At 40.6% G+C, this 102,958-nt stretch overlaps 1 protein-coding gene across 4 annotated transcripts; it reads right to left on the bottom strand.

Annotated features, from left to right (window-relative positions):
• Positions 1 to 508: 508 nt before the first annotated feature.
• Positions 509 to 75,750, bottom strand: ARHGAP12 (Rho GTPase activating protein 12). 4 transcript variants are annotated; one of them, XM_036401188.2, is made up of 19 exons: positions 75,669 to 75,750; positions 69,268 to 70,019; positions 43,248 to 43,511; positions 38,049 to 38,189; positions 36,406 to 36,486; positions 28,019 to 28,144; positions 24,720 to 24,794; positions 21,924 to 21,985; positions 20,237 to 20,318; positions 18,041 to 18,163; positions 13,824 to 13,928; positions 13,367 to 13,465; positions 10,727 to 10,829; positions 9,867 to 9,986; positions 6,925 to 7,023; positions 4,783 to 4,860; positions 3,871 to 4,005; positions 3,509 to 3,611; positions 509 to 3,092 (listed from the first exon to the last, which is right to left on the bottom strand). In XM_036401188.2, exons 2-19 carry the CDS (start codon positions 69,934 to 69,936, stop codon positions 2,918 to 2,920), a joined length of 2,640 nt encoding a protein of 879 aa, XP_036257081.1. In that variant the 5' UTR covers positions 69,937 to 70,019; positions 75,669 to 75,750; the 3' UTR covers positions 509 to 2,917. The 4 variants fall into 4 exon arrangements, with proteins under 4 accessions (XP_036257081.1, XP_036257067.1, XP_036257060.1 ...); XM_036401174.2 differs by lacking the exons at positions 18,041 to 18,163; positions 75,669 to 75,750 and adding an exon at positions 73,709 to 73,771 and having other exon boundaries at positions 13,824 to 13,925; XM_036401167.2 differs by lacking the exons at positions 18,041 to 18,163; positions 75,669 to 75,750 and having other exon boundaries at positions 69,268 to 70,016.
• Positions 75,751 to 102,958: the final 27,208 nt, after the last annotated feature.

The following is a 102,958-nucleotide window of genomic DNA, read 5'->3' as shown; positions in this document are numbered from 1 at the left end:
GTTGTTTGGTATTTCTGCTGTGTAGCTGAACACAGCTCTAGTGCTGGAACAAAAATTTCAGCTGGCACCAATACATAATACTGGACCTCCAGTTTCCTTTGAGTGGTCATGGCCCCAAAAATTTATATTCAGGTTTAAATTGCTTTTAAACCAGAACGAAATCTGATATAGAGCCTGAACTGAGGACTATAAAAAAAATTAACTGTGTTTCATCTGATACAGATAGCTTTCCCCTGGTGTGTTTGTGCAAATCCCTCATTTTGATTACCTAAAAGAAAGCTAACTGCAAGAACAAGACAAAATCTTTCAAGCACTGAAGAAACCTAATGTGGTGACATACATAGTTTCATGTTGGCCATAACAAATGTACCATCAGCTTGGACTTCCTCCTCTTCCTGAATGTCTCAAGTGTTTGCCTACACCTCCTTCAATTAAAAAGATTCCTTCTCTCTCCCCAAACTAAAAATTAGAATATTAAGACAACTTCACTGCACAAAACCATACTCAATATTGTAATAACAAAATGCTTTATTTTTGGGGAATACAAGGAAAAGTGTGACATCCTCATAATCAAATTGCTTTAAAAAGGCATTCTTCCTTTGAAAAAGGTAACACTCGCAACAAAAGGTGACCGGTGAACAAGCCCTCTCATGTAGCAGCAAGAATTCCTCCTTTACAGCCAAAGGCAGGGTTTGAATAATGCACAGCCACAGATTCCAAGTCAGTCAATATTTTCTAGCAGGTTAGGGCACAGGCTCAGCACTGCTCGGTGTGAGAGCCCAGAGGGAGGCTGACACCACACCTCTGAGACAGGGCTTTCACAGTTCTCACCCAGGTCGCTTTGCAACAAACCACAAGACTTCACCATTACCACAAGAAGACACTGAGAAAGCCACAAGGTTACTAATCTCCTCACTCATCTCCAAAAAGTCTTCATGCAAGCCCTATGCTCGTGAAATTCTCGTACCATCAGTCTGGTTACAGCTCAGTGTGTCCCCACACGTCCCCTCCGCTGCCAGCCAGGGCTGTGTGTGACAGGGACACAGCAGAGCCAGGGCTACTGACACAATCCCCTCCTCAACGTAACTGCTTCCTGTACAGCGGGCTCCAAGCTGGGATGTGTTTCAAAGACTGCAAATTTATATCCATAAATTACTTCTGCCCTCTCTGAACCTTATGTTAGAATTCAAGTTGTTAAAGAAGGGGACTGGGAAGTTCCTAAAATTGTCAGGTTATAAAGTAGGCAATCATATTTCAGTCCAGTGTGACAGCTCTGTCACAAGTGGTATCCATCCATGCTAAGGGGTAAGATACATTGGTCTTGTTCAAAGGGGGCTCGTGGTGTCTGAAGTGGGTATGGTAAACTCTAAAAGAACTATGGGTTTTCTTTATTCAGGTTAGACATAACAAATATGTCAGATACAGCAGTTAGTCTAGAAAAATACATTTAAAAAAATCTTCGGCAGACCATGCTCCCTGTAACAAAATCTTTCAAAACCAATTTTACAAATTATTCTACATTAATGTAAAAAGAAAATCTTAAATTTAGCATAGTGGATTCCATCAAACATCTATCTATCAAAACATGACTTTCACTATCTGCAGATGTTAGAATTCATAATACATTTTTCTAATGTATCCTGTACATATTAAATAATCTAAAAGGCTCTTCTTGTAGTGCATTAACAATTTAGCAAGCACACTCAGTATTTCTCCAGTACCATTTGCATTACAGTTATTTGCCCGCAAATGTAATTAACATCTAAAAGTGCACACAGTTAGATCTCCCTCCCTCCCCATAACCGGTTTCCCTGCTGAAACCCAGACATCCACTGGAAACATTATGCTACTGTAGCTAATCTACCCATGATTAGAAATGTGTGACTAAAGTGTTCAATTATACAGGAACTGACTTATATACAGGAACCAAAAGGACAGCCTGTATTTACATCAAGAATGAACTTCCACTACCACAGCATTATACCAGAACCCAATACAGTGTTACAGTCGGTATTCACTTAGGACTTTAGCTTTAGATCAGTATAACACAAAACTTAGCTCAGGACATACCCTGAAAAAATGAACATGTTTATTAAATATTACTTCTATTATGCCCCACGACAAATAACCATTGCTGGATATTCTTACAAGTTCAGTGTTTGAAATAGTGTAATAGTGTGCTGCTCTATGAAGCAGCAAAGAACTTCCAGAGAGGCTGCTGGGGAAAAAAAGAGGAAGAAAGAAAGAAGTAAAAAAAAATTAAAAAAACAAACAAACAAACAAAAGAGCCCCACAAAAAAAAAAAAAAAAAGACAAAACAAAAAGCCCAACAACAGAAAAACAGGAGAAAAAGAAGAACAGAGGGCAGCAGACATCAAGGGAAGAATTAGATTTGAATAACTAAACCAAACGGGTAGCGCAAGTCTAGGACAGTCAGGCATGCAGAACCCCCTTGGAAAAGTGTCATACAGATCTAAGTAGGTTGCAATAAACAAGCTTAACATGTAACTTCACTGAATTTTTCCATATCGGGAAAAATGGTAGGACTTTTCCCCATCACATGGAATAATTCTGAGATTAAATTCCAGATTATCCAGTCTGAGATTATTAGTTTTACTCTCCAAGAAATCCAGTGTATGAACCTATATTAAATTTTTCCAATGATACTTTAAAAAGGCAAACTAGAAACTTTTCAATTAATTTTTTATATTGAACTTTTCAAAGAAATTTGAAGTGTTGTCTTTAATTCGCATTAAAGTGGTCAAACATTTCTCCTGTTTCTTCCCTCCCCAAAAGTGCAAAAAACAAGTTGCTGCTTGGTCCACAAACATAAAACATCATATACAGCAAGAGGTTTTCCTTCTGATGGAGTACTGCTGCCAACCCATCACTTCCAGTTTCTTCTGCAAGAAAAATGTCAGCGTCCAAAGATGGAATTCAATTCCAGTAGAATTAACTCTACAATCTGATTCTGGTATACTGTGTGGACTGCTATGTTACCAGTCTCTTTCTCTGGTTTTAATAAGGTAGGACCAAAAACTATTGCTATACTTTGATAGGTCATTCGGTTCTTTTCTCCATTTTCTACAACTCTGAAAGAGAAAACAATACATAAGAGATGTATCAGTGTTAGGGCAACAGGATGACAGAAAAAGAACACATCCCAAAGCAAATGGCTATTCAGAGTATTTATTTAATGAGCAGTCCTGCTATTAAGACATACAGCTGCTGTAATTCCCCTCTCTATGAAAAAAGTTTTGTTTTGAAATGTCATTCTTGGTCCTCTCACAGTCCCTCTAAAGGACTTGGCAGCAAATATCACAACTATGCAACATACTGTCTCAAGTCTGGTGCTCTGCAAGCTCATATCCAAACAGATTGATACATGCTTTTATCAAGTCCAATATAAAAAATGCAGTAAGAACAGTCACTTAGTACTCTAAACTGGATTCTTTATCTTTAAGGAAAGATTAGCAACACAAAGTCTTTCCTTCTATCTGTCACTTACCTTTTCAGGTGTCTAAAGAGTACCTGCATGGTGTCCTGATTTGGTTTTGGCAACTGTTTGATTAAATCTTTAACAGCAGGGACACGCTGCCTTGGTTCTTGCTCTGCAAAAGGGTGAGGTTGAGAAACAAAAGTTCAGTATTTTTGTTTAAAACTTGAGCATAAAATTTCAGAGGCTGGGCAGGAAAGCCGCGGTTCGCAGTGCTGATCCGAGATAGGACACTGCCACCTCCCGGCCGGCCCCGGCAGCAATTCCAGACAAGTCACCCCGTTCACAATCAAAACGTCCTTCTCATGTCCAAAATCATTTTTAAAATTGTACAGGACTTATCCAAACACCATATGCAAGTTCTCCAGACTTACTAATTGCATTGACAAAGTCATTGAAGTGGTTGTAAGTGAATAGTGGCTCTGGCAATTCCCTGAAGAACATTTTTAGAGCTCCTGTAATGACATGTATATCTTCCCATTTACTGTCATTCAAGTCCAGCTTCTCGTCTGAGAGAGAAAAATAAATAATTAATTATAATACTTCAACTATAAAGGCTATTTTTTTTTAAATAAACTCAACTATTCTTCTGTACTTATCGCTTTCAAAGCAGTGAAGACTTGCTCTACTTCAGCACATTCCATATCCCAATCTGGGATACAGAGCTGCAGCAGCAGATAGAGATGGCTAAATTCTGCCTACTGCACTATAGACATACATACTCCTAGGGCATTTTCCAGAAGGGAATAGGAGCTGCTGACGTAACACAAAATTTACTGTTAGGTCCTGTCAATCAGAAAATGAGAGGTCAGATTCTGGATGGGCTATGCTAAGATACTGCCAGAAGAAAGGGTTTTATACACAGAGTACAATGAAGAGGAGCTAAGCCCTCTCCCCACTAAAAGGCAGTAGCAAATCTCACTAAAAAACGCATAAACTTACAATTTTAATGTTAGTACAAGCTTAACATGCTTGCTGTTTTCCCATTAGGCAGTGAGATATTTTGTCTGAAACAATTCCCCTTCTTCAAATTCTATTACCATCTTTTTTGAAGAATTCTATTCTAGCAATGCCACTATACTTCACATGAGACTAAACCTCCAGAATATCAGGTTTTTCAAGTAATGTATATTACACAGTCAGTTCCATAATTCTGAAGTAACTTTACTTCAAGGATGACAGTCATTTCTCATGATATGTTACAGAGAAATCTTTTTCTTTAGCTTTCTATGGACTTCAACAATCTGAAAATAAATGCCATTGTAATATAACTGGAGGAAGCTTACCATGATTGACTGCAAATCTCAGCTTCTGTATCACTGCAAGATTGCCACTAACTCTGTATAAGCCATCAATATCTAATCCTGAAACAAAGGGATAAATCCATTTTAATAACTTACATATGTATAGGTCTACTTAGCAAAATTAAAAGCAAAGGAAACCCACCTTGTAACAAAGAAATAAAAAGTTTAACTATCTTGTTTTGATGGGCAGGGCATATAAAACAGAGGGGGTTTAATTTGCTGGCACAAGTTTGGCAGCATCAAGCTCAAAGTAATCTCTAAAACTTCCTATTCAAGTAGTAATGAGGCAACAGCTCCAAGTTTCCCCAATGAGATCAGATGTCTTGCTTAAGATGCTCTTGGTGGGTGGGCAGGGAATACATGGGAGTCCAACATGCAGTAATCAGGTATTTTGTGGATACAATGTTCAATTCTTAATGTATGGTTAAGAAAAACCCAATCAAGTCATGCATAGAAAGCATCTCAAAGTTGTCAAGTGACCAGGTTTACAAGAAGGAATGATGCACATGCACACTCAGAGCTACCCAACAGCCTATAGAACTAAAATGGGCAGCCCCTGCCTCACAGGATTGCACACTTGACCAGAAAAGAAGAAAACTGTGTCTCTGTGGTTGCTACTGCAGTTATTCAGCAGTGATTAGGAGGTAAAGAATTTATCTGAAAAGCCACTTGGATGCAGCAGGTGAGTCAGTGCCACTGAGAGGGTGAGTGTTGCCAGAATACCTGCAAGTCCCTGAAGCTCCTCAAGTTGTCTGATGCAACAGAGCACAGTTACCAGCACCATCTGACATATCCCTTTTCCCCATAATCCACTAGTCATTCCTTTACAGAAAGAACTGATCTGAAGTGTATTGGTAGAAGGAAGAGTTGGAGAGGTAGGAAAAAAAAGCTGTTCATTTCTGTCAGCTTCCCCTCAGGTATTTAAAAAAGGAAAACTTCACTATCTTCACTGAAGTCCTGCCTTTAAAATAAAAAAAATTAAAAAAAAAAAAAAAAAACAAAAAACCAACAAAAACCAAAAAAAGGAACAAAGCAAAATAACCCCTTTCTCACAATCTTCAGATGACAAATGGAATAAAGCCTGCTGCCACAAGCAAGGTGGCAGTTTGCCAGACTGGAGTAATGCAATGGAAGCAGTTTTTCTCCCCTCCCAGGCCATAAGATAGAAACATTGACAAAGAGGACTAGAGGCTAAATGAAGATCCCATGGAAGATGCCTTAGAATTCACATGTATTCCCCTGTAACACTTACCCTGATACTCAAGGGAATGTTCTCAGATTAACGGACTGGTAAATATCTGAATGATGATTATGGAGATTCCATAATCCCCTCTCAGTCATCTTTTCCAAGAGATAAGGCAAAGACAACAGCAAGAAACAGGCAAGAAAACCCACAGAGACTACAAGCCAAGCCAGGAGTCACAACCAACAAATTTTCAACAAAAATGTGAAGATGTGCTTTACAGCAGAAAACCCAGAATGTTTCATGTAGCTTTCAAACAAAGTGTTCTCAGTTGTTAGGTAGGAAATACATATTTTTCAATCAAAGCAAACAAAAACTGAGTCAATATGTGGACACTGATAATCTCCAGAATTGCATAAAATATAGCAATTTGTGTAACTGGCTGAAGGGCATCAAACAAGCAGGCTGGTCTTCTGGCAGTCAGTGCATACACAGAGCAGGAACAGAACTTTTTCCTAAAAGTTCATTTCAAGGAAGTTTTAACAGAAGTGACTGCTAGCATGCTTAAACCTTCCAAAAATGAATAGCTGCATTTCAATAGTCTCATTTTTAATCTGAAAAAAAAAAAAACTTGATGAGCTGAGCTCTTCTACTACTTCTTGCACTCCCTCTTCCTTTGGAGCCTTGCTGCCAGGAGGCTGTCCTGCCTTTTCCTCAGCTTGACAAATACTGAAGCAGATCCATTTCTCAGATATAAGATTTCCTCCCCTCTCCCCACTTTGGATCCCACCTATGTCCTCACTCTTGAAAACCCAACGCTAATTCCAGATACAAGTCTCAGATTAGCTTCCCCAAATAAACCAACAGCATTTTAAGATTAAAATGTTCAACATTAAGAGTGGTGAGCTAGAGAGATTTGTAAACAAAAAATTCAACCATACCATGTTCCTCAACATGCTCAATGCACAGCTTCACGAACTTTGGCACCGTGCTGTTTTCTCTTTGACACAAGCTGGTGAGATTTGAACCAAAAACTTGATCTGGAACCAAGTAAAGAGACTGATTTACAGTGGAACAGGACACGAGTGACAGAACTAGTTCAGGTTAAGACAAACCTCTACAAAGGGCAAAGTCTACTGGATACAATTGTTGCAGCATTGGAGAGGAAATAGGAAAGTTTTGAACAGAGTTCTCAGCAGCTCCCAGCGAGAAAAGCTTCCAGTAAGAAGAGCATCAGCAGCTACACGAGAAAGGAAGTTTTGCTACTGAAATCCTTTTAATCCATCAGGTGATACTTTATGAGTCATTTCATCAATAATGTTATAAGAAATGTAATGGATGCAAATGTGTCCTGTTACACTCCATTCCTGTCCCAAGATCAACATGCATTTATTGCAATCTTTGTTAAAAATTCAAAGAGATTATGAACTTTAACCGGTGTGAAAGCTTTTGGCATTGCTTGGGAAAAAAACTCTGCAAAATGTCATCTTTCCCTGCACCCACTGTTTAACACAGCATTATATATTAATTTACTTTAATGTAGAGTCTTCTGACATTATTAAGTTCTGACGTAAATTTGTAAATGACAGACTTTTACCTCAGAGCTCTGAATGGATGCAAGTCTGACCATGCATAGGCAACCTGGCTGCAAGGTCAGAATCTAAATACAGATATTTATGGGCAATGGTAAATCTGAATCTTATTTTCAAAACTGCACAATCCATGGGGAGAATTTTCCATCATAAAGTGGTGCAAAAATGAAAATTAGCTTGGACAGAGAGGAGAATCTTGCAATGTCTCAGTGAATTTTAGCAGCATGTTAAATTCTTCTTGCTCAGATTGTTATCACCAAAACCTTTGATAGATGCATTTCTATGACTCTCATCAAAGATACCCAAATAATAGATGGCCTCTTCTGTTCAGATGCATGAAGGTGACATGGGGTCTTGAGACAGAGAAGCAAAGATTCCACTCTTATAGGGAAGGGGTGTTTGTTGGTTTGTTTACTCTGTTAAATTAGGTACATAAGTGGCCATCTTCCCAGAATCTGGTGTGTCTTACTTCAGAGCTTCTGCAAAAGAGAGACTGCTCCTGCATTTGCATCATGCACAGCACCTAGCCCATTTTTCATGTTCAATAATTCCAGTAGATTAACAACTCTTACATCTTGACTAGTGCTTTGGGAAACCCAAACAGCACACCAAACCAATTTTACAGTATGAAAATGGGCATTTAATGGCATTATTAGCTGGATATGATAAGGCCAGTGGTCCACACCACCTCAGTGCTGTGGCAGCTACTCACGCAGCGAGCTTTATAAGCAGAATCAGTAGCAAAGGATTGAAAAAGCCCACGCAGCAGAAAGCCAGGCTAGCATGCAGCTGTGGCAGGTAAAGCAATGCAGATTAGGTAGCAGAAGAAAATAGTAGCATGTAACAAAGTAATTTGCTACAATTGCCTTCGACTTTAATAATTACAACATATACAGAAGTAGTATTTTTTCTTCACATCTTAAAAGTAATAACTGTACTTTTGATTTTCCACATAACAAAACTTTAACACAGTTCCTTCTCCACTTAGTGCATGCTGTTTCAAGTGGATTTTTTCTTCCAGAACTTTTCACTAGTTTTTCTGCTCATACTGGATTTGCCAAGCTTTCCATTTACTAAGCTTGTTCTGCAGCAGCCACCAAAGTAACACTGGGCTTTTAAATGAAGACTTCTGCATTCTTCATTCATACAATAATGTACAGTGCCCATCCAACTTTTAAAACTTACACCAAGCTTTTAAATAAAAAACAAACTCCTCATTCCTTAATACCTTTATTAAAAATCCAGTCATTAGCACGCACATGTACAAGTTAAACTTGGCTTAGTGTTCACTGTTGCCAATGTCAGAAGTTACGTCACTGAGCCATGACATGAATATTAAGTTGTAAAGCAGAGCAAAACGTCAAAGTCTGGGAATAATGCTCCCTTATTCCAAACAAAATTTCCATCATTTACAAGTAAATTATATTTGCAGATACACAAATATATCAAATGCCACATGCAACAGAAGCACACCTGTTAAAGTATGCGGTGAGGCAAATCACAGTAGGATTTGGTCTGGTATTTGCCTACCCATATGCTATTTTGACCCTAGTAGAGTATCACCTACAAGTCCTGCTAAAGCATACAAATAAATAAATAAATGAAGTTTTACAATGAGTACCAAGTCAATAATTTACACAAACACATTAACTTAAACCTGTGCAAATACTGTTCTCTCAAATTGTGACAAAAAGAAATTTTTCATAACTTTGATTCAAGAGTATCTGTAACACTCTTCATGAAACAATTAAAATAATGTATACATTCAAAAAAGGTTATGGGAAAAAGATGTTTAAGCTAAGACTCCTGTAACCTCATCCTGGTTTTCCTAAATATTTAATTTCTTATGATATGGCACATGATTGTCTGGTTCCACTCGGACTAAAACACCCTTGGGTGAGCACACGCACTCAGCTTTGTACCCAAAGGGCTGTTCCTTCCCCTGTTTGCACAAATCAGGGTCAGATATCTGGATTTCCAGCTCAGAAGGGTGGAATGCAGTGCTTCTTAGCTAGAGAGTCCAAGTCCAAAGGGGCTCCTGGGCCCCCAGTTTTCACTGCAGTTCGGCCAGCACGGAGCCGAGGGAGAGGGATCCTCCGAGCAGTTTAATGGCCAGTAACAGCACTGAGAAGTACAGCAATCACCAGTTCCACTATTCATCCAAGACTTTTGTTAAACCAACTATACACATGTATTTTACTCTGAAACTAGACCATTTTAACCCCATTTTACACATGAACTACTAAATTCAGCTTTTCAAATTATGTCCTTTGTTAAAAAGGTTCATTTACCCTTAATGTAGCCTTTTTCACGGACAGCTTGTAATGTAGGGCGCCGTGTAAGAAACTTCTTGAGCTTCGTTTTGGTCTTTTTCTGATCTGTGGAGTCTATATTGCTGGGTGCTTTCACTGCTGAAAACAGAAACACATTTGGCATTACTACCCACAGAACCAACACTGCATTTATCAGCCAAGGAACCAGCATTAAAAGAAAAAAACAATTATCCTCCAAAACACACAAAAAACCTACTCGAATTTGCAAGTCATCCCTAATTTTATCCTTAACTTTCTGGAACTCCTTGTAAATAGCATCCATTTCTCAAAGTACCAAGAGACAACGCTGTCATTAAAAACTTGCAAAACCAACTAAACAGTAGCTTACACAGGGAATTGATGTGGAAATTTCCAAGTGCAGCTATGTTTCAAAACCAGTCCTGCCTCTCGTTTGATTAACTATCTTGAAAGAATTAAATACTTTTTTGAAAATTTCATATAGAGCCTGGAAGGAAGGGAGAGAAAACAGTTTGCCTGGTAAGTCAGATACTATTTCTGTGCAATTGACAACACCTTGAAAATAATTAATTTCACGACTGCTTATTTTCCCGTTTCACATGTGTCATACAACAGGAGCTAAAGACATTTCACACTTCTTTTCTTCTTCCTTTTTTATAGTATGATTAATAAAACATGGAAGAAAATTTACCAAGTGGCATCAAGATGTAGAATAAACTATGTTAAGATTGTTTCCAAATTCCAGTAGTTTCATTTTTAGCTGTCCTTTTGAATTCTTCCCTATTTACACAAAATACTGAAGATGCAGAAAATCAAAACTGCCATCGCTAGAATAAATCAACAGAAAATTTTCAACTCACAACGAAGTTTCTTAGAGTCTTTATTTTCTTTCTCTTTGTCTTGTTTTTCCACTCCAGGCGAATCTGGTACCTCATCATCTAATGCTTCATCAGACTCTATTACCTGTTGGATTTAAGAAGATATGCAGTGCTCAGTTTGCCAGTTCAGAAAATACAGCATTAACACACACATTTCCTGCAGACAGTTCTACAGTACACAGATTTTCCCCCTATAATGACATTCAGTTTGTTCTTTCCTGAACTCTAGATGTTAAACATCTTCAGAGACAACTCTCATTGGCAGAGTGAGTAACTTTGAGAAACACTATTTATTCATAAGACTCGATAAAGAAAATGTTGCTGGACATTGAACAAAGTACAACCAACCTTTCATGATAACACTTAATTACATCAACCCATAAACAACAGAAATTATTTTTGGTTGGGCTTATTTTCCAAATCCAATAGACAAACATCAGCTATTTAATGGTCTGCCACAGAAATGCCTGACTGATGGATTAGAAAAAAATTTCTAGAGCATTTACCCAATTTTTTTTCTCTATAAGTAAAATTTTCTTAATAGAAAATGGAACTATCAGTTGGAAAAATCTCACTACTGTCAAAACATACACTGAATTCTCCCAGAAAAATAAGTGTACCAGTGTCTAAAATTCTTTCCCAGTGTTCCTGCTATCTCAGCATATGCTCATTAAACATTGTCAAGTGAAAACACAGATCATGCTGAAGTGTGGAGGCAGATTCCAGAGTCTGCTGATCGCACCTGCAGCCCAGGCTACGTGTGTGACTGCAGACATACTAGGAAATGGGGAAAGAAACTTCCTCAGCTTCAGTACAACATATTCCCTTCCCAACCAGTGCATGTCTTACCTCACTTCAGCTGAAGTGAACTGGACTGCTACACAGTTGCCAAAATCTGACTGTAGAGTGCTTTCTTTTACAAGGAAGGAAATCCTAAAATGAGGCAAGGTTGTGCCCTCCAGAGCCCTGAGCAGCAGCATGACTTCCTGGACTAAGCTGTACTTTAACCTGTTACCTTTAAACACCTTCATTCCTGTTCCTTTTCAAAAGCTTTGGATAGCCTTTTTACACATCACAGATCAATATATTCAACTGCCCAAATAATGTCCCCATTAAGGATCCTCTGCCACTCTTCAAGAGGCCTCAAAGCTTTTTAGGATTGGCGTATTTTAAAACTATTAAATGCTTTGGAAAAAAGTCATCTGGGATCTAGTTTGTACTATGCAACAAGTCTAAAGTAAAAATGAGGAAATTTCTGCATTTAAAAAAGAGCAGCCACATCCTTTGCAGGTTCCTCTTGTACAGGACACTGCCACAACAGAGCCTGAGGGAACAAAGAGAACAGAATCTGATCTGCCTTTTCTTTTGAAGAAGATCTTGTCATGCTAGCAATAGTACCTTGGTCATGGGAAAGAGATCACAGCTATTTTTACCATAAACTTTCCAAAATTAAAAGTTGGCTTTAGATCTGATGGATTTTTGTACCCAAAGCTTCAGTGCTTCAAATTATCAGGTACTCTAATGCACTTTCTTGACTTATGCCTTGTAGTCTTGGGTCTCTTGGCTACCAGCTCCCAGCAGTATCCATCACCATTTCCTCCAGAATGCACATAAACTCTCCTTATTCCACCATTCCTCAACCAAACATGTATTACCTCCCATCGCAGCATATCTCAGTCTTTCCATCTTCACTCTTATTTAAGCAGGGAAGGAGTGGCCTCAGTTGTGTTACACAGGGCAGGCAGGAGAAGGGGTCCCTGAGTGACTGGGAGACTCTGCCTTGCCTGGGTATTAAGGGCCATGACATTCCCACACCAGGGACAGAGCAGATTAGGAACTATACCACGAGTGCTCAGAAAGAAACTCAACCATTCATATTAGCCTGCTGTGGTTTGGTGGAAAACACCCATATGTGAAAAGCACTAACAGAGCTAAGAGAAATGAAAGCCACTGACTGGCATTGAAAGCAATGTAACTGGAGCTTATGGACAGCAGTCAAGCCTGGAACTATTAAAAAGTAAGAATACACATGAAGTAAACTTGATAGAGAGCAATATTTTCTCCAAGATCTCCTCCAACTTCTGAATTTAAAAACTGTTAATCCTATTTGGCAATATCAAAAGCAAACACTTGAGCACTTCTCTGATAATTAAATACTTGGCATTATGCTGTCAGATAAGAAGAGATAACACAGTATTTTGCCAGGACTTTCAATCTGCACTTCAGTGCAGCTGTAATAAGTGAAGAGCAGTATCAAATGCTAATAAATGTACGTCATTAAGTTGTCCCTTGGCCATCCTCCCCCTTTCATTCCCTCTCTATCAGAACCTTTCAGGTCACTGAGACAGAACAAGTATTTGGCCAGAGAAGTAAGTTCATTTCTGAGATGGATGTCAGCCCACACCTTCTGCATCTTAAGCCAGTGGACCATCTTTCTCCCTTTGCCACTATTAATTATATTTCACTCACCACCACCAGGAACTGCCGTATTCTCAAACTCCTGCCTGCTCCCAAGAAAATCAGTAAATGAAGATGCACATGAAACTTTAGAAGTTGTTGTATCAATTAGTTTACTAAATAATATTACTGTGAAAATAGAACCTTCATGATACAAATACATACCTGATTATTGATGGTGTAGTTAAGAACTTTATACCATTCATTAATAAAGCTGTCATTATCTGATTGAATTAAGAGCTCAGTACCTTGGCGAGTTTTTAGCTTTAAAGAAATAAAAACAGATATCATCAGAACTGATAAACACACTACAGTTCAGAAATAAAATCATTTAAATCAAATTAAACTTCTCACTGGCAAAATTGTTAGCTAATACACAGACAGTCAAGAACATTTACCAGGGAGAACAGCCATTAACAGTCTGCTTAAAACTGCAAAGCATATCCCATACAGACATATTAAAAATGGACATTTCTTGCAGGTACTAAAATAAGAGCTACATTTAAGCAGGTAGAAGTGGATAAAACTCAGTTTAATGAGTTTTTGATTTTAAGCTTAAAGAAAATTTCATACATCAGTAATTGAAGTGCATATAATTCTGCATTTAAATAAAATAATTTACCTCAATAACATTCTTTTTGCTGGATTTGTCCTTCGAGGCCCAGTCAATCAAAGCCCCTTTGAGATCCACTGTAAATTCTGGCTTAGATTGATTAACACCAAACTTCTGGAAAAAATTATGAACAGTGATGATAAAATTAAACCTGAGGAAATTCTTTACAGTCTTGCAATCATTTAAATATAACATGTATTATTTACAGTCTATACAACTTAGACCAGTTACTGTACTTTGCCACCAATCAACAGGCATGACACCAGGAAAACAAGAAACCTTCCACAGAACAATCTTTAAGCATGTCTGTTACAAGCTGCTCAGCTTAAAGCCCTCAAAATTCTACAAATTTAAATGCCAATCAGATTCCAGCAGGGATTTTTTTCCTATCACAAATGGCAGAAGTCCATACAACATTTGATTGTAGCTTGATTTTAGCCCAGCTAGTCCCAAGCTTTAAACAAAACCAGCTAATAAGTAACTGAGCAAAACATCCCCAAACATTCTGCCACTTTATCAGTGGTTGTATATAAAACCAAAAATCAAACCAGAAACAGTAGGCTTGCTGGGCAGTAATCACATCCTCCACACTGAAAGAGCGCTCTCAGTTTGTACATTTCTCTATTTATAATTTTTAAAAACATTTATCCCCCAACACTTCTATACTTGTCTGTAGTGCTTCTATTGCAATACTGGAGTATGCCCGACCAAGTAAACAGAACTCACTGGCTGTTTACTAAAGAGCAAATAACCCACAAGTAACCCTCAAACAATTTTGAGGAAAACCTCAGGGAGCTATTCTTACCTCCTACCTTCACATTTATATTAGATATCAGAATTTTTAAAAGTACTTTTACTATGATTTCAACATACACCACATAGCTTTGAAATGTAATTCCTCAAGGAAACCAGTTCAATGGCCCACACAAACAAAAAGCTCTAAATGTGAGTGACATGAGTAAAATATGGAACAGGGAAAGCTGCAAGTCCCTCAGTTACAGCACAGAAATTTCATGCTGTAGTTCCAGGAAAACCTTGTAGCATCTGCTCCCCCAGAAAGATTCTTATTTCTTCACAAAGCCTTTGATGTGTGAGTGCTGCTCCTGTGACAGCTCTGGGGGACCTAAGCCCCAGGACAAGCTCCTTGCTGCAAACACAAGTTTCCAGCCTGTGCAAGAACAGCCATACCCAAGGGGAGAAAAGATGGTTCAGAAAACAGGACTACTCTGCTGCTTCTGATTAAACTCCCAGCATGGATGTTAATTAATGCTAATTGTGTTTCAGAAAGGCTGTTTACCACTGGAAAATCTCCAGTCTAGAGTCCTAAGGGCAAAGAAGTGTTGAATGGAAAGCAGCATCTTAACTTCTTTATTTTACTCATGAAATATCAGAATAGGGCTGTACTCCTGATGCCAATTAGCACTTGGGAAAAAAATCCCCACCACCTTCCACTTTCTAACTTAATTCTCAGATACCTCATCCAAGAACATTTCTCATTGATTAGAGCAGAGCTTTTGAGAGAAGCCCAGCTCAGCAGCAGAGTCCAAAGAACAATCTCTGGGCCATTTTGGCTCTTGCAGCAGCTGCCTGTTCAAGAGAAAGTCACATAACTGCTGCACACACACCCAAAGTGTCCCAGACGCACTTCCCAGCAGTCTAGATCAATCTTGCTGCGTGTTGGAAAAAAAAATTAAATCAATTTATAGAGTTTGGCACTGGAGAGAATGGGAAACTAGTGCCAAAGTCCTCTACAGGATTGGGGCAGGGGGGCAATTAGTTAAAACCACAGCCCACATGATGCTGAGATTCACAGGACAGGACTTGCTACAGGTGATATCAGCAGATAACAAGAAAAAAATGTTACCTGTCAGCGCTGTTTTGACCAAAAGAAAGAAAAAAAACTGTCACCTGTCAGTGCTGTTTTGACCAAAAAAAAGAAGACTTTTACCACTCCTTCACTCAAATGTTGGCCAAACTGCTGTGTGAGAGCCAAGGATGGGGAAACCCAGGCAAATAATCCAGCTACCCTGCAAAGCTCTTCTTAAATACCAACACATTACATACTTGTCACAACCTTTTTATTCAAGGACATTTTAAGTTTACCATGCAGACTCTCCTTTGAGCTTTCCTGTCAAGGCTCTTTTCTGCTCCCAGACCTATGAAAATGAGATGCCAGCAGCCATTTCCTTCCTCAAAGCTTTCAGGAGCAAGGCTGCACAGGGCTGATGACACAACCTGCACACAAAGGTTGCTGAAGGCAATTGAGCCCTCCTGAAGCCAGCAGGTTCTGCTGACAGCTCAAAAAAAAGCCTTTCCTTTTGCATCTGCTGCCACACAGATCTTGAGTCTGCTTTCACAAAACAGTGCTACCTAGTCAGCACCAGTCAAGAGAAATCCAGCTCTTACTGAGCAGACACTTTACTCTTTCTGGATTCCTCTTTTGAGCTGTCTGGGAATATTGGAAAGGGCAGCAGTGGAAGACAGAAAGAGGGAGAGGTCTGTATGTGGTACTGCCAGCTGTCCTAGATATGAAGCTGTCCTACAGTCACATCTGACACCTTTTTTTGGACAAAAAACATAGTCATGGGATGTACTTATGCTGGTTGCATGGGAGAGGTAACTTTTTTGAAAGACTAGGGTGCTTTCTTTGCTTTAGATAGAATAGATGCTGTGCAGTTTAACAGCAGCCTTTAAGAGGTGTACTGACAACAATAAATAGAAGGCATTTTCAATATTTTCACGATTTTCTCCAAGTCCTGGAAGCCTGCACAGGGACAAACCACACAGTCTGTACTATGACACATTCTAGCATTCTTTGGAAACAGAACTGGAAGTTATTTATGGGAAGACTTTGGATGTACAAATGACACCTGACATTCTTGTAATTCTGTTTCTAATTAGAGTTGGGTAGGATGCTTTAATTCCAAGTCCTCCTCATCTTTGGATGGAGTGTGGAAAGAAAGCTGTGGAGACAGATGCACCTTTTTGGCTGACAGGGGAGTTTCAAAACTACAGCTTAAGCAAAAAAAAAAAAAAAATTAAAAAAAAGCAAAAGAAATCCTTTATTGTCACAGCAAAATGATGGATTGTTTTTAACCAGGCTGATAGGACCATTTGCATCCTAAAAAGTTTTCACAAAAGTATCTGAGCTCCTGCATAATCAGCAGTTCAATACTGATGAACTATGGCAATGTACACATAACATCCTTGGCTAAAATCACAGTTGTGTAACATCAAAAATAGTTTGCTCAGATGAATCTTGAAGAGCATCTATTTCCTTGATGTTTGGGAAGTTTACAGGCTTGGTTTGCCACCACTGTACTTGTCACTGAGAGCACGTCACTATTATAGACAGCTGACAGATGAATCCTTCTAAGCAGTTGCCATTTTCTTTGCTTTATGAAGCCCTGTCACTTGGACAATAATACATCTCATTCACACCAAAAACTGAATGAAAAATACTTTTAAAAAACATCCAGATCTCCTTATAATAAGTAGCCTTTTACAAGGCTACCAAACTGCCCACAAGTTATCTGTTCCAGGCTTCCATATACAGAGCAATTAATTTCATGAACAAGAAAAAGACATTGAATCATTTTAAACACAAGGTTAATTAATGAATTTTTGATAGGCAGCTCTTCTGTGCTTGGCATTTTCAGAACATAACTACAGATGCTTAAATTACATATAAAAATCCTATAAATTTACATCAGCTTTCTCTATGTGGAATATAGCCAGAACATCCTTGTGCTCTTTTCCTTTCACCTCTTCATGCATAACATTTACATTTTTGGGTATTCCAATTACAGCTAGAATTATCAAACAACATGTACACCATTGTATCAAAGGTATCATAGGCACCATAAAAAGATTCCAAATTAGTTGAGTTAGAATGAATCAGACAAAATATCTGTTAAAAAATCAGAATATCATGCTGCTTATTAGTCAAGGCACTAGTGGTTCAAATAGTAGGCAAATTTGGGTTTATAATTCTAGCACCAATGAACCAGATATGCTTTCTACTTTGTTCCAGTGGAACAATTACAGGATTATTGCAATAAACTTGTGTTAATTTGCACCTTGGATGACTTTCAAAAACAGCCAACAAGATACATGAGCTCTTATATGTAGTGTCAAAACTAAATCTTGGAAAAATTCAAGTTTACTTTCAGGATTAGTAGCAAATAGCCTTACAGTGACAAGAGGCATGCAACAAGAACACATACAGTGATAGCTGAAACTTGGGCAGAGTTTACATAGGTGACAGCAGGTCGATGACTGAGAGCATTTTTCCAAGAAGAAAGCAGCGAGAGCAAGAGCTCAGGAATTGAGCCCCCTTGGCAAAATGACTTGATGAGAAAAAGGAAGAAAAGTGATGAAGTCAAAAAACAATGCACAAAAAAAGAAGATATGGTCATATCAATCACTAGATGAATGCTAAATATTCTCATAAGGTGAAGAAGAAATGTAATTCTTATCATATGTCACACTCTTAGACTTGACTTCACCTTATTAAAATATGGACACAGAACAAAGTTTGAGAGGTGAGGTGGAATTTTGAATACCTAAAAAACAAAAATTGCCTAGGGAAACCAAGAAGAGTGTGTGCTGAACACTCAATTACATATCTACAAAGTCAGCTATGATCATGCAGGTGTAAAACATTAGGTCCTTGAGAGAGATTCTCTTTTAATATTTCCAGCTTCATTTTATTCTCTTTGTACTGTTGATATTTATTTTGCTGACCCTACTCTAGTGCTTTACACTACACACAATTGATAGTGTCTTTCAGAAATACTCTGACTATGGGACTTCTGCTCCACTTAAATTATCAAAAGAATTTACACATTTTTATTTTTAAACTTATTTGTTAAGATTTTTATTTATTTTTATATTATTCTATCTGGCATAACATGACTTACACTAGTGCCCATAAATCATGCAACTCTGCTTATAGCTTATCTTTTATGGATAATTAATTTGGGCAGACATCATCATTATCATATATTCATGAACAGTTTAGCATTGTGTGTTTTAATGATATGAACATACAGCTGGAAAAGACAGTTCTTTTGATTTACAGCCACACCTGAATTCAGAGTATTAGTAGCCGTAAATGAGATTTTGGAACTTGACTAGTTACACAGTCAGAACTTTTACTTTGCAATATGCCTATTAATATCTGAAAAACTGAAACACTTTTTGGATCTTTGGCTGCAGAAGTCAATCACAGAAGTAACCAAAATCCACTTCCTGCCATACAGTGGAATTGACCTTCTTTCATGCCTTTCATCTTTATTGTTTTTCTTTCCTCCCTCTGCATGATCATCTTGCCCAACTTTCCCTTTTTCATTCTCTTCTACTCCAAGTTTTATTTATCTATCCTCATCTATTTTCTTCCAACCACCCCTTCTACAGGATGGGGGGGAAAATATATTTACAGGTCTGAAAAAAAATCAATACTATGGAAAGGAATTGTCAATTCCAATTCATTATCCATAATGAAGCACAGCAGGAGAAAGTGAGGCAGGTAGAAAGACCAGTAAAGCACAGCAAGATAGCACAGCTCTGTAAGAGGCAATTTTGCTGGAATTCACATGAAAATGATGAACACTGGCTCTGGCCTGTCTTTACTCATTAGAGGAGATCCACACAGTTTAATGTCAGACCTCCAAAAGAGGCTATGAAAGCCATAGATAAAGAGCCATTTCTATACCTATTAATGCAGGAATGCAGCTGGATAAATACAGCAACTTTATGATAGTGCTATTACACTAGAGGTGATAAAAAATTTGAATAATCATCATGTTCAGTGTGATGTTTCTCTTTTGGTCTTCATCAGACAACAAAATAAGTACAAGTACTTATCATGCACTGTGAAGACCAAGAACAAAATATGGAATCCAGCAAGACAAAGACTAAATCCTAAGACAACAACACTGCATTGATCGAATAGGCCAAGGCAAGAAGCCATGTGTCAGACTACTTTCTTTATTATATGCATCACATTCAAAATTACCTGGAGTTTACAAAAAAAACCCCAAGAATGGTAAAACACACAAACTGTTTAGACAAACACATTTGTAAAGAACACTAATGAACACAAATTAGTGTTCTTTACTAATTAGTAAAGAACACTAATTTGGCCTGGAGAAATAACTTCAAGCCTAAGAAACACCTGAATGCTATCAGCTTCTTGCCTGTCAAAAATACATACATATATCTGGTTTTCTTCTTACTCTACATAATAATTACATTATGGTTACATAAAATTATTTTCTTGCCAACTTCTACACAGGTATTTTTTTCTGTATTAGGTGTATATATATAGATATTTAGGCCCTGCAAGTAAGAGGGCTTTGGTTTATTGTGCTTTACATGACTAACACTTCAATGAGGGTGGGGGATGTTCCTGGGCTTACCCAGCCAGTTCCACTTCCTTGGGTTTTAGTGAACAGCAGTGATGACCCTTGTAACACTGCCCACGATGACATCCAATTCTTTCTGTAAATAATTGTAAACAAACACAAAATAAATTTACTCTGAAAGCAGATATTTAAACCGTCGATCATTGTTGCTCAGCTGACCTGTAAGTTAATATAGTTAAGCACATATATAGTCATTAGTGGCATCAGTAAGTCTTAATTGCTATCATATTTGTAGAAGGAAACATATGTTAACAATCCCAGCCTGACCATCAAAGTCTAAATCAAACAAAGCTAATTAGTAGTAGAAGCAGTACACCAAGAGAACACCATGCAATTATAATTTCAAAGGGGCTAATCTGGAACGCTCAGCTCCCTGTGTACTTAACAGAACATGCCAAACTACTGCATAATTCTGAAATTCACTGATCTGAGATGCAACTGTCCCATGTTTATGTAATAAGCTCATTTATATTGGCAAAAAAGTATTTCCTACACATCTGAAAAATTAAGAGAAAGAACAAGTTGTTTCAGTTGTCTGACTATTTGATTTTATGCCAGCAGACCTGTTCTCCTGAGGTTATTAAAAAAAAAAATCTTGACAAGCCCTGAATATCTATGCCCATTGCCCAACATGAATTATTACTTAACAGCTCTCAAAGTGACAGGATGGCCACGATGCATCTTTCTGTTCAGCAGCGCAACAATCCAGATCAATGATTCCAGCAGATGGAGCGTAAACGATGACAGCACATTGCACCAGCAGCAGCTCACACACTGCTGTCTACCCAGCCCTAGCAAACTCTCAGAAGAACTCTGAGGAATCAGGCTGAGGTCAGACGTGCTGCCCAGCCAGACTGGACTAGGTCAGGGTGGGTCTACAATAACAGCTGGGTGTTGGCTATTTAATCCTCAGAACAGAAATGTTTCGTGTATCACAACTCTGGGAAACACTGAACTAGATATAACACACTATTAGTCTAAAAGATTAAATTAACCAAAAAACAATAACAAGGGGGGAAAAGGCAAGAAGCAAATCTAAATTAACTCTGAGGATGCCACACCTCTGCAGTATTGGCCACTGATTCAAAACACCAGAAATGCAGTTAGACAGCATCACCTGATTACACATTATGATTTATAGTGCAAATTGCTGCCTGGGACACAGAGGAAAGTTAGAAATGAGGTCACTCATCACCTACAGGAGACTGACATTGGGCAATACACTGCTCCAAAGCCTTCACAAGCACAGTGAAGGAAGAATTAGGGAGCACATGGATGTACACTCCTTCGACGTTAAAGCACAGCAAGTGAAAGTCTGAAAGCTCCTCTTACACTGATTTTATCCAAGGAACTAGACACACTATAACCTATACAGATTTGTTCTTCAGTAAATCAATCAATCAAGCAATCCCATTTTAAAGAGCTGTCTCTCATCAATGCCCCTTCAGGAAATGGCTGGCCTGTGTGAAGCCCTGATCCATGAGCCTCTGGCTCTCTGCAGTCCCTCAGCTTTAGCTCACTGGGACAAACACATGGGCTAAGGTCAAGCTGTGTCACACAGAAAAACCTCTATGGCAAATTCACACAAAAAGTAAGAAGTTGCAAACCCCAGTAGGCTGTCCTAATACAAAAGACCTTTGATAAACCCTAAGCACATGCACTTTTCAAGTCCAAGACTTACCGAACTTTCTTCCCATTTTCTGTGATTTTTGTCACATTTAATAACCCATACTTTTCTTGACCCTGTAAGATAAGAGTAAGACATAAGAAATAGAAAAGAAAGTCTGCTTCTATTAACATCACATCACAGAATTCAATCCCCCAAATAATCCATTTCTGGCAGTGAGCCATCTTTGCTTGTATCAAAACTTCAAGAAACTGACTTTAAGCATATTTAAATATTCAGAGATCAGCAAAATCAAAATTCCCCTGGGAAAGCACTTATTACTATTCAGAGGGTAAAAAGCTTTTCCTCATCAAGACCAAGGTTCTTTGGACAAGCTAAATTCAATAATTTGTGATAGCAGACAGTGAAAATTATTAACGTAAAATTTATAATGATTTGCATAATAGTAATATAATAATAGCACAGTAGTCCTTTACTAAAAAAGGAGGTGGCTGACAAAAAACCAGCCTAGAATCCCATATAAATTCTTCCTATTAATTTGAATATAATTTCTTATTTTAAATAAAACATGGTTGAAGTGCATAAAAAATTAACATATTCATGTTAAAAACAGAAGAGTGAAACACTTCTTTGATGTCCTCTTTTCTTCCTATCCCCATGGAAAATAGTAGAATTTTAAACTACTTAGTTATGTCTTGTTGATGAAAACCATCTATATTAGCATGCCTACAAAAAAAAATTGAACACCAGTCAGTGATTGGTGGGAGAAGAACACTGCTGAACAAGAAGACTGTTTGCAAGTTTCAAAGATTTGAAGTGAATATTTATAGTCCCTGTGTAAAAATAACAAAATGAAGCAATGTTGAAAAGCATTCTAGGATAGAAAGATTCATTTAAACCATCACCTTAAAATGAGGTATGAAAATCTACCATTTTCTTCTGACACCCCAGCCTTGCCTGACCAGCCAGTGCTGCTAAAAGAATGCTAAATTATTTTATCATCAATTCCTTTTCAGTAACAGCTTCTAACAGTTCCTAATGTATGTAATAAGCTATTAGTTGAAACAATCAACTGGGGAATGGATCCAAATTACTTTTATCATTTAAAAAAATGACCTAAATTCTAGATCCAAAGAAAATAGAAGATAGATCCTCTTCAGAATTTTCCTCTCAATCTCAAATTTAAATAGACCATAACTGCACAATATAATTTTGAAGAAATTTTTTTTTGGCTGGGATACCATGGACAACACTCTTATCAGAGACATAGATCTGTTTTCATGGACTTTAAAAATTCTACCTGCATGTTTCAAGGCCAGCATGTAAAATACAGAAAAGACACATCATCAAGGACAAAGGTGCTTAGCTGGTGGATCAGATGTTACTTCAGTCCAGTGGTAACTGCTGCTCTTACTCAGTTTAATATCTTCACTGGGCTGAAATGCTTTTCCAAGCCAGTGACAGATGCTTTATTTTCCAAAACTAGTATTTTCAACAGAAGAAGTGAGCCCCTTCCCTCATCCACTCTCCCAAAGGCCAAACAAATGAATTATCCCATTCTTTAGATTACTCTATTTGTGATCCACGTGGACCAGGGACCAGCAGTCCCAAGCACTGCACCCTTTAACAAGCAGAACAAGCTGTTGCCAACTTTCACAGTGATTGAGCAACCTGTGCTCACTTCCCAAAATAAATCATGGTTTTAGTCAATTACTCACAGTGGAACCAGTGGGGATGTTCCAGAGAATTATTCAGAGCAAGGATCATACTGCCCTACTTAGCAGCAACACTAGGGGGTACTAACGGGAAAATTAATGGAATCAGGAAAAAGAAGAGGAAAGCAGGTTAAGGATCAAAATTTGCAAAAATTTATCAGCTTTCTTTGGAGTATTTGAATCTGAGGGAACAGCTAAAGAAAATACAGATGTTTTTTCTATTACCTAAATCAGGAGTGAGCTCTTCTGCAAAATACAGTTTCAAAAATTCAAGATCTGAGCCAAATTTAAAGGAATTAGATCCCATGCAGCAATAATTGCTTTTGTGTAAGATTATCAGCTATGCTTGCTTAATAAACAATGTTTATTTTATTGTGAAAAAACTGTTTGAAGTGTTGTGAGAATGGATTATCAGGACTAAGCCAGAGAACTATTCCCCTGCACACAGAGTAAGAAAGAAACAGAAAGTTGTGCCTTTAATGCCCTGAGCCCCCATCAAGAGGCTGGTAAAACTGACCCAGTTACTTATTCCAATGCTACTGTAGTACAGTTCCAAAATTAAAAAGTTTTTTATTCATTTCCTGCTGTTTAAGAAGGAATGATCACATTTAAAATATAAACTGAAATTTTAAAAAGCTGTTTAGCAGACTAAGGTTTTTTCCCCAGAAGTTATTCTACTAAAACAAAAGGACACAGTTTATTTATGCTAGGTTCCCAATGTCTCTTTAAGAAGACTGAAACACAAGCCAAAATTAGAGATATCAACTATTGCTAGCAGTGAGGGATTGTGTGAAGAGAGGAAATTTTCTGTTTTTACTGTTAGCATTTTCTAGATGCTATGTGAGAAGATGTGACTCTTGGAAGAAGCAAAGTGAGTTCTACATCATTAGGCACAATTTGGCCACAGTGAATTTTTGACCTAATCTACTATCACTAAGTTGCATTTAACAAGGACATGCACATTTTTTCCCAAAAGCAGAGCTGGATGTAATGCATTCCCTTTAAAATGCAAAGCCTTCAAAGAGTTTTATCCCATTGTTTTTCCCAAGAACAAGAAGGCTTGCCCTCAATTCTCTAATCATGAATAGCTCAGTTTCTACATCTACTTATTTATTTAAACATTTTGCATACTGACTGTGGCTTGATGCTTTGGTGAAGAAGGAGACGATTCATTTTCAGGAAAACCAGCCTTAGAAGCAGTTGATGATTCCTATAAAATTCAAATAGTCAATGTCAACAGATACTGTTATCATCTTTCATACAATTACTTTTTTTAACCTAAAGATGCTTTCTCTATCTTTCTTTTTACACACTCATAGATTAGAAAAGTACTTCTTTTAGGCATTCATAATATTCTCAGTTATATTCTAAACTTACTTACTAAACAGTGTTCTTACAAAGTTTACAGACAACACTCAAACTGGGTTAATTAGTATATAACCATTTGAAAAAAATATGTTAATACATGCTGCATCAGCTTCAAGCAAAGCCTTCATCTTTATAAAGGGGTAGATTTTTTGTATGACATTGCTATCAAATTATGATGTATATTTAAAATAATGGCTGATTACATGATACCATATACAAATAATATGGTTTTAAAGAATACAATATGTTTCTGTGTGGTCAGTAAATACAAGATTAGCATAAAAAATTATATATATAGAAAAACACATAACAACTTTATTAATTTTTGTGGCTCATGATCATTAATCTCCTTATAATCAAACACTGAAAATCTCTAGAGATTTGGGGTTTTGTTTTGAACTGTTAACAACAGACCAAAATAAAATACTTAATCTCTGAAAACTAGAAAAATTGCCCATCTGAGGGGAAAAAAAAAAGAAAAAAAGGCATGTGCATTTCCTCTGAAGTAATGATTGCCTTGCACAAACACATTGCTTGAAAATCTGGTAAAGAATTTCAAATGGAAGAAAAACATCACTTGTTCTCTGTTACTGTTAACACATTTCTCCCCCTCTCTCTTTTTAAATCCCTTGATAGCTCTCCTAAACCCAGTTTGCTTTTGCAGCATTACATAGCACTGTGCACACTTGTGCTTTAAAATCCACTTGCAAATCTACCTAGAAGTGGCCCACTAGTTCTTTCAGTAGCATAATAACAGAAACTTTAGCATTCCTAAGCAGAACAGCCTAAACGTTCCATACTTTCAGATGTCTACAAAGAAAAAAAAAAAAGTTCAAATTAAGAAAATCAATTGTCTCCCCCAGGAAGGTATTTTTTCCGATGCTTATCAATTTTTTTAGCTGATGGCTATATCCAGATATGTGCCACAGCCAATAAACTGTTAACCAGTATGTTTGGTATCATCAAATTCTCATGAGCCCTGGCAACCCATACTTTCACTGTGACACATTTCAGGTACTCTTTTGACTGCCCTATTTTCATACAGTTGAGTTCCATTGTTTTTCCAGGGGAAAAAAACAAATAATAAGGAAAATAATCAGAAAACAGCTTCCCTAGGAGACAGCTAAAAAGAAAGCTTGGGGTTCTTGTGCCCATCCAGACAAACACCAGTTGCTTTCCTTTCTATTTCATTCTGAATTTGAGGTAGCTTTTGTACAGTAAAAGCAACTCTGGAACAAGAAATCCAGTATTTGTGGTAATGAAACATTCCCTTTCCACATACTAATTTAAAGCAGAATATATTAACAGTGTGCCTGCTAGTGGTAATAAAACAGCTGCATTAATGACCTAAAAATTATTTGTCTTTCCATAAAACATTAATTTATTGCTCCACTACATGTTTTAAATTTTCTCAAATGTTGTGCTCCATATAAACTATTTTCTTCTCACCAATAAAAAACACATGCTGCCTACATGTTTGGAGACTGTTAAAGGAGCTTTAGGCTGCTGACTTAAGACTTCACAAATGGCAGCTCAAATAGAGTTTCTTTTGGTTATTATCCATAACATTTGTACATTTTCATGTTTGCTTCACTAGGTTTAAGTTCTCGATATGTGAACACTGAGCCTTGAAGAAATGTAAACAGCTCCACTTATTCAATGTTTTACCAAAGCTTCTTCATTCAGTGCAGCACTACATAAAGTTCTTTCCAAAATGGAAACAGCAGTATATCTTATGCCAAAAAATAAAAAGTCTTCCTTTAAAAGAGAAGCCAGAAGTTCAAACTATCTCCAACAAAATCGTTCATACCTGTGCAGCATAAACTGCACATGAGGCTAGAAGTGTCCACTCAGCTTTGATTTATCAGGGCTCCATCTAGGCTGTGTCTCATGGAGTGCCACAAGACTCTGAGTACAGAAGGATGCATGAGGCAGAGGAGGAGGAGGAGGAGGAGAAAGGAGCAGCAGCGGGATCTCAGAACCGCTGGAGCTGAATTAATGCCCAGAGGTGCAAAGTCTCCAGCCAAGCACAGCCACTGCCTCCTCAGCACCACACATGATATATCCCAAAGTGACAACTCAAAAGCTCAAGATCAAATCCAATAAATCCTGCTCTGAAGAGCTAAGTCAACTCATGGAAAGCAAGTCCATTAAAATGGATACAACTGGTCGAGCAAGTAAGGCTCTGGGCAGCAGATCCATTGTCATTACAACTACTGTGTTTTGTCCATTCAAGTTTGGTTTTGACATCTGTGATTACACAAGGCAAGTCATAGGCTTTTCCTTACATTTTCAAATCTGCAGTAATTTAATTATTTTTCTCTGAATTTTCGGAAAAGGGAGCTTACAATGCCATTTTTTGGTATTTCATTCTGAGAAGTTTGTGCTAAGATTTCAGCACTACCAAGTTATTTCATTTTCCAGGTATCTTGGGATGGACTGCAGTGAAGCCACAGAAACCACCATGCCACCACTGTACATCACCCATTTCCTCCTGCTCAGCTCACATCAGCTCTCCTGACCCATGGGCAGAATGGCCCAGCACAAGCAGAAATGGCAAGGAAAAAGGTCAAAGCAGAGGGAGAGCAAGGGAAAGGCCCTGTCTCCTTGCTGGCCTAAACAGCACCTCTTACTGTAGAGCCCAAAAAGAACATGCCCTGAGAATGGGCAGAAAACAGCTTTTGTTGTTACTGACCCACAGCATTTTTCAGGCTAAACACCAGCTCAGCTTTGGAAAGGATCAGAGCCAAGTGTTTCAGCACTTTCAGTACTGTCCTCTGCCCTTCAATAACAGTATTACAACCCAGTTGTAACCATGCACAGCTTTTCCCCTGAACTAACACTAGTTAAAATACTTCAAGGACAATAAAAGAGCTACTGTTCACAAAGTAACAGTAGTGAAGTTATTGAACAGCCCTTGTTTTTGCTGCATGTTATACACAATGATACAAGAGACCAAAAGAAAAATGAAATTTCAGAAATTCAGGCATAGTAATTTCTGGTACATTAAATGTGTCACACATCAGAAACAAGTGGCATTTCAGCATGCTGATAACTTGCTCCTACCTTGTCATTGGTGTCCAGCACAATTGTGCTGTGCCTCCATTTTGTTAAAACTATTGGTTCCTGTAGCCTCCTGTCCAGACTCCTACTCTTTATTATATCTCTCTGCTGCTGTGGTGAAGCATTGTACTAAAAAAAAGAAAAATAAAATTGTAAGTAGAATCTAATTCAAGCAAACAAGACCTGGACATACCACTCATATGCCTAAACAGTGCAAACTTTCAGACTCCTGATGTCACCACCCAAGGGTGTGCAAACAGCCTTGGTTTTAGTCTGCATTTAGTCTTCAGAATTCTCCTTTCTCCTCTAGTCCTCTCTGAAGCAGTAGCTAAGACTGGCATGTTGGGATAATACTCTCAGCTGGCAGAGAGGTGTTTGATTTCTTCTGCAGCAGATGCTGCTGATTTTGCAACCCAACAGGGTATTGAGAACCACCAAGGAATTACAGGAAATACAAAATGTAAACATTCACTCTTCATGTTGCATTGACAGTACTACAGCGTCTGACCAGCTCTTGTGTAAGAAAACGAAAACCTGTGATCCTACCAATAGTTAGATTGTTATGATTGCCTGTATGACTCTGATCCAAACATTTGGGGTGCCTAGAATGAGGAGACATGAGAGTGAGGACTTGCTTTTACAGAATAAACACATCAAATTTTACATAGAATAAACACATCTAATTGCTTATAAAATAATTTGCTGGTTTGGAATGTACTTACCATATACAAATGTACACATTCCATAAACATGGAAGATAAATATTTAGCAGGAAATAATTTTAAGACCTAGCAGAGTTGTAATAACCAAGGAGAGACCATATTTATCATAGGTTTTCTAGTAACTCAAGAGCATGCAAACTCACTGAGAAAATGTGAGGGTCATGAGAAGGACACAGCATTTAACTAGATCCCACAATTGCAGCATATTTTTCATTAATAGTGTTGCCATTTTACATCATTACAATACATTATAAAAAATTCTAAAAATATTTCAGACAAAGTGTTATACTGAAAACACAAACAAGAAAAGACAACATCAATGTATGGGGTTTTTAAGTGATTTACTAAAATCTCATTCTTTTCAATCAGTATCAAAAGACTGAAATCTGCACATACAAAGAAACTTAAGGCAGCATTTGTGGAGTGACATAAAGCACTAGAATCCACTGAGTAGGAAATAACAAAGAAAAGTGAAGTGCTCCTTTTAGCTAAAGCAAAATCTCTGCAAGGACACTGACTTCTACAGTTTTGATATTGATCCCCGCTATAAGCTCAGAGCTCGGATGTTCAAAGACAGAATAACCTGTACCTGCACATACCAACAAAGCATGGCAAGGTTTAACCTACACAACATGAACACTAAATCTAACCAAGATTGCATAATACAGTTATATTTATTGACCAAATAAAGAACCAGCATTACTACTGCTATAGCACTCACAATGCTTGAGTCAGCTTTGTAGTTTACTATGAACAGAGTTAATGCTCCAAATAAGCTAACAGATGCTTAAAAGCTAAATAACTTTAGCATTTTGTTACATTATTTTAATATGCACAAGATAAGTAAAACACTCCCAAGTGAACGGATGTTGCAGAACTGAGAATAAAATTTGGTAGTTCATGTACAGACAGAAACAGATCAGCTGTCACTGCAGAAAGTCACTTCTGAGCCTGCCTTTGTACTGGCTTCAGCACATTTCCACTCACATGACAACTGCTTCCCCACAGTGCTGAGGTTTAACCAGCTCTCAGTTTGTCTCCTTGTTCTATCAGAAGCTGAGCTGTGGTACATGCTGAAAGGACCCTAGTGCTGGCTTGCTTTCTTGTTAAGGAAATATCCACTCTGCCAGAGCTCCTGCAACCCCAACCACAGCAGCATGCTGAGCAACATGCAGCAAAACTGCCTGCCAGCAAAACTAAGATCTAAACAACTTCCAGCAAACTATGTCTAAATCACAAAGGATGCAACAAACAGCATTCCTTGCAGCAGCTTGAACCCATTTAGGTGGGCAATTCCAACACACTTCTTGCTACGAAACAGAACTGTTTATTTCAGAAATAGATTTACACATTACTGACACTGGTATACATTATTTATGGAAATCTTCCATGCACTTTCCATTTAAGTAACTGAAGGAATTGAATAAACAAATATGTATTTTGAAGTAATTTATCTTGAATTTAAAAGTTAGGATACAGGCATAGGTGATCTATATTTAAACAGTGCCTTTGATACTATCACAACCCACAGGAGTTAACTTCTCTAACAAACAATCTCACCTTGAAGGGGAAAGGAACTGTAACATGAAATTCAAGTTTTACTAAACATATCTAACAAGAAAGCAAAGCAACAGTATATAGAGCTCATCAACAAAGCACTGCTAACAACTCACGAACACTGAGCTCTATGCATCTTAGCAGATTAAATAATTTGCATTGGTGATACAAACAGTGCTAGTAAACTGACAAGTCTTTAAAGGGAACATTTGACATTTTTGCCCCATTTTTCTCACAATAGAAACTTCAAGTAAATCTTTTTCTTTTCTCAGATGTCTAAGAGGTTTTTTGTTTGTTTTATAATTATAAATAGTAAAACATGCTGGGAGGAAGGGTGATGTGGAAATAAAAAGTTTTGTGTTTCTGAGCTCAGGACAAGTCTCCACTTTTAAAATACATGAATTGGTCTGTGATGTCCAAAGAGAATCAGAGGGAGACAGAGGCACCACTTCCTACTCCACACTGTCCAGCAGAACTCAGCATCCTCTAGACCAGGCAGTGTCCACTGGCCAGGGAGAGGTGGCCAGAGCAGGAGGGTTTGCCTGCTTGGGTGACACCACCCTGCTGCCCTTTGCTCTGCCCCACCAAGCTCAGTTCAAAAAGCCTTGCAGAACAGCTTCAGGTCAGTTCCCTGATGCTCTACAGGACTCCCACCCTGCACAGGAGCTGCTCTCTCTCCTCCTGCATTTGCAGTATTCACCATTGAAACTAGGTAGGGCTTGCCTTCCCTCAAACAAAATCTTGTTTTTCATAACCATAAGCAGGCTTTCTATGCCTAAGACTCAGTGTGATCCTGAAGATAGAGATCAGGCAAGGCCTCTGCAATAAAACTGACCCATTCAAGATTGCACAGTGCCTGGTGGGACAAGCCCTGCTACACCATGTGCCTTACCAGCATCTTCTTAGGGTGCAGTGTTTGCTTCCTAATGCTAAAGCTTTTTAAAACATAGACCACAACTCCACATTTACACACTACTGCTCACTGGAAATCCTCCTCAAACTCAAATTTATCCCAATACACTAACCCCTCTGGCACATCACCCCAGCTTGCTCCCCCTTTCATTGGGAGCATCTCTTATCACACAGGGGGCACATGAGCAAATCGTTCATCCTCTGACTGCACACACCAAGGGATTTTTTTGAAACTGTTCTTGCTGTAGTTCAAGGATACCAGGGGTGTAAATTTAGGTCACACAGTATTCTTTTCATTGCTGAATTTGTTCAACACCTTCTCCAACTACTTAAAGGCTTTCTTTGCCTCAGTATAAAATTTTCTAACCCTCTCAACTGGCTGAGTGATTTCTCTTTAATTTTAAGCTGATACATGGCATGGCTCAAGGCTCTGTCCTAGCCTAATTGTGGCTGAAACAAATGTAACACCTCCAAGTTATTTGTAGCAGTTGTCCCCATTCTTACAGAGATGGCACAGATCTGTCAGTTTTAAGAAACAGAAAAAAGATTCTTCTTGGTTTGTGTTAGCAACATCTTCAACCAGACAAAGGAACTGGGTGGGCTAAGGTAGAAAAGACTGGAAAACAACCAATACTGAAAGCTGGCAAAGACCTGAAGTGAAGCATTTTAGACAACCTTACTGCAATCGAATTCAAAACAGTAGCATTTAAAAACATTGGGCTATCCTAGTACCCTTTAGCACCTCATATATGTTATTTGCAGTTGTTCCAAAACACTGTCTGAAATAGAAGAAGCTTCCTTAAATTTAAGCTGCCTCAGAACAAAACTACTTTCTAGTGCTCCTACTGTCCTTGGCTTTGAATAAACTTTTAAGTTATTCTGATAGATGTAACACCTATGTTACAACTTTTGCTTTTGTTATCAACTAAATCAGTAACACATTCTTCTTAAACCTCCATAAATAAATAGGATTACTTTTGCCCTTTCAAGGGATTTCATTCCCTTCCTTTCTCTAGGGAATGAAGATTTCTCTGCCAGAGGATGGCAGGGTGATAGCAGTTGGAGCCTCAGCTGCACAGAAGGAACTGAACCCAGGCAGAACGAGACCATTGGGACAAGCAGCTCGAGCTCAAATGTACCAGTGACTGAAAGACACCTCTGGATAACCTACTTTATTCATGTTACTGTCTTGGACATCCATTGCTTCTCCTTTTAATCCTCAGGGTCACCAAGACTGCTCATCTTTGATGAGCACCCCAAGTCCTTGCTGATTGCCACAGGTCCTGCTGTGTGCCCAAGCAAAGGCTGGGGGGAGGTGGGAGCCACTAAACCCCAGGACAAATGAGGAAGATCAAACCAGGTTTTGTGAGTAGAAATACAGATATTAAAGAGAAAGGAAAAAAACCCTGACTGCCTTCTCATACTTAACTCAGGTTTGTTTTTTTAACAACTTGTGTTGTTAAAAACCACCTGGATCCTCACACCAACTGAGGCTGTCTCAGCTTTCACCAGCCAATCCCAAATTTAAGCACAAGAATGTCACTACTGCTAATGAAACTGCCTGGTGCACTCACTTGCAGTAGACTCAAATGCCAACACACAGGGTAAACTTCAAATCCAGCAGCACAGCTCAGAACAAAAATTTACCATAAGACAATCAAAGTTTTCTTTACATGTGCTCCTATTTCTTTTCCTTCACCATTTAATTATGTTCCTGACATTACCTGCCCCCTGTTATAGTGTAATTTTTTCAGCTATCATGCTCTGACAGTTTTCAGGTCTCCATCAGCAAAACCATCCACCAAGTACCAGAAGTGAGGCCCCTGAGCTCACCCCCCATGCTGGCAGTGCACAGAGTGAATTCACAGACTGCTGCTCCATTAACACTGCCAAAAATGAAACTCCTCCAGCTACCCCTTCCTCTGTGGGTACAGCAAGGAGAGTTTATGCTGCAGGAATTTGTGAGAAGAACACAGACAATTTCAATATCACAGTCTGTAAATATTAACACTAAAACTGGGTTCATTCCAGAGGCTTAGAGTAGACACATTTTCTTCCAAAGGCTACTCTTGGATCAGTGAGCTTGCTCAGAGGAAGGCCAAGCAGCATGCTCTTATGTCAGGTGTTGGCCTAGGAATGCATTTTGAAAATCTAAGAGATTTTTAATCTCTACTTTTTATTAGGTTATCCCCTATAACTCTCATTTGAGCTATTCATTTTGATATTTATTCGATTTTCCACTTTTTTTTTTTTTTGTCACTTTGATAGGTTAACTTTTCTTGAAACTTCTGAAATTAGGGAGTTCTTACTCCTGAGATGAGTTTAATTCCCCTCACCCTTACCAGAGATTTCTCATTTGCTTAAGTCATAAAACTCCTATTAGAGAACTATGTTTCTGGAATAGGGCTGTAGCCCTTCTTAAACTGGATTTAGACATTATTTTTTTACTAAACAGGAAATAAACATATTTTATTATCTAACTTTTAATTGCTTGTTTGTTGGGGTTTTTGTTGCTTGACTGTTTTGGTTGGGTTTTTTTTTTTTTTTAATAATTGGCAAGAACCAAAAGCTGAATACAGCAAAATTCTGCAGATGAGAAATCTCAGTCTTCTGCAGGATCTAGTAGAAACTATGATTAAAATATTATTATCCATTTTAAAGATTAATTCAGTATGTTCTTCTCTTCCACTGCAGAAAGCTGGGTCACACTCATCATGAGCCTTAATAGACTTTTCAGCAGTTGTCAAAGCTACTGCATCTGAAACATCATTTTTAGCCAGAGGCATCCAGCTATTCCTAGATGTTATTTAAATCCACATGACTGGAGGGCTTTCTGTGAGACTGTCTAAAGTAATTTGTTTTGTAACTGTCCGCCCTTCCCAACATATTCCCTCACAATTTTTAACACACGTACAAGAACAGAGTGTTATTCCCAAGCATGTGCACATTTATATTTAATTCTATTACTCTGAAGATTTTTAATGTCACAGTATTAGCTCAGCTAGTGTGCTATTTCCAGAAATCCCTGAACCATTCTTAATTCTAATGAAATCCAGATTATTAACAACCATCTAACAAAAAGATTCTATTCTTTTTCTGGTTTATAGTATTACATGACCATTCTATTATATCACTTTATTTCACAAGATTTGGAAGGCAATATTTGTGCTAAATACACTGAGGATTTAAAAAAAAAAAAAAAAACACAAAACAAAACCCCCAAAAACAAACAAAAAACAACAACAAAACAAAAAAAATCCAAACTGAGCAAGAGTAGGATTTTTCCTAGTAACTTACTTTTCATTTTAGCAAGTGTTACAATGCTAAGATCTTTCTATGGCTTTCTCTCGCTGCTCAAGAGAACTTTCAACACAGATTATTTTTCTTCAAAGCAGTTTTATGGTCTGAGTGTTCTTTAATTCATTTGTTTTAAGTACTTTATAACCAGCTTCAGGAAGATCTTTGAGAGACTAATCTTCAATCATGTTTAATTACTCACAAGCATAACATCTTCAAATATATAGTTACATAAACTAGCTTAATATTTTGTTGAAATATTTAAACTATTCCACAGAATTTCAGGCTAAAAGCCAAGATTCTGAATCTAAGAGTCAATTGCTCATTTTCTTCTGTTAACCTTATATTTGCTGCCAGTCAAGATTGACTAGTTTCAAGAAGGGATTAACAAGTACATTCCACCCAAATGAAGGATAAGAAATAATTTTCAAGGAGAATTGCTAACATCAATTTGTGATCACTTTCAGATCACAAATTACAAATCAAAGGCAATGTTTCATTTTGGAAGTGCCTACTAATACAACAGAACTCAGACTTTGTTTAGAATCACTAGAATAACATGCATTATTAAACAAATACTAGAACCCACTCCCTTATGCCTCCTAATGTACCTCAGGTAATGGTTCTGGATTACCTTTGTGACTTATTCTAATTGGATTAAAGGCAATTTGCTATTTAATTCAAATCCTAACTCAATCTATTTTTGTGAAACACAATTTCTTCCAAGTCAAAACCTTCTGCACAGCACGAGTCATAGAATGAAGTGAATGAATGCATGACATTATTCCCCAAAATTATTTCAATTATACATACAGAAGTAATAATTGCTCCTGGTAAAACCTGGTCTATCAGATTTTAAGACTTCTAATAAATCCAATAGCTAACCAAAGCTAAACAGCTTTTAAAACCAATAGGTACAGATGATATTGTTACATTGAGACATGTTACAAAATTTAAGTTACCTAACACATCAGACTGACATAGAAGAGTTCTCAAAGCTAACTCAGTGCTTCAGCTGCACATTCTTCTACTGCCATAACAAAACAGCTTTATATATAACTTCATTCCTAATTTTCATGTAAATATTTTCTCACAAGTATTATGAAAACCCTACCTATTAAGGTTGCTCCTTTCTAAGTGGAAGTGACTCGAGACACTGATTTTTGTACTGATAAAACAATAATGGAGAAACATGCTTTTTCATATATTTATGCACACAGTTTTGTGTGAAACGATTTTTTTAATGGCCACAGCTTATTATGTAGTATCCAACAAAGAGCAGGGAAGACATACATAACAAGATCCCTATGACAAATGCTCAGTTTTTTGAAATGAATATGAGAATTAAGGAGTATTAGATACATCCTCAGACTACCAAGTGTCCCCCAGATCTGTCACTTCCCTACGAATTTCTATTTTCACTACAAAATTAATAAATACCAGAACACAATTCTGGTGAAACTGTGCCATCCTCAAAAACACCATAAAACTCTACTGAAACTTTTGTTTTTCAACACTTGTTTGCATTACCACTTTGGAGGGTCCTAAAAATAGACTACAGTTTCTCAGTGAAGATTTCTCCTTTTTCCTATACAGTTCTACTTTGCCACAGCAAAATCACAGATACTATTCTGCAGCCCTGCATAAAACCTTTGCTCAATTCAGCAAAAACACCTAATCTCCTTTGACATCTAAATAATCTATATATATCCATATTTCATGTCCTTGAGTACTTTTTTTTCCTCTTCATAAACAGAAATTCCAGAAAAATGCAATAACTAACAAAGAGCAATATCTGAGTCCTCTGGTGGTTAATATCTCACATTAAAGGCCTGATAGAACACATATTCAGGAAGATGGGAAAGCCCCAAGTTACTGAAGTTTCTTTTTTAGGTCACTCACCTTAGGTAACTCCCACTCTGATCTGGAGCCATCAGCACTGTAGTAGTATGGTCTACCTTGTTCATCTGCGTGTTTTATCCACTGCAGAAAGAAATGTGATGATAGAAAAGGTAATCAGAGTGACAGTCACAACAGTAAATCTCTGAGACCTGAGATTTAAAGTTAATTTTTAATTAAGTGCCATCCACTTCGGCTGTGTCTAATGCACAACCTCCATTAACTAACTAAGGTTAGATTGCAGTAAGAGCAACAGTTTTCAGCATCCTGATGTTTTTGTTCTGTAATTCCTCAGAAAAAAGTCCAGCAATATCACACAAGAGATTGTGATAAATAGATTTTTTTTAAGATGCCATATCTCGTTCCTATCAACATTATGTTGTCAGTTTAGGGAGGCACAATTTTTCCATCACATCTGCATCAGGATCTTACACAAAAAATTACAAAAAAGCAGCTCAACTAGCAACTGCTGATAATATGAGAGATTAATGCACTCATTGAACAATTTTTTTAAAACATCAAGGGAAATTTGAGATGCAGTCCCTAGAGAAGTCATGAAGAAGACACTATAATTTCTGTAACCTCTACAGAAAAGCACCTCCCACAATCAAAGTAAACCCACAACAACTGGGACTGGTCATGCAGAAAGAAAATAATTCTAATGAGAAAAATACAACAAGATGATTACAGAAAAACACAGAAACACTCACAGCAAGGCTCTTGGCTCAAGTAGGTTTCACAAGATTTCCTTTCTATAACAGTTTGTGGTAGGAAAGGCTGGTTTTTATCAATCCCAGTGCAATTAAAAAAGAAGGCTGCATATTTGCTAAAACATAGGACTGTGCTTTACAGATGTTTGTCAGAAACTGATTAAAGAGAATAAAATTCTAAAACTGACAAAAAATCTAACTATTTCAAAAATACTTGCAAATAGGACTTGCTTAATTCAGCTCAAGAACAGGTGGTGCTATAATATAACAAAGTACTGTTTCAGTGAACTTTAGAAGTTTAAAAAACTAAAAATGCAACTTCAGAGAACAATTGGAAAAATGGACTGCTTTACAAATATAAACAAATACTGTATTTTATCCAAAGTGGGAGAAATGTTTATGGCATGCCCAGAATCACAGTAAGTTGTCAGTAGCAATTAGATGGCATAAATCTGCTGACACGGCTGTAGTTTAATTAAGAAGTTTGTCTACATCTGAAAGCAGTAGTGAAAAATCTCTAATAAAGGAAATTATGAAAGCGATAAAGCAGCATTACATTCAGTTTAAAAAACATCTTAACTAGAAGGTCTATGTAGACAAGAGCAGCTCTTAAAAGACAGCAAGAAAAACTTTTTGGTAAAAAGTTTGTTCCTGAAGTATAACCAAGAGGAAGGGGAAGGGCAGGAACTAAAAACATTATACATGGTATGTTCATTTAATACAATCTGACACACAACTGGAACTAAAACTGCTTCTAAATAACAAAAATATACATAAGAAAAAAAGTTCACTTGCTAAAGCTTCATGCATATTTTAAAAAAACAGAAGGAGCTACTGCTGATGTACGCTCCTCGCTTTTGGAAATGCAGGTTTCATTTCTAGAAGTGAATTAGTGGAAAAGATTTAGAACACATGATGAGAAGAAGGAAAAAGTACCTTTTCATTAGTATAGTCATTGGTATATAAGGTTTGACCATGTTCATCCAACTCTTCTGACCAACCCTTTGGAGGAGAACCATACTGACTATCTGACTGGCTGTAACAAGAACTGTGGTCGTTTTCTTCTGATGAAAGATGCTACAAGTAGTCAGAAACATACAAGGCAGTTTTGAGAATGAAAGCGCTTTAAAATCTGAAAGATCAAAGATTATTTGGCTAGAAAGAAAATAGCAATGAAAACAGAGAGTTCACATTTTTATATCTTATGAGAGAATGAGATGCATTTTTACAGTGCAGACAATTCAAAGTATTTTCAGAACTAGCTTTTACTGATTTTTTTTTTTTTAATTTCCACTATATCAGATTTCACTACTCAAATTTAAACTCCAGGGGTTTTGTCTATCCAAATTTTGTTCCTACAGATTTACATTACTGACGAAGAGAGTTAGCTTTAGTAATCTGCATTGCCTTAAAAAAAAACCCTGGGTGCCCTGCTACCTCACTTTTCTACCACCATCTACCACCATCCCTAATTTCATACCTAAATACTTCTCCTTTTCTGAAATACATCTGGAAACACAGGAATGATTAAGGACAACTTGAAACTCCAGTTTCACCCTCTTAGATGGCAGCATTTTACAGTATTTGTCCACTGCATCTTAAAATACTATGAATTTCCACTCTCCTCCTTCGAACTGAACATGACAAAGAGCATTGCAAAAGCAAGGCTTTGCACAAGGCACAGCTAGCTGAGCTGAAAATTGTTTCCTGAAGGTAGAAGTCAATTATTATCCTAGAAACAAGTTTGATGTGTAATGTAGAGAAAAGATTTTACACACACATCAAACTATTTCTGTACCCCCATAAACCTTGTTCATCCCCTTGCTAACACACTGTAGTCTTATTCTAAGCATCCACTCCATGCATCAAAAAAATCTCCCTTCTTTCATCTCCTACAACATCTCTATGCTGTGGTCTCCTGAAGAATTCTATGTAGATTTCCTTTCACAGTGTCTTGGATCCTCAGCTAGCAGGAGGCAAAACATTTAAGACTCCTTGCTACTCAGAAACTAATAAAATACTATGCTTCAATAACATTGGCATAAGGGTTTTGAGAAAAACTGTAAAGCAGGAGAGAGACAATTTCAATTTTAAATAGGAAAAAACCTCTCCCAAAAAAAATCAAGTCTTACAAAAAATACCCAATTATCAAAAACTCCCCAGTTTTTAAAAGTCAGTGTGTTTAAAGACTATATGTTTAGTGACATATCCAAATGATTTCTGTGTAGGTTTTTGGTGTTACTTTTCTGAGTACCTTACTACTTGTGTGACACATACTCCTTTAACTGACATGACCCAGTTTACCAAGCACAGGAAAACCCACAGGAAATTTTTAGACCATTAATTAAGGGACATGAAAAAAATGCACATGTCCTCTACAGCTTACAGAATGTGAGCTTGTAAACTATGGATTAACCACTGCTACCTCTCTTGCACATGGGGCAATGTGAAATTCTCATCTGCCAATTCCTAACCACTGTGGGGAGGGGAGGAGAGCAGAGGGAGCAAGGTGGGGGGAGTCTTCAGTCTCATTCTTACACCTGCAGAATTAAGACTGAAGAGTTGCCAAGGGTGCTATTGGCCCCATTTGAACTACTGTTTCACAGGATAGCTATATTGTATACATGTACTTAAGTTTACATGGTTTTAATAGTTAAATATTAATTGCATTGACATATGGTAAATCAATGTAGAAGACTTTGGACATTTTTATTATTACTATCTATAGAGATTATGACCTAATAATATAATACATTGGCATTTGCCTATTCCAAGCAACTCCTGATACTGAAGAAACACCCTACACAGGTAAAACTAAACAGAGGACCTAAAAATGAAAATTCTCCTAGAAGAACCTCTGTTGTATAGTAGGAATGTTAATGTGTCTATCTGCATGGCATCCATATAATAATAGTTTAGATGCTGCACGGTTTAACTCATATCCTGTACATTTGCAGACCTAAACTTCAACAAAATTCCTGAGTTATTACAAATTTTACCAAGCCAAGGCACTCCTTGTCCCTCAGCTGTCAGGAACAGCTGCTAAAGCTGCATGAACACTGTTTAGAGAACACTGGCTAAACCTCGTTCCATAGCTTTCAATTTCACTTTCAACACTTTTTCAGCATTAACTGCCTATATGTTTTTTCATATTGTCCATGCTTTATATCAAGTCTCATCCCCACTTACACTATCCCACACTTAAATAAACCCATCTTAAGCAGACAGGTGCCTTATAAGAACTTTGTTGTGACATTAAAGAGAACTGCAGAAAAGGTCCCCCATAGCATTGCTTCTATTGTCATTCTTGGCTTTCTTCTGTTTACATAGAAAGTTCCTGGAGACAGAGACCAGTTCATCACCAAGCATTTACTAGGAACAGCTACCTGTATCCCTCCTATCACTTCATCTTTCTAGCTTTTAACATTACTTCTACTTCTGAAAGTGAAAATAATCAGGAAAAAATACTAATTAAGGCAGCTACCATCCCTTTATTACCATTTGTTTATATTAAAACAAAACCCATGGAATGAAATCACATTCTGGACATGATTTAAATCTGGTTTTGAAATTCAATTAAAACCCATTGCTTTTCTACAGCTGTTGGGTAATTTGTGGATGTCTCCTTCACATTATGATCTCCTATCCAGGTATTAAGGGTTTGTCTTCTCTGATATTGTGACATCTCATTCCTTTTACAGTTCAACTTAATTAAATCACTTCACTTGACAAATTCCTCCTAGTTACTGTTGAGCACTCCTTCCTCAGATACATCAACAAATCACTGCCTCTAATACATTTTATCTGTAATTTCAAAATCTTATACACTTTCTTACAGGTCCTGTCCATAGGACTCCACTGCTTCCCCATATCCCATCCATTTAACTCTCATGACCTACTACTGTTTTTTTTGTGCCATGTCTGTGACCAGCTACTTGGGCAAATAAGGTACAATTCTGCCTCTTTTTAATTATCCAATAAAATTTGATTTCCTAATCACAAAGTTCAAAGACCAACTCTAAACTATGTCACGTTTCATATATTACTCATATATTATAATAGCTGATCTCTCCGTTCTCATTTTTACATCACCTTCCATTTTGCTACCTAATACAACACAAGCTCCTCTGAGGACAAATTAGTAAAAACTAGCTTTTAATCCTTCTGCATGTACTCTTTTATTATTAAAAGAGTATAACTCAGGCTAGCATAAAAGCCAACTTATAATTATTAAGATATATTAGCTCTAACTTTCCCTAATCAGACAAAATTTGAGATATCCTACATTTTCCTGTAGCTCAGGCTTGGATCTCAATCTTTACTTTATATTGAATTAAGTACCCAGAGGTTCCAAAAAGCAACATGAACAGTAGAGTGTGAAGCATGTTTCCAAATGCAGAACAGAAAAAGAAACAAAAGGAAAGAGGGGTGGGGGGAAAGGCAGCTTCAAAATCAAAACATGACTGCTGGTAAGTGGATTGACATGACCATGCAATGTGTGCCTCTCCCTTGACCCATGTTTTGATAACCCAGCCAAGACACAAATTACCGAAGGAGCTTATGCTACAGGAAATACAGACTTAGTGTCTAGTTAAAAATCAAAACATGTATCCTCCACTGGTCTCACAAAGACTGAAAACTTGATAGACATAACTGCCTGATGGCCAACTTGTGATACCTGAAGCACCACAAATAAACAGAAGAAGTGAGATGAAAGAAGTTACGGGCAATTTTTAAAAAGCAAATTAAAAATCAAGCATTCCAAAGATGCAACCACGTGGTGAAGTGACGGTACAGATGTATGAGCAGGAGTCAGAGGGATTGCTTGCAGATGGGGAGGGAGAAAGAACTCTTGCAATCCTTCCATGAAAAGAAGGAAGAACTACAACAATGAGAAAACAATTACTAGGAGATGGAACTACAACAAAGAGAAAACCATTACCGGGAGATGGAACTACAACAACAAGAAAACCATTACTAGGACAAGGAGAATCACTACTCAAAAAAGCCATCAGCTTACCCAGACTAAAACCAGTCTTATCCAGCAAAAGGACAGTCAGTGATAAATTAAGAGACCATCACCAGAGATACCAAAGGAACAAGGCATAAACATTCCATCTGTTTGCCTGTTGGCTGCCATTCGTCTGAGGCAAGAAAATTTGGCTATTTAAATGCTTGTGGATGTCACAGCTGCTGTGAAGGCCAGTGCCAAAGGAAATGAAAGGTTTCCATTTCCCTTACTCACCTGTTCCTGTTACTACCTTTCCAGAGGTAGACAGGCTTCCAGCAATCACAAAATTTTGAGCAGTCCACAATTCAATTTTTAAACTAAACGCTGATTTTATGGCTTAGATATATATATATATAGGATATAGAGAGACACTAGTTATAGTTGTCACAGTAGAAAATCCACCAAATATATATATATATATATATGTATACATATATATATGAAAAAGGAATATAGAAGTGAAATATGTAGAAGATTTTTTAATAAATATTTGCTTTCTCTTTCCATCAGGAAACTAGTTAACCTCAGTACTGTTTGGACACAAGAACACTATTTTAAGCATATCTAAATAGTAATATCCATCTCCCAACTATTCCTTTGCTTTATCTGAACCACTGCAGTTCAGATAAATGCACTTCACAATCAGACTTTCCCTAGCAACTGGCTGCACAGAATAAATTGGCACCTCAAATATTAGTCCAAACTGTCTTTTAACATAAATAACTTCACAGTAAGCTTCAACTATCTCAAGCAAGGTCAGCAGCAAAGTTTTACCAAAAGGCTTTGCAAAAGCAGAACTTCTACATTATGAAAAAACTCCATTGACATACCTAAAGAATATGTTAATGGTCTGAATGGAATCTAGTCAAAAGTAGCAATATGGGGCTGTTTTTATAGGCATTTTTTACAAGTTGCTACTCTTCCACACAGTTACACACACACATTCCTGTACACAAAAGCAACTCAAGAGTGAAACTGTTGACCACTTCATACCAAGACACATAACCAAAAAGACAAAAGAAGACACTCCTTGACGCCTCAAAACCAAGAGATACCAAATCCCACAGCAAAAGACCATTCAAATGCATTACAATCTCATTGCTTTTGATCTCAGAAGGAACTACCTCATGATCTGCATGGCTCTGGGAATCCCCTTTATTAATGCTTGCATCTCGGGCCCACCGCGGAGGTTTCCAGGTTCGCTCCTGTGATCCTCTGTTGTAGTAATAACAGCGTCCTGTCGTATCTTTATGGGTTTCCCATTCCCCATTTATTTGGATTGGAGCACTTGTAGGTAGAGGTGGAAGTGCAGACTGAGATATTTTCAGTTCTTGTAAGTTAGCATAAACTGGTGAATCAGGCCTCCCTTGGCTTGGTGGAGTAGTTGGCTATTGAGAGAAGAAATGCACTGTTAACGAGCAAATGAATTTTCGAATGCTCCCTTACAAATCAGAATGCAGTAGTAAAACAAACCAACAAACTCCTTCTTTTGTTGTTAAATAGAAAAGCACAAAGGACAGCCATAAAATGCTGGGCTGTAAGAACATTAGATTCTTAATTCTAAGGTAGATATCACAAGCTATATTTATTTAATACGGAACAATTTTTTCAGCATTCCTCCTGATGACAGCTGATAATTATGTCTTACAGCAGATTTCAAATACACTGGAATCATCATCAAAAAATTATATGCTTGCCATGCCTTGCTGGAAAACTTCAGATTTACAGCTCAAGTATTGCTCAGAAACTGTAAGTAATGTGATCTTGTTGAAGACAATACATAGCATTTCTGAGATGCCACTTGTTAGGCAAAGATTGTTCCCCAACCTTTCCACCTCACTGTTGATACAGTGATGGTGAATGCAAAGCAGAGCTTTTGCATTCTCAGCAAGGTCTAAACAGGCAGCTCAGTCAGAAAGATGAGCACAATCTTGTGGCTAAGAAATTGACTAAGAGATTCTGAAAAACACCTGAACAGTTCACCTGTATGCCTTTTCAAACATGCTTATTTGAAAATATTTTAGGCAACATCAACAAGTGTTTCAATTACCCCTCACTTCTTGTAGAAATTAAGTGGATATTCTTATCCACCTGATTTTGTTCACATACATGCACAAAAGTAGAACAACAAATACCCATAAGAAAACAAAACACTAATGACAATTGCTTATTCATAAATAGTTTGCTAACGTGACAGACAGCAGAAATTATGGTTTCAAGACCAAAGAACTTAATGAAACCACAAGTACTTCCAAATGAGCCCCTACAGTGTTTAGGAGAGAAATAAAGCCTCAGATGTTCAATTTTTAAAGCCCAATACAAATACGCCATGCAGAGTGTAAGAGCATGTGTTTTCACAAGAACTGTGATTATGAGATTGTGAAAGCAGCTAGTTATTAAACCAAAATAAAGAGTTTCCTAGTAATGCACTGCCATTTTTGTATTTTGGGGTACAATATTAGGCATTCTAAAGGAAAAACTATACAATTCATACCATCCCCTTGGTTTTAATTAGGCAGCTTTGCTGTAGGCAAGTCCTTGTGCCTCCTGTTGCTACTGCATTGCATAAAAGATCTTTTATAATGTACTTTTAAACATTAAAATCATAAGATGCTAATCTAGGCCACATCTAATCATAAATTATCAGGGTTTGCTCAGGCAAGACAGCATATCATACCACACAATCAGATATAAACTGATTGCACCATAGGTAGAACCAAATATGGGCAATATCCACAACCGAAGGGGGAAACAGCTAGAGAGGAACTTAATGAGATTATAACGGGCATGGGCTTGTTTTGCGTGCCTTTAAAAGAGACAACACAGCTTGCCAGATATAGCAAGTACAGTACATCTCAGGCAAACCACAAGTGCTGAAAACAAAAAAAAATGCAGCACCGGCAAAATCTGAAAGCCAAAATCAATCAGTATCCTCCTATACCTGATTTGAAGGAAAAAATCTGCTACAAAACTTGATAACAGTAAAAGGATATTTTTCTACTATCCAAGTCACACATGTTGACTTTTTTTGTTTTATTTGGTTTGGGGTTTTTTTTGTGAGGAAGGCAGAACAGCTGCCTTTGGTAGAGTTGACCTTGAGAGCCCTAAAAGCATAAACAACACTACTGTGAATGAAGACCACCCTAATGTCTTCAGGGATGAACCAATTCCCTGGATGTTGGGGCAGTAGTCTTGATGCCTCCTCATTCAAGAGAACCATGTCTGCCTTGGTGTCCAAGAGCCTGCAGAGCTGCACCTCCCACGTTAAACCACAGGGTTTGTCACTGAAATGACACCACAGAATGCACAAACCTCCAGCTCCTTCCTCTCTTTTAAGGAAGTGGCAAAAGTGGCACCACCAAGCACCCTGGCTGCTGCCAGGGGGGGCTGGTGGCTTGCACAACCCTCACCTCCTCCTGAAATTGCTCTTCCACACAAAGCAATAAGGCAGCTCCTCTGTCTGGCCCAAATTTAACAGCTACTATTTTGTTTTAATTAAGACAGCTAAGTGGCATCACTAAAAGAACAGCTGTGTGTATTAATAAAAATGTTTTCCAAATAGCCTGAAACACAGAATGCTTGGTATATTTTTGCATTGGAATATTTTCTCAAGAAACACACAGGAATATGGCTCAGAGGCTTCACATGGAGGTTTTCAACCATTCCAGCATTATAACCAGCACAACTCCAGATGAAACTGCAGGACATGAACATGCTCAGCCAATACTGGGAGCTCACAGCCAAAGTATTGCCACCTAACTCAGGCAGCATACAAGCTATGTTTAGAACAGTAAGACGATATGAAAGTGTAAATGAGGGATTTTCTTCTGAATGCTTAGTGCTTCCAAACTCAACATACCAATTTCTGGTTTTCAAGGAGAAGACAGAACTTTTCTCCTGAGCAACAAACAAGACAACTAGCTGTCCTGCCCAGCCAGCCCTCCAGCTACTTTCATTCCCTGCTGTTTTCTCTTCTGACAGACTTTTCAGAGAGAACTGCAAGATTTTTGAAAGACATCTGGAAATTACTGCTTTCAGGGAGGAATTAAGAAAAAGCAAAGCCACCAATCTGACTGTAACACACAGCTTAGCTCATAAGTACATCTTTGAGGGATATGACTTTGTTATCAGGATCTATTTTTAATAACCTTGCAGCACACAAGGAAACTTCCTCATACCCTGAGCCACATGATGAGGTATGCTGTTTTGTCTAGGATTTTGCTCAGTTCAACAGCACTCAACCTTAACAAGGTTAATTTTGTCAATATCTTATTTATTGATAAGAAAAGCAGCTTTTAGAAAGTTCAAAGTTTCCAGAAATTACCATCAGTGTACCTTCTATGCCAGCATTGGCAGGGCCAATCCCCCCTCAGGCTGGGAAGGGGAGTCCCACACAGGCAGGTCACAGTGCAGGGCCCTGTAGGGCTCCCAGGCACTGCACCACCTCCCACTTTCCTTCCAAATGATCATTTTGGAGTTCACAACTGACTTCTGCAAAAAACTTGAATAATTTTAAGCCAAAAAGCAGATTAATTTAACTTTCATTTACCAAAATCATTACTTACTGACAATATATTAATATGATTAGACAAAGTATTACCTAGACCAAAACAGTTCCTGATCACTTCCATGGGTGTATGCCCAAAACCATACACAGTTTAGGGAGATTTAAATATATGTTAAACACCAAACAGGACTTCCAGTGAGAACTTCCCTCCCTGAGGCCTTTTTTTTTTGGCACTATCAAACTCTGACTGCTCATAAACATGGAATTAAATCTTCCCAAAGAGACTCCTTGTCTTCTCACTATCAGAATTGCAAGAACACGTCCTTCAACGTGCCCATGCATGCACGCACAAAACGCTTTCTACTCCAAACATTTCAACATTCATTTGCTATTTGATATGGATTTTTCATGTTGCTTTCTCCTGCTAAGAACAGTGAAGGACTCTTGCTGGAAAAGTGATGTAGGAAAATTAGCAAGCAGAAATACTTCTCTGACATGACAACATGAATTAAAATTGTACAGCCCATTAAGCACACTGGCAACTTCAAGAACATAAGGGCCTCTCCCAGAGGCCAGTAATGCTCTGTATAATACTGTAAAAATCTGCCACATTTAACCTAGGTCTCTCCAAAATGTCTGCTCACACTAGATTGTTGTAATTGATAAGGAAGAGAGTTTCATGGAAGCAGGACCAAGTTTCCAGGATCAACACACAGCATTCCTCAAACAGAGACTGCACACACAGCATTTTCAGAACACAGTTTTTATACTGGCACAGTAGGAAGTAGAAATGGGCCTTTAAAAAAAAACCAACCTGTTAATCATTCATGAATGAACAGTCAACATTTTTAACAAAGGCCACAGATATGCTATCAGGCCTCTGGAAACCTGAACTCAGTGCAGTGGAAAGCAAATGTACACATTTCAGTAATGAAAGTACCTTGTGAAGTGGCAGAGTATGCCAGCAACAAAAAGCCAGAAAACAAAGTTCACTTGCAACAGGTAGTTACCTTTTTCCTTTTATAGAACTTAATTTCAAGACAAAAACTTGTAGAACATAACAACTGCCTTAAGAATAACTGCAATGCTAGCCTGCAAAACATGACCTACCACACATGAAATAGCTTTCACTGTGGTGCCTCTGTTAGCAGCTTCTTTTAATGCTATGAACCTGAATGTAAAAGCTTTCATTTTTCAGTAGCAGCATTCAGACTGCTGTAAGTAGCTGCTAAAAATGAAGAACCTTAAAAAAAAAAGGCAAGGCAAATCTCAGTACTCCTTATGAAGTTACAAACAACAGATTGTCCATACTCATGCAAAAGAGGAGCATTATATTGAAGGAAAGTAAGGGAATACTGTCTCTACAGCAGCAAGCTGAAGAAAGGAGAACAGGCAAACCCCACAGCATCCTGAGACTGGGAATGAAGCATCCCAGCTCCCTCAACAACTGAGCTTCTTGCCAAGGAATTCCCACTGTCCTTTTAGGAAGGCCTGGGATTTCAATACCAGCTTTATTCAAACAGGAATGATACAAAAGAAATCTCAAAAACTCTACAGTTTCATGTTCATGAAGTGACAGCTTCAACTGGAATAATTAGCTCATCTTTTCCTTCCTGTTTCTGTTTTTGGTTTATATTTTTACAAACATGTTCTGGACTCTGTTTTCTTTCTAACAGATACAGGCATATTTACAATTTATACCCAAAAACACACAAGGGAGATTTTTCAGTGAGTCCTCTACTACCTCAGAGGTGAACAGAACAAGCTAATTTAACAAGGCAAATTTAAATGGGAACTGAAACAACTTTTTACACTCTAGCCTTCTCCAACATAGGCTGGATAATTCACAGTTTAAGTCTAAGGAACATATAAAACAATGAGAGCAAACATTATAAGCCTGTTAACAGCTGATTATAAATTTCAGACAAGCTATAGTAATGCAAATATTATTTAAGTGCATTGAAGTTCTTGTGTTCAGTGGATCTGCCATTATAAATTGGTAAGGAAAAAAATATGACATTGCAAAGCAATACAGAAATAAAATCATCTCATACAAATCATTCAAATATATCTGCCTAATAAAGGCCATTCAACAGTTAAAAGGGTCCCATTTAAAAATTAAGCAGATAGATTCAAAATAATTTTTAATGACTACTCATAAGTTCCTATTGGACTGGAAACAGTTAAATTAAGCATGATTCACTTTGCTAATTTTATCTTTCAGAAAATTCTGCATTTTACTTGCACTGAACTACAGGCTGAGATATTATTTCTTTCTATTATTGGAGATAGTTGCATACAAATTATTTTATTATATATACTTCTATTAATATTTTGCTTAATGAAACCAGATTATGAAACAGTCTTAGGACATTGGGGTTGCCTGAATATGCTTCTGTTATTTCAGCCATGTAAATTCCCTTCTGTTTCAGCTCTCTCATAAAACAAAAAATTCCTATAGTTGATGAAAATATAAATTTTTATCTAGTGCTAGTGTAATCTATCAATATCTAGGTGAATAGCAAAAAGCCCCTCAAACTAAATATATTTCTTTCCCTTTGTAGCCCAAAAGAGGTAACTTAAATTATTTTCCTACCATCAAGATAATGATTTAATTGTATTGCAAAATCCTGCAGTACAGAAAGCGAAAGGTGGCTCCTTCTGCCACACTGACAAGCACTCAGGAATGGAAACTGGCTGCAGCAGCAGGACACAGCCTGTGACAGGAGGGAGCGCTTGGCTGGGTCTTGGAGTACCAGAGACCACTCCCAGATCATCCATCACAAGTGACTTATCAAAGAAAATTGACGGAAAACCATTTTTTTCCCTGCATACTCTGCAAACTTCCCATTCACATTCCTGCAGTTGCTCACTGCATGAGCAAACTATGACATATGCACGTAGGAAGTTTACAGCAATAAAAGAAAGTATACTGAAGGACAGCAACAGTGATGTCAAATATTTAAAAAAACGGAAATAAGATCATACAATGGGATCCTTTGTCAAACATGCACAAAGATGACAGTGTTTACCGTACTTGTACTTTGCCACTTGGACAATCTAGCTTCTCCCTTCCATAAAAAAGCTTTTGTCCAAGGATATAGACAAAGCTGCTTTTCCTATAGCAGAAAATTTCAATACCATATGAAACACTTTACGCCATACATGCTTACACAGCAAGCTTACCCCAGTTAGGAAAGAGGAGCCAATTTTGACAATGTTGAAAAGTCAGACAGTAAAATTCCTTCACTCCTTTTCCCCCTGTTCACCAGATTAAATGCTGATAACTTTATTATGTGTGTTGAAAGTATCTGCAACCTAATTCAGAAATTTAGCCCACATCTTGAACAACCTGGATAGGCCATACAGAAGGAGATTTACACATTTATTTTTCCTCCACTTTTAGGGAAGTTAATTTCAAGTTGTTTCTGCATTTTAGCTCAATTGCTGTCAGTTCTTGAGCTCTGTGAAGCCTGCAGTACATGTCTGAATGCTGATTTGTGAACAATAAAGTTGTTGGGAATCATTTGTGATCTCTCTCAAGGATGTATTCTATAAACACTAAAATAGTACACTAAGAAAGCACAAGAAAAGCCTAGCTTGCTTTCTCCAGTGGAAAATTCTCCTGTAATAGGCCAATAGTGGTACTGCTTTTCAGATGGCAAGTATCACAAGAACACAACAAGCACTTCAGTAGTTTTAGAACTGTTACAGCAGAATAATCTCTTGACGTTTCAGAAGTAGTGGAGACTCCTCACTTATCAAAGCATTTATTGTTTTAACTGGTTTAATGTACAGCTGTACATCTCATTTGCCTCCGAGAGGTGAAAGCATTCTTAAAAGCAGATTATTAAGATCTTCATGGAACACCTCTATGTTGTATCCATTACAGAAACACAGCACATCTAAGAAGTTAGCTCCTATGAAGTATTATTGTGGAATAGTGTAGAATGGTATGATTTGAACTCATAATAGCCTCAAGGTCATGGAAAAGTTTCCATTACTGTCACTTCAAACTGAATAGCAATTTTTTCTACACTTTACATTTTCAAAAGTACAAATCCCATGGCCTTTAAGTGTACTTTTGAGGGTCCAGTGCTTACACAAAGCAGTGTAAAGCCAGGAACCCATGAAACTGCAGATGGGAAAAGAAACACCACCTCTGATAAAATTCCCAAGTTACTGAAGTTGTACTGAGCAAGCTCAAAACCCTAAAAGATAGCTTGAGAACCACTTGAATGAACAGAATGAAGTCTGAATACTACCACACAAGTCACCAAAACCCCATCATTCAGTAGAACAAAAACCGTAATATTCTCCTATTAGAAAGAGAAGGGAAAGCCCAGAACAATTAAGAAACTCTATATGTATATTATAATGGTTCACTTCCACCATAGTTAGATAGTTAGTTGGGGATTCTTAAAAAAATAGGGAAAATAACAATTTGCAAGAGATAGTTCTAAAACAGAACAGTCATCAAATATGTGCTCTGTTAGAAAGGGTACTTCATTCCAAACACTTGACAAGAAAATGCAGAACTCCCACTCAGTTTACAGCTGCTGTCCTTCTACTCTGCTGCAAAAGCAGATTTCACTTGTGTGAAACTGCTTCGCCAAATGTTGTTCGTGGCAGCAAATCCAGCAAGCATTTGTTATGGTAGTATTTCTTTGTTAGGTGTTAGAATAATTTCAAAATATCTTCTTGAGCTTATGAACATCAACACTTAGAAGTTTTTAATAACATGTGCAGCTGCAGAATATCACCAGTATTCAAACATATGAGCAAAGCTGATGTATGAGCACACTTACTGGGATACTGGAAATACCTTATGGGATTAATTAAGGTGGCAAACTCCAGTGAAGAGCACAGTTAACTGGCCTAGGAAGCAAAGCATCAAATCAGATACTAGAAGGGCATCTGTTGGTTTGCCTCACTAATATATTAACAGTAATACATTCTATTGGGTAACTGGTAGGCTCCAGTCACTTTTTACCCTGTACCCTCCACATCTGCCTCTCCAAGCATTCCCTGAGTTTATTACCTGCAATTACCATTCACAAGCAACTACACCTCTCATGTGCCCCAGAACTCCAGACATCAATTTCCTTGATTACACTGCCCACTCAGGAATAAACCCCAGAAACAGCTGAGGTAGCTGTAGCTATTCACCTTGACTTCCACAAACGTTGTATTAAAATCTTGGGAAACAAGTTTCATGAGTGCTGAATTTATACACAGGAACACCTGAAAAAGCATGTTCTAGGGATCATGACTGGCTAAATAATTTCAAAACATATGATTTGAAGAACCACATTTTAACATACTGTCTAGCTCTATGTTGTTGCAAAGCAAAACACAAATTATACATCCAAAGTCTAGAGAAATTATTATTAAATCTATTCACCAAGTAATGTATTCATACTCTATTATAAAACAAACTTGAATTAGGGAAATAAGAATCTCAGAATATTCTTAAGTCTGTACACACAAGAGCTATCCTTTCTAACAGATCAGAATGTATACTATTAAAAAAAAACAAAACAACTTTTTTTACTTTTTCCTTTTGAAAAAATTGGTTTGCTAATCTTAGAAGAAAGGGAAGCTAGGAGAAAAGTAACTTGCCAAAGTAACTTTACATGAGTTAGTTACCCTAACTACCCATGCACAAAAGCAAAGAATTTCCTTCGTGCAGGAAGGCGGAACCACACTGACACTTCTGCTTGTACAGAAGTTCAGCAAATGCTTTTGCTAATTCAGTTCAGGTAACCAAATCAATAAAGCACATAGTTCCACAGAGTCAGGCAACAACTCAAAGTTTAGAAAACAAGAAAAACCACAAATTTATTTGTTTCAGAAAATCAAAGATTAATGATACATTTTTAAGACCTAGCTATGGTGGTGTACTGACTGGCCACTGGCTACCAGAAGGAGCAACCCCATCTCCCTTGCCCTCTGCACCCCTGATGCTGATGTGACCCTGCAGCAAAGGGATGGAAAAAACCAGAATGGCAATAAACTAAGCCCGTTGAGACTTCTAAAACAAAACAAACAAAACCCCCACAAACAAACAAAAAGCTCTCCCATATTTCGACTCCTTAGGTGTCTGCAGGTCGCTGCAAGGTCAGCTGGAGACACCTCTGAAGTGTCTGACTAAGGTGACAGGAGAGCAGGACCTTCTCCTTCAGAACCTCTGTGTTAGTTCTTAAGGAGGTTTAGCTGCCTAATTAAATTCCAAACGTGGCTGAGAGAAGGAATTATCTTCAACTATCTAAAACAGAATCAGTTATAGAAACAATAATAAGTAAAGAACTGTCTATTTCTCCCAGGGACAGGTAAAAATGGCTAGATTGAAGTGGGGGGAAAAAATTACTTACATATAGAGCAAACAAGGAATTAAATTTTGCAACAGCCTGATCAGCAAAATAAGGAACTTTCCTTGAAAGCTTAAGTGCAGTTTAGTCCACAACCTTCAATAGCACTTTTGGTATTCTTGCTTCTGTCCCTATGCAGTGAGAAAGAACCACAATGGGGTTGTTCTCTATTTTCCTTACTCCCACAAGGCTTTGTAAACAAGGCTACATTACAAATCTCTAACCCTCATCCTGAAAAGTAGCACATTCACATCTGAAATCTGAAACAAATGAAGAAGCTTTTAAAAGTATATAGTAAGAAGCTGATTTATTGTACAAGTATGCACAATGAAATGCTGGGTTTAAGTCCTTGTTTTTTCTTAAGAAAAACCAGCAGCCTGTAAGAAAGAGCAATACAGGACCAGATCAGAGCCTTCAAAAAATAAAGCTGAAGTGACCTCATGCCATCAAAGAAGGAAAGAAGTACCCCAAGTAGCTCAGGCAGAGGATAACAAATATTTTAAGCTGACTAAAGACAGCTCTTCCTGTCACCTCAGAGTACAGAATGCAGCAGTATGATGAAAGCTAAGAGTAAGAAGAGAAAGATATTTTGTTTACTAGCTGAAGTCCCACACTTGGAATGAAAAAACTGAACTCTGAAGAACATGGTTTTTGTCAGCATTTTGAGAAAAACTGTTTTAACATTAAATCTAACACTGTTTAATATTTTACATCCGAAGTATAAAATACAACATTTTCCTCACAGCATCTTGAAAAATTAAAAAATATTACCAATAATAATTTTTAGTAAGAAAACCTGGGTCAGGAATGTTGGGAATATCTTAAATCAGTTTAAGCCAGAGAAGATGCTATATTTTCCTCTCCTCTGCAAACCACCAGGGTATCTTAATACTCAAAATAAGTTAAAACCCAGAAGTGTCATAAAATCATACCAGTAAGGAAAGAGGACATTTTCTTTCCCCTCCCTCTGCACACTTTCCCAAAAAAGAAAAATTTAAGGACAATTTTCTTTTCAACCTGTAGCAAAACGAGCAGGGACAAAACAAGAGGCTACCACTGGATCTAGTCGTCCTTCCAATTTCAGACATTCCCACAAATGTGAGGAGTGAGTTGTGGACAATCAAGCTTTTCAGATTTCAGAAAAAAAAATAGGGACATACCCTCATTGTCAGTTCACTGAAGTGGTTAACCTCCAAGAAATAGTAAGATGCAAAACAAACCAGACAAGAAAATATACACAGTGCTGTATTTTGTGGGATTAATAGGCATTTTTTTCAGAACAAGCACGTTCAAGAATGGACAAACCTACTTCCATGTCAAGAGATGATCAAAAAGGCAGTAAAATCATCTCTACACTAAAAAGCTGTCCAGCACAGAATTTAAGTCACCCAAGGCAATACCTTGAAAGGTGCCAACAAGTGGGAATACTTGTGCTTCAGCTGTACTTCTCCCCTGACTAGCTCCCCAGAACTGCAGCTGTGAAGTCAATTCCCAGGTACAATTTGCAAAAACAACCCTAAAATGTTATGAGCTGGCAAACCACACATGTTTAATTAAGAGTAGTTTTACTGGACCAGTGGCCATTTCCCCCTGGTTCGCTTTCACAGCTGCAGCACTGACAGGAAACTTCAAGTCATTTTTCTTCCCTGAGAAGTTGCAAATACACAAGTGATGAAACAAGCTGCATTTTGTAATACAAAATAGAGGTCTTGCAAACTAAATGAACTGGGCTTTGGGGCTTGTGCTTAACTTCTTTATGCTTCTGAGTAAATGCAGTGCAATCTAAAATCCAGTATTCATCCTTTCAGAAGCACTTAATTGTAATTTTCACAGTACAAACATAACTTCTACATGGCCATGAGGATAAAAGAAATTCAGTTGATTTTATGCTACAGTAACCAAGAAAGAACCACAAAATAGCATCAATGCATAGTGCCTATAGCGTGTCTGTTCTATCTCACATAAAACAATTGGTGAAGGGACTAAAGCAGCATGTCACATGGTCTGGAAACTTGATTTTAAAAAAGGGAGAGAGAAAGAGTGTATGCCACAATCCTCAAAAAATAGTAATGAATGGGCACATCAACAATTCCCCCAGAAGCTCAGCACAGCTATCCAACCTCCAAAGCCAAAACTAAATCTGAGTATCTCTCCTCTTCAACAATACTCCTTGCTTCACACAGAAAATTACTGCATTATGTCCATTGGTATGTGTTGCAAAACAGGTGTCAGAACATGTTCCAATGGTCCCTTATGTTCTACATGGACCGCTGAGCAATCAAAAGGCTTGGTGCTATCTATGCAAGATAAAATGCTGTGTTTGCAGCTGTAGATGCCAAGTGTATAAGTAACAGGACACACACACAAAAAGTCTTACTTTAGTTTTCTCTGTGGATTTCATTCACTCAGAGTAGTACGAACATCTACTGTAATCAAATGTTTAACAGAAATTCCCCTGCTTGTTTGCAGGTCCTTCTCAAACAAAGTTGAAGTGAAAGGCCTCTTATGAAGAGCTGGAACAAAGAGGCACAGTCTGTCAGAAAGGAGGAGGAGGTGTGTGAGGGAAGGGGGTCAAGTATTTTGATACTTGAAGTAGAGTCCATCTCCCAAAGCCTGCTGTCCCAGTTGTACCAATCCAGAGGGGGTCTGCTAAAGATGCACTGATCGTAAATACTGCATCTGGTCTTCCCAGGGATGGTACTGCATTCAAAGTAGAGCCATTCTGACCACGAGCAGCACTGCTGGATTAAGACCATAAAAACCTTTTTTGAATTCTGGGCTCCAGGAATGAGATAAGACTCTCAGAAGTAAGAGAAATGAGTGAGAGCAGCCATAAGCGACCCAGACCCTGCAATAAAAATAGGAAGCAGAGTTCTTTGTCACATCCCTGCCCATCATGCAGACTGCCTGCTACCACACTGGGGAATGGGGAAACACAGTGACCCTTCTCACTTCTCCCATGATTGTAAGACAAATTCACAACTTATTTTTAGTAAAATGAACTGACAATTTAATTCCTTCCGCTGTCCAACACCATTTTTCACTGCTGACAAGAAAAAACTGAAAATCATCCAAGCCCTAGGTATCAGAGAATCATTCCAATTCATCAGTAAAATTAAGGACTTATTAAACTGCCCTAAAAAAAAACCTGCCCCTAAACAAAAGACAGGGAGGAAAAAGAAAACAGTCAGATTCAGATATCTGGCGCTAACCCTGTGTGAAAGAGGCCTCACTAGCACATACATTCCCCCGTGCACTGCGTGCTCCAGATTGCAAAGCATGTTCCAAAATACTGGGGAGTGAGACATAATCTAAATTAATTTTTAAAACAGCAAATAGTTTCTGTGATTTTTTTTTTCACTGAAGTAGGATTTACAAAGTCTTCTGACAAGTGTAAAACCGTGACTAAATTTAGAGAGCACGTTTAAATGGACTAAAAACACACAGATGCTTTTGTTGCAAGGAATCTATTTTGTAAAATAACTTAATTTTAAATTCTAATATAAAAGCTTTCATGTAAGAAAAGTTGTGTTGCAAAAGACACAAATAAATTACCAGCACACAGTACACAGGAATGTGTAATGGCACTCTTGTTATACAGCGTGAGGGAGTTCTGAAAACCTTGTCAAACTTCATTAAGAGGAATGTTATGCTTATTCAAAATTACTAAAACATTCCAGGCTTTTTTGACTGTCCTTTGCAATAAAGCAAACCTATTAGCAGTACATTATAGCTGAGATGGCAAGAATTTGCTAATGGTTTCATGCTGATTAAGCACCAGGCAGTGAGCAGTGCCCAGCCCTCCCCCATGCTGCTGAATTCCAACTCCGAGCTCAGCATTCAGAGGATCAGCTGGAGCCACCATCCTTTGGAGAACGTTCTCATTGAAACTGCAAGTGTCAAAGTATGGCAGCACTGTCTGCCAAGCTGTCAAGGGGAAAAATGCTTTAAAGGACAGGTATGTTTGCTTGAGTATATAGCAATGCTCTGCACATGAAGCTGTTCTTGAAAGCTGGTGTTCATCTGCAGAAAACACAGGTGGAATGGAAGCTGAACTTTCTGGGAGTCTCAAGAGAAAAATTAATTAATAATTAATGTATTTTGAATTACTGGATACACTAATACTTGGCTGTTGATTTCTGTGTTGTTTTTCAGCGAGATTTCCACTGAGCTCATATAAAAAGGTGAATTATGCAAGTGCAGGCATTGTAGGAGCTCTGGATTCCAGGTCCCACGAGGGTCTGTAGAGTAACAGTGCTGAAAGCTGATCAGTCCACTGCCCAGAGAGCCTTCAGCAGCACTGCTGGCAGTGCCAGAGCTTATCCTGCTGGATGACTGTTAAGATTTTGCTGTTCAGCCAGATTTAGTATAACAGCTATATTAAAGATAAAAAGCTTATTGGGAAAATTTAAGTGCCTGAATAGGCTTTAGGCTAACATTGCTCCAAATGCTTTTGTCTTCACAAGAGCAGTAATTGAGTATGGAGGGTGATTAGCTCTATCTCCTAAATAACACTTACTGGAAGCGTTAGCTGTGCATTTCTGATTGCCACTGAAATGGGGATTAGAGGACAGGCAAACTATCTGGCACAGCAACAGCGCAGCAATCATAACAAAAGCTCCAGTGAAGCCTCAAGATGAGCCTTGCAGCCATAAATCCCCTCAGAGGAATGCAGGGAGATGTTAAACTGCTAAATTCTGCTGAGAACACCTACTTTCCATTTTAGCATTTGGATTCATCTATTTTGAGCAGAAACTGAAGGTTTATGCCCCCTTCTGCCACAGCAGTGCAGAGGTTTGGGCCACACTGGCTGACACACCATGACAAAATGCATCTGGTAGCTGCAAGAAGTTACAAGTATCAATTTTTTTATAAAGTCACTTGTCATAAATCATGCCTTTATTGATATGCTTAGCATGATGCATTAATGAGAAGATCCTTCAACGTGAAGAAGATTCAGACCAAGAAGCTGTTTGATATGGCTTTGATGGCTTTTCATAGGCTTCTTTCTCCACATAAACCTTCCCTCATAAAGACCAAAGCTTAAAGATTACACAAAAACCATTTTCCACACTATTCAAATTCTTTAACATATTTAACAATTTCAGCTAACAAGTAATGTTTTAAATTAAAATTAAGCATCATTCTCCCACTTACTAATTTATCCCATTATTAAAATAGATAATCTAAAAATATTTTAAAAATCTAAATCCATTATCACCTGGCAGATTTCAAAGAATGGTCACCATATTAGACTTTCCTGTCTTTAAAACCCACTAGTCCCTGTATTAGATTTGCCTTTATTAAATCTGTATTCAGATCCAGTATCCTCTCACATGTTTACTGTGTAACACTGAATATAATTAGTGGGTTCTATGACAGACAGCAAGACTTTTTTTACAAGGTGCAAGACAAAGTCACTGTATAAGGACTTAGAGAGGAGATTACAATTTCATTTTCAAAGGAGTCTTTGGTATTTTAGGACACTGCATTTCTTTGGAATCCTCCCTGTCTCCCAGCATATTGGAATGGGACATTCACCAGCCTGCCCCTTAACGCAAAAAGAAATAGATGGGAAAAATACTTAACATTTATTTTTGATTTTTCCAGTACTTTGCATGTGTTTTGTGTTTAAAACTCCTCTGACCAGGAAAAATACCTCTGGTTTTGGCACTTATGGAAATGAAGTTCACAGCTCCACTAGAGAAGTATTTTAAAATTAAATTCCCATTATAAGTTGGGCTCTTAACAGGCTCTTTATATATTGTCACCTCCAGTATACATAAGTATTTGGCTGTTTAGTTTGCATGTTGAAATTTCTAAATAAACCATAAAAATCCCACATATATTGGCATCTGTCATTTATACTGGAGGGGAGAGAGATATAAAGAATTAAGACAAAATGTCACAAGGGCTTCTAAATTCCCAAGACACTGCCTCTATTCTCAAGACAATGTACGTGCTACAGCACACAAGCAAAACTCTGAGTTTTTGTTAGGGCTGCTTGAACCCCCTCAATCTCATGTATTTTAATGACTTAGGACAAAGAATGCCTCCTATTACATCACTTATAACATTTCTTTCTGGTAATGAAGGATAACAGAAAGCCAAGTCTCATGCCAGAGAAGACATACAGAGAATATTAGGTCAAGACTTCAGTTTAAATTTTTGCCTTAAAAGACATAATAGGATGAGCAAAATAAGTGTTATCAGTTAGCATATTTATATATTTATATGAGGTGTTTCAAATTTTGAGCAGAGCAGGAATATTGCCCTTGATAGCTGTTTAAGACCACACAAAAAAGAAGCCTGTACATAACTGTGCCATGGTGCTTCTAACATATTTTTCATTTTCAAATTTAACTGAGCTAGAACAGGCTGTGATCACTCCAGTTTTAACACTGGGATTCTGTTTTGCAAAAGTATACTGAATAGCAGGAGGAACATTTTTAGGAATATATCCAACCCACTGTCCCTAACTTAAAGAAGTTAGAGATTTTTTAAGATCACTTTTGAGGGCTTTTTAAAATGCTAAAGCCAAGTACACAATTGTACAGACTTTTCTCAAAATTCCCAAAATAGCCAGCAATAGACTGTATGTACTGCTTACAGCAGAATTAAACAAAGCAATAAAATTCTCACGGGAACCTCAACCAGGTTGCATCTTTTTTTTCCCTCTCTACAACTACTGAAAATAGAAGTATTTGTTCTTTGACTGTATTTCTTAGTCTGTTTCTCTCTACTTGCAGACAGTTTGTTGGCACCCAGTGTAAGGACAGAAAGCATGAAACACTCAGCCATGCATTTCTGCAGTTTTTCTTCCTCTTTATTTTCCTTAGACTAGCAAGAATGTCTTTCATTTCCAATAACAGCTATTTCTGCAAATCAGTATCTAGAAAACGAAGTGTACATTTTTCACTGAATTTTGTTTCAACATGAAAATGTTAAATTAACTTCCACTTTAAATGCAACTTCCACTTTACTTCAATGCATATTAAACCAGCAATTTTTGTTCCAGATTTTGTTTAAGAAGATATAAAAAGACTGAGTATTTGTGGAATTTTATTTACTTTATAATTCTGAGGCTGCACTCAAGCAGATCCATCCATACCAAGGGCAACACAGAAGGCTGGCTCGGGGCTCAAGTCACCATTTAACATTTAACATAATACTTTGAGAAGCAAAGCAGCAGTTTATGGATAGACAGTAATGATATGAGAGCAGAATAAGCACACACAATTCCTGAGACCATCTATGGGCACAGAATTTAAATACAGCCCTTCAAGCTACTTTCCTCAGAAATTGATTGCAAAGAAAGAATTTGTCAATGTAGTACCATCTCAGCACAATGTTCACTTCAATTGTTTTAATAAACAGCACACCAAAGACCTGCAGCAGCTGGAAAAAGCTGTTTTACAGCCCTCACAATGCTGTACAGGGAATCATCAGTTCTTAGGTTTGGACACAATCTGCTGAGGCTTTAAAGATTTACAAAACAAGAAAAGAATAAGAGTTCAGAGCTAGATTTTTAGCATAACACTCAGGATTTGGATTTTTCTGGTTTTCCATAAAAGAAAAAAAATCACAAGTTTTTCTAAGTTGTGCTCAAATGATAGTTACAGTAGCAACTTCTGAACTAGCAAAAAGCAAAAATGGATGCAATACAGTTTTTACATATATAATTAACTGAAAAGCAAGCAAAACTTAAAAATAAAATTTACACCTTGGTGGAGCACAACCCACAACTTTGTGAAACACCGAGACAGGTCTCTCTTTGAGACTGAAGCATGGAAGAACAAAAAGAAAAACTATCTCAAGTTGAGCATCCCTCACCCTGGGTCTCCTCAGGCAGTCACATGAGCACGACCCTTCAGGCTGGCAAAGGCAAGAATGAAAGCAAGGGAAGAGGGAGGCTGGAGCTTTTACTGGGGAGGCTGCAGTGGGTGACTGTGAGGAGCTCAGTGAGCAGAGGGACAGAGGGACAGAGGGACAGAGGGACAGAGGGACAGAGGGACAGAGGGACAGAGCTGTGTGACCAGCAGGCCCCTGGCAGGGCCACGCTGCCTCTCCCCACGCTCCTGCTCCCTGCCTAAGGCAAGGCAGCCACAGAGCCTGGCTGTGAAAAGCTCTCCTGGGAGGAAGCACTGCAGGTCCCTGGCATAGCTGGTGGGCACCAGCAGCATGGGGGAACACATCCTCCAGCAGGAAAAGCACACAGCCTCAGGGAAGCATGAAAATGCCATTACAAGTTAGAGTGCAGCACCCAGGAGGGATGAACACAGCAAAGGCACAGCCAGGACAAATGGACTTATCTGGATGGCAGAAAATGACAGTACTGATGAGTACATCTCCTGAAGTTGTTGTGAGAAAGCTTGAAGTTGGTAGTCACACTATATGAGGTGCAAATCAAGATCAAAGGGCTATCAGGAAACAGAACAGCTGCCCCCGTTTTTTTATATCTCACATATACAGAGAACATGGGTACATAGATATACACCCACACACATACAGAGTTCCCCGTGCCTAAAGCACAGTGCAGCTATTCATGACAAGCAGCTATTTTAGCTTTTCCAGTTGGATGAAGATACCCAAGAATTGACAAGGATAGTGCCAAGCATGTTGATAAATCTTCAGTGGTGGGAGCTGGGGGAAGGAGGGAAATACACCTGCATTCAATTTCAATAGGAAAAGCAGTCAAATCAAAGTCACTCAAGAACTTCATTTACTGTTGCAACACTAGTGCAGGATGAAGCTTTTACTAAATACCTAAAAGACTAACAATAGTTATGTGCAACACTTTCTGTAACATTTCTGTAGTACCATGAATCGTTTCCAAACAATATCCTGGTGATCTTTCAAGCTCTCTAGAAAATAAAGGAACAAGCAATATTACTAGATATGTTGAACAACCAGCTGAGAGTCCAGAAAGTTTGCTAACTGTATTTTTGTTTTTATCAGACATAACATTTTATTACAGTATTGCATAAGCACACTTGTTGCCTGAGTCCCATCACATCAGTGACAGTAAAAAGGCAAGTGTGTCCTCGAGTCCTTCACATCTGCTGACTTTGCACCAGAGTGTGACTATCCAGGCTGCCATAAAGGAGCTCCTTACAGGCCAGTGACACACTCATGACAACACTGCCCAGGCCAGCACCACCACCTCCCTGCAGCACTGGAAATAAATATTTGTGGAGCCAGGTGGTGATGGGAGCAGCAAAGTGATACAGCTGAACGACAATCCACAAAAGCAAAAGATGGCAACTGTGTACACTACACGCCAGCAGAAAACAGACATAAAACTCTGCTCTTCAGCACTGCATTTAAACAAAATACAAGGAAGTTACTTAAATTTAACTAGATGATCTAAAGATCATGCAGAAGCCTTAGGTAAACTAATTTAAAAGGGAATAATTAAAACTATATTATTTAAATTCAAAATGTAATACGCAATTTCAGATTTAAAATAGGAGTCCAAGTTTCTAATCATTATTTTGATTATAAGCAGAAGGTGAAGCCAGATAATTTAACATCAAAACTCAACATAAGCAATAACCTAGATTCATTCAGACAGCTGCTCAACTTCTAGCCTTCATTTACAAAACTTATCAGATGGAAAACTAGAATGTATTAAAATACAGACTCCAAACATCTATGCCAGTCTTCACAGCATCATTGTACACAACCTCCATTGTACACAATCTCAGTCAGAAGAGTTTACGAACTCTTAGGACAAACTATCAAAAGATGGGGGGAAAATACATCAAAATTACCTCCTTTTCAAGATGAGAGAGGCCAGCAACTGCATGTTATTTCAAATACAGAAACACCAAGAAATTTGCATTCTGTATTTTCATTCTGCACCCTTTCCTACTACTGACATTCTCTATGCTTGTTTGAATGCCTCTCTGCACTAACCTAGCACTTTCATATCTACCAGAATAGAACTACAACCTAATAGAAACCTACTGTTTTTCCCAAGAGCTAGGTCAGAAGACCTTTTAAGATAGGCTAAATTCAAAATTTATACAAATATTCTAACAGTATGTTGTCCAGTTACTCACAATCACAGAAGTCATTTGAAAATCCTCAGTTCTTACTATCCTGAAAGACTGTTTTGTCCAGAGGTATTGTCCTCAGCTTAAGAACAAAATCCCTATAAAGGCAAAACCCATTTGTCTCTATCATTTTTAAAGCAAACATACCTGGCAAGGCATGTCAGAGACTTATCAGCTGCTTGGGTACTAGATATGCACAGATTTTGCTTGCCTTTTTTTTAAACACAAATGTCTACTATTCCAGAGAGCTGCCTAAAAAAAGGGAAAAAAGTGTTTTGCATTTTATTCTACAGAGTCATACGTTCCCTGATGTTTTGTCACACTGCTGTGAAACAAATGATACTTTCTTTAGGATTCTACAGAATAACAGCACCTTTGTTCTATAGGCAAGCACTGCAATATTCAACAACTGCCTAGACTGTAACCAGGTAAAGACATAGCAAAAGCAATTGTTTGTACCCAGAGTTATGTGAGAGAACAAGAAATGATCAAATATTCTCAAAACAGTCTCAAGCAGAGTTTTACCTATTACAGTCCTTTCTGTGTCTGGTGGTTCCCTACTTCAAATGACAGAAGCACTGCCAAAGAGAAAGCAGCTGGAGATGCTGGGGACTTGCTCTTTCAGCTTAGGCAGCAGTGAGACAAATTCCTTTTCCTAGGGCTGCTTTCCTTTTAAAGCATTTACTCCACCATCCCTAAAGACTCTGTCATCACCCTGAGGTGATGGCACCTGGCACGAATTCAAAAGAAAAGGCAGGGGACAGCATGCACCAAAACTCACACATTGCACACTAGAAATTACTGCTTTTCTATGTAAAAACAGAAAAATCAATTCCATATTATGACTGTTATTCCTTAGGCAGTGCAGCTTGAGCTTCATTTGAGCTAGGAAGTAATTCTACCAGGATAAAAGCCACAGGTTTACACCTCTAAATCAGTGCCTTCAAAGTTCCACTTCATCATTTTCTGCATGAAATTAGGGTAAATAGGGGTAGAAGAGTCAAAAGACTGTGTTGGCACTTGCAGAATTTTGACAGTGCACTAGATGTTTGTTTCAAGTCTGAGAGCACAACACAAAGCTGCATGTACCAAGCAGATCTGTAGCTTACTGAGCTGAGCATTCCAACACCAGTATTAGAACAAGCCACTCAACTAAAACCAACTTGTCTCACAGGTCGTGATTTTCTGACAACTGCCTCACACAGATAACAGTGGTGCTTGCTGTTTATTTTTTTAAGGAAGCTCAATCTGATTTGCAGCAGGGATGTGCAGAGGAGCATATGGGACGTCGGCAGTGTTTGTGAACACAAGGGTTGCTCATTTTAGGGCACCTAAATCCAGATTTACTCACCTGGACCGAGAGGGAGAACTATCAGCAACCTGAATTACATATTAAAACTACAGAGGCTGAGCTGATCACAAACAGCAGCACTGTAAAGTGAAACTATCCATACCTATTGACACTGCCTAGGGAAAAATAAACAACCCACATACACAAAACCAGCCAGGAAAAATATTCCTTAATATTATCTGTCCAGAACCTTTGAGTTATTAACATAATTTAGCAATCATTTCAAGCTGTTTACAAAGCTCTAGCAGCAGCTATCGAAATCCCGGAAAAAAATATTAAAATAATGTTTTAGAAAACTCCTTAAATTATAAAGCTTTTAGTTCCTTGTCATTGAAAGTTATTCTTCACCTCATTATAATGTGCATATTTCAGTATTTAACATCATTAGAATAACAAATGCTGTTTTTAAGAAGGTAAGAGTCTAAAGGATGGTACTTAAAACATAATTCAAGCTACATATCACCATGAATCTGCAAACATGCTCAGTTTTATTAAGAAAAAAATCTTGCATGCTTCCTTCATACTGTCAAATTACTCATCTCTTGGACAAATGAATGAAATTAAAAAAATAACATGAAATTTTTTATCATAAAAGCAAACTGATTTTGTGGCCAGCAAAACAGTGATAGCCATTTATTTAAGAGGTTTAATGTTTGACCAGCAAGGCACTCTAACACCAATAACCTGCCACCAGTCTTTCAACTAAATGACAAAGCCAAGAACACCAAGATCTCCAGAAGATATGCTGACATCCACAGAAACGGAAAATATTTTATTTTCCTGACTAAAAAGTTACTGCGATCCCACAGAAATTGCAAAGGCAAGACAGAAAGAGCTCTTTAAGATCTTTACTACTCAGAATTAATCAAAGCAAAACAGCCATCCTAGTGATAATCCCCTTTAGTGCTTCACAGTTTATGCAATAGTCAATTACTAAAGAGGATGAAAGACAGAACAATCTTTGCAAATAGGTCACTGTCTATATTTATAATGATTAAAACCAACCTGCTGCTAAAAGTAACTTTTAATAAGCATAAAAATTCACATATAGACAGTGCCATGTATTTACTCCTAAATACATTCTAGGTCTCCCATGACAAAAGAGGAGGTAACATGCATCAGAAAGAAAGTTATTTCCCATAGGTTATCCATTAGCATTGCCAAAAGCAGATTTTAATTTCTGTCTGTAATTTTATCATAAAGTATCATCCTCAAAGATATCACCTAAACATTCTTAACATGATCTCTGAACTTATCCGACTCTCCCTGTCTGCACACCTTCTCTCTCAAAACTCGGTAAGAAGGGAAGCATTGCCTAAGGTGCTTTTTAAAGACCACTTTTAATGTCTTCTCCTTTTGCTTCAGCTTTTCCTGCCTGTTTAGGCATGCCTGAACATGTAAGTCGTTTTTTTTATTCTTTTTTTACTTCAGAACAATTACCTAGGTCTCTGCTTCTACTGCATACTGCTCAGACATCCCATCTGCTTCTTTCAAGTACTGTCCATATCTGCTAAAGAATCACTCAGAACTTTCCTTCTTCCCCATATCCTTGGCCTCCCTGAGGAATACTTTTGCCCTTTCCTTGGGATCAGAGGATGACACCTGACACCATTTTCCTAAAATTTTATTGAACTTCATTGATTCTCACAGCTTTGAGTACCACCATTGTCTCAGTGATTCTTACACCCAGCTGTGCATTCACTCAAACCATTTCATTCAGTTCCAATTCGAGTGCAGTTACTGTCAACACCAGAGATTTAAATCTGGTTAAACTGAAGCTTGTTTCCTCTCAAGCCCTACTTCCTCTAATTACCTCCAGCCTCCCACAGTTCAAGTCCATAAACTAACCTATGGTTCTTACAATGCCTTATCCACCAGAGTGGCAAACAACAGTTGTCATTTCTTTGCATAAAATGTCAAAAATGTTCATTATCCAGTCCTGATGTTTCTCTCTACCAAACCCCTTGCTACATCTTCATTAGCAAATACTTCTGCTCACACTGTCACCTCTCTGTCCTTCACTTCACATATTCCATCTGCTAAAAAATCCTTCCTTTTTGCATTACTTTGGAGGCTCTGGATCTTCCAGTATTTCCACAGCCAGCAAGCCTATGACTTCGAGACTGTACAGCTGCAGAACCAGCACTTCATTACTGGAAAGGAGGAGGAGGATAATCTTCTGAGAATAATGTAACCACTTCTTAGAAAGATCTCACAAGAGAAGCATTCTTCTATATCTCATAGATTTGTACTCAAGGATAGTGAAAACACATTGAAGGTCAGGCTAAAGCTGAATGCTATCACCTTAACACCACGAAAAAATTACTGACATGAAGGCATTATTAAGGTAATTCTAGCTTCTAATCTTACAAATTTAAGAGAAAACACCTGTAGCTTAGAGTTTATTATAATGCAGACTGCATAAAACTGAACTCCACAGCAGGCAGGGGAGGGAGAAGCAGTCAGTCTTGTGAAGTGAAATCCTGTTTGTGCGTGAAAGCCAGGAACTTGATGTTCTCACTACAGACTAAGAGCAATAAAAACAGCTTTCTGAGCCATTACTTTCTACACAGCTGATTTCTACTAAACAATGCTCATTATTGAAAGAATTCTAAAAAAACTGCCAAGCTGTTCCAGTGAGGAGAAGGCTGGCATTCTGAACATCTAGACTGAGCTAACGGTGACATCAGTTCTACCACTGCTTTAATCCCCACGGCTACTAAATGTCAAACATTTTCATTGTATTTAAAGAGCTTGCAATTGTGCACCATGAGATTAAGTTACAAAATAAGGCAAACTGCAAGGCATAGCAAGCATCCACACTCTTGTTGCCCAAGATTCTCATAATGGCAAGTGAAACTGCCAAGCATTTTCCACAGCCAAAATGTCGCATTTTTAGCATTTGTTATTCTTAAACACTGAAAACTCCCCCCCTCCAGACCTCCCATAACACAGTGTCTACAATACATGCATTGCTGCCCCACTCAAATATAAATTTATAAATCAGTTGTAGCATTGAATAAAGTATAAGGGGGAGAGGGAAGAATGGTGAAAAGATTAAGTGTCGCTGCATCAAGAGGCACAAAGTCCAGTGGAAACTGAGCTGCAGCCCATATATTTATTATTGACAAAAGACACCCATGTAATATTAATTCCATCTGCTTTAGAGAAGGAAATGCATCAAATTATAGTCAACACCGAAGAAGGAACTGTCCTACCATGTAATATAAATTCTAATGTAGTAAACTATTTCAAGTAGGATATACTTTCTAAACATTCCTTGGTATTTTCATAATTTGTTTGGCAATTGATTAATATGGCCGTAACATGCCAACACACACTTCTAAAATAAATATCCAGTAATCACTTTATCGTGCCAAGTTCTGAGTGGTTCACATCAACTACACTGAGCTAGCGCAGTGCTATAAAGAAAGTGCAAGAAAGTTCATGGATTCTCACACTGCATAGGAAAGATATTACTGAAAAAATTAAATTCAGTAATCCCATTCATTCCACAATATTTGTGGGAGGGGTGATGAAGTTAAAACTAACATAAAATATACAAATATTAGAGACATGATGTCCCATACCTATAGAAACTCTGAATATCAAGAGTGAGGCCAAGAACATAGTAGGATATTGAAAACTACAGATTCTACATATTACAATAAATATACATACACACAGTTCAAGACTCTGTAATTCACCTAATCAATCTTGTATCTTTAAGATCTTCCCATGTGACTTGTTCCTAAGCAGCTTTGTCTTCATTGTTCCTTATTAGCAAAGTACTGATTCACAGCTCTCAATGGTAAAACTTTTCACATCTAAGTTAGCATCAAGTTTGATTTGAGAAACTCTGGTACTCTGAACACATGCTGCCAAGTGGGATTTACTGTAACAATCAGTTTTTATCCAAGCAAAAACAGTTTCACACTATAGATTAAGTTCTAGAGTAGGGAGCTTTGAACAGAATTTAACATGTCCCTAAAGAAAGATGGGGAAGGCAAGTGTGAGGTGGGGGAATTATCTACATACACACATATATAAATATATAACTATGTGTATGCACACCAACATCACTGGTTTAAGAGCAAACCTGGATCGCAACAGACTAATTAACTTGGTTACCCGTACCAGAAGTGACCTGATTAAGTCAGAGTTCTAATCTTTTGATGGGGGTGGGGGTTGCCTGTTAAAAAAAAATTAAGAAGTGAGCAAAACTGCTTTACCAAGGACAAAGGCCGTCAATGCTCAGTTTTGAACCAGAAGTAGGAGTACATCATTCCTGAGATTCTTCCATACTAATTAACAAACTCACATGTTTTGAGTTTTAATCCAGAGTAAAGTTGTGAGAAGCAAAATTGGCAGGGCTGACTCATTAAAACAGTCTACAAATAAAATGATCAAGCCAGAAATTCAACTCCATATAAGACTTAATGTAATTAAACCCATCAAGACATTCATTTACAGTTCTTATATTATCTATACACACTTAGGGAAAACTGAGAGTAACTTCAGGCCAAGTCATGAGGAGTTACAGCAGTAGGCTCCCTTCCTCTGAAAGAAAATACAACCCAAATTCCATGTCATATTAAAACAATCTTAATATGGAAACACTATTGTTCTTTCTTTAAATCACAGAATAATGTAAATGAATCAATTCCCATAGCACAGAAATTCTGCAAGAACTAAACACATGAACTGTTCCGATTTTAGTAACAATTTCATGCTGAGAGAAGACATTTTTATTTGAACAACTGGAAATTTTTGGGAATAAGTCTCAAAACAGTAGCAGACAACTATGGCAATAACAAAACAAAACAAACCAGACATGGTGGCCATTTTTCAGCTTACCTGCACTTGTTCTGTGGAACTACTACTGAGTTCATCTCCAGACTCTGAATCTTGGTGAATTTTTTCTGAGCCTTCTCCTGCTGAATCACAAGATTGTTCATGCAAAAAGCTGGTCTTCTCTATTTCCAAGAACTCTGGGCCTGGGAAATGACCCATGGAAATGGTTCTAAACTGATTGGAAACCTTGGGAGATTGCAACTCATTGTTAAGTTTTCCATTGTTCTGGGTAAGGTCCAGACTCAAACCAAAAGTTTGACAGGGGCTATTGTTCGGTCCCAGATTTTGATTGGCATCTCGAACTAAGCAAGACACTTGAACTGGAGAAGATTTTCCAAAACTAGAAAGCTCTGGGGACTTATTCACATTTTCTGTTGATCTCTGTAATCCATGTGTCAACTTCAAGGTGTTATTTGGCAGCATGCTTGCCTGCTTCACAGGTGGCATCAGTGCTTTCCGGGGTATTTCCTTCACATATTGAGCTGGCACATAAAAGGGTTTGGAATTTTCGTCTCTTTTGACTTGCCACCAATCATCATTAGTCTTTTTCACTAAGATGTATTTCTCCCCTTGCTTGATGACAATTTTCTTGTCCTTGGCCTCATACTCATAGTCATACTCCACTTGAATGTAAAATTGTCCTGGAAGCATCTTCCCACCCTTATCAGCCATTTCTATCTGAAAATATTTCACCTTTTCAGACAAAAGGTAAGCGACATTCTGTTTCAGTGTTATTTTCCTGTTAATGTTCAGAGCTGTAAGAAAAAAAAAAGGTATATGTAATCAAGTGGCTGTTTAAGAGCACTTTGGATAAAAATAATTTTGAAGAAATCCTGCCTACTTAGACTAATTGATGGGAAAATGCACTATTTTCAGATATCCTTCTGAGTGTTGAAATAGAAAATCAGTAGAACAACCTAGGTCACTGATTGAACTGTCCTATTCACAAGCCTCCTGCTATCAAGTGGCTCATTAGCTTCATTAATTAATTAGTTATTGCTTCTATTACTGATTAATATTGATTGATCACTGGGGATTTGGTGAGGGGACTGATCTGAGTCAATCGCTTGCTTACATATAAGCTTAATTTCTTAAATAAACTGTTAATACACTACTTTTAATCAAAATATTCCAAAGAAGACTTATCTACCTCACAGAAAACCTGACGTAGCCAAATGTTTACAGGCTAGATCTTAAAATGCAAACAAAACACAGTGACACAGTAACAAAACAGGACTATGAACCAAAATGGGTAATGAAATAATTACTAATACATGAAAATTCTGAAAAGCACTTTTCAGCATCTTTATAATCCAGACAACTGCCACTGCATCCACACCCACAAACAAATTCTATTTAATCAAGTAGCATCAATGTCCAAATTCATGGGTGGGTAAGCATTAGTCTTGCCAACTTGCACTGAACACAATATAGTAAGCTAACATGAAAGGTAGGATTTTTAACCTTGAAAATCAAAGCATGTAAGATCTCCATCATTCACACAGAAAGTAGGAGAATTCAAGTAAAATGCTGCCATATTTAGCCTTATGAAGATTAACAAATACATCTTTTTATTTTTAAATGCACATTTCACAAATGAGAAAAGTTATGGAGAAACTTGCAGCTCTGCAAGTTAAGACTTTGTGATGAGATTTGTAGCCTTTACCCTGCCACAGAGTGGAACTAATGCAATTCCATGCAGGCACACAATTGCAGAGTGAACTCAGCTGCTAAATGGGACTAAGGACAGAAATAACAACAGAAAAGAACTTCTGGGGAGATTTAAAGAAGCAACCACTAAGGACCATTCAATTTTCTTTTGCCATTTCTGTTATTTGACCTGAGCCTTGAAAAAATACATTTGGATCATAACTCAGAGACAAAGTAGAAGGTAAAAAGCTCAAGTATTACACCAAGACAGAAGTGCCCATCTTTAATCTGTGTCCCTCTCCCACAGACCATCTTATTTTACTTCCAAGAAGCATTTCCTACAGGTAATCAGGAAGCCATCACTGTTTTCAAGGTTCCACACAGAACCACAAGGCCAGGTTTACAATTTTATCAGACTTGACAGAAGGAATGATGGTACCACATTCAACAAAGCTGACAACAGGAACACAAAGCAGTAGAAAAGAATGCCAGGATTCTGGTGTTTACTCTCTACCATAAAATAGTACATTGACATTCAAAGTCTATTTACAGCTTCGGTACAAAACAACTTGCTTACCTGCTATTCTACATAAATAGGTGTTTTTAAGTGCAGCTCTGCAGTTGTTTAGCAACAGCAGCAGAAGGTAAACATGAACAAATTGCAGCTATTCCCACTCTCTTCCCAGTTTTGGAAGTTCTGCCATGCAAATGCTATTTTTTTCTTCTTTGCAAACCTGACTCCTTCCAACACTTCTTCAAAGCTGCTATCAACCCCTTTCACGGCTTCCAGGTCAGACACCAGAAAAATGCAAGTCTTACCAAGCTGCAGTCTACCTCAAAGCTCTGTTACCTCAAAAAGCTGAACCATAGGACAGGGATCCATTCAAAAGCTTTCTCCCACACAGAAACCAAAGAGAGAACATAAGCCTCTGGTTTCCCACAGAACTAAAAAAATGTTTAAAAGCTTGGATTTTTCATTCCTTTTTTGCTGGTTCCATATGACAACTTATTGAGAATGCATGGTTAACATTTTTTTAAAGCAGAAAGGTTCAACAGGTTGCATGCTATGCTTAAAAAAACCCAAAATTTTGAATAATACAAGTTAAATAAAACAGAACTGCTATAAAAATAGCTCTACCCACTTTTGAAGTCAGTTTTGCAGCCTAATCCATTTCAAAAAATAACAACAAAAAAGAAACAACAAAAATAAGCAGCGCAATTTTTGGTCTTTCATCCAAGCTGCAAAATTATCAAGTCAATAGCAAACATTTGGTAATGTTGAACATATGATTAAAGAGAGACAGGCTGTGTTCAGCCAGAATACTAAAACAGATTTACAAACAGATCACATCATCATGATCGAGCAAGACTCTAATTCTCCTCCTCAACCCAAAAAAGCAAGAAGTATGTATGGTATAGGTGGGAAATTAACCCTGAAGATCAGCAAACTACCATGCCTTGAGTTCACAGATTCAAATGAATTAATTTTTGTTTTGCTTTAATTTTTTAATGCAGCTCTTGTGTCACAAAAGGTAGACTGCCTGTACTCTCTGTGCAGCCCAGGGGACAGGTAATGGTAATGCCCTTTCATGAAGCTGTCTCACAGAACACAGTTTAAAGAGCCACAGGAGCCTTGGTCAAACCTCTGCTGCAAGGGGCTCACAACAATGCAGGTGTGAATGCACAATATTGACACCTGGAGTACTGACTTCACTGTGCTACCAGCCAACAGCTGAAGTGGTACAGCTGCTCAGCCCTTGTAACCTCACAGTATTTTTATTCCTTACCATTTACCTGCCATGCTCGATGGCATCCACACTGGTAAAGAAAGTTGAACTGCTCTAATTAGAGGATGATAAGTATGAAAAATCATTTACTTCCACAGAGAACATCTGTAAGCTTTCATACCTTAAATAAAGTCTCAGTATCTGAGATTTTACAAATCTATCTGAGATCACTAACAAATGGCCTCACTAAGAAAACCTATGTTCATGAACACCAAAAAAGAGACTCAGACCTCGCTTTTCTCCTGGTGAAGAAAACCCCAATCGCTACTGGCAAGTGATCTAAGGTGGGTCACATCCCCACTTGGACACACAAGCCACCATTTCACGGAGCATTCCCGCTGTCCCACGGGAGCGGAGCCTGGTGAGGGCAGGCAGGGCACCGGGTGCGGCAGAGGGGAGCAGGGTTCTCACTCCACACCGGGGCAGAGAGATGCCTTCGGACTCCGGCTGCCATGGAACCGTTCCCATCTCTTACTCAGCGAAGGCTGACTAAGGCTGCCAGCCCTGGGTGTTCGCAGAGGTCAGCTCCTCCCTTCCCCCCTCCGCCCGCGGGCGCGCCCCTGCCCGGGCCGGCCCTGCCCCATCGGCTCCGCTGCTGCCGGTACCGGGGGCCGGCCCTGCCCCATCGGCTCCGCTGCTCCCGGTACCGGGGGCCGGCCCTGCCCCATCGGCTCCGCTGCTCCCGGTACCGGGGGCCGGCCCTGCCCCATCGGCTCCGCTGCTCCCGGTACCGGGGGCCGGCCCTTGCCCCATCGGCTCCGCTGCTCCCGGTACCGGGGGCCGGCCCTGCCCCATCGGCTCCGCTGCTCCCGGTGCCGGGGGCCGGCCCTGCCCCATCGGCTCCGCTGCTCCCGGTACCGGGGGCCGGCCCTGCCCGCTCCGCACTCGGGGCTCCGGGGAAGTCTCCCCACAAGCGGGTGCACACGCAGCACCAGGGGTTCGGCATGCCAACCCTCGCCTCTAGCTACATTTTTATGTGCGTCCCCACAAAACGAGACTATTTTTACCTAGAGCCGATGTGACAGCTCCAATCACCCTCAGCCAGGCAGGGTTCGGAGAGCTGTAGGTCTGCTCAGAGCTCAGCCTCTCCTGGAGCAACCTGAACCCTGCAGCTGCACCCTCACCTCCTCACAGCATTCAGTCTTAGCTACAGAATGGTGCTCTCTCGATTGATCCTGAAGTCCATGGAAATGCTTGAAAGAAGCACGGTCCTAAGACACAGAATCATAAATATGATCATATGTGATACACATATAGTATGCTCATGTATTGTATGAGATATGATCCCCTACATGTATTGTATGAGATATGATCCCCTACCTTCAGCATTATCAAGACTGACCCCCACCCTCTCTTTTGAAATTATCAGGCACAGAGCATTTACTTCTCATCTTCCAGAACCAGGTAAATGAGTCTTGGGAAATAACCTAAAATACTTTTTGCCATTTCTTTTATTTTCCTCTAGGGAAGGAAAAAAAAAAAAAGAAAAAAGCCCTTTCTGGGGACAGGGAATTGTTACTTACTTTCCAATACAAGCGGATGATAAATTGTTAAAAATGCTACTGAGTACTAACGGATCGCTTTAAATTTCTTTGTGTGACCTTGTTCACAGTGTCCTACAAAGCAGCAGCAGTTGACTTGTGTAATCTTTTTCCATTTTCAGCATCAAACTCCATCCACTACCGAAATGAACCCTTGCGCAGTGCTGATACAGAAATAAACTCAATTATGAAGGCTAAATTAAGATAAATTCTTAACAGTTCAGGCCAGATGAGATACCCTGGCTACACCTCAATAGATTCCATGATTCTGCTTCTCCCTGGGCAGTTTTCTTAGGGGTTCAAGCTGTATCTGCATGACCACTGCCTGGGAGAATGATCCCTGGTCAGACTTCAAACCCATTCGTACCTTTCTTCCCAAGGGGCACCACTGCTTGTCCAGCACACCTGACTCCACAGCCAGTATTCTCCTGCAGACCAGCGCCTGCAAGAGCCACCCTCTGCAAAGCACGCATTGAAAGCGTGCAAAAGTTGCATACAAATAGAGGCAAATGGAAACGACAGATATAACCAAAACACAGACAACTCACAAGCTCTATGAAAACAAGCTCAGCCCTTCGCTCTTTCCTCAAACACACTTCGAAATCGAGCACTACTCGCAAGTAAACTACCTACCCGGAGCTCACCCGTCTTTAAACGCTAGAGGCATAATAAGCAACCATTTAATAATTGCCCGTGACTCAGAGCACTGAATAAGCGATGCATTTTAAACAAGTGTCAGGACAACTTTTCAGCGCCGCTGCAGCCCGCGCCCCCCTCCCCCCGCTGGCTCCCTCCCTCCCTCTCTCCCTGCCAGCCCCGCTCGCTCCTCGGTGCGGGCTTTTGTTAAGTTGTTGACTGCGAGGGCTGGCTATAAATAGCGCGGCTCGGCCGCCCCGGCCAGCCCGGCCCAGCCACCCCAAGTTACCGCGCTCAAGTTCACACAAGGGCGGCAGATCCCCCCGGCCCGGCGGGGGCGCCCGGGAAGGGCGGCGGGGCCGCCGCTGCCTCCCTTTGTCTCCCGCAGGTGAGCGGGCGCCGCTCGCACACGGCAGCGCGGGCGGCCCGGCCCCACCGCCCGGCAGCGCGGCCCGCGGCGGCGCCCAGGTGCGGAGCTGCCTCCCGGCGCCGCCGACTCGGCGCTCCCGGCGCCGCCCGCGGAACGGAGCCGCCGCCGCCGCCGGGGGCAGCGCGGGGCGGCGCCGCCCGGAGCCCCGGCGGGCGCGGGGAGCGCTCCGCGAGGCGCCCCGGGAGCGGCAGGGCGGCCCCGGGGGGCTGCGGCCCCTGCGCCGGCCCGGGCGCGGACGATCCCCCGCGGGGCCACCCAGCCCTGCCCGGCCGTCCCGGCGGCGGCAGCGCCGCGCTCGTCCCCATCCCCGTCCCCGCCCTCCCTCCCCGGCGGGCCGAGGGGCGCGGCGCAGCCACCCACCTGCCGCCCGGGCCCCCTCCGGCTGCGACGGCTCCCGCTCCGCTCCCGCCGCGGCCCCGGCGAGTGTCGGCTCCGGGGCACGGCGGCGTCACCGCGGGTCACGTGCCGGGGCGGGCCCGGGCGGGGGTGGGGCGGGGGCGGTGCCCGGGACCGCCCGGCCCCCGGTGAGAAATCGGCGATCGCACCGGTCCGTCTGTCCGTCCTGCGGTCCGCCTCGCCGTGCGCTGCTGGAGCGCTCCGGTGCGGCGGCTGGAGCGATGCCAACAGCTCCCGAGTGATGCGGTGTGTGAAACACCCAGGCCTTTCTGTCTGAAACGAACAGAGGGAAAACAAAAACCACGCACCTTCCTCCCTGCAAACAGGGTCGGTCTGACTGCTTAATAGACTATACCTGAAGAAACCACATTTTTTAGGTAGTTGCCCAAAAAGAAATAATAATAAATAGTCCTTGTCGTTTATTTCGAGTTAACTTGCTTGGTATCTCTTACTATATTAAAAAAGTTTTCAAACATTGTTTGAAAATATTTAGGTGGCCTTCATAGCATTTTCAAATTGTAAGTAATCTTATCTTTCTCTTTGAAAAAGCAGTATCTGGTTCTCCTGGTTGCAAAGATAACCTTGAAAGCACGAACTGACTGTAACTGATACAGCAGTATCTGAATGAATCTGTAAACAGCCTGAAACAATGGCATGGAGATGTGTAAATTGTCTGCACTCTATTAATCTAATGAAGGATAATGCTGGTCTAACTTCTTCTTTGACTATTTTAACAGACGGAAGGAGGAAGGAGACAGTAAAACCATCAAAAGGTGGAAAGAACAGGTTTGCTGAGGGAGGGACAAGCAATGGGAAAAGACCTGAGAAGTGCCCGTAGGAGAGAGAAAAACAGACTTTAACTGAGGAAAAGATGAAAACAGCATCAATAGGTTTAATTGAAGATATGGACATATTTTCATATGGAATTGCAGTCCATCTTGAACTTTCCATATTGATAGTTCCTTGAAATCTCATGTGTGTTATGCAAACAAACTGGTATACACCTTAAAGTTTCTTCTTCTCAGGCCTGAGTGCTTGTGAGAATGCTCCCTTGACACCAAGGATCATTTGACTTTGGGCTGTCTGTTCACAAAACATAATTATTAAAATTCTGTTGGTGCTGTAAGACTGATAACACTGTCACACCCATATTTTCAGCAGTTATTCACAGGGTCTGAAAAAAACAGACTAGACACCAGCATTTCTATTGTAAGGGAAACAACATCTTGTATGTAGATATCCATTATTTACCTTTAAAAGGCAAAAGAAATGTGTAAAAGGAAAGTAGTTTTTTATTCATGTTCACTCTTTTGTACATTACACATATGTGAAAAAGATACAGAGTAATTTTGGATGTTTCTGTCTAGTAGGATTCTATCTGTATGCCCAGTTTTGTGGTAAAAAATAATGTACTTGGAACACTTAGGTACTGCTGAACAAGCTGACTGCATTCTACCTGCTGACATGCCTGAGGTGTATATAAAAGCATCCCAAAAATCAGTCACAGTAACCACATTGTAATTATCCTTCCTTACTGCCAAGGCTTCACTAGAGTGCTGCAGGATATGGCATTAGTGATTCAGTCTGAGGCACTCTTCCCTCTGAGTCAGGGTTGAACCAATGGTCCCACATAAGATCAACAGGCATAATAGAGCTGAAGGTGCCAGAAGATATGTAATTTTGAGTCCCTGCCCAAGTGCAGTCATGAAAGATTCCACATTGCAAATAAACTGTCCAGCCCAAGTTCCAATTTTAGTATCTGTTGCGTATTCTGCCGATGAAGGATTTCTCTGCCCTTTCACTGGAGTAGAAAGAGCTAAAGTTCACAACTTTTACTCACTGTGACTTGTTTTTCCCAGAGATGTAGGAATGCTGCCATACTCATACCTCAGATGGAACTACATGTATAGATTAGTTGGAAACATCCAGTAGATGTACTGACCTCACAAATCCCAGGCTGAAAGAACTGCCAGCTGTAATTGCTTTATGTAGCACATGCGAGCTATGGTAGAGAGTGCAGGACTCAATTCATGTACCTATTGTGTTCTGGCTGTTCTGTACCATACCTTGCACACAACAACATCAGTCTCTCTCTTTGTAAACTGGTTCCTTATGAAACATCAGTGTTTGAAGTGTCTATCTGTTCTATTATGCCAAACCTTCAAAACCTTTGTCCAAATTTAGCTGTGTTTGCCAAAAGGGAGTTCCCTTAAAGGTGGTTAAGCTCCCACAAGGTCTGTGGAAGCAGTCAGCCATATAGAGGTGGAGAAGAATCTAAGTAAGAAAGTGACATCATAAACACTGCAATTGTGGAAAAAAAGATGATAGTTACTATCTATGATAAAACACAAATCTATAGAAAACAAGCTTCACAGTTCTGAAAATCCAGTCTTGAAAAAATCCATTTCTGGTGTTTGAATAAGACATAGAAATGTTGCTTTCACTTCTCAGATTCAAAGTTCTCAAGTAGTAGTGTTATATGTATAAAAAGCTGAGCCTATTCATTTTGAAGGTGAAATTGCCATATTTTTCTTTTCTATTTTTTTCCTTCTGAGTCTATATCAAATCTCTGCAAGTTCAGCTGTCCATTATTTTATGCCTCAGTCACAGTAATTCTAGATGTGTGTCATGTTTTAATTAATTAGAAATGCGTATCTGAGAGTGGCTGCTGCCATCCTGTTACTCATAGTGCCAGAACTGGTGTTAGGTAACCAGCAGAAATGTGCTGCTGAAAACGTGATTGGTATTAAATCTGGGTTGTTTATTCATTGTTTGCCACCCCTCCTTACCAAACATAATCTCATTATGAACTGTGTTGATTCTTTCTTTTGGAAATGACTAAGAAGGCAAATACAAAAAGCTTTGTCACATCTAACAGGCAGATACTGCAAATATCCACCTTGCTCATTTTACTGTTTCCTCAAGTTTTCACTCCTTTTTAGAGACCTTGTCCCTTTTTGGTCTTATAACCTTAGCAGTGATATGCTCTAGAGAAACCATTCTGAATTTAGACAAATGCACTTATTTCAGCCAATATTTTTGACATAAATAGAATATATTTTTATTTTATTTTTAATCCTACTTACAAATGTATTTTATACAATGGTTCATCTTGCCTGATCTAAAACACATTACCTGGGGCATCTCCTGTGTAATGCTCCTACTCTCAGTTTTTTGACAGCTTCCAGCCTCTCACCTCTATCTAAAAATACTCTTACCACCTACACGTAGACATACAATCAATTCCTTCTTTCTGTTCTTTCTCTGTACTACAAAAGCACTTTTTCACAAAGTGCAGATGCTGTGGGCTTTTTGCATGAACTTGTCAATTTACTCCCCATCTCCTGACTCAACTAATAGATGAGCCATTTTTATTTATATAACTGTGCATTAGAAGGAAAATCAATTGACAAGGGAACAACCAAAGTAAAGACTATAGAAAAAGGAAGCCAGATTTCTTACCAGCTCAGTAAAGAACTTCTTTCACCATGACACTACAAAGGAATTTTCTGCCTTAAGGAGGAACTTTTATCTACAATTCAGAGAAGATGATTTGTTGTACTGTGAAAAATCAGCAAGGAATTTGTAAAATTTTTCCATTTTGCCAGCAGATTATTTTTGCAAATTGTATTAGGCAGAATGGACAGTGCCCAACACATGCTTTTTCACTCTGCTCTGTTTGTTGGCCACGTCAACATTGTGATCTTCAAAATTCACATCTCTCTCGGAGCATCCAGAGGAAGCTGTAACAAAAATTCAAACATACCTATTGTTTGTATTTGCAGTCTCAGTTTGCAAGTGAAGGACATTTTTTTTCAGCTATCTGATTGTCAGCCTTACTAAAGAACAAAGTGAGATTTGTTTTGGTCTAACAGATCTTTTGATTCTGCTCTTGCCAAGATCTGGTTCCCTACTCACCTGTGTAATTAAACTGTTTATCACCTTTCTTTTATCAAGCACAGGATTCCAAACTGTATCACTTCTGTGTGGAGCACTAAAATATACCTCTGAGTCACAGCACAGAATTAAAAGTGGAGAAAAGTAATGAATAATTTTCTGACTGAATAGCTAAAGCCTACAGCAGATGAAGGTGGACACTTCTTTGTGCTACCTGGACCTAAGACCTTTGCCTAAGCTAAATCTTAGCCATCTTTGCACAGCTAGTCGTGTCTTGATCTCATCGTGGCTTGAGCTAACAGGCAATTAATCCTTCTAATAGTAATATCTATTCTTATAAACCTATAATTAAAAGTGCCCATATTCAAAAGCACAATGTAAATGTCCATTTATACCTTGGAGAACTAAGGATAGCCCCACATAAGTATCTTTAATTTCTACATACCTTGTATGTTTTCTAATGAAAAGGAAGGGCTGTCTATCAACCACTGGTAAGCAGAATCTAAATAATACATAGCTTTGCAAAAAGAATTAAATAAAATCTAGTGTGATAAATGTTTTACTCATGTTGAAGTAAATTTTATTATACTGCACCAAATTCAGGCTTAGAGAAGATTCACAGGGGAGTTTCTGGTTGCTCAAATCACAGCAGTTCAGAATTTACTTCAGTGCAAGGGTCTGGCATGACTTGGTAAACAATCCAGTCACTGGTAGGTGCTCTGAAACTGGAAGCTCCAACTCATACTGCACATTGCTGGTCCCATGCAGCCACAGAAGCTCCTCAAGGTCCAGCAAAGCTCCCAGTGAATGGTCAAAGTGAAGTTATGTGAGGTTGTCTGGTTAATACTGGGTGGTTTTTTCTGAGGAACAGCAGAAACTGGCAGCCTGGATAGGTTTTCCCTCAGTTTCACAAACATAGCTAAAAGTCAGAGGAGAGGTTCATCCTGCCCAGATATTTTTGGGTATCTATTAGTGTGTATCTACATCAAAGATGGATGACAAAGCTCCCTTCAGACTCAGTGGACTTCTATTTATCACAATCAAAGGAGTCTGGGGAGTAATTCATCTCATCTTAAGGTAGGCACCCATATGTGATCAGATCAATTGCACTCTAGAGTCTGTTCATGTACTTAGTGGAAATTACTGCCACTGGAAATGGTGAATGCCAAAAGTTTTCATGTTCATAAAGAACTAGACAAATTCATGAGAGAAAAATGAGTGACTTAGATTTTAATTTTCAGCTGCCTGCAATCATATGAAAAATAGACACGCATGTTTTATGTTCTCCAAATTCTTTTGTTATATAAGCATGATATTTTTCTCTTAAAGCCATTGCCTGGTCACCATGGGGCTGTTCTTGACTAGAGAGCAATCCTGGTGGAAGAGGTCTCACTCTATGCATCCCAGTGACTCCCAAAAATACCTAATCTGCACATTGTGATATTCAACTGAGTAAACATTCTTGCAAATCAGTCTAAAGCTTGGCTGGGAATGGTCCTATTGCAGAACATGTGTGGGAGATGGCAAGCTAGCCTCTCATCAAAGCCATGGGGAGGACTGCTTTCACAATTTCACAGTACGGATGATCAAGTGCCAGCACCTGTGACTGTGTTTAATTGACTAGTACAGATGCCACCTTTTATTCTGCCTTCTCCAGTTCCTTTGTTCCATCATAGCCCCTGCACCAACTCTTCTGAATTTCATTCTGCTTCATAAAAGAAAAAAAAAACAATCCTCCTGTGCCCATAGCTACTGCAGAAGGAGTCAGGTAGAAGGTCACGACATTTCCATGACAAGCTGTGTTTCTATCTTTCATTTCTGAGTTTTGCTTCTGACCAAAAAAAAAAAAACCAAAAAAGTTATTTCAAGTCCCTGAGTGGGCTGGTATGAAGGAAACTATGTGCTGGCTCAGAGTTCTTAGTAATTTCAGTATATCATAGCCATTCCCAAGGAGTCACTGGAGTTCAGGGCTCAAACCCTTTCCAGTCCATCACTCCTTCAAACAGAGATATCTTAAGGAATCCAAATCCACATTTTGTCTTATGTTTGCTTTCTTGCAAGTTTCTCTGCTGGTTTTTCTTCCTCTTTCCACTGAAAAGTGAACAGAAACCTTTATAAAGAATTCCATTGCTCGAAGGCTGGCCTAGCAATAACACCATAGGTGACGCAGTCAGTGCTGCTGCTGTTTCACCTGTTTCTAGCCAGAAATGAGTCATTCCAGCTTTCCACTAGAGAGGAAACCATGGGAGAAAGTGATAAAAGGGGATTGGCTGGGTCTTTGTTATTTTCATGTGGTCTTTAAATAGTAAAATAGAAGTTTCATTAGAAAGAATGGAAATTTTTTGTATTTTGGCTCAGCCAGTGTAGTTTTACATCCCAAGCTGATGTGAAGGATCCCCTGGAATGTATCATGTAGGTCATGGTTTGACCATTACAATTGCTCTGCAATAAAGAAAGGGAGAAATCAGAGGCTGTGTTGGCTGTGGCACTGCACTGCACTGCACCTATTTTCCATAGCTGTGGTCTCCTGCCTTTTCCCCCAGCCTCAGCCACTCACTGAGCTGGCACTCCCTAAAATGTTTGTGAAAATGCCTTACCCTTATCAAAGCCATTAAAGCAATCCCCCAACTCTCATAAAAATTGTTGATTCATGTAATCACAGACTTCATTTGAAAAGTCGGGTTTCAATTTAATAAATGCTAAAACTTTTAGAGGCTTATATCTCTTCAGAAGCCCACAAAATATAAAACGTGTGCACTACATGGGCATTTTAGCCAGTTCTAATTAGCTCAGGCCCTAATTAGAAAGTCTAGAGGCCTTGTGCATACCAGGTCATGACTTTAGCAGTACATAATATGTTCTCTCCATCCACTGTTTTACATAACTGAGGTCATGATCTCTTCCTGAAGCACGGGAAGCAATATGGTGAGCACCTGTCTGCAGCAAGGACAGAGTGAAGCTGTGTAGGATGCTGGTTTCGGTCAGGGTGAAACTATGTCCTGGAAGGGGGGAGCCCCGGAGCAGTTGCAAACAGCTGAGCCAAGATAAAAGCTGTTAACACCAAGGCAGATTCACAAGGAAGCAGTGGCAGAGCTGTAAGTATCTATTAAACTGCTGATAAAAGAGTCCCTTGAAGGTGCTTCCAATTATGAAATAATAGCTCTACCTTAGGGATGAATAAACTCCAAAGCCAAGTGAGAAGTGTTCACTGGCTCAGAGTTTTGTTAGCATTATGTTTGTAATTAATGAAAAGGGAGGGAGAGTTCTCGGGCTTCCTGCTGACACAAAAAGAGCAAGGAGGGCGGGGGGAGGGAAACAAAATTAAAACCAGGTCCTGACCAGGGTCAAAACAAATTTAAATGTTAGAGTTTTTAAATCAAAACAATGACCTTGTAGTTTAGTTCAAATGAAGCAGAAACTGGGTTTAAAATAATGTTTATAATCTCTTCCAGATTAGCCCGCTAACCACACGAGTCACTCTAAATGGGCCACCTTTGGTCCCTCTGACTGCCACAGTTTTGGTGCATGGAAAATATATGAGCAGTCATTTAACAAAGGGTGTGAATGCTTCTCAGCCTGGAGCACTCCTCGAGGATGGAAGATATCTCAAGCTCAGTCCCTCTGCAGTGAAGATTTAATTATTAATGCTAAGTGGAACCGCAGCAACAGGATTGCAGGCACCCCAGAATACTAAATTGTGTGGCTGGTAGTGATGAAGGACTGAGAAATAGGTGGTAGAGGGGGCTTAAATCCCCTCAAGCAGATACTGAACCTGCATTTTTCATGCCGAGCCTGAATGTTCAAAAGAGGCTTTGCCCTCCCCCAGCCCTGTGATAGGAATACAATGACATGGCTTTTCCTTTGCTCTCCCTAGGCAGCATCGTTCAAATGAGTTCAGATCAAATCTGAATTTTTTTGAATGACTGAAGCCAAATTTCTTGTTAATTTACTATTCACTGGGAAATATATCACCCATTTCCACTCCTGTTTAATGGAAATTGTTTTGTGCATTAATAACCACAAGTTCTCCTCAAAAGAACCGCAGTATCTACAGTCATCTCTTGGTCAGAGAATAAAGGGCAGGACAGTCACTTCTGAGCAAGCCTCTCGAAGTGCAGTTTCCTGTGCCAGTCCATCTGGCACTAAATGATCTCTGGCACTCACTGCATCAGCTCCCTCTTAACAGAATAGCAACAGAAAGGCAGAGCTGGTAGCCTGGACCAGGTACTCTGTGCATGCCTCAAATGGAGTGTTTTGTTAGGTGCTGGGCACACCATAGTTCAGCCATAAGCACGAGACAGGTTATTGTTGTGGAGGCTCAGAAGCTGCCATGACAGCAGAAGTTAAAACATGTCGGCTGATACAGCAATGAGGAAATAATAAACAGTTACTAATTTCTAACAGTTATAGGTCTTCAGCTATTGCTCCTGCAATCAGATACCCCCACAAAACAATTACCTTCCTCAGCCCTTTGCATTTGCTTCTCAAAAGAGGATGGGGGGACATTTTTTCTCTTTCTCATATGTGAGTAGCTCTGTAGTCTTCTGCATGTTTTCTGGGTGGGCATTACCCATTCTTCCCACTTCATTGTGCCTTTTTATCAAAAGTTTCTAAGTGCGTTTATTCATAAAAAGAAAAGAAAAAAGAAGGGAACATCCAGTGATACTGAAATGCAACAAAGCAGAAACTGAGAAAGGTTTTCACACAAACTAGAACATGGAACTTATTGCCAAAGCCTTTCACCAAGGCCGAGAGTGTAGCAAGATGAGAAAACAAAAGGCACTTTACCCAGGTAGCCCTGGAACAGCAGCAGTCACAAATGCTCAGGTTTTGCAGCAGAGACCAGCCTTTCATCCCTCCCCCCGGTGATTAGGAAACCAGGGCATGTTGTCTCACTTGCTATTCCTCCAGAAGAGCTTAATTTTTTTGACTTTCAGAGACAGGATATTGGCACAAACAGATCTCTGAGTTGAGACCACGGGCCTACATTTCTGTGACTTCCTGTAATGCAAAAAAGAATTAGTGGTGTTTAATCTTTACAACTGCAGGGTGTAAGTTATCACATAGAATCATCATTTTCAGGCACAAACATACTCAATCCCCAAGGAAACATCCTTTACAGACTCCAAGTTAGCCAGCCTGTGCTCCCTTGTTCATTCAGCAGGAACACACGAAAGTTAAACAGGTTTCCATTTGCTGTGACAAAAGTCAACCTCACTACATTTTATGGCTTGCAAAGCGAGCAGGATGATTAACCATGAATCACACGATAGAAATTCCTTCGGGGTATTTTCAGGAGCTGTGAAATAGCCATTGACAAGATGGTATCAGCATTTTGTCCCGGTCTTTTTAAAGGTGTATCCTCAACGCTCCCCACTTTGGGCCTGCAGTATTATAGGCCACAGTCATTTTTTGGTCATGCTTCAGTCACGCCTTGGCATCTCATGTGTGACCAGCCCCATCACCTGACAGATGGCAGGATGGTAGCTGGGTCACCTTTGAGCCCTAAGGCCAAGAGAGGTGAATAAAAACACGTTTACACTGCTGGAAAACTCAAAAGAGAAACTAAGGGAAACAAAACCCAGCTCTCTTCTTTATTTAAACCCCCCTCCAAGCAATTATAGATGAATTATGCACTCTATCCCTCTCCTGTGTACGCACTTTCTCGCTGGCTAGATTTTAGTGATCTATTATTCATTGCCTTGCTCTCTCTTCCCTGCTTTTGCCTCTCCCCACACCGCAGGGCTCTGGGGGGCTGCTGGGGGGACTCCAGGCCCAGCTGCACAGACCCTGCCCCTCACCCACTGTGGGTTATTGTAGAAAACCAGCAGGGATTGCCAGGGAATCCATCCCAGCCCCTGGAACTGAGGTCAGGGCCCTAAACTGGGGGGGGGGCAACTCCAGTGCGAGTGGCATCTTTGGGAGTGTTGAGGGAACCCCAGGGCTCTGGATGAGCCCCAAGCCATGAGATCATTCCACAGAACTGGGCTGTCAGGCAGGTGAGTAGGCTTGCTTTAAATATAGATCTTTTCAGGGTACCTCGTTAGATATACAAGAAGACTTCTTTCTCCCAAGTTCAATAAATAAACACAAGTGAGAAGACTCACATTTAAAATTCCCCTAAGCAAGCAGGTACTTTAGGAACACTAAGTTCTTCAAGATCTTACAAAAGACAAAAGTCCTTCTCTGGAAAAAAGGAAAGAAGTTCCTGTTTCAGGAGCTCCTGACCATTTCTGCAGCCTCTGACAAATGATCTATTGGTCCTGCTGGGCCAAATGCAGGAGGAAAAGTCCTCTGTACTTTGTCAACACACACTTTTAAAACAAGTTCTCATGCTTTCATATTATATGAGAGAACAAAACTTATAAGGTCCCCTTCTAAGGGACCTTAAAGATCATCCAGTTCCAGCCCCCTGCCATGGGCAGATACTTTCCACTAAACCAGGTTGCTCAGAGCTCCCTCAGCCTTGCCTGGAACTCTTCCAGGGATGGGGCACCCACAGCTGCTCTGGGCAACCTGTGCCAGTGCCTGGCCACTCTCACAGTAAAGAATTTCTTCCTAATATGTAATCTAAACCTATTCTTTTTCAGTTTGAATCAATTCCACCTTGCTCTGTCACTACATGCTCTTGTAAAAAGTCCCTCTCCATCTTTCTTGTGGGTTCTCTTCAGATACTGAAAAACTGAAATTGGGTCACTCCAAATCTTTTTTTTTTTTTCACTTTTCAAGACTGAACAAATCAAATTCTCCCAGCCTTTGTTCACAGGAGAGGTGCTCCATCCCTCTAATCATCTTGGTGGCCTCCTCTGGACTTTCTCCAAGAATGTCCTTCCTGTGCTGGAAGCCCAGAGCTGCAGGTGGGTCTCAGCAGAGGGGCAGAATGCCTCCCCTGCTGCCCACCCTGCTCTGGATGCAGCCCAGGACACCTTTGGCTCTCTGGGCTGTGAGTGCCATGGCTGGGGTGTGTCCAGCCTCTCACTCACCCCAGCTCTTCTCAGCAGGACTGCTCTCCATCTCCCCAGCCTGTGCTGGTACCTGGGGCTGCCCCAGCCCTGGTACTTGCTGTCACTACACCTCAGGGTGTCCCCATGGCCCCACTGCTTGAGCCTGTCCAGGTCCCTCTGGGTGATGTCCTGTCCTTCACGTGTGGAGCTCAACTTCAGCTATGGTGAAGCTCAACTGCAATCACTGTCAAAGGAAAATTATTTAATCTCTTAATGGGAGATGAAATTGCAGCTCTGATTTGCTGTGTTACCATTTATTCCTGACTGTACGTTGCAGTCATTTGCTATCCCCCAGAGACATGCTTTTATAGAAGCATACAGATTACTTTTTATAGTTCTAAATCTTTTACTTCTTTATTTGCAACTTCAAGTAACTTTTTAATTAGCTGTCAGAGAGCAAAAAGGCTAGGTAAGGTACTCCAGTAGGTAATAATCCAGACCAAGGAAAATACAATGTAGAGGAGAAAAAAAACATATTTACCAGACAAGCCTACAGTGAATAGGAGATTTAGTTCATATGAGAGATAAATTTGCAAAACAAATCAAAACAGTGATTTGAAATATTTGAAAATTCAAGCACTTGCTCTGGAATAATTTTTATTTAAAATCATATGTTTAATCTTCATTTTAGTATCCTAAATGTTCGGCTTGATGGAAGTGCTGGGAAGTTTAGCACAATTACTAGATGACAGATAGTGCTCAGATTAACTTCCTAGGCTGAGGAAATCTGACAGTCACTTGTCTCCAGACAAATCAGGCTCTGACAAGATGATGTGCTGATGACTCTCCATTTTCTGTAAATTTTGCAATTTTTCATTCTTTGATTGCACAGCAAGAGAAAGGCAACTGACCTTGCTAAAATCAATGCTCCCCAAAGTAAAAGAAGCCTTTGATTTGGTCAGGATCTTCTTGTGAAGGCTGTTGAAACTTTGCAATACATTGATTTTTAATAAACTAAAAAATGTATCTGCACAGGCTGCAGTGCCTTCTCACACTGGGGGTTTGTCACATATATTTCATCCCCAGATTTATTCCTCTTAATTGATCATAGGATGAAGTTGTTGTTTTATTATCCAGCTCCTGTGCTGGGGAATATAATGAGGCAAGTGGAGTACTCATAGTTGTTCACATTTACAATCTACTCTGCCAGGAATAGTTAGTAATAGATATAACACAGAGAAAGGTGTCTCCTGTGCTGAAGAATTGATACTGCATAAAAAAGAGAGGAAGATGTTGTGGGAACTGGAGAGCCTTGGTGCTGCAGCTGTAGTGTGTGACAAAGAAACCCATGGCCAAGTTCAGGGAGTTGCAGGGGAGCCCTGGAGTTCCCAATTTCCCTCTTCTCCCCAGGGAATCTGTGTCTCTGGACAACACAAAAAACACTGCAGCAGAATGGCAGAATTGCTCTTACTGCTTGTTTCGGGGGATGCTTCACTGGAGTATTTTATTGACTTTTAACAAGAATTAATTTAGTGAGAGCACACCAAGCCTGTGCTGCTGGTGGTTCATCGAGAGGTATAATTTAGGGGGATTTTTGAGTTATTGATTTTAGAACTGCTTTAGGGTGGAAATGTGATCCATGTAGCTGATTCTCACAATTTTCCTGGTGCTCATTGGATTTAGGGGCTGGCTTAGCTGAGCACTGCAACACCAGGCCTGTGCTCAGGTGAGCTTCTCCCTCTCTCCCTGCCCTCCAGCCCATAGGGAGCCTTCACTGGCTCCACTTTCTGAGTGAAAGAGTGGTTCTGTGCTCCCATGCAATGCCCAGGGCTGGGGAGGCGGCAGGTGCACTTCCAGCCTCTTCCCAAACCTGAGGGAGATCCCAGCAGGAACCTGCCCAGAAGTCAGAGGAGAAGCAGGAGGTCCCTGAGTCACTGCCCCACGGTGCTGCCACCCAGGAGGTGCCCAAAGAAAGGCTCAGCTGAGGGGGTGCTGGGGACACCAGAGGAGGCTCAGCTGGGACCAGTTTCTGTGCAGGGAAAGGGAGCAGCAGCCAGAGCTGTGGCCAGCTCCTGTCAGGGGTTTCTTTACTTCTGCCCAGGGGACCACACAAGTTTCCCTTCACTCCTCAACATGCAGCCAGGCTGCTGCACAACATGGATTTATGACAGTGAAGATTTTTTTGTTAATAGGTTTCCATTTCAAAACCTGGAAGGTTTTATATAGTAGGGCACAGATTTTTCTGTCAAATCTAATCCCAGTCAATGCCACGCCATAATCTCCTAATTACACTATGCAGTAGGATCAGTCTCTCTAATCCCTAATTATATCTTTGCTTGAAAAATGTTTAGTCTCACTTCTGTCTCTTCTACATGGTCTCCAGCTGTCCAAAGGATTCTCAGAGCTGCTAATAGTAATAATCTGCTGAGGTAGATCTCAGCAGTTGCTTAGAGGGAAACTACAAATTCTCCCTAAAAAGGAATTCAGTTATCCCAAAACTGTTCATCAATTTGACCCAAATTTGTGGGGGAAAATAACACACAAGCAAACAAAAATGTGAGTAATTGTTGGTGACAATTCACCCTACTAAAGAGAGAGGACACTGCAGGATGCTCCTGGCCCCTTACCCTTGGAGACTTCCAGTTTGCACCAAAAAAGGCTCACCCATAAAGCATCAGAGACTCACATCCCTCCTAATGAATCCCCACCCATCAGGGAGCATTTAGCCCAGGAACAGCCATTTCCTGGCTCTTCAGGAGATCATCCCTGAACAAGACATTATTTATTGCTCCATTGGTCACAGCAGCAGGTTTTGGGTCGGTGTGAGATCCTTGTCATTCACCCAGTGCAGGGGGTCACAGCTGCTCTCTGAGGAGGATTTCTCAGCTGATGCTGGCTGGCATCATGAATGTGTAGGAACAGATCTGGGTATGGAGCCTCTCCTTTTTTTTCTTTTTTTTTTTTTTTTTTTTGTACAAATGCAAGGAAATAAAATGTTCTAATGTGGGTTAGATGAATGCTTTTGTGGACAAGGCTTTTTTTACCTAAAAGAAACACCTGCAAATTTTACATACTGTTCACTCTGGTAATTGCTTCTTAGTTTCTTTAATTAACATTTTGGTTCAGCTGCTGAACTGAAAAAAAAAATCAGTAATTTTCTCAAACCAGTTCATAATGCTGGGATGGGGCTGCCTCCTGTTCAGAATAATAAGAGTGGTCTGCTTACTGTAGGTGTCAGTTTAGTGACCTGTGGAAAGCCTGCAGTAAAAATAATACGTGGTCCTTCTTCAGTCCTGTACATCTTCCACAAAACAAAAGAAATCAGTGGTCTGTGCATCCAGCCTTACCACTGAGGCAGCTGGTAGAAGCCCCTTCATAATATTTCATCAGGACACAGTGATTTAATAACAATTACTATGTAAAAAAATGCAGAGTTAGATTAATCTCATATTATAAGAACTGTGAACCATTAATATTGTAAGAGGGCCATTAAAGGGTGGAAGGCTAAAAAAGATGATCCAGCAGTACCAGGAGGGCTTGGGGACGTGTTTGAAAGCAGCATTTAGTTCAAAGTGCTTTTGGCAAAACAGTAACAGGCCATGAGGAGTGTGGGGTATAGAGGTGGGAGGTGTTTGATGCAAAATGAAATTTGCTTCCTAAGAATCAGTGAGAAAGAGTGGGAGTGGTGCTAAGGGGGAAGCTGGGGGGATCACCCTTCCCCTCCTCCCTCTGGCAGCACGGGACACTGTGCTGTCTGCACCAGCACCAACCTCCCCCTTTTAATGAGATTGATAAGTGTGATTTTAAATTTCAGCCTCAGTGGGGACACCACTTCTTTGTCCCCTGTGCTGGCAGGCAGTCCTTCCTTTCTCTGTATCCAGACGTGACCATGAAAATGCCCCAACGTTTATCTCGACTGAAAAACCCCAATACTGGGAAATACTAGGCTGGGTCCCCAAACCAAACACGTCTGACAGTGCCTCTGTGGTGCTGGAAGTGTTTGACAGGACCAGGGGACAAACAGGGTGGCACCAGCCCGGGATGCCTTTTGGAACAGCAAATGTTATTGACAGGCAACGTGTGAGCCGAGTCATTGCAAAGGTGTCTGAGCTCTTGGGTATTTTGGATGTGGACACTGCAGGCAGGGTCCCCAAGCACCAGCTGCATCACCCACTGGTGTCAGAGCCCAGCACTGCTGTGCCATGGCCACTGAGGCAGGCACACACCAGCTTTGCTCACACATCAGGCTCAGCCTGGGCCATGGCAGGGCCATTCCCCACCCTCCATGGAATGGGAGAAGCTCAAATGAGAGGGAGGGAGCTCTTGGTGTTTGTGTAGGAGGAGACTTCAAGGGAAGAAAAGTGAGTAGGAGGACCTTCAATATTTCTCCTTTGCAGGGGGAGAGCTGGCTCTCACCTGGGCTCGGGATTACTCTATCACTCCGAGGTGTGCTCCAGGACAGGGAAATTGCCATTTCTTTGGAGATGGAGCTGCAACAGGGCTCCTGTGAGGTGCAAGAGTCCCTCAGCCTGATGCTTGATACTGCCCAGACAATTTGTATAAGTGGAGCAAGATTTTTGACCCAGCAATGGGCCTAAAACTCAGGAATTTCTAATTGCCATCACAGCCCTCTCATTGCATGACTGATGCTCAGTATGTGACACAGCATTAATTATGCATTTTGATTCATGAGTTGTAGCTAATTACTGTTGTCCTGGTGAGTGTTTCTATACTTCATCTTGTTCACATACACAGGGTTGGTAGGAATACATCAGAGATTTGCTCTGCTCAAGCCAGTCATTTAAGAAGTATAAAATTGCAATGAATCTTAGGCAAGTAGTGGCAGCAAAAGCTGAGGGCCAGCTGGAGGTACATCCCCAAGTCACAGTGTGAGGGTGAAATTCATACACTCTTTCACCAAGTGGGAAGAGCAGATTTTGACTCCCTGATTTGTTAACCTCACATCTCTCCTGGCATCACAGCCAGCTTGGAGGTGTATGTAGTGAAATATGACTATGAATAATACTTCACATGAGCCAATCTCCTAATTTTTAATGAGGAGCAGCAACAGAGGCTCCTTCCAGGAAGGACCATGACAGCTGGGGCAGCTCCAGGGCAGCCAGCAGGAGCCACCACAGAGTCCCTGTGCCTTGGAGCACCCAGATCCTCCCTGCTGAGCCCCTCCTGCCCCTCTGGACCATCCAGCCACCGAGGGCATGGCTGCAGCACAGGTGACGCAGTGCCCCTGCCTGTGCTGAGCCTGGCTGCGCCTGTTTGTGACAGGCAGGTCCCCGTGTGCCACTGCCTGCTACCTGACCCTGCCATTCCCTCTGAACGTGCCCATGGCTGCCCCAGCACCCAGCAGCATCCTGGCCTGGGCCGTGCCCTGGTGCTGCTCCCAGCACCGAGGATGTGAGTCACCGGCACGGGGAGCAGGCTGCTTCCCTTCAAAGCACACTGCCCTCTCCTGAGCTCTGGGGGTGGGTTTGGTTTGCCTTTGTTTTCATTTAATCTGCCTTTCCCCGTGGGCAAAATGCTGCCCTTCTTTGCCAGGGAAGGTCGGGCAGAGCTCAGTCAGGGCAGCTGAAGCCACGGGCAGGGGAAAGATGCTGTGTGCCCCTGCCTGGGAGCAGCCTGAGAGGCAGAGCAGGAGCAAGGAGCTTTAGTCTGAGCACAGCCCTGCCACCTCACCCCTTCCATCAGCATCTTAGTTATTAACATTAATTATTTAATGCTTAATAATGGCATTCTACTGCTGCTACTGACACACTGTGAGGCTCAAAAAATCCTTCTGTACCCATATGTGCAATCTTTACACAGAAAAGAAGTCTGACCTCTGTTAAGTGTTTCATAAACCAAGAACAATAAAAATTGTTTTCCCCCAGGAGCTGTTTTCCCTGTTTCAAGAGAGACTTTCCCAATACTTATTTGTCTGCTTATAAAAAAAGTTTAAAATGTTCAGCAGTAAGAAGTGCTATTATAGAAACAAATTGCACAGAGTCTTCAACACGTGACAGCTTGGAGTAATCTCACTGACAGTATTGCACACGCATTAGAACACACATCAAATGAAAATAATATTTCAGAGGGGAACATATTCACGTCACTCCCCCACAAGAATATTTCAGAGAGTAGGAGAGACCTGCAGCTGTTTGGAAAGTATTAGTCTCATTGTAGAATGAGTCAAAATTAGTGACATATCTTTTTCCAAGTAAATCAGAGTGCAGGACAAGATCTCCCACTCTACTGATGCTCAGGGGGTGCTTGTGCAGAAGAGAGGTGGCACAGCACAGCTGCCCACCCCCTGCCCTGGTGCCCAGGTGCAGCAGCCACCCCTGGTCCCTGACAGCGAGGTGTCCCCTTGGTCTGCCCTGGCAGGAGCAGCTGCAGGGCTGTGACACAGTTTTAGGAGCCACGGTGCAATTTCAGGGCAGTTTTGCTCCTTGGTGAATGCCCCCTGTGCCCCATGGAGCGGGCAGCAAAGAGCTCTCAGTGCAGGAGAGAGCTACAGCCAGCTCAGGCTCTGCCTTGGAAACAGACACACCAAATAAAATGTGAGCTCTTCTGACACTTGGTACCAGGCTCAGCCTGCACCAAGCTGGTTCATGCAGCCAATGCCCTGCTGGGGCAGAGGGGCTGCTCCTTTCCCACCTTCCAGAGGGATGCTCATCCACAGCTGCTCTGCTCCCTGGAGTGGGAGGAACTCTGGCCACAGTCACTGAGGCACTGGTGGGGCTGCTGCTGACTTCAGGCTGCGTGGGCTGGGGCTGCACTGACAGTGAGAACAGCCCTGCCTCTCCCCACACTCGTGGTGTAAACTCAGTGAGGTAATTCCAACTGGAGAGCATCCACAGGGGTGAGTCTCTATTGAAGGATCAGCAGAACATCAGTCTCCAAACACCACATGCACATGCTTGCATCTACACACATCTTTGTGTATACACACGTGGTGTGTGTATATATATATATATATATATATATACACATATATATACATTAATAAATAGTGCAGTCATTTTGTAGTGCTACAAGGAGCCTGAGGTATTTGTGTATTAAGCAGCAGCCAGCTTCTACCTGACTCTAATGAGTGTTTGTTAATGCCTGTGTACTAAATGACTGCTGACTGAGTCAAATACAAATGATCATATCAGTAACAAGTACAGAGGATAAACCTAACTCCTCAGCTAAATTCATTTCCCTGCTCACCTTCTCTAGCTGGCATTTACAAGCTCCAAGCCTAGAAAATAATGCTGCTACAATAATCACACACAACTAGCTACAAGCACTGACCAGAGTGATGGGATGATTTAGGCTGCAATAGCACCCTGTGATATTTCATTTTTGACTAGTATTTATAATATCACAACCACTCAGGGGATGCAGAAGAGGTAGGTAAGTACCCACAAGATGAAAAGCCAGTGCAGGGAGTGCAGTATGCCCCAGGCAGGAGCTGCAATAGCTGCTGAGGAAGGTAAAGCCCATCCCTGCTCCTCATGAGAGCTTAAGCAATAGTTTTTTGCAAATATTCTTCCTAAACTCAGCTTAAAAAAAAAAATAAAAAAGGGGGGAGGGCTTCCACAGTTCTTTGAAGGTATATGGGAAGTGGGAATGGGAAATTCTGTGCAGACCTATACATGACATGAGTCATGACTTTCTGTTTCAGTTCATTTAGCTTCTGGGTTTGGTTTTCATTGCTGCTACATTCACCCTCTGGTTTAGGAGTTTTTTGTGGTTAAAACAGCCAAGACATGGGAACTCCTGGTCTGGCCCTTCCTCTGCCCAAGGGCAGTGGCAAGCCCTTGTTGCCCTCTCAGCTCCACTGGTGGAAGTTTCTCCACTTCTGTATGGAGTCCATAAATATTTCTTGGGTCAAGACAGTGCGAGTCCCTGGCCTAGAGGCCACCATTCATCAGCAGATGTTGAAAAGCCCTTTCCCATCCTCACTCCTGAAAATGCTGAATACCAAATAGTGTAACCTGCAATGTTGCCTGCAGCACACTATGGGACACTGAGCCCCAATCTGGGTATGAGGGGTCAGCACCTCCCCTCTCCCAGCTGTGGTGTCCCAGGAGGTGACAGAGATGTAGGGACTTTGATGTCTGCAAGTGTGGAACAGGAGGAGATAACAGAACTAGAACCTCCTGGGTCAGGGCAGGTTGCTGTGATGCACCTAAATTTTGGGTTATGATTTTGTCTGAGGCTCCTCTTATATATGGGTGGCATGCAATCTGCACAGCTGTAAAGACACAATGGGAATTAAAACAAAAGGTGGCCCCATTAATCTTTTATAAAATATCTGAGGTCTATATGAGTTCAAAACTTCCCATGGGTGCTGAATTCTCTGCTGATGATCCTGTCAGTGGTGCTGCCCACTGCCAGCAGCAGCACCAGGCAAACTCTTCCAGCACTGATCTGCCAGAGGCCCTCAGCTGTGCTAATGCAGCAAAACCTCTGCTTAAGGTTGTGGGGGCCTCTCGCTGGTCAGAGTGACCCCAAGAAAAGTTGGAAAGTCTCTTTTCCCAGCCTGGCACATGAACAAGGAGTCAGGGCTCTTCATTTCTTGGTCTCAAGGTTGTTTATTGTTCCTTATCTATAAAATTCTTTCTCCTGCCCTGCCAAGGTCCATCCAGCAGGACAGTTCCAGGCACTCTGCCCGCCCCCGGGGTGGTGTTATGTCTTTATACTAAAAACTACGTGTACAATGTTTACAATTACTTTCCAATACCTATCACCTGAGCTTCTACTCTAAACCAATCTAAAGGTGCCAACATCACAGCAGAAGATGGAGGCCAAGAAGAGGAAGGAGAAAGGCTGGACACACCCAGATTCCTCCATCTTGCCCCCTGAACCCCCATTCTAAAAACCCCAAAATCTACTTTTTCACCTTGTGATAAATTCACTATCATTCTACTTAAACTGTTGTGGCTTGCAGATCTTCATCTAAGGTTTGTAACTTGCTCCATGGGTCATAATCAAAACCACAGGAGTCTTGGGCTCTGTGCCAGGGTCTCTGAGCCCCCTGGCAGGGCTCTTGGCTGCTCAGGACAGCCAGAGGGATGTCCTGGGTCCTGACATAAGGTGAAAGACTTTTCCTGGGATAGCATTCAGGAAATGTAAAGGCAGGAGAAGAAATTAAATTGAGCAAACTCCATACCCCTTTATTCCTTTCAAGTTCAACACCACACTCATTTTCTGAAGAAGTCCCCTCGACTTTTCCCAACCACATGAGTTATTTTGTCTTTGAAATTCTCTCCAGGCACATTGGTTTTGTCTGCTCTTATGGACCTACTTTATTCTTCCATGTTCAATCTCACCATGTGAGAGCACAGGCTCTTCACATTGCTGCACTTGACTGAACAGGAAGCAAAGCCCCACCGGGCCCACCCTTGACCATGGGGCAGATTGGTGCTTCCCCCTGGCCTCCCCTCCCCGAATCCGAGGTGTGAAAGCAGCGAGGGACCTGTCCCGGCAGGGAGGTGCACTCCAGGCAGCAGAAGCCCAGGCGGCACAAGCGTTCTGCTGTGTCAAACCCCGGCAGCGCTCGCTGCACATTTTCCCGATGGTTATCTCCTCTCCCAGGGTGCAGCTCGGGGGAAACGTGTTTCACCAAGTCAGCGCCAGCCCGTGCCAAGTCACCCTTGCGTTCAGCAGCAGCAGCGAGGTCTCGGCATCGATTCCGGCATCCCTCGCAGCATCCAGCCCTCGGCATGCCCGGCTGCCAAGGGAAGCGCGGCTCGCCCTGTGCCGCGCCCGCGGCTTTCCCTGCCCGCCCCGTGCCTGGCGTTCCTGCTCCAGCCCGGCTCGGGGGAACAATCCTCGCCTTGTTCCCGCCCGGTGACCTGCGCCGGGATCAGCGCGCTTGGGCGCCCGCACCGCACGGGAAATGCCGGGGCGGCAGCGGCACCGCCCGCGGCCCCGGGGTGCAGGAGCTTTGACACAGCCCAGGAGAGATGATGGGGAAAAAAAACAACAAAAAAACCCCTAAAATAAACAAACAAATAAAGCCCAACAAACTCAAACCCAGCCCCCGATCTGTGCGGCTCCTGGAAAGGGCACCTGCAGGGACAGCCTTGGGCTGTGCTGCTGCTGGGGCTGAGGACAGCCCTGCACAGAAGGGGCTCAGATAGGCGACATTTAGAGCAGCAGAGCCCCTGAATGGTTTGCCTGCCAGCTGTGAGTTTGGCTTCACCACCATCATCATCACCACCATCATCATCATCATCACCATCATCATCACCACCATCACCACCATCATCATCACCACCTAGGCCCTTTGTAGGGTGCTGCCAAGAGCCTCAGCCCTGCCCGAGGCTGTGTGGCCCAGGGAAATTCCCCCACCGGGAGCAGGATTTGGGGAATGCGATCACCAGCTGGGGGAACAAGTTAAGGACACCCAAGTGTTTTGCCCTGCTCACCAGCCATATTCCATCCCCTACCTGGAAGCATTTGCAGCCCCCAGGGAAGGTGTCTGCCCTTCACCCTCTGCAATTTTCTCAGGGCTGTGCTCTCCAGCACTTCCAAAGGCCTATTTTTTCAAGTTCTGAGAAGATGATGTGAAGGTTTGAATGTCTAGAAATCTTTTGGAAGTACTGGCTATACCCATATGCAGCTTCTTGCAGACCTGAAGAAGTCAGGCAGCCACAGCTGGATCTGACTTTCTGCTTGGCTGGAGGCTGAGGGTGGTTCTCCACTTGCCTTGCTGGAAAGCCCTAAGGGAAAGCAGGGAGGCAACAGCATCCACCCACTGCTGTACTTGGCTGTCCCGGCATCACCATTTCAAGTGCTAGCAGGATGCTGCTGTAAGGCAGGATGAAGAAACACTGCTAGGAGTGCTCTCAGAGCCAAGCACTGGAGCTGGAAGCAGAGGAAGGAGCCACCCCACAGTGCAGGCCAGGTTACCTGCAGGTCCCACTTGTGCCTGAGCAGACACAGCTGAGAAAATCTCTGATACGAAAACTCAGTGGTGCCAACCTCATAGGGGTCTCTAGGCATCAGACTCATAGGGGTCTCTAGGCATCAGACTCATAGGGGTCTCTAGGCATCAGAGCACACCCACAGTTATGATTTCAGTCTGTATCATTTCATCTTAACTCCCAGGCACATTTTGGGAGTGTTTCTTGCCCCCAAGAGCAGGAGCGAGCCCTGCTGCTGTGGGCAGTGTTTGGGACCCCTCCCGGAGTGTGTAGTAGAGGGAGGGCTGCAATTGCATCCTTTGTACTCTTGTTCCTCCTCCATGGTCTGTGCCCACAGCCTGCTCACGATCCCTGCAGCCTGGCAGAGGATGGGAGCAATGGACAATCAGCAAAAAAGACCCTTGAGACACCACATCCATCCATTTCACAGGCTTCCACAGCAGAGGTAGTCATCGAAAGATTTAGTTCCTATCCATTATTTTCTGTATCAAACCAGAAATCTCAGAACTGGTTACAGAAGAAGGAGTTATTACAGAAGAAGGAGTTATTAGCTGTCTACCAATTTAAATTATCTGCTCCCCCTTACTCCACTTTTTGTGGAGCTACGTTGACGTTTGAAAAAAAAATTCTGTTGCTATAGCTACCAAGATGAGCTTCCAGCCATGAGATTATGATCAATAAAATATGCCAGATGTGTCTCCAAAAGCTTCCATTAATAAAAAACCAAGTGTGATGAGAATCTTCAGACTAATTCTAGGGGACACGAATGAGATGCTTTTAAATATCTCATCTGATGAAAAGTAAAAAGCAACTAGCACCCCTAAGATTTTATGCCAAGCACTAACTGAAGCATTGCTCTCACTGAGAATGCATGCACTAAAATAGCCTTTCAGAAACACACAGCCCAGAAAGCTGAGCACAAGTGAAAGGGGAACCCTGTGTTTTCCAAGGCTGCCACCGGTCCTTTCCCTCCTGCAGAACTGCTGATGTGCAGAACAAAACCCCGGGGCATGCTGTAAAAGTGAAGGCTGAATTTCCTGTCCTTGCAAAATCTCTTCTTCTCTGCAAGTTGTCTCAAAAAGCTCAGTATCCACTTCCCCCTGGAGTGTTTTCCCACGTGTGCTGTGACTCCAAGAGAAAGATGCACTCACGAAGGGCCACCAGGCAAGCACCAGCAGGAAGGAGCAAAGGCAGCAGGGAGGAGCAGAGAGGAGCCCCAGAGTCAGGTTTGCCCGAGGGCCAGCAGCTCCCTTCCCAGCACCATGGCAGGGTGCTGGGGGGCTCTGCTCACCCCTCACTGGCCCCTGGAGTCTCCCTTGCAGTGGGTATCTGCTCTTCTCCACTGCAGATCTTTGGTGCAACTGTTTCCAGATACCTCTGGGTCTCCTTCTCCACAGCCTTGCTTTGTCCTGGGCTTCGAAACTTTGACCAAGAACATGACAAAGCCAAACTCCATCCTTTCCCAGGCTGGCAGTGCAATTTCTACCAGTTTTATCAGCCCAGCATATGAACCAAGCATCCTTTTCTTCATGTCCACATGTGCTTACACTCCTGCAGTCAGTTGTGGAAACAGTTCTCCTCCCCTGACAACACCTGCATAGGTTTCACTTAGAACTACATGAAGAGTAGAAATAATTTTTTATTAGATTTGACTCATGCTTTTATGCTCATTTTTATGCATTTTGGCTCTTTTTTTATTACTATTCATATTCTCTCATTTTGCACTTCCCAGCTCATTTTCACCAGCTAATAAAGTTAATAAATTCACTCCAAGTTATGTGGATGCTTTGAGTCCAAATTGAACACTGCATCACTGATTAGCCCATGACAGGCGAGGTACATGTCTGCTGCATATTGTCATTGAATTATCCTGTGCTGGAATTGGATGCCACTGTTTGTCACTGGGAATGAAACGTTAATTTAATGCCATCTGCATTTATTAGAGAGCAAGCCCATTGTACAGGCTGCCAAGGGAAACTGACAGTCCTCTACAATAATGAGCGCTGGAGGAAAAAATCCATTTCTCATCAGGAATGACTCTTCCCACCTCTTCTGTGCTGCTCAAGTATCTGTGGATCAATGGAGACAAGTCAGCTGGAAAAGAGAGAAAAATACAAAAATGTCTCAAGCTTCACCTATGAGTGGATTTGATAATGATTCACCCACTGCACAGGTCTGACTTTCTGCCATAAATTCATACCAGTCATTTTACAGTTCAAATAAAGAAACCAAATTTTGCGACATTTCCAAGTATCTTCCTGTAAAAAAAAAAAAAAAAAGTGGTTTAAACAAAGAGTGGAAAATGCCTAGCGCAATATTCTGGTCCTTATTCAGAAACATAATGTGCGTCTTTTCCCAGTGTTTTAACGCCAGGATTCAGTCCTGGGCAGCTCAGGAGGAAGGAGCAGCACGGCCGCGGCTCCCGGCAGGACAAGAGGGACCCGGTGGGCAGCGGAGCCGGGAGCCCCGGGCCGTGAGGACACCGGGAACAAAGGGAGATCCCAGGAATGAACAGGGGAGCCCCGGGCCGTGAGCGCGGCCGGTCCCAGCGGTGCCGGACGCCGGGAACCGAGGGCGATCCCGGGAATGCACGGGGAGCCCCGGACACCGGGAACCGAGGGCGATCCCGGGAATGCTCGGGGAGCCCGAGCGCCCCCTGGCGCTGAGCGGGCACCGCGCCGGGGCCGCGTCCCGGGCGGATCCGGGCCCGGCTGAGCCCGGGGCTCCGGACTGAGGGCAGAGCAGGGGCCCGGGCCGAGGGACGGAGCAATGGATCCGTGGATCGCCGACCCGGCCGTGCCCGGCCCACGAGGCCCCATCGCCCCCGTTCTCGCTCACGGCCGGGAGGTCTCGGGCAGATTCCTGCAGGGGCCAGGTTAGGGCCGGCTGTCCCTCACTAGCTCGGCACCGCTGGAACTTCAGCCCCGGGTGGATAATTCTGGGCTTAGTGCCCCGAGCAGTGACACGAGACAACAAGAGCGGTGGTTACACTTCAACACCACCTTGCAGGCTCATCAACAAAACAGTCCTTTGCTGGGCAGGGAGGAGGACAGCCCTGGCAGTGGAGGAACTCATCATTTGGCTTGAAGTCAAGCTGAACCTCAGACCTAAAAAGTGTCACAGACCAAACTCAAAACCTTTATTACTCCATCACAGCCTGGCCTGAATTCCTTCCTCTCCATGACCTGTGGCTCAGTTCCTCTCCTGTTGTGTAAGCCTGAGCACACGGCCTCGTGTCTGAGAGGAAAGCAGACCCGGAGGAGCAGCAATACCAGCACTTTCCAGGAAAAGCAGGCAGCTCGTCCCTTCCCCCGGCACAAGTCACTCACACCCGAGGTGGGCAAAGGGGAGCTCTGCAGTCTGAAGGGGAAGGGCGGCAGGGGCTGAGCCTGGTGGTGACAGGAGCAGGGCTCTGTTCCCGCGTGTGAGCAGCAGGAGCTGCTCTGCCTCTGCAAGCCAAGCCACCACCAAGTGTGAGAGGACATCCTCTCCTACAGGAGCAGCAGGAAGGAGGCTCACCCTGCTGCCGCCCTCTGCAAACCAGCCCCGGGCGCTGCGGTGACCAGGCTGCTGCAGGCACAGAAAGGCTCGCAGGGAGCTGTGGCTGAAACGAGCCTTCCTGAGCAGCAGACTATTTCTGTCCTGGTTTCTGCTGAAGGGTATTTCCTGCAGTAAAAGCATTCAAAGAATCATTTACACCCTCTCAGGGAAGATCGTTACAAAACACCCTCCAAATACTCGCTTGTTTATCGGATGATGAGTGATCACTTCAAACATCTGTCCCGGCAGCACAACCCGCCCCTGGCCGATGGAACCGGGCCTGTTGATGAGGGCGATCAGCAGACAGGATAAAGCCCGACATTTACACTTTGTTGAGCTAATTTACCTTTCCTTTTTAATGCTGCTCCTGACAAAAGCAAAATCAAGAATCCACTGAAAGAGCAATGGGACTCACAGGTATCTTCAATACCCTGTTATAAGCTGTGAAGTGTATTTGTCTTCAACTGTAAGAAACTATCTAGCTGACTTACAGGACAGGGGTTTTCAGGCATTTGCTCCTCACAACAGGAGCTGTGGAAATAGCTCTCTAACGCACACGCGGGGGCACCTCCGAGTTATTTCCACGCCCAGTTTTGTGGATTCAGGAACGCGGAGAATGTGGGTTATGCTGCCCTCCTTGCTGCAGGTACATATCAACACTTCCCTCGGTACTGGAGGTGGAGACACTCCATGGATTTAGCTCTGTTCCACAACACCGCCGTGCCCACACCATGCAGAGCACAGCCTGCAGGACATCCCTGGGTGCAGATATGCCACACAACGCTTATGCAACGCCTCAGCTTTCCCTTTAGAACCATTACCCTCTTACTTTCCTTTTCAAATGCAAATAGAGCCTGTTTAGCCTTTCTTTTGTACTGTATTTTCCTTCTTTTCTTCTCTTCTGCCCATGACCCCGGACAGCGCAGCTGACTGATGGTACCCTCTGCCCCATCAGCTTTGGCAGGGAAACACTCCAAGGAGTCAGCAGCTCAAACTGCCCTCCCCGCATTGCCCCCAGCAAGGGCTGGGTAAAAATAAAACAATGAACAGCCCCGTGCCGCGTTCAGGAAGACTCAGGAGCTCAAAACTCCCAAGGCAAAAGAAATGAGCTCAAAACTCCCCAGGCAAAAACTCTGACGTACCCATCAGTTCACAGTGATCATCTTCCAGAGGTGTTTCCTTCGTCATTTATTTCCCTAATACGTACTTAAGTGGCAGTTTTGCACTCTTTGTGATTCATTTTGACACTTCCTAAACGGGTGTTACAACTCCTCGGTGCATTCAAGGGGGAAGGACCTAGGCCAGCCAATGAACTCCTTACCAGTTTGACAGTGCAGGTAAACACAGTTTTTCCCTGGCAGAGATGCAGTCATATTTTTTGCTCACTTTCGAAAGTGATTTTGGACCATTTTATTGCTCATAAGAAACTTCAAAGTGAAAGGTTTCCTTTCCTTTCTGAGCAACCCTTAGTGGTTGTCTGCAATTAAAGAGGTCTGAGTTGATCATCCCCTAGCAGATTCAGAGATTTATTCAAAAGGGAGCTCTGTGACTGAGCCATCTTCTGTTAACAGGGCACACTGGGAAATATTTTACAGTCTAGATCAGCTCACTGCTCAACAGTTTTACAGATGCAATTTCTTCCTCCTGAGATCTTTGCTTTTACAGTAACTGTACAGGCAGACTTAAATCATTAACTCCTTTCTGCTTTTTATATATATTTATAGATCAAAGCTATACATCGAGCTAAATTTTTTTTCTGTAGAAATTATCCAGAAGTCGTGTGCAGCCTTGCATAACCACACTGCTCCATAAAAAACATCAGTTCAATAGCACTAAGAAAAAGCAGAATCAGCTATTACAGATACTGGTAAAGGAAAATGAGTCCCTGGAAAGGAAAGGAAGCCTACAAAAGTCTAGATGGCACAGAAATACTGGAAATTGATTAATCTGTCTCAACCAG

This window comes from Molothrus ater, chromosome 1 (assembly GCF_012460135.2).
Source record: "Molothrus ater isolate BHLD 08-10-18 breed brown headed cowbird chromosome 1, BPBGC_Mater_1.1, whole genome shotgun sequence".
Classification (NCBI taxonomy): Eukaryota; Metazoa; Chordata; class Aves; order Passeriformes; family Icteridae; genus Molothrus; species Molothrus ater.
The sequence above is the reverse complement of the archived record's forward strand: the minus strand, read 5'-3'. Positions and strand labels throughout refer to the sequence as shown.

Coding starts and splice junctions, on each gene's coding strand:
- ARHGAP12 (XM_036401188.2), bottom strand. CDS start 69,936: ATGGCTGATAAGGGTGGGAAGATGCTTCCAGGACAATTTTACATTCAA. Junction 38,190..43,247: donor AGAGCCATGCAGATCATGAG/GTAGTTCCTTCT, acceptor GACTACTTGTAG/CATCTTTCATCAGAAGAAAA. Junction 20,319..21,923: donor GAAAATGGGAAGAAAGTTCG/GTAAGTCTTGGA, acceptor AATTATTTACAG/AAAGAATTGGATGTCATCGT.